Source organism: Uloborus diversus, chromosome 9, assembly GCF_026930045.1.
Source record: "Uloborus diversus isolate 005 chromosome 9, Udiv.v.3.1, whole genome shotgun sequence".
Taxonomy (NCBI): domain Eukaryota; kingdom Metazoa; phylum Arthropoda; class Arachnida; order Araneae; family Uloboridae; genus Uloborus; species Uloborus diversus.
This window is the reverse complement of record NC_072739.1, coordinates 140,790,197-140,934,375: the sequence shown is the minus strand read 5'-3', so window position 1 is coordinate 140,934,375 and position 144,179 is coordinate 140,790,197. Positions and strand designations below refer to the sequence as shown.

The 144,179-nt window shown below is 33.1% G+C and overlaps 2 protein-coding genes across 3 annotated transcripts; both read left to right on the top strand.

The window, feature by feature from the left end:
* The first annotated feature begins 47,459 nt into the window (after window positions 1-47,459).
* Window positions 47,460-85,386, top strand: LOC129230534 (proteasome subunit beta type-7-like). The gene is made up of 7 exons (XM_054864937.1): window positions 47,460-47,521; window positions 57,054-57,135; window positions 58,944-59,041; window positions 67,549-67,689; window positions 71,455-71,629; window positions 73,274-73,425; window positions 85,251-85,386. Exons 1-7 carry the CDS (start codon window positions 47,460-47,462, stop codon window positions 85,384-85,386), a joined length of 846 nt encoding a protein of 281 aa, XP_054720912.1.
* An 8,492-nt stretch (window positions 85,387-93,878) lies between these two features.
* Window positions 93,879-137,591, top strand: LOC129230581 (coatomer subunit beta-like). 2 transcript variants are annotated; one of them, XM_054864987.1, is made up of 22 exons: window positions 93,879-93,971; window positions 95,593-95,692; window positions 97,087-97,316; window positions 98,631-98,800; window positions 99,371-99,578; window positions 102,237-102,374; window positions 103,871-103,990; window positions 104,843-104,950; window positions 106,795-106,941; window positions 112,677-112,822; window positions 112,924-113,020; window positions 114,588-114,747; window positions 119,673-119,803; window positions 119,894-119,965; window positions 122,859-123,014; window positions 124,000-124,089; window positions 129,457-129,688; window positions 130,217-130,336; window positions 132,305-132,450; window positions 133,099-133,188; window positions 136,277-136,429; window positions 137,373-137,591. In XM_054864987.1, exons 2-22 carry the CDS (start codon window positions 95,602-95,604, stop codon window positions 137,439-137,441), a joined length of 2,874 nt encoding a protein of 957 aa, XP_054720962.1. In that variant the 5' UTR covers window positions 93,879-93,971; window positions 95,593-95,601; the 3' UTR covers window positions 137,442-137,591. The 2 variants fall into 2 exon arrangements, with proteins under 2 accessions (XP_054720962.1, XP_054720961.1); XM_054864986.1 differs by having other exon boundaries at window positions 93,885-94,020.
* Window positions 137,592-144,179: the final 6,588 nt, after the last annotated feature.

The following is a 144,179-nucleotide window of genomic DNA, read 5'->3' as shown; positions in this document are numbered from 1 at the left end:
TGAGTGTTTGTGTGTGGTGGGGAATGTGTATGTGTGTGTAAGCATATGTGTTTGTGTCTGTGTGCAGTTTGAGTGTGATGAGTGTGTGGGTAGTTGTGTGTAGATGTGTGTGTATGTGTAGGTGTCTGTATGTATGTGTAGGTGTCTGTATGTATGCGTGTGTATGTATGTGTTTGAGTGTGTGTTTGTGTGTGTGTGTATGTATTCGTGTATGTGTGTGTAGGTGTATGTATTTGTGTAAGCGCGCGCGTGTGTGTCTGTAGTTGTGTATGTATGCGCGTGTGTGTAGCATATTAACGCAACCTGGAGACTGTTTTTGCTATAGGAACAGCATAGTGAGGAGTCGGTCGACGGTGATGCTGCATAGGGTGCTGGTGGGAAAATAAAATGATAGCACATCAAAACAGTCAAGTGAGAACAATAAGCAGTCGTGATTGCTCAAAAAATTCCTATATTAGTAAATGGCAAGTCCATAAATCGCTCCAGCCTGGTAATCGTAACTCACTAATTTGAACTGCCGTGCCGTGTAGCCAAGAATTTTGAGTAGGATCTAGAAAACGTCGTGCCTGTTCAGTACGTTGATAAGATGAAAGTTGCACGCCTACTTTATTTCATCGAGAAAGTGACACTCTTCCCAAAAAGATTGGCTACCGTTGCTCTGTTAAAACTACGGGTTGCATATGTCACCTTTTATGATGAAACGTTGAAGCACCCAAGCGTCACCTCCTTAAAGGTGCAGTTTGGGTATCTATGGCATCCTTAAGGGAGCCATAGGGATGACATAGGATGTCACAGGGAGTCAAACGGCACTCTAAAGGGTGCCATCGGGGTACCATCGGGTGCCATATAAGTGCCCTCGTGAACCAAATGGCACTTTTAAAAGTGTGCCGTTGGTGCTTCAACATTTCACTTTAAAAGCTGCCAGTTTTATCAGTGTGGCAACCGCATCTCTATTTCTCTCTCGCATGATTGTCTTGGTCTTCGAAATATTGTAAATTATATATCCTTTTAGGAGTAAAAACAATATTAAGAGTTAAAAGATTAAGAGATTAAGAATTTTTGAAAATAAAATGTGACGAAGGTAAAAAGAAAACAAGTAAGTTATTATGAAGAAATTCATTAGTCTCGTTAAAAAAGAAAGTATATTAATTTTAATTTGTAGAAGCTACTCGAAATTCCAAGCTTCTTTTCTTCACTTTCTCATATTTTTTAAAATTATTTTTTAGATAATTCATTCTTCTGTTACTTAATTATATGCCGTGTTTGCACATGATTAAACTGTAGGTTATATGCACATATAATTACTTTTCAGATCACTTTGTTTCTGCTCGTGCTCGAAGATTAATCTTAAGGAAAACGCACCTGGCTTATTTAAGCACAGCTACCTATACCAATGTGATCGCAGTCTGGTAAGTAAAAGCTAATAGAATTAATTGCAACTAATGTAATTTAACGCATCATGCTTCAAAAGTTGTAAAACCAATCTGAATTACAAGAACCTAAAATCGAAGCAGAATACATTATGAAAACCATTATCTCTGATTTCAAATTTTAATTATTTGCTCCCAAATTGCGACACTGAATCTACCCAGGCGTCATTTATTTGGTATCGTTACTCAAATGAATGTAATCTCTGCAGCATTAATGAACGGAAAAGCACAAACAGAATGGATATCATAGGAAGTGCTGTGACGCTAATGATCAGAAAACTGTTTGGAATAAATAATGTCCCTGCCGTCACCCCAAATCGATCTTAAATGGCAGTTGCTTGATGAATGACTAGTGATATAAAAATTGACGTGACATGAGCGTTTGTGAGTCAAGGTCAGCAATCACGTGGCAGAATAAATATATTTCTATATGAATTCACGATGAATGATTGGTGGAGTGTAACTGATGAGGCACACTCTCAGAAATAACAAAATACTCCGAGCTAACGTTTCGTCAAATTGAAGATATTTCTTTTGTCACTTATTTGAGGGTATGAATTTCGAAATGTAATGAAATATTCCTTCATCCTAGTTTTGTCAAGTTAATAATAGTTTTCCTAGTTTTGAGAGCATTAGTTTCGTCAAACTATCGTTTAAACTCTTCTTCCTATCAAATAAAATATTTTATTGTGAGTAAAGACAAGTATTTAATTAAAAGGGATTTACACCCATTTTGAATTGAGTTATTATTTAATTCCTGCTCACATGATACGAGATAAAGGGTCCTGCAAACTCAATATATGACACCCATTCGAATGTATACTGAATTCAGAACAGCCTTCACTGCAATTCCACAACTCTTATGCAAGAATAGAACGCATAGAAGAACATAAATAAACAAAACCAACTAGCAAATACAAGTACAACAATCAACAAAAAAGAACAGCAAGAGATAGAGATGTAATTTTTTATAAATACTATCTCTTTTTTATGAACTCTAACAAGTACAGGCATGAAGCGAGATAGCGGAGAAACGAAAACTCACAGAAGGCAAAGCTATGTGACGAAACCAGAGCAAAGTAATGTCGATAAATATTTGAAAGTTCTTGTTTCGTTTAATGTCAGATAATTTGGTGACTAAAAGGTTGTTAAAAATAACGAAAAAGTGCTCGAGAATTACGGAGCAGCCAAAATTGAGGGTTAAATTTTTAACAGTGAACGAGCATTTGGAAGCCAATCAGTTTTTTGGGATTCGAAGTAGGGGAAACTAGGGAGAATTGACCCAATTTTTGGTTTTTTTTATTTTCTTCTTCTTTTTTTTTTTTTTTTTTTTGTAGAATAGTTAGAACGAAATAGAAAAAAATATACATAAATAGTTTGCCATTTTGCACATTATTATGGCAAAAGTAATAGCATAATTCTAAGCATAAATGGTGCAAAAAAATTATATCCATCACGTCTGCAAATGGGTCAAGTGTCCCCAGAGCTAGGGAGACTTGACCCAACACCTAGGGAGACGTGACTCCCCGCGTGAATGTAAGAAGATTCATTAGATATTGAAATCAAAAACGCAAGTTTGATGGTGTTTTTTGCTTTAATAAGTGATATTTGAAGTGAATGTTAACAAATGTTCATTTTTTAGGTTAAGTATTACAGATTTTTTTAAAATTAATCTTATTGCACATCAGCAGAGAAGCAGAAGTTTAACTCAAAACTTTATCAGTTAAGACCTAAACAATATTTCAGTAATTTTATTAAGAAGCAAATCATTATGCTTAAAATCAATAGTATTTTATTTATTTGTCAAATAAAAACAGTTTATTAAACCAAGATATTTTAGTCATTATTTAAGTTAAAAAAGAATCCCCCTTCATATTCACAATATTACGATTATTGCTTAAATAAAAGCAAATTATTAAGGTCTAAATCACTCTATTTTAGCTCTTCATAAACAAAAATTCATTGAAAAAACATCAAATTCTTCTTTGAGTCGTCTCCCTAGTTAGATTGGGTTAAAGCTCCCTAAGTAGCTTAGTCTTTTGTTTACCTTAAATTTTTAGCAACTTAGATCAATAAAATCAAATTATTAGACCTATAAATAACAATATGTTATCTGTTCAAAAATAAAAATTTATTGAAAAAACATCAAATTAAATAAAAACATCAAATTAGTCTTTGGGTCAAGTCTCCCTAGTTAGCTTTCTTGTTTACCTTAAATTTTTAGCAACTTAGATTAAAGTTATATAAAACTGCTGTATATCAATAGATAGCTAGAAAAGTGACTGAAACCTGTATGCTTTTAAAATTCATTTCCCTCAAAACTGGAGGATAAAATCTAAAAAATTCCAAAATCTTCAAAATTTACTTCTTAGGTGCAGTATCATTTAAGACTGAATTTCTTGAAAATCACTGATAATTCTGAAATGCCTTATCCCTGCAAAATAATGTTGTGCGACTGGTCAACCAATAACATGACTAAAATTTTCCCTAAATACCCTTTTCACGAAAAAAATCCTCACGGGTCAAGTCTCCCTATGGGTCAAACCTCCCTAGTTTTCCCTACAGGTTTAATCAAATTTACTAGCAGAGGCCCACAAAGAGTTGCCATCCATCTCGAAAAATCAAAACTGTCCACATTTTGGGTCGGTAAGCGAGCATCCTGAAGGAAATTGCACAAATACCCCGAATCATATCTTCAAAACCAAAATATGTACAGAGGAAAAAGTGTAAAACTGCAAACTTTTCTTTTTTCATATTTTTACATTTTTGACACCTGTTGTACGTTAGCTTTATTGTACAAGCTTGCTTACTTGGTTTCCGCTGAAAAAACAGGTTGAAAAAAAACGTCCATTTCCAATACTTCCCTGTTGTTAGTATTGATTCTAAAACGCGTTTCTTTAAATATCTAGAAAACTCATTTGTGCAGATACTGTCGTTTACCTGCCCACAGCAGTGTATATGGTGCCATTTATTAATAAAGGGTGTTTTATTTAGAGGTATAGAACTTTAAGTCGGGAACACTGTTTGATCTGTGGGCCATTTTGATAGTTGTCACTTGTTTTGTGTTTAGTTTGGTTTGCCATTTCATCATGGATAGACAACAGCCACACAATGCGTGTCACAATTGATTTACTGAAAGAAACTTTCGGTGAACGAATAATTTCGCTAAATGGACCCATGAATTGGGCTGCGAGATCATGCGATTTAACTACGCTAGACTATTTTTTGTGGGGCGGTGTGAAGTCTCAGGTCTACACCGATAAGCCACAGATGATTGACGCCTTGGACGAAAACATTCGCCACATATTACTCACATACGGCCCCCATTGCTGCAAAAGTGATAGAAAATTGGACTTCCCGATTAGACGTTCTCCAAGCCAGCCGAAGTGGCCATATACGGGGCCATCGTGAAGTCAGTCGGTTTCCCTCTTTCTACCGGGCCTGCTTCAAGATTTAATTGCGCAATCCACGTGATCCCATACTTTTAAGCGCTTCATCCCTTCTCTTCAAACTTACAATTCGATATGGAGCACGAAAGTCTTAAAACTTCAGTATCTTCAGTTGATTTTGACATATACACAGCAAACAATAGTTCTCACACATATTTCATTGAAAAAAAGATCAGGAAGCAATATAAATAGTGCAATGGTATTTTTGATTATCATACATTTAAGTATTTAACATATGTACTTTTTATGTTTTGAATTGTAATTATTCTTTTAAATTTTAATTGAGTGTGACAAAAATGCTGTAAGTTCAGATTACTGCCGTCAAAACTTAAATAAAGAAAACAGATTATTCATTACATTTTTGAAATTTGTGAGATACAATAATCTGAAAATAAATCTTTTGGTAGTTGATCAGTTTAAATTTGGTGTTTAAAATGACCAACTTCGGAAATTCTCAGACCTTTTAAAATTTATTAACATTTTAGAAGTAAGATTTTGATTTTACAAAATTTCGTCTTTTTGCTTATGATTATGTTAATCTTATTTGGTCGAAATAATCTGAAAATTTCAACCAGAACGTTCAAGAATAGAGTAAAATTCAGTGAGAAATTTTTTTTTCAAATAATACATAACACATTTCGAGAGTACACACTTTATTTACAAACATAAAAAATAGCATAAAACAGCTTTAAAATTGAACAAATTCAGTGATAATCTGTTACTAACGATGTGACAAAACTAATAAGCACAAAAGTTACTAATGTACTTATAAGCTACAAACTAAGGGTTTGTGTTCTCAAGTTTTCAAAAATTTGAATATTAAAAAACAATAACAATGATCGTAAAAATGTAAGTTCAGAGGAGTTTGAACATAATTCCCCAACACATTTATTAATTGCAATAATGGTTGTTTATGTGAATTCCAGCCAAGTTTCATATGAAATCTGAGATATAACTGCCTCTTTAACTATTTTATGGAAAAAAAAAATCATGAGAAATTAGAAATGTAATCACATGAGGTTTCTAATTAACCAATTCAAATCCTTAATATGACACTTGAGACAGTCACTATGATACTTGAAAGTTGTTAAGAATGAAATTCGTATTTTTGTCTTTAAAGTACTTTTAAGTTTTTAATAGCAAACACTTGGATGAAATTATTTGCGATACACAGTACATTGTTTGAAAAATTATGCTGTGTAAACCTGTTGGCTTATTATGATTATATATTTAATAAATATATAACCATTGTATATGTTCATATTTCATAGTAAACTCAGAAAAATTAGAAAACGCATTTTGATCAGTTTAAAATATTTCATATCTATTAGGACTTTATTTTTATGAATATATTTCAAAATCACCCCCTATCGATTTCGTACATTCAACACAGTACTTTAAAACTATTGAAACTGAAAAGGTCTATTTAAACATACTTGTGCTTTAATGTATACTATTTACACATCGTGTCACACAGGTACCTTTTTTAAAATCTTTCCGCATAAAATTAGTTGAAATAAATTCAATTAGACTCATCTTTAAAAATGACCTAAAATCTTACATTTTCAAACATATTAACCTTTAGAACTGTCAATTTTTATTGTTAACTTTCTTTCCTGTCAACGAAAATTAACTAAATCACAACATTAATTTGATTAACAAATGATAATAATCAGAATTCTGAACGATTTTTAGTACATGTAAATGTAGTCACTTTTTTGTGATTCAGACTAAACTTAAATTGCTCTTTTATTAACAGGCAGATACCGTCACACGTTTTTTACGAAATATAGAATAAATAAATTAAATAATACTATAAAAAGAAAAATATTACTTACTCAATTTTTAAGGCATTATCTCCTGTTAGAATTTTGAATTTTCTAATTCTCATCCAAGTCTGCATGTCTGTAGCGGACAGCAAACTCGACTCGAACTAAATGCTCTTTGTGAGCAAACGCCGTTCTGTCGATAGCCGCTGGCCTTAGGGTTGGGGACCATGGGATCACTTGGATGACTCATCCCAGGAATTCGCTCGCTTGAAGCAGGCCCGGTAGAAAGAGGGAAACCGACTGACTTCACGATGGCCCCGCCATATACCAGAAATCAGATTTAAATAAAAATGGCGCAAAGAATCATCTTTCGAATTCAACCAAATTCATGGCGATTTATATCATTTAACAGTGTTTTATTTGAACCTAAAGCTCTATACCTCTAGAAAAACTCCCTTTATAAGATAACAGAGAGCAGTTGGAAACATTCTTTCAAATATTATGGATGCAGCGTGAGTTATTGTGCAAATTTGTGTTTTTTTTTTTTTTTGGACTGCAAACTTTAAAGAGAAATGTGAAGCAGGATTGCCATAATTTTTTGGGTCCAACCCTTGGCATATTTACGGTGAGTGCACAACCACTACTGAATTTATCTTTTTAAAGCTCATGTTGATTTTTCTAGTATTAGAAAATGAACTAAAACTACATGTCCAGGGTATACGTCTTGACGTCTCTACACTTTGTGTGTATAGAAATATTCCACTTAAAAAGTCATATCGAATAACACAGTTGTACTTTTCACTATACGATGTTTTAAAGAAAATGTATATTGGCTTCGATTTCATCACAAAAGAAAAAAACTCACATGAAATTTCTGAATTAATATTAACATTTAGCATATGTATGACTGTGTACACAAGTTTGCCTCTTTCAGAAAAGTGCGGGTATTAACTATAATTTGAAAAACCTCTCTGAACTGGAGCTTTTTGGTCGTGATTTAAATGTCGTTCTTTCCTAATTTGAGACTATTTAATTGCCTAACGGTAGAGGGGGTGGAGGGAAGGGGGAGCATAAATCACAAAGAAGATTCGTACCAAGCAATATAAACTTTACAGAATAAAAAAGTGCAAAATTTAAATCAATATTAGCGTAATGTAGCGTGTACTGAATGTCACTTATGGACACACAGAGAAGTAACCATGAATATTCGCTGCATGGTAATTAAAAATATCCAGAAAGAAGCGGAAGTACGCAGGGTTGACTATTTTTGACTATTTCATAGATTTTCATCTGAAAGTTCTGGTGGTAGCACAGATTTAATTTTCTCAGCAAAAAAAAAAAAAAAAAAAAAATCGTATTTTGGATCACTAACTACAAATGCGAACGTTAATACGGATTGGAATCAGAAGACCTAGAGTATCAAGATGAAATTCGGACAACTGGTCCCACTATGGGGTAAAGTGCTAGTAGCGACTTACATTGGTACACCATTTAGTTTTAGAGTGACAAAAATTGCAGCAACCATACGTCTACCTCTCTTCTCTATTTAATGTTATAGAGCACGTGAGCGCCAGACCTACGTCATAATATACAGGCCCGAAATGTTCCTGTGTGAGCACCTCACAGTAGGTAAGAAAGATTCGATATTATTTAAGCTGAATCGCGCTGGATTTGGCAGGAAACATGAGCAAAGGTTGGTCAAAAACGGAGTCATTCCATGTAAACTGACCTCACGGAGTCATTCCATGTCAACTGACCTCATGGAGTCATTCCATGTCAAGTGACCTCGTTGTCTCCACCCGACCATCCCCGATTCAGACGAAATTTTAGTGAGAAGCAGACATGCCTTTGAAACTCACCTATACAAATTCTCAGCATCCAAGACCCAAATCCTGAGGATCAAGGATCGATAATAAAAAAAAAGGGGGGGGGGGGCTCCAAAATGTGGGAATGCTTTGTGAAACAAATTGCCATGTTTACCACGGTACCCCACTTAGAGGCTATTTTGGAGCCCACTTTTTCTTTTCTTCTTTTTGAGCAATCACGATTGCTTATTGTTCTCATTTGACTGTTTTGATGTCCTATCTTTTTATTTTCCCACCGCCACCCTCCGCACCATCACCGTCGACCGGCTCCTCACGATGCTGCTCCTATAGCGAAAGCCGTCTCCAGGTTGCATCCATGTCCTACACACACAACTACACATGTCATACATACACAACTACACGCACACGCACGCACACACACACAACTACACACACACAAACAAACACATACACACATACACCTACACACATATACACAAACACATACACACAACTACCCACACATTCATGCCTCCACACAGACACAAACACACATGCCTACACACACATACACATACCCCTACACACAAACACACATACCCTCCACACACAAACACACAGGCCTACATACACACACTCGTGATTGCGAAAAACATAATTTGAATTCAAGATGTCAATATTCAAATTAATTTTTCTTTTTTTTTTCTTTTGAGGTATCCTAGATCCTTATGATTTGTGTCTTGGAAGGTGAAAGTTTGCGTGGGTTAGTTTCAAAGGCATGCCTGCAAATCTATAAATCGTCCTCCAAATTGGAGATGTTTGGGTGGAGACCAACAGATCATGTGACATGTAATGAATCTACGATGTTTAGCTTTGGCAGTAATTTTACGCAACTTTGCTACCTTTTTCCTGCAAAAGCCAGCGTGACTCAGCTTAAATAATAGTGAACCTTCTTACCTGCTGTGATATCCATACGCAGAAATTTTTTGGGTCTTTATACTATAACGTACATCAGGCACTCATGGGCTCTTGGACTATTAACTTTAAGATCAAAGCAAAATTAAAAGCATTGTAGCTAAGCTACGTAAATATGTATTGGATATTACCAACAAAAAAAATTCAGCACGCAGCATACATTTTAAGGAGGCACCCAGGCTTTATGATTCTCGTTTACAGGGAAATAATGTTGCTTTTACCTTCTGAACAAGACCTGAGTTTGAACACAAAAACATTTCTTTCAGAATTACAGTGTTAAGGTCATTGCCCCTTCTTCCACCAAGCAAACGAGAGTCAACTCTGATGCTATTCATAGACATTTATAATAAGAATAATTAAATTCATAGGTATTTTTAAAGTTCAATGAGAAATTAATAAATCTCTTCTTTATATATAACGTTCTTTTCTGTCCTTAAAATAAAGTAGATACATGCTAGTTCAATTTTGTTTTCGTATTTGAAATAGCGAGAGAAAAATAATTGTAAATGGCACTCTACAAGCATAGATAGTTTTTCATTTGTCTCAAGTTGACAAGAAGTTCCGCCCAGAACTAATCAAGCCTATTTTCCCGTATACCACCATTGACTTTCTAGCATCTCATCAATATTGTCTTAATTAGTTAAGACGGCGAAGAGGGTTAAGCATTTTCAGCTGATTTGTTCTTTTTCCATTCCAACTTAAGGGAGAGAATTATACAAAATTTAGAACTGTCTCGTCTAAGAAATGTTATACCTTTTCGATTTTTGCAACATATTGAAGTCTGTACGAAACTGCACAAGATGATCCCTATCTGAAGCTGTTAAAGCACTTTCGAACATATATAATGTTCGCTTTTAGACGTTTTTAAATTCTGTTGTCAATAAAAGCTCAGTACATTTTTTTTTTCATCTTCTGCGCAAGTTTTAATGAGCGTTACAGTGGAAGAGGGGGGATGAAAACACCCTGCATTGGTTTTAACATAAATGCAAATTAAATACGGTAGGTTATGTATATGAAAAGCCTTTTTTAAAAAAAAAAATCCCATTCAGTAGGTACTTTTATCACAAAAAATCCTCCAGGAAGCATTTTTGATCAAAACTCCCCTCCTGAAGGTATTTTTATCACAAAACCTCCTCCAGAAAGCATTTTGATCAAAACCCCCCTCCAGAAGATACTTCTGGCTGCGCTAGTGGAGCGTTAATAACTACCGTGCAAGATGACATTAACAGAAATACTATTTCCGTTAAACATCATCTGTTCTCCCCCACCCCTTCCAGTTTTAATATGATTTTACTTTTGACCAATAATAAAAATACAACGTGGCTATTAAACGCTGTCGCAAGGATTATTTTAAAAAGTAAAAAAAAAAAAAAAAAAGAAGAAGAAGAAACCACATTTTCTTCGGTAATGAGGTTTAATCCCAGAAAGAATTGAAGTTACTAATGTTAAATTTCGAGAACAGTTCATTTCATAATATGAAATTTCTCTTTTCGGTACTTATAATTCTTGTAGGCAGCGGCCAAAGCGGTTAACCAGTGAAATTCTATGTTAGATGCAAATTCTAGCAACATTACCAAAATTCAATTAGTTTAATGCACTTTCTTTAGCTTTGATGCTGCGCTCCGTGTCAAATAGCCTACGTGTATGGCCGGAGGGAGGGGGGACCTTAAATCAGACTAGCTTAGATTGTTTTCATTATTACACTGATAAACAAGAAATTTTACAAAGAGAAAAAGAGATAGGGGATGGGGACAGCATTGAATCGTATCAGTGTAGGATTCCAGGGCAAAATTGATCTCGGAGCACAAAGAGTTAAAGCAGGAGTGTGTGCCACCTAGAAGACTAGAAAGTAAGACTGACAGAAATAGAAGTCAATCAGAGAAACGTTCTGGAACCTCATGTGACGGTACAGGCAGAAATGAATAACTTAATTTAGAAGTTAAAGAAGAATAAAGTCCCATTATTGCTAGGAGCAAGATTTCAATTCATAAATGCGCATTCTCCAACTGAAAAAAAAAAAAAACAACTAGCCAATTTTATCATCATCTTGATACACCCACGAGCTACGAGTGAATTTAATCAAAATATTAGTTTTATATAAAAGGAAAAATAATTAATTTTTTAACCACATTATTTGTTCATCTCCTGTGATTGACGTGTTTAATTCAACATCTGAGCCGAGCAGAAAGTAACAGCTAGCAAGAAATAAATTAGTAAAAACTTTCTTGTCCTTAAATAAATATTAAAAATGCTTTTGGTTATCTTAATAATTTGTGAGTATTCTGTATTATGTACATCATACGAAAAGATAACAGTCAATATCCGTTTTTTGGAATCATTTAAAAAAATTGAACTGCAGAGTACATTTTAAGGAAAAGAAGAGAGAGAAGAAAAGGATGAAGAAAAAAACTGTTGACAGCAATAAAAATGCAACTAGCTGCATTTTCAAGAATTGACAAAGGTTCGTCCAAACGAATAATGTCTCTTGGGAACTTTTAAAACTGTTTGGAAGAGGGGGGAGGGAAGAAAATCCCGACAAATGCGAAGTTATTTTGTTGAAAAAGCTTTTTCCAGAGTGCAATAAAAATGTTTTCTCAGTGGAAAGTGGTTTCCCAAGATCACATGGCTTCCCCCACGGCTCTAAATCTTTAATGGAGGAGGAGGAGAAGAGAAAGTGCAATTTCACCTTGCCTGAGAACTGAGAGCAATCTATTAAAGCCACTTCTGAAGAAACATCCTTTTCGGATTATTTTAGGCCTTGGAAGGTCACGGAGAGGTGAGAGAGCCATTATTATTTGTCACTGTTTGTAATCACCTCCTCGCAGTGTTGTGGCTAAAAGTTTTCGAATCCTTCTTTTCTGCAGCGTCAAGAGCATCTATTTTTTTTCTCCATTGATGTGCCTCCCCTCTCGTGCAGCACGTATCGATTGTTGCAAAGTGTCGCTTCTTTTGTCGGCTTTTGTCACCTTTAGGTGGCAACAGCAAAATGAAGACCTTGAAAGAAGGGATTCGCGTGGCGCGCACTCTTTCGGGCCCAAATAAATAAAAGAAAAAATTGGACCACAATCGAGGGAATGGAGAAAGGAATAAAAGTGAGAGTGAACAAGGGCTCTCCGCGCTATTCGGTCAGTTTTTGCACGACACTTGTGTGGTGATGAATAACCGAAGATTAAGGCCATCAATCTGTTGCTAGACAAGAAATGAGCTCTGATAGCAGGGTTGCTGGATTTTAGAAAGAGCTCCGGTGCTTCAAAATCGGTGGATGTGTTTCGCACCAATTTTCAATCAATGGTATAGAAAGCTTTGACGAAACTCGGCGTCGGGTTTATTTAACCTCCCCCGCTCCTCCTTCAGTGGATCCTCGATCATACATTTTTGGAAAGACGGAAATTCACAATTTGCCGAATGGAACTCGACATTTCGCCGAATGATGATAATTTTGCCGAATAGAAATCCATATTTTTCCGAATTGTCAGACAAAATTTGCCGAACAAGGAAATTTTTGGAAAGTCACAGTGACCTTTCGTGACCCCTTCCCTGTCCCCCTCACGACAAAAATCACACAAATTTTACCGGAAAAGCCATTTTATACTCAATTGGATCATTGGCTAAGTAGTTTGAGTAAATTGTAAATCTTTCCCTTTTTTGTAGGTGATAAAAAAATTTTTTAGTAACTGAAGTAATTTTGTTGTACAATATAGTAAAAAATCTGTCAAAGTGAAAGTGGTAGTTTACAGAAACTGCAACACTGTGAATGCAACAAAAATTGCAATAGTACTGACACTACTTTGCAAATTTTGTCCTCTAGGCTCGAATTTAGACAGCTGTGTGATACATAAAACTCAGAATCTCTCTTTTTTAACCTTTTGTTCTATAATTTTGCAACTGCGTCATCAAAATTGATGTCATTAGATACGTTATTTTCATTTGGAAAAATGGCAAATTTTGAGAGTCGCAATTGACTTATAGTTCATCCCAGATCAATTCTCAATTAGTTTCCAGGTTCTTGATATATGGGAGAAGAACAATTTCACTGATTTAGTCCTTGTAAATGATGCTCTTGATGAGCTGACGAATGTGAGAAGCACAATTTCACTGACTCAGTTTTGGTAAAGAATGCTCTTGATCTATGGAAGACGGAAAATTTCACTGATTCACAGCTTTTGGAAGATGCTTTAGCTATTTAGGAGGAACACAATTTCTCCGATTTAGTTCTTGTATAGAATGCTTTTGATCAATGGGAAAAGCCCAGTTTTAGACTCTTGAAGCGTGGGAGAATAGCAACTTCACTGACTTTAGAGGATACTCCTGATCTATGAAAGGAGCACAATTTCACTAATTCAATTTTTTTTCAGAGTATGCTCTTGATATATAGGCAGAGCAGGATTTTACTGACATAGTGCTTGTGTAGGATGTTTTTGATCTTTGGGATAAACAGTTTCCGACTTTGCTTGTAGAATGTAGTGAATGATCTTCACTGATGTTTGGGATAAACAGTTTCACTGACTTAGTGTTTATAGAAAATGCTCTGTATCTATGGGAGCAGCATATTACATTGATTCAGTGCTAGTAGAGGATGCCGTTGAGCTATAAGTGAAACGTAGTTTTACTGATTTAGTGCTTGTAGAGAATGTTGTTGACCTATAAATGAAACATAGTTTCACCGACTTTGGGCTTAATTACTTTGAAGAGATAGAACCAGATATGTTGTTGCAGATATTGAAAAACTGCATGTATTGTACAAAAATCTCTAGAAATTTCAAATATTTTCGCCAAACATAGCACCAAAGGCTAGGAGCATTTTTTGAAATGTCAATGTAAACAATGCAATTTTTTCTCAAAATGAAGAACAAAGAAAAGATTTTTTTCCGAAAATTTATTAAAAAAATTAAAATTGCCCCAAGTTGGCTTCAAAATTTGGCGACCAAACTTGGCGACTAAAAGACTGGCGATATATCGCCAAGTGTCCGCCAAATTGTAACACCACTTGACTTTACATTGAAATTAACAATGATTTCCCCCAAAAAAGGGGCAAAAGACCCTTTTAGAAACACCCGAACGCAACCAAAGAGAGAGGTGCACAACTAGACCCCACTAGGAGTCTACGTACCAAATTTCAACTTTCTAGGACATACCGTTCTTGAGTTTTGCGACATACATACGCACATACGTATATACAGACGTCATGAGAAAACTCGTCGTAATTTAACTCGGGAATCGTCAAAATGGATATTTCGTGTGTCTATACGTTCATATACTTATCCATAGGGGGTCGAGTCGAAAAAAAAAACTCAACAATCATTCGGGGGTGAGCAAAATGGAAATTAAGGTCGATCTTTGAGTGAAAATTTTTTCGCGAATACAATACTTCTTTTTTGTATAAATGAAAGTAAAAAAGCGCTCCTAGTAATCCTAAAATACATTTTGTAGTAATGTATTTCTTGCAGTTTGTTCTTACAACCTAAGATTTAAGATAAAAGGCCACTATTAAACCATAAACATGACTCCAGAAGTTTGAAAAATAATTTGGAACAGTATTAAAATTAGTATTTATTAAGTCACATAATTTTTTTTTTTTTTGTTTGTTTGTTATGCTACAGGAATATGTTATAAATATTCAAGTATGGTTACAGCTTAATAAAAAGGATGTAGTAATCACGCAGGCTATTTTCGGCTAATTTCATGTGATTATTGTTTTCTAATTTCTTCACTTGGCTTTTAATAAAGATTTTCTGTTTATCAAAGCATTTTTTCCAACAATGCAAAAAAAAAAAAAAGATTAATAATAATAATAATAATAAAACGTACTTTGAATTCGGAAATTTGAATTCATATTAAGTGTTTCGCAATCACGAGTTGCAACAGGACCCTACCCATTAGAGTTATTGTTTCTAGAAACGGCTCCTGTCCCCCCAAACCTGCTCCTCTTCCTGGGCGGTCACGTGTGTATAGTTGTGTGTGTGCGTAGACCTGTGTATACGCTCGTAGGCGTGTGTGTATGTGTGTGAAGGCATGTCTGTGGGTGTCGGCGTGTGTGAGAGTGCAAGCGTGCGTGTGTGTAGGACAAGGGCGCCACCGACCAGGAGAAGCTAGGGTACAGTGCTCAGGACCAGAAGAGCCGCGCCTGCAAAGGACGGCGGGTGGTGGTGCTGCAGAGGCCCCTGGTCCAAACTGAAAAAGGAATCGAACATCAAAGACGGTCAAGTGAGAACAATAAAATCGTGATTGCTCAAAAAAAAGAAAAAAATCTTTGAAATTATTGAAATACATACTTATTGCTTATTTTGGTCTAAGAAGTATTTTTTAAAAAATAACTGTGAAATCCATATGCAGTTTTAATAACTAATACTTAATAAATTGTCCAGACGGGAAGACGGCAATTTCTGGACATGTTTTCGTTTTATTAATGCTCAAGACAATTAATTTTAATATTTCGTTTGTTTCTGAAGTAAATTTTTTCAAACTTGCAGCAAATTTTGAAAAACCTACTTTAACGAGCTAGTGGATTTTTTCAAGCTGGCCCGGAAAAAACCGGGAGTGGTTTTTTTCGGGCTAGGCCCGATTTTGCAAGCTCTGCTCAATATGCATAAAAATTAGCTAACAAATATTAAAACTGCTTTGTGCACTTGAACTTTGTGCATTTTGAACTAAAGACTTTAAACTTACTTGAAATAATAGTGATATGAGACCAATATATGCACTTTTACGTAGAATTTGAGCAGTTCTGCGGTAAAACAATTCGAACAATAAACATTGTTTTCATCATTATGTTTCTGAATTATAATTAGACGTTTCATATTTGAAACGTTTTTTATTTCTTTTTTTTGAACCCTTTTTCGAAAATTTTTGAATCTATTATTAATAAAAAGCTCTTTCATCAAGTAAAAAATTTAGTATCACCTGCTCAATATGATTTTTTCCCCAAGCGTTCTACGAGTACCAATTTGTTTTGTTTAACTAATGAAATCTGCATTTGAAAGCAGTGGTCAACTTGATGTTATTTACACTGATTTTCCAAAAGCGTTTGGTGCGGTTGACTTCGGTATTCTTTTGGGGAAATTGAATTATATTGGCTATCACATCAATCTTATTGAATTTTTTTTTTTTTTTCATATTTAAGCGGTCGTATGTTATATGTTTCTTTCAATGGTGCTATTTCTGATGATTTTACTAATACTTCTGGTGTGCCGCAAGGCTCTAATTTAGGGCCCTTGCTTTTTATTTTATTCATAAATGATACTTGTAATATTTTTCAATATTGTGGCTACCCTTTGTTCGTTGATGATTTAAAACAAAAGGCTTCTGTCGGATGTCTTTTCATCCATAAGCTCATTACTTTTTGAATTGAAAAAGGCGTTCCTTGTAACGCCGAAACACGTGTCTGCAGTAATATGCATTTTGTGCTTTTTTCGTTGTGTTTTCTTACTTTACTTTTCAACACAAAGGCATTTATTTATCTCAATTGGTGACATAGTTAATTTAGCTCACTATGCTTAACAACTAGTGGCAGTAGATCCAACTTTGTAAATATAACTTCACACATTTCAAATATTCAAGTATTTTGTAGCTCAAAAAATCTTACTTAAAAAAATGAAATTAATCTTCAAAATGATCGAAAATTCTCTCAAAGCACCTATTCAATAATATGCGATCTAAAAATAAAATAAATTTTTACCAAGGCAAAAACAAACTTTTTTGTACTTATATTGCCAGTTATTAAAGAAACAATTGGAAATCCGAAAACAATTATAGTTAAAAGGACAGCTTTAAGAAGCGAAATTCTATTTTTCTACTGTAAAGATAGAGAAAGAGTAGTGGTAAGACCCAAGATGGCCGACGGTTGAACGTATCGCTTCGCCACTTAAGCTCCCCATTCAGGGCTTAAACTGAAATCTCACAAATTAGATAAAAAGCAAAATGAGTTCTGGTTTTTGCTTCGAACCACATATCAGGTAGAACAACAGGTCGTTTTGAATTTGGAAACATTCCGTGAGTGAGTACTACAACTATAAGGGCCTCCAGTAGCCGAGTGGTCAGAGCGATTGCTTGACACACCTGAAGCGGAGGGCTCGACTCCCACCCTCGCTCCGGATATACTTTCACTTTTTTGTGCTGTAAATTCTTTCATGTTCTGGACTATCTTCACTAATAATAAAGCTGAAAGTCTCTCTGTCCGGAGGATGTCTGGATGTCTGGATCTCTGTGACGCGCATAGCGCCTAGACCGTTCGGCCGATTTTCATGAAATTTGGCACAAAGTTAGTTTGTAGCATGGGAGTGTGCACCTCGAAGCGATTTTTCGAAAATTCGATGTGGTTCTTTTTATATTCTAATTTTAAGAACAAAACTATCATAAGATGGACGAGTAAATTACGAAATTATCATAACGTTGAACCGTAACATGGGCACAAGCCAATTGGCGAGATACGAAATTATCATAACGTGAAACCGTAACATGGGCACAGGCCAATTGGCGAGATACGAAATTATCATAACGTGGAACCGTAACATGGGCACAAGCCAATTGGCGAGATACGAAATGATCATAACGTGGAATCGTAACATGGGTACAAGCCAACTGGCGAGAAAATTCACCATACATTATTTGTAAATATACAGGCGAACCAAAAGACCTTTTCATTTTTCTATTACGGGCAAAGCCGTGCGGGTACCACTAGTATGAAATAAAAATATAACACACATAAGGGAGGCGAAACATCCCCTAAGACTGTAGTCCTCATCAAATAACCCTGAGCATTAAACGCCGAGAAGAAAGAAGAAGGTAATTGGTAATTTGCAAAATAGATGCTTCATTTCTGATGGAAATTTTTTTCGAACGATGGCATAAAGGCTTCAAACTAAATAATACTTACAAATTCGGTAGAACCTCTCATTAAGGAACACTAATGGGGTTGGACTGTTTTTCCCTTAAATGTTAATCTTAATCAAAAAGTTGTTAGAATTTAAGCATTGTAATTTAGAGAAATTATTTTGAAGTAATTTGTCACCTGGATTTGCTTCGGAAGTTTAAATTGCAATGTAAGCAATACAATGTAAGTAACACAGTGCAATCACCTTTTAAGTTTTCTAATAAAAAGTTTGTCGGAGCTGAACCTAGCCCATTGAGAGACAAAAGCATGATTGTATGTCTCAGAAGGAATTTTAAAGTACATGTTTGTTTCTTTGCATGTTAATATTAAGATCCTTTTTACCAGTTAATGTTTAGACAAAAAAAAAAAAAAAAAGCCTTAAACTTCAATAAGTTCAATATTTCTTATGCATTTATACATTAGTTTTTACAATTTATCTCTGTCACTGTCCCTTAAATAGAGTGCCTTTAAATCAGAGGTAAATTCAAAAGGGATCAAATTCAAAGGCGGGAAAAAAAACCGTGAAGAATCATTAATTTGTTGAGTTTCCTTGAAGCAGTATGAAAACAAATGAAATGTAGTCATCCAGTTGTAATGTTCACCCCATTACTTGATACCAAAGATGCTTTTGTTTAAGATTTCAGTTCTACCTTCACAGAGAACAGTCGCCCAAACTTGGCAGTCAGCGACTCGTTTTTGGTGAAAAATTTCCGATGAAAAAAAAATAGCTCGTTTTTTTTTTTTTTTTTTTTTTTTTTTCGCATTATTTAACGCGCGCAGCCTTGACCCAATCTTTGTGCGCAGAATAACGTGGAATATAAAAGGTAAGTTCTTAAGAGATTTGTGTGCCCCCAGCACAAAATGATGAACTGCTGCTCCCTTGCCACGCTAGCGTAGTTTCTTATAGCGGGCTAATGGAAGCCTAGTGTGGCTTTCGACATGGTGGGGCTTAAGCCTTCTTTAAATACAACGCTCAAGAGGGCTTCCTTTCTTCTCAGAAAGTCCTTTCTTCGCGGGCCAGTGCCGCGATGATATACGACTCAATAAAGGACGAGTTATGGCTCGGATTGGAGAACGTCACCCAGCCACTGCCGATTGACATCCACTGGAATTTCACAAAGCGTGGAAAAAAATAATAGTGTAAAAAAACTTTAAAAAAAACACGCTTTCGTAGCAAAATGAACTAAAAAGTGAAAAATAATCTTTGGATGATAGTAGTTGACCAATCACTTAGTTTTAATGTAATACAAAAAAGCGTGGGGTGCTTGCTGTCTATTTACATTTTTGCTTGGACAACAAATGAAAGAAATCCAAGACAACTGATAAGAAGCCTCCCACACTTTTTTGTATTACATTAAAATTAAGTGATTGGTCTACTACTATCATCCAAAGATTATTTTTCACTTTTTTAGTTCATTTTGCTACGAAAACGTGTTTTTTTTTTAGTTTTTTAAACTATTATTTTATTTTTCTGTTTTTTAGTCTTATGTTGGAGAATTATCAGACGACGAAATTATTTATAAAATGAGTGCGAGGTAATATCTTAAAAATAAGACAAGGGCACCCCGATTGGAAGCTACTGTGAGTCATCGATGTATGTTTGCGGAATTCATATTTATATTACTATCTGATCCGCAATGAATTTCCAATGGACGGCTCACCTAAGTTTTGGCATGAAATTAGTTGAAAAAATTATATTTCATGTTCTAATTACCTTGGAACATCGGAGCAAATTTTGTCTGATGCAGAAAAATTAAAGGTTTTTGTGGATATTTTAAATAATTTTTGCGAGCATTTTTCAATGTATATTTTTAAATTTTTCCTTTTTCACATTGTTGGATTTATGCCAAAATATTGATTAAAATTGGAGGAAACTAACAATTAAAAGAGTTAATTAATTAATTTGATTATAGAATATTGCATTGTCATCGGGTCTGAGGTCGCGTGCCAAATTTCAAAAGAATCCGATCGCAGGAAGTGGGCGAAATTTGAGCTGCAAGATTCCGTTACAAGATACATACATACATACATACATACATACATACATACATACATACATACATACATACATACATACATACACACATACATACATACATACAGGTGAAGCTAATAAAAGGGTGTTAAAAAAGTCACTAGCTGTAGAATCTACATGTATAAAAGACGATGTGCGTGTGTTTGTGTATGTTTCTTATGCAAATTAATAAAGTGCAATTTTAACCGCAGGGTAAGTAAATAAAAACATCGCGATTTAACGAACTTCGGTTAATCGCCACCCAATCTTTACCTCAAAAGATGAAAGCATGGCTTTAAAGTGTTCAACAGGTATGAATAATTGGGGAACTATTTCACCCCAGAACCAAGATGCAGCCTTTTTGAAATTTATTAAAGCACTAGTGGCACCCGCATGGCTTCGCCCGTAGTAGAAAATTAAAAGGTCTTTTGGTTCGCCTGTATATTTACAAATAATGTATGATGAATTTCTCGCCAATTGGCTTACTCATGTTACGGTTCCACGTTATTATGATGACTTTGTAATTTATTCGTCCATCATATGATAATTTTGCTCGGGAAAATGTTCTTAAAATTGGAATATAAAAAGATCAAAATCTAATTTTCGAAAAATCGCTTCGAGGTGCACACCCCCATGCTACAAACTAATTCTGTGCCAAATTTCATGAAAATCGGCCGAACGATGTAGGCGCTATGCGCATCACAGAGATCCTGACAGACTGACAGAGATCCAAAGAGAGAGACTTTCAGCTTTATTATTAGTAGGGATAAAAATAAAGATTATTTTTCATTGTTTTTGACAGCAATTAAAGAATAATTACGTCACTTCCGTCACATAAAAAGGTTCTGTATCAGAACTTCTAAGTCCTCTCATGAAAAGTTTTATTTCAAAAATACAATGTTTTGCACTTCGAGTTAGAGAAATGTTCCCGTTATTTCAAAAAAAAAAAAAAAAAAGCTTCTTTTGAAATTTATGCTACCGAAACCTGGGGTTCTGGTGACTAAAGACTTTCGTCAGTTTTGACCTTTACAAACCCACAGTTTACGCTGAATCTTTTACGAATTTGGCTCTGTTGTTCTTTTATGTACAGGAACTATTGACAAAGAACCAGTGTAACAATACAAACCAGTTATAAATTAGATCATATTAATTGAGTCGTATCTGTGTGTGCAAAATCTATTTCCTGTTTTAGTTTGCCACTTAGTGCTTTTTAATTAAAACAGAAAAATGAAATTTTGAAAGAAATGGGGCATTCATAAACATTCTGGCCACGCCGAGTAATAACCTAATAAACTTACCTATTGCAGGTCGTCATCCTCTGAAACAGTGCTTCTCAGAGTTTTTATACCAGTATTATCTTTGAGGAATTGAATCTTTTATTGTAATTCTAAAGGCTTTGATGATCGCTACTCTCCCTAGTCCTTAACTGCCGTTTGTTTTCCTTTTTTGCTAAGAGTTGTTGTTATCCATTGAGAAATTTAATTTCAGTTTTAGCTGAACCCAAAAATTCAAAGTCCAATTTTAATTATTCTAAATTTTAGTTCCAGTTTTAGTTTGAATCCTGTCAGTAGCAACCTAGTAACTGCAGGATATCATACCTCCAAAGAAAGCAGTTTCTTAAAGCTTTTAATATCTTAGGAGAATTGAATTTTTTGTTACTTTAATGGCTTTAATCTTTGTTACCTTCTCTAGGCCCAAACTTTTTTTCAACTACGAGTTGTTATTACTATCCATTGAGAAACCACTTGTAAATAAATTGCTTATTAACAGAAAAGTACGAATTACTATTAGTTAATTCGATAATCTTTCCATCTTGTTTATCCAAAACACCATTAGAAAGCCTATAATTAACAAAAGCTCTAATTCAACGAAATGCGAACTTTAACTCCTTCAAAACTGATGTCCGGTATATTATTATCTGCTCGAAAACTTTTCGCTTTGAGATTTACAACACTAACAAATAGGGATAGAAAGATTGGGACTGGCTCGTTTTTTCAACTATGGATTCTCAGCGCAAAGGCGAGGTTCTCTTTTCTGATTTTTTTGAAAATATGCAATATTTTATTGATCACTAGCTGCGTTGCCCGGCTTTGCCCGGTCCAACTTGAAAAAAAAAACTGTGTCAAGTGATGTACACTGTTAAAACTACAGGTTGCGTTTGGCACCTTTCAGTGGTGAAACGTTTGTTCACCAGTGACACCCGATAGAGAGCCGAAATTGCACCCTTAGCAAGGGTGAAAAACTGGCTCCCTTCACCCAACGTGCACCGTAGGTGAAAGATGGTACTCCAGGTGAGAAAAATGGCACCTGTATTGCTTCCTAGAGAGATCCCCCCCCCCGTGTTGTTTGCGTTTTTTAATACAATTGTGTTTTATTTATTTCGATTTATATATACGAAGACATTTGATCACATTTCAACTTTCGAACATAGTTTAGAAGTGTTCATGACTTTAATTTGTCTGTTCGTGCACTTTCTTATATTCACTCTTGGATTGCTCAGTAATGAATATGTTGTTGACAACTTTTACTGCATGATCCGTACTGAAAATGAATAGGAAAGGTAGTTACCAATCATTTGTCGGAACAACCAGAAATATTAGGTAATATTAGATTAGAATTATGGGAAAATAAAAGCGTTCATAAACGTTTAAAATTTTAATCGAGCGTAACATATCAATACTTAGTATAAGATTCGATATTTGAGTATCCTTATGCGTACAAGATAAATACTGATTTAAAAGCCCTTCTTTAAAATGTCAAGTTTTCCGTCAGATTTAAAAATAAAAACGAGTAGATAACTACATTCGCTTCATGCAATAACGCCTTTTCATTTGAGAAGAAATAGATATTGGTATATTGGCTGCTCACGTCGATGCATTTTTATTCCGGAATTAGCAATTCAATTATCAGCTGATTTAAACGTTTTCGTTTTTAATGTTGTTGTTGTTCAAGATAGTACTGATAGATAGTTTTAGGTTACAGTTTTGCAGGACATAAATAGCAAGATATTAAATATTTAATAAGGCAAACGGAACAATAAGCAGTTGTCAACATACTTTAAACACTTTAAATATGTTCGAAAGCTCTAAGTGCTACAATATGATCAAATGCCTTTACTTACGCGATATTTCGAAGATTAATCCACGAAATTTTCAGTTTTGTACTTCATTCAATGTGAGAGCAAAATTCGTTGCAACTTCCTTCGTTCGCCATTCAAACTGAAGTTGTCGTTGGACGATTAGTCAGAGCGCATGCGCAATGAGTTGCTCTCCTATTGAATCACTTTTGTTAACGTCGTTCACCCTAGGAACCAAAAGCACCTTGACGACACTTCCTAGCCTCCGTTTCACCCCTCGGCACTGTTTTTTTCACCCTAGGGTGAAATTCTTTACCCCTGTGGCACTCCTGGTTTTAACAGTGTATATTCAACAATCAGGCGTAAAAAATAAATTAAAAAAAACGTCACGATTTCCCTTCCAAACAATGACGACAGATATTAAAATACTTTTAAGAAATTAAATCCAGAAAGATGGATTTAAAATGCGCAACCATGGAAACACAAAATAAAATAAGTTTATGGAATTAAAATGCGAAAGAAAATGGTTCACAATTTGAATGGAATCGAGATTTCTTAAACTCGATTTTAAAAGGCTTGTAACTTTTTTTTCCTTTCAAGATAAAAGCTTATTTTTTCGACCATAGGTCGAGTTAGATCTGGAGTAAAAAAGGTCGCTTTTTCCAATGGCGTCAAAAAGAAAACTGTGGGACAATTCCTTCACTTTTTATTGATTTATTTAATGAACGAAGTAGTGCCTAAATTTCAGCTAAGCCTAAAAAAATTCGAGCTAAAAACGCAAATAACTCCCGCCGTAATCAAGTTAGAGCATTGAAACAAATTGCGTAGAACGCGGGAAATTCTTCCCTTTCCAACGATATATAATATTACTATTTGGGAGTAATTTTTCACCCACATATTCGGGAATTTATGTGAAAATTGGGCCTAAATTGGAGTAAAAAAAGAACTATTCATCGAATTGTTTTCGAACTGGTCTGAAAACCTTCTCAGGACTTAAAGGAACAAACTGAAAATTTCAGCAAAATCGCCCGGGTAGTTCTCGAGTTTTGCGAGTTCAAACAAACAGATGCTTTTTATAGACTTCATTTTATACTATGTAGAGATGTAGAGATTTCAAAATGCTTACATAATGCTTTATTACTATTCGTAAAAAAAAAAAAAAAAAAAAAATTACAATGAAGTTTGTATATTGTTTGATCTTTTTTTTCATCTGAAGTATTTATTTCAAAAATGCATGTCCGGTATTTTGTATATATCACAGCTCTTTTAATTTATCTCGTACAAAATTTCAAATTTATCTATAAGTTGCTCTTTGCTCTGACTCAACACTGACTCTTAGATAAAAATGTTGTTTAGTTTCTCATAATTCCGACTGAAGGTGTTAAAGTCAGGGCTGCGAAGTCGGAGGAAAAATGACCGATTCTGGCTCAGGAAATTTTCGACTCTGACTCCTTTACCCCAAAATCAGTCCGACTCCGACTCCGATGCCGAAAGCACTGGCAGAGTTACGGAATTTGAGGGAAAATGACTCTGACTCCGAATCTTGGAACATAAAACCTTCGACTCCCGACTCCGAATCTGACTCCTTTACCCCAAAACCAGTCTGAATCCAACTCTTCGACTCCGCAGCCCTGGTTAAAATTGCATTAACGGAAGACTTTATGTAATTTTGACTCCACTTAGGTGCTACTACGCTACAAAAAGCAAAACGTAAACTTAGATCGTTGTTGTTCTTGAACAAGCTGAGCTTTTTTCAGTAGCAAAGATCAGAGACACATCCCTGACTATGGTGGTTGAAGGGAAGCAAAATCCGTGACGAGGTAACAAGGTGGGCGTGATACTTCACACTTTCAGGATGTCTCTTCGGACCCATGTTTGGCGTCGCAACTACCCCTTATTACTCGTAGCTTCTTTCCTAACGACCTTGTTTCGTGTGTTGGCCACTTTGTAAAAAACCTTCCTTACACGCTACTGGAGGTTTACCGATTGAAAGTACCATCCGCAGTCAACATTTTCGCACCCTGAGCTTGGTTATTACAGTAATTCACTTGCCTTGCTTACGGTGTACTTTAATTTCTAAAACGAGTGACAAAAACATTGTAAGTCAACAACTACGAAAAGCAAAACTTTCAGTTAATGCACACGTTTCGGAAATGTTTGCTGTAATTAGGAATAACTTACGGTGCCAAGTTAGCGCTGTGATGCATAGGTTACATCAAAGAAAGAATCTTGTTTTCGTAGAGCTTCTTGTTTTCTTCTTCTAATTTCAGTAACAATTTCCTGCTCTTAAACAGCTGTAACAAATGCTACAGATAAACATTGAAAACGGCATCTTTCCTCCGAGTTTTGCAGGGCTATTTTAGGAATCATTTTTGGATGTTACGAGAACAAATTATTAATTTATGTAGGGGAATGCGAAGCAAAGTGAAATGGCTTAGGTCACTTACTTTTTTCATTGTGAACAAATTGGAATTTGTACTAAAATTTATGACCTATAAAGAAAGAACAATCTTACTACTATTATATATGCGAAAGTTTGTCTGTATGGATGTATGGATGTTTGTTACTCTTTCACGCAAAAACTACTGAATGAATTTTGATGAAACTTTACAATAATATAGCTTATGCATCAGAATAACACATAGGGTAGTTTTCGTCTCATTATGGGGGGCAAAACCCCCTTAGGGGGCAATAAAACACAATTTTCGTATAAATTCTCTAATATGGGGATGAAAAAATACTTGCACATATTAATATTATATGTCCATCGAAAGCTCTGATTTTTCTGCTGAAGATGGCACCTGTTCGAAATTTCTAAGTAGAATAAAAAACGAGTTATGAGCTTTTTAGTTCCATGTTCGAAGGCTTTCCTTAACTCAATACAATATTTAGTGTATCATCTCAACTCCCTGTCGATAGCGACTATTGTATTGTTGACTATCTTTGCTTTTCGTGACTGTTCAACGCTTTTCTCAAGTCATATCTTGAAGTAAGATTTTTGCACAAGATTGGCAAATAATACAAAGATTTGGCTGATTTTTTTTTTCCATTTTAATGCAACTTTGAGGCAATTAATGCTTTTTTTTTATTTATTTATTTGTATTGATTGGGTATTTAATCAATCAACTGGAATCTAGCCAAACTTTTTTTGTGGAATCATTTCAATAGCTAAAGCATTTGGCATTTTTTTCAACTGTTGCTGTTTTTGAAGCTAAAGACTACGTAGTACTGTGTTTCTCGGTTTTCACCATGTAACCAAATATCGCCATTTCTTTAATATTTCTTTTTTTAAATTTGTTAACACGTGAAATGATTCGCCAACTAATTCGCAAATTCATAAACAGCGCAAAGACTTCCATTACTTTGTCTTTGTGCACAATTTCAAACAATTGCCAAATTTTTACTGTTTATTGGAAACATTTCGGGTAGCATCATTGTTGACCCTATTTTGGGACGATTTCTACGGAAAGAAGTTATACATTATACAATAATTTAGATTGCCGGTGTAGCGCTGGATATGCATTTGATGGACATCGGGATTATAAGGGAACTGTTTCACTTTATTTAAGAATAGTTGACCTCACTCGAATTGGATTTTTTTGGGAATTACCCAAACTGACTTCTTTACAACTCCTGAACGTTTTCGTGATTTATTTTTTGTGATTTTTGGGTGTCTTCTCAGTTTTGCCGACATTTCATTTGCTCCAATTCCCCCTAATTTTCAGTTTTAATCATACCTTTTGATACATTTAAGGGGGAAGACAATTTGAAATGTTGGCGAAACTAGAGACAAACAATTTTTTGGTAACTATTTGACCTCTGCCTGTAATAACCATTAACTTAAATCAATTGAAAAAAACTACATCAACGTGAGCGAAGCCGCGGGCAAAAGCTAGTATATTTTATAATAAAGCTTGCACTGAAACATTATTATTTTCATTTTGGCAATACTGTCGACTCCCGCTACAACGCGATTCAACTTAAGCGAAATGGCTACAACGTGAATTTTTTCCGAGTAATGAATTTTAGAGCCAAAGCGAAATTTTCGTCCACAACACGAATTTTTTTGGAAGGAAGTATCTGCTTCGTTATTGGCTACAAAATATTTGTTTCGTAAATGTTATTACATCTCTTTAAGCATCACTGACAGCGAAAGTTCTCACACCAAACTTACGCATCGCGTTGTTAATGCATCAAAAAACCACTCAGCATTTTTCATTTATTCATTTTTTTTCATTATAAATATTAAAGTGTATGAAATTTCTGGCACCTCAGTGGCACCTTTATCTAAAGTTTGTGAAGATGGGAAGAAAAAGAAAGTTTCTGATTTAAAAAAAAAAAAACCTTAGATTCTCGATATGCTTGAACAACTACAAAACATCGACGGTAGCACGACATTAATATGAGTGAATCTTCCATACGTACAATTAAAAGTCAAAACAAAAAGATATCCGTAAAAGTTCGGAACATAGTTTCAATATTGAAGCTTGCAAAGCAGTCTAGCAAAGTAAATATTATTAAAATAGAAACTGCTCTTGTATTGTGGATTAAAGAGATAAGAAAGAGGGGCTGTTGCCCCAAATTGAAACGTTAAAAAAGAAAAGGGGAAGCAACCGTATTTAAAAATGTATTAGATGAGAATAACGATGTGATCATGGAGCATAAATCATCATTATCTTCATTTTTTAACTCATAAATATTATTACTGTATCTACTGTACAGTACCCCCCCCCCCCCTATTATAGTTCAGCATTTTATTATTAACACATACTTTGCGTACAGTGTTGTTTTATTTTATGTCTATATCTCCTATTCATTTTGAGCATTTAAAATATTTCACGTTGAATAAAAGTTTTTTTTTTATTTTTTAAATACCGTAAAAGTTCAGTTCTTTATTTAAGAAATTGTAGTGTGTAGTTAAGGATTTTTTTAAAGCAGTTTGAGGGGTGTTTATAAGTGTCTAAATGAATTTTTTATGCTTTAAAAAAATGTTTTACACATATTTTTCCACAACGCGAAATTTCAACTTAAACATGGTGTGTTAACTTAAAACATAAAATGAAAAGTTCACAAGTGAGGGCAATACCAATTCTACCTTTTGTGCCAGACTTTCAGAGTAATGAGCCAGTATATAATTCTGCGGTGGCAAATTCTTTGTTTTAGCTGGTGTTGTATGTAATTTCATCACTCATTTTCTCGTAAAACATATTTTAAACTATGTTAATAAGTTAAACTTAAATATTACAAACCATTATATGAACATTCAAGTAAATTTATGACAGCGTTTAATTTTTTTTATTAAATTGGGAATTCTTCATTTTAGTTAATTCCAAAATAGATAATGGGGCACTTAAGAGCACAACATCTAGGGGCTCATGTAAAACAGTTCCCATATCCTCTCTGTAGTATTAATTTTTGTGTAGAATATTATAAGGGTTAAAAAAATTTTGAAAATATTTATAATTTTTTTACTATATTTAGTTTGTAAATCTATTGTTAATTATTTCGCTATCACTAAATAATTATTTATTATAATTATAATTATTATTATTATTACTACTACTACTACTACTATTATTATTATTATTACTACTCTAACTACTTTTATTATTATTATTATTATTATTATTATTAATTATTTTTTTTTATTTTGCTGTTATTAAATCGTTGGTCAACAATTTAAATGTTAGGAAAAATTAATTACAGCAAATAAAATACAAAATAATTTCATTTAGAGTTGATTGGGGTAAGTGGGACCCCTTTTCAGAACAGTTCGTTTTTGAAACCTAAATTTTAAAACAAATAAATTTAAACTTACTGTCTTATTTTATTTTGAACATTATTAATAAACAAAAGTTTATCCTTATTTTCTAAAACAATGCTTTAAATATTCTTAACGATTATGTTTTTGAAAAAAATCAAATGGGTGTTCCACTTACCTCATAACAAGGGGTAAGTGAGCCACCCTTCATTTACTTAAATTTAAATCAAGCATAACTAAACGGTGGGTAAGGGGGTTTTACATCGTAAGGTATGTAAATTTTTAGTATGATTTTTTTTTTAATTTTTAAATGCATTCTTTTATGAGATATTTACTGTCTTTTACGACGGAGTATGACGGAAAATTTGTAAAAAAAAATACAAGACAATTACATCTGTGAAGTTTATTGAAAGCCTACTGGCATAATTTTTTTTACATATAAAGAGGTGTTGAATAAACTTAATACAGTTGATTAAGGTTAATTTTAGTAAATTAATCAAAACTATAAGTTGAAAAAGAAATTGGAAACAACGGCTGCGTCTATGAAAAGTTGGCTAAAGAAAAACCATTATCACTTTATCCTCAGTAATAATTCCAATATCATCAGCACCGGGTCAATAAAAAGTGTCACAATTTCGATTCGTTCTTGTAAATTCAACAGCATTTTTTAAATTTGTATCATCAACCTCCAACATTAGACCTACATAGTTCTTTGAGGTTTTCTTTCATATACGTTTCAAAAGTACATAATTACCTGCTTTAGCAGCTTTTGTAGCTGAAGTATTAATTCCTACTAGGTCATCATAGTTGTCTTGTATTCCACTGATGCAAATATTTAATCAGAGTTGCTTTCGATTTTGAAATCCTCACTATTATGGAGGGACTCGCTTAACCCATAGCGTAGGGACCCATTTACCCTTTAAAATCGAAAATTTACGGGGTAACTGGGACACCTCCTCTTAAACAGTTATTAATAATATTTTATGCAAAGCTTATTGTTGCAAAATGAACTTTAAGTTAAACTATACATGAAAATTTAATGATCAGAAAAAAGTAATAAAAATTAACCAGGGAACACTTTTTTGAAAAATGTTGCTTGAACGCGCAAAAAAAAAAAAAAAAAAAAATCAGATTTTTATTTATTTATTTATTTATTTTTCTTTTTTAACTAAGTTATATGACATGCAAAAAAATTCTTCGAAACCCAAATACATGCAAAACCAATAACTGTGATCAAACTTAACATGATTAGAGTTTAAAAATATAAAAACCATATGCCTTTTTCAGTTTTAGGGGGGGGGGGGGAGGTGACTCATTTCCACCAGTGAACTACTTCTCCTAACCAACCCTAATTAAAAACTGAAGTTTAAAATAATTTGAAAATACATTATCACACTCTGTATGAAGCTTAAAAACAATGTATCATAAGAATAATTATGTAATAAAAAATACTCTTTGTTGTGTAGTCTTATAAGAAAGTAATATCTTAAGTCCTAAAAACATTTTTCCCCAAAAAGACTGTAATAGTTTTTGAAATGCAAAGAAATGAAAAAATTTGTTGTCCCTTTCCCCTGATTAATAATTTGAGGAATCTCTAAATTATCATTAGTTTAAACAAAATAAAATTACTTTTCGCTGAATTAAAAATAATAATAATAAAGAAGTAAAGAATTTTTTTTTTAAACCTAAATAAATTTGTTTTTTGAGCATGAAAAAGTATGAATTATTGTGCATTAAAAAAACGACATCCCTCAATAGTAAATCCTAGCGTATTTTTTACAACAAAAATGAATATAAAACCGGGTCTTGTATTAGAGGAAACGCGGTAGATGCGCAGCAGAAATAAGATCTTTTCGAAAAATGAAAACATTACATTTTGTCTCTAGAAATCAACACTATGAGGGTTACAAGTTTTACGTATTGTTTATCTTGATCTGATATTCACCTTTTAACTTTTAATTTCAGTTAATAACGCTCAATTTTTTCTTAAATTTTAATTTTGAACTTAATATGTTTTTATGTTTTTACTTTTAGTTCTTCATTGGGGCAAATCTAATCAAACGTCACTTTTTTTTACTCATTAATCTCCATTTTTCTAATTTACCGCATAAGATTTTCTCCAATAAACCGCTCAGACCCGTTCAGTAAAAAGATGCGCAGGAAAAATAAGATTAAGGTTCTAGAAAAATAAACATATTACTTTTGTACGGTTTATTGCGATATTTATTTTTACCTAATTAATACTTTTTTTAAACTTCGACTTAATAATTTTCTATTTAATTTCCAAAATTTGTTTCTTAGTTTTTATTTTTTAACAGAATCGCATTAAAACTTTTTGGTGTTAGTTAACTTGTTCCTATTTAGTTATTTCTTGAGTATTTACTCTTAGTTTTATTTTTCATTCCTTACTTTGTTTATTTTTTGACCCACCATTTAAAATTCGACTTTAGAATGCTGAAAGAAAAGTTTTCCTTCTTAAAATAAAATCATACAATGTTGTTTTAAGTTTGTGATACAGCATGTCCGAAAAGTCCTCGGCGCATTTTAAAATTCATACAAAAGCAACACATTGTCATATCAATGCGGTTTGCGCTATAATACTTCATAGGTTCAAGATCTTTTTTATTACATCGTAAAAAAAGGAGGGAAAAAAAGAAAAAAGAAAGAAATATAACTATATGTGATTTACATTGACGGTTGTATTGTCACAGAGGAATTTTCTTCTAACTGTTATGATACAACCATCAATGTAAATTACTTATAATGGAGTGGTTTCCTTCAGTCAAAAGTACTACTTATAGTCATTAAAATGGATAGAATGAGCAAAAAAAAAAAAAAAAAAAACATGGACCCAGAAAATACTTTCATTTTCCCAACAGATTTTTTTTTTAAATTAATTTTCTAAAATGTCCAATTTTTCAAACAAGGCGTGGTCTTGATGACGTCACAAATGATGCACTTTGCCGCATCTTTCTACTACGTTTCCACGTTATGATAATCAAGCAGCAAATTAAAATTGCGCTCTACGCCTGCTATCAACCATATCGTTGCCAATGCACGTGAGTAAAGATGCGAATTATATATTTTGTTCTGTGAATAGCAACATTGAATGGCATTTCATCATTTGTGATGTCACACGACAGACGTGTAAACAATGAAAGCGCACCGATTTAAGGTTTTTTTTTTTTAATATTAAACTTAGATAAATTATTTTAAAAATGGTCAGATCCTATTATTTTTAAGCATGCTCTTTCAGAAAAAATGCTTTTAAAATTTTGGAAACGACCCCATTGAGACAGTGGCAAAAGGATCGAAGTGGACATTTTCAAGTTTTGAGTAAAACGCGTTTAAAGATAAGGTCCTACCTAGATAGGCTTTCATTGAAAAGTTTTTCAAAATCGTGTTGTATAACAGCACCTACTAGAGCTACTAGTGCTATCTCTCGCTCCAAGACAAAGAAGAGGTTTACCTAATACTTGTATAGTTATCTCCAAATTTTTAATTTTTCTACTTGCACCCTTTTGCTTCTCACTGCCTCAATTTATCTTTTGCCTGAAGTTAAAATTTAGTTTCGAAAAGACCTGATCAGTTGCGGTACATCACGTTCAATAATTAAAGGTTGAAAATGTATCAAAATATCGACTTCTGATTTCATAAAAATGTAAAAAATAAAAAAAAATAAAAAATAAAAAACCGAGCTGATGTGTGCATCACATAACTTCCTTTTACTCCAAATTAATGTCATTTCCCCATTACTGACAATTTCAATGTGATTCAATAGTTTACTCTCTAAATATCCCCAACAGTAGCAAAATAAACCAGATTTTTTTTAAAAAAAAAAGCCAAATTTGTCGCCAAGTTGGTGACAAAACTTGACGACCAAAAGACTGGCGATATATCGCCAAGTGTCAGCCAAATTATAACACCACTTGAGTTTACATCGAAATTAACAATGATTTCCTCCCAAAAAGGGGCAAAAGACCCCCTTAAAAACACTCGAATGTAATCAAAAGGGGAGGTGCACAAGTAGACCCCACTAGGAGTCTACGTACCAAATTTCAACTTTCTAGGACTTACCGTGTCTTGAGTAATGCGACATACATACGCCCATACTCACATCCGCACATACATACATACGTACATACAGACGTCACGAAAAATTCGTTGTAATTAAGTCGGGAATCATCATTATGGATATTTCGCATGTCGATACGTTCTTAGGCACTTATCCACGTGTGGTCGAGTCGAAAAAAAACTCAATATGCATTCGGGGGTGAGTAAAATGGAAATTAAGGTCGATTTTTGAGTGAAAATTTTTTTGCGAATACAATACTTCCTTTTTTGTAAAAGGAAGTAAAAACTGGTATTTTCTGGTCTAACTACTTCCTTCATGCTGATATTTCCTGGACGTATGCCCACCCCATAAAAGCCTCACGCGCCCTTAACTATAAATTTAAATCTCCGCAATTTTCAAGTCATAATTCTCCAATCTTTCAATAGAAGAAAAACATTTGCGCGACCTTCGGGGAATGTCCTTCTAAGTGGGGTGGAAAGTGATTTGTGGTCGATATTCCAAATGTAGTTCCTGATCCAGGTTGCTTGTGAACACATTATTCACTTGCTGCGTTTTTGAGTTTTAATAATTCAAGTTGATGGAGGACTGAAAAAAAACTTAGCAATGTCGTCCGTATCAAAGTGCAGCTTTGCCTTGACGACCTTGGCAGTAATCAAAATATTATTATGGACGAATATTTTTTTGTCATATCCGGAAAGAAATCGTTTGGATGAATGCAGGTTCTCATACACGTATTAAAGTGTGGTTATATGTTTCTTTATCAATGCAAGGTTTTTTTTTTCATTAATCTTTAAAAATTTATTTCACTGATTTTTCTCATCCTCTGATTAACCTTAATAATTTTTTTAACGTCTTAAATGTATTCCATCATTTGAAAAACAACCTCCAAGAATATTCAAACACTTCCGGAAGTCTGGCAAGTTCCCACTAGCCACATTTCCGGAATGATCCCACGCTTTAAATTCCCACAATATTTTTCTTTAAAATATCCCTTTTTAATTTTATGAGAATATTTTTCTTAGCTATTTTCCGCTGAAAGCCTTTAAAGAAATCCCTAAAGTATTCGTACAGATAAAGCAAATACCATCTTTTAGAAGAGTTTACTTCGACTTATAATTATTATTTTTAATTCTTGAACAATAAAACTACTTTTTTTTTGAGCAATCACGATTGCTTATTGCTTTCATTTGACTGTTTTGATGTGCTATCATTTTATTTTCCCGCCAGTACCCTCTGCAGCATCACCGTCGACCGGTTCCTCACGATGCTGCTCCTATAGGGAAAACCGTCTACAGGTTGCATCCATATCCTACACACACGTGCATACATACACACACACACAAACACATATATACACACACACACACCACCACAACATACACACATATGCACCTACACACATACACACACATGCACCTACACACATACACACACATACACAAACACACACAAACACATACACACAAGCATACATACAGACACCTACACATACACACACACAAACACATACACACGCACACACATATACACACAACTACCCACATATTCATGCATGCACAAAGACACAAACACATATGCCTACACACACACATACACATACCCCCACCCCCAAGCACACAAACACTCATACACACACTCATGCCAGCACACAGACACAAACACACATGCCTACACACACATACACATACCCCCTTCACACAAACACACATACCCCCCACACACACAAGCATACACACCTACATACACACACACACTCGTGATTGCGAAAAACATAATTTGAATTCAAGATGTCAAAATTCAATTTTTTTTTTTTTTCAGATGACGGTTTTGAACCTTTTTTTTCTTTTGCTAACTCCTTCCAAATCTGATCTATCTTTTCGGTAGACTCAAAATTCAGGAATAATATTGAAAGGTCGAATATTATGTGAGAATATGAAGAGATGGGGAATCATTGAGAACAGCATCTAGTTTGCACGGGAGCCTATAGCTCTTGCACTTTCCCTCTTTTCTTTACAATTTCATGCAATTTTTAAGCATAGGACGGCTTAAAACTTTTTACGCTTCAAAATAACTTCTGAAGATTAAACCTCCCGCTTATCTCTCGTTAGAAATTGAGCCCTGGTTGAGAATTCTGCCGTAAAGAAAAAAAAAGTCCTCACCTGAAATACTTTTGTGACTCCAGTTTTGTTCTTGCTCAAAAACGAAATTAAGAACATTATTTGCATTAAGAAGTACGTTACTCCCTTAAGTCAGAGCTAAGGCAGAACTACAAGCAATATACCGACACTCTGGTTATGATAACCAGGGACTGGAATTTCGTCCTTGTTATGGACTCATCAATCTGAAATTGACTATTCCATACGGATGAGTTCATAGCAGGGACGAAAATTCAGTGTCTGGATGTCAAAATTGGCTGTTGGTAGTAAATTGTATTTCTGGGGGTGCTGGACCAGAGACTGCTCGGCATCTGTCTGAATCAAAAATCAGAGCTTTTTTCAGGGTTCCATCCAACTGGCTAAACCACGAATAGTGGTAAGTATTGGGGACCCTGGAGTGAAAAGTGAAAAGTAATTTTCATTTGAAAAATAAAAGTCAGTGGAATATTTCAAGAACAACCTTTGGAGGGAAAGGAGGGTTACCAGTCACTAGCTGACCTTTAGGGGCCATGGGATTTACTCAATTACACCCCCAAGAGATTTTTATCATGTTCACATTTTAATTAGTTTTCAATTTTTAAGTAATTAGCGTGTCCTCAAAATCACCTCCAAGTCACGTGTTGCTTGCATTTTCTGATTCATATTACATTATTTCTGGTTTTACTGATACTTTTCAACATTAATGTTTTATAATTAAGATAACATTTCATTAACACTGAATTCTTATTTATTTTTCTTTTAATGAATAGTTTCTCTTTTTATTCCATCCTTGATATTTTTAATTTTATTTTATTAATACTGATCGTTTTTTATTACTGTCTTACACTATATTACACTTTTAAGGTCCCCATCCGGATATTATTCACTTACCGCAGTTTCACTTAATCGATTTAGCAATTCCAATCACTGATGTCGCTGAATAACGAGCCTAGCATTTAGAATGAGGAAAACATAATCATGATTTGCATTAATAGAAAGCAAATAGATGAAGTTGACAATTTTATTTATCTTGGGGCATATATTTCATCTGAGGGAGGCACAAATAATGATATATTAATAAGAATGAAAAAAGCTCATGTACCTTCAATTATTTGTAGAAAATATGGAGATCTAACAACATACACACAAAATTCAAAATACATATTTTCAATTCAACAGTTAGAGCAGTCCTACTCTATGGCAACAATACATGGGAGCTAACTAGACAGCAAAAAAAAAGAGCTTGACGCCTTTAGAACTAAAAGCCTGAGAAAAAAAAAATGAGAAACATATTAAACATTTACTGGCCAAATAAAATATCAAATTCAGACCTGTACACACGTACAAATTACAAGCCGAAAACCACACTAATAGGAAAGCGCAGATGGTCATGGATAGGACATCTTCTCAGAATGCAGGCAATAGACCCTACAAGAACTGCTCTCACGTGGACTCCTGATAGCAAGAGAAAGCGCGGTCGACCAAAACTAACCTGGCGTCAGATGGCCATACAAGAAAAAAATGCCTTTGGTTGGCCAAGCAGGAGGAGTGCCAGGGAGGCGGTATTAAACCGGTCGGGATGGAATGCTACGCTAGCGGCCTCATACGCCACTAGGCGTTAAGAGAATCAAGTCAAGTCAAGTCAAACATTTAGAAATTTTATTGTTCGTAAGTTGCATACCTCAAAGAGCGTTACATTCAGTGGCGCCCCGAACTTACATTTTTTGGAGGGCGGAAATTTTCAATTTGCGGAATGGAGCTCCAAATTTCGCCGAATAATGATAATTTTGTCGAATGAATTTCTAAATTTTGCCAAATAGAGCTCCAAATTTCACTGGATGGAGCTCCAAATTTCGGTGGAATAGGACTGCAAATTTCGCCAAATAATAATTATTTTGGCAAATGGAACTTAAAAATTTTCCGAATGAAACTCCAAATTTTGCCGACTGATAATAATTTTGACGAATCCTCTGACAAAATGTGTCGAACAAGGAAAGTTTTGGAAGGCCACAGTGACCTCTCATGACTTCCTATCGGGGCGCCCCTGGTTACAGTCTCACTTTTTATTCTTAAAACGAACATAAGCTGAGTTCTTTGAGCGCTTAGTACCCTTTCGTTGCAGACGCAACAGTTCAATTCACCTGTGGCGGAGCTGATAGCTAGCTCTTTCCATAATAAGACTGATTTAGGGATCTTGTAACATGATAGAGCTTTATTTGTAACAAATAAATGTTCTTTTTACGTCAAGAGCATGCCGCTCACTCTGTCTAGTGGTCAGAGGAATCTGACTGCGTTGGGGAGGTTCCGGGCTCGAATACCGGTTCGGGCATGGACGTAGGGGAGCTAGGGGCTTGATGTAACAGGTGTAAGTAGTAACAGTGCTTTTTTACTAAGAATTTGAATTTTATTAACCTATTTTTTTTGACTGAATCTTACTGTTATAATGTACCGCGTCACGTCACCACCGCCAGTGTCCCGCCAGGCGACGCAGTGAGTGGGTGTGTGCGAGTCCTCCGTTATTGGCAGGTAACGTATTTTTTGACCTTCGTAAATTTTTGGTTAGCTTTATTATTTTTGACTAAATAGAGCTTTCAATATTTTATTCCGTATTAACATTTAACTATGTATGATATATTATCATAGTTTTCAAGATTACAAAGTTGTTTGAATAGTTAACACGCTAAATATGAAAAACTATGATTTGGGGTTAATTGTAACAAAATCTCGGGGTATGTTGTAACATGTTACAACTCTCTCCATATTGCTGTATGTTATTTGTAATGTAATAAGGGATTTAAAGCTTCCGGTGTTTGGCCTTTAAATGTAGATATTTTCCAAGACAGTGACTTTGTGCCCTCTTTTGTCCCTGATCGTCCAGATCCCGCTGAACAATCAGAAAATTCTCTAAATGTGATTGAAAATTTATCGTTGAATCTCGAAACTGGAAACGAACCAACTCCGAGTTGCTCTGGTCTAAACAAATTTTCCCCATCGAAAATTAGACCATTACCAAAGGCACCACCACGGAAAACAAATATAAATAACAGGCGTAATAGGAAGTTCACTGTTTTGACAGATACATCTGAAAAAGAAGCTTTGAGAGTGGAATATGAAGAAAAGATGAAAATAAAGCAGAAAAAAGATATAAAGATAAAGAAAAAGTAAAGGGAAAAGCAAACGTAAAAAATCTGAAAACAATCAAGATGGAATAGAAAGAGTAAAGAAAAGGGTTTTAAATTCGGAATCTGAATCTAATGAGTGGTACTGTCTAGTTTGCAGCGAAGGGTATCGTCATTCAAGAGGTGATTGGATTGAATGTGTTGTATGTAAGATGTGGGTACATGTAGGATGTGTCGGAGGAGATACTATTTCTTTTGTTTGTATTAACTGTAACTCAGATGAAGACTAAATTCATTGATAAAGAGACTTATGAACAGACTGATTATTATAAGATGTAAGAACTAAGAGATAATTAAAATACTTAATTTGGAGGTTTATAATTTAACTTACTGTGATTTCGAAGTGCCTAGTTTGTATCTAAGTACCTATGGTAGAATTTTAATACAAAAAAGGATCAATAGTGTACAACTAAAATATTTAAAATGTTGATTACCTTAAAAAAAGTGTATTTTAGTTAACTAATTAATAGTAGATGCATTTAATGGAAGTATCTTATTATTTTCGTTAAATACATAATATTTTGTTGAAAACAAAGCAAAATGTGAAGAGAATAATTGATTAATGGTGTAAAATTCATGTTTTTTATTGTTGTTACTACACGCCCCAATAGATGTTACGACAAACCCCAAGTACGGGGTAAGTTGTAACACTTCCCTTTTCTTAGAATTTTTTTTTTTTTCCAGAAAGAGACTCTTTTAGATGGGATGTTTTTTCTATTAGACTTCATAGAAGAATAGTCAGAGTACCGATCAAAATTTAGTTAGTGATAATTTAACCAATACATCTCAAGATATGACACCATTTTTAAAAATTGTTACAATAAGCCCCTCGCTCCCCTACTTTCTCTCTCCTGTCCTTCCTTTGTGTGAACGTGTTGTTGTGCTGTGAATGGTTCCCTACCCTATAAACGGGTCCTTATGGTAGGTGTGTACTGTGGAAGTCGGACTTCACACAAAATTACGGTGCAGTTGGAAAAGTGAAGCAACGCACCCCAAATTGCCAGCATAGCTGGCACACGACAACAACAACAACAACGTCAAGTGCATGAATGATGAATTCATATCCTAGAGGTCTCCCACATAAGTAACATATGGCAGATATTACAATCTTATTCCTATTTTACTCTCCTCATTTTTTTTTTCGCTCGTGTAAAAAACTGAATTGCAAAATGCTTCCTAGTAAGTTCTTAAAGAAACCCAGTAATATTTAAATCGCCTTTTAGAAGCTTAAAGTCGCTTAAAAACACATTAAATGTCACAACTCGTCATATCTCATGTCAACTGCTTTTCAACAGCGTAACCCACAAAAATCGTAGGCTTCCCCTCCCTTACCTAAAAAACCGAGCACCCAAGCCTCTCCCATTCGTTCCCCTTTCCTTCCGTATAAAATCGTTCCGCCAGCAGTAGTTGTAGTGCCTTTTTTTCCATTTTATTTTCGTCTAGCTTCTATTTTCCGCTTCCCTGTGCGCCGGGGCGCGTTCGGCAAACCACTTAGCTTTGACAAAAGCTCTTGAAATGAACGCCACCACAAAGCGGCAGGGGTAAAAAGGGTGCGTTGTAATGAGGAAACTGCTGATTTCCGCCCTTTTCGTTGTCAAAAATCTCTCTATTTTTTCCACATAGCCTGGCATTTTGCTCTAGTGAAAGTTGTCCTGCAGAGAATGATAAAAAAATATACTAAAAAGAGAATAAAATAGATGTCAAACTGCTTAGAAGTTCGTCGGCGCAGAAAGGGATTTTTTTTCCGTGTTGTATTTATATATTATTTTTTCGTTGCTTTGTTGATAAGAGCAAAAAAAGGGAAGTTTTTCACGCTTAAACACCTGCATAAGAGCGAAATAGAGGTTTATATATTCTTCTCCCCCTTTTTTGAAGTGGCACATTTCGTATGATAGCCCTACGAAGATGAAGATAGCGACAAAAAAGAAAAAAGGTTTATAATTTTGACGGCCAGGAAAACCTTTCGGTGAGTTCTTTCAGAATCTTCATAGTGGTCAACAAAGCAGAAGAATTTGTACTCAATGACAAGTTCAGGGTCGATCGGGTTGGGTGAGAAATTTGGAGGTGTGTCAGGAAGGTATTTTTGCAAAGTTTCGTAAATCGAGACGAGTTGCTTTTTCAGAGACATAAAAAATTTCATCTTCCCCAGTTAATTGCTTTGATCTAGCCCACCAAAAAATTGAGCTGAATAAAAACGTTATCATGAACAAAAACAGTCCATTCCAACAAGTTTCAGGTCGTGGTCGAAGAACAAGAAATTGCATGAGAATTATCTTTATTAGTTTGTTCCAGTAAGATATGCTGCCGTGGGAAGGTAAAGCACAGTACGTGCAAGTTTTTAATTTTAATTTTTAATTAATTAACTCATTTATTTATTTTTGCATTTTTGTCATCTACTGTACTTTAGCTGAATTGGCCAAACTTGCGTATATACAGGTAGTCATCAAAATAATGGAAACACTTGGAAAAAAAATTTTGGGAATCGCTACTCTGCCGTAAATGTTCTGTTTATAAAGGTGCCCTTCTAACTTTAATCGCTCACATTGGTGACTTTATATGGAGATTGAGTTCTGTGGTCACTTTTGCTGCTGTTGTTTGCTTTTTAGACACTACAATCCACTTCAATACACGTCGGTTTATTTCACTGAGCTTCTTTTTCCGCCCACTATTTCGCTTTGCCGAGTTTGTCTTACCGCGCTGTGTGTATGCTGTCTTGACTTTAGATACTGTGCTTTTAGATGCGCTAAAAAGTTGAAATGTTTCAGTTACACTTGCTTCAGCTAGACGAGCTCCAACAATTTGGCCCCTTTAAAAATTTGAGAGGTACGACAGTTCACGTGCTTGAAAAAAATCCAAGACTTCCAGAACTTCCATTAAACCACCAAATAGTACCAGAATATGTACATTGCTTTTTATTTAAAAAAAAAACCCAGATATTTAATTTTATTTTGTATTACTTACAAAGCGCATTCAAAAATGTCACTTTTATTCTCGGGTTTTTCCATTATTTTGATAACCACCTGTAGTTCCCGATGAAAATCAAGTACCAAATAAATGTCAAATTCCAACATTTTACTTTTGTCAGCATGAGTTCCAAAACGCATTTCTTCAAATTTCTCAAAAACTTCTCCTGCAGATACTGCACTTTACCTTCCCTCGACAGTGCACATGTATGTATGGAACTTCTCCCTGTAGTCTCTTATCTGTGTAATCACTTTGAACGTTTTTCTTTAAATTAATTTATTATTATATTATAAATCTTCATGAAATGAAATTTTAAATTTTTCTTTAAAATTTTTCCCCTCTACTAAGAAATAGTCTGTAGACTTTCTCAAAACTCTGTCTCGCTGTTTCTGATATCGGGAGCATCCAGTTCGTTTGTGTCACATTGAAATGAATAGGAATTAACTTTTTTTTTTATTCAGGTAGGTTTTGAGTGCAGACCAGTGTAATAGCTTTCAAATAGAAAACGAAGGCAGTATGCGAATAGTTCTTTAGGTTATTCTTGCACAAACGGCGAATGTTGAAGCCAGGATCAGTAAATTTTTAGTTGAAAAATACGACTACCGACAGCTTATTTGAAACCGTACTCATTACCGTAGAATCATACTAGTCAAGAATTTGTCATTTCTCCAAGCTGTAAACAATCAGGTCCAGGTCCGCTGAGAGTCAAGGCGGCCCCCTTGTCAGTTTGGTTACAGAACCCTTCTTTCCTCCCATAAATTTCGAATTTGAATCCCCCCCCCCATTGATCCGGGTTTCCAATTTGCGATTAGACTAGGCTGACATGGCCTCTCGTCGGCCCTGCGCACGGCTCTGCATCAATGGAATTCGATAGAATCTAGAACGTAGGATGGACTAGGTTGAGTTAGGTTATATTGTTTTTTTTTTTTTTTTTTTTGAGCAATCACGATTGCTTATTGCTTTCATTTGACTGTTTTGATGTGCTACCATTTTATTTTCCCGCCAGCACCCTCTGCAGTATCACCGTCGACCGGCTCCTCACGATGCCGCTTCTATAGCGAAAACCGTCTCCAGGTTGCATCCATATACTGCACACACACATACACTCACACAACGCACACAGAGACACATGCCTGCACACACGCAAAAAAAAACACGTGATTGCGAAAAACATAATTTGAATTCAAGATGTCAAAATTCAAATTAATTTTTTATATTTTTCTTAGTACTATACTAAGGCGAGTAATTAATCATATACTTTTTTTTCCGCAAGAACCTTATTAGGAAAGTTTATACTGCGCTAAAAGAAGAGAGAAGAGAAAAAAAACTAAAAAAAAAGTGAAATTATCCAAGGAATAAAGGACATAAAATTCTAGAATTTTGACAAGTTTTGCCGAAGTACAAATTTTTACGAATTTCAAATTTTGAATAACAGATCAAAATAATAAGCAGGAAAATAATTTTCAGTAACACATAAAAATTAAAATAATAATAATAATTATTATTATTATTGAAAAAACGAAACGAGAGCAATGACATTAGGACAAACACTAAATCAAAGAAAAAAATCCCATCTCCAGGAGGAAAGGGAACAATTTCGGGTAGGAAGGGTTGAGATGTTAAATGTTTTACTTAGTAAACGAACGAGTTTGAACAAGAATTGTCATAATTGAAATCGGAACAGGAAATATAGACATCTTTTCCATTCTGTGTTAAAAGTCTGGAAGCCATGTCTTGAATTGGTACATTTATCAGACAGAGGTCAATGGGAGAAAGACATCAAGTGTGTCAGCCGGATGAAGTTACGCAATGGAATTGTTTACTCTGATGCCTTTTTCCAAGGGCGTCGGATAAACTACGAATCTCTTTCCCATCACGACCACTGTTTCCATGATCTGCAATTAAAAGCCTAAGCGTGGGAAAATTGAGATGATATAGCTTCACTTCCGCTCGCCTTCCCGCCAACACCTCGAAAGGGGAGGAACGAGATTCGATCATCCCCCTCTCCCAAATCTCTGGACTAAATTTCCTGATGATTGTGGTCGCGTGACTGCCTTTAATTGGCTCGCTTTTGTTTCCGGTGCGTGAGGGACAGGCGACTATTTCCGCGGTTCTAGAGTTTTTGTGTGAAGATATCCCATTTGTTTGGTTCGTGGTTCTGATGGAATGAAAGCTGCCTTGTCGAACCCCGTTTGTGCATTCAGATGTTTAATGACTGTAAACATTATCAAAGGCGCCATCTAAATAGAGGGGGAGTCAGCGGCTCACGTGCTTGCTGCTAACATTTCCCTGCAAAAATATCAATTTTTCAAAACTAGAAGGAAGGTCAAATAATGTCACTGAAAGTGAAGAATAAATAGGAACATTTTTTTTTATTTCAAAACTAATATACGAAACATAATTTCAATTAGTGTTGCATATCCTCTCAATTTTGATCATATTCGCTTCAAATTCTTCACTCAGTTCCATCCATCTTTGAAGGAACTACTAGGAGACACAGATCATCCTAAACTCCCACTTCCATTAGGACTTCAGGAAATTGGACTTTTGTCTCTAATTTAGTGGTCGACCTTTTGTCCTTATTTTCGTCTTTTTGTTTTGTTAGAAATATTTTTATGTTACTCAAAATGTTTTTTCAGTTTACTCTTTCGGTAAAGAGGGGAAGAGTGTCAATTATGGTGATAAAAACTGACATATTTTATGTTCACCTCCTTAAAACATATTTTCTTTCTCTTTTACCACCCGCCCCCCCCCCTTCCATTTTAAAGGAATCACGCAAGCTGGCTTGATTATAATAAGTGGCTGGGTTTGATAATTGGCAATCTATTATTGATGAAAATAGCTCAGCTTTTTTTTTTTTTTTTCGTTTGAACCCTTAATTTATCTTCATTTGGTATTTCAATAATCTATGGTAGAACTTTTTTTTTTCCGACCACGTTTATACGGATCAAATTTGTAGGGTTTTAAAAAGTTTCATATTCACACAAATAATGATTTTAAAATTTGAACTATGATAGATGAACCACACTGTTAAACTACAGGTTGCATTTGGCAAGTACCTTCCTTCAAGTAACTTTTTGCGTAGTAACTTCCTTCGTCCGCCGTTGATTGTGGTTAAACGATGTCAGAGCGCATGCGCCAACATATCACCCTTGCTATTACAAGGTTCAGCGACATCATTATTAGTGTCATTCACTTACAAAGGAACCAAAAGGCACCTTGATCACATTTCCTAGCCTCCATTGCACCCCGAGGCACCATGTTTTCACCCCAGGGAGCCAAATGGTTTCCCAGAGTCACCCGTAGTTTTAACAGTGTATAGGTCTGTCAAAAATTTAAATAAATTATAGCAATCTAATCATCATGACGCCCTTTGGGTGCGTCAATCTGACATCACTGCAGCTGAACTATAAATGATAAAGTGTTTGATTGAATTAAATAAAAAAAAAACAGGATTGTGCACAGAAATCCATTGTAATTTATAGAAACAAAGCATTGTTTTTCGCTGTGATAAAAGGTATGTCTGTTTATTTAAAGATTTCTTTTGCTTATTTTCCATACTACCCGTTTTATCCGAATTACCTTTGGTCCTCCTTAGGCTCATAAATGAGTTTGAACTGCTTTCAAATATTAACAATCAAGGAGCAACGATCCTCTATTTCCTGTCATTCGCCAACTCCTAAATCCTGCGTCAAATAACATATATGAATAGTAATATTCTATTGGTTATGCCAGGATACATGAACTAATCATCAAAGAATACATTTTCTATACTGTAAGAAATGAAAGCAGTTGTCTGAAATAGCATTTGTTAACCTTTTCGTTCCATGGACCCGTAAAATTAGGGGAAAATTTTCTAGGACTGCCAAGTTCTTTTTTATTTAGGTAATTTTAAAACTTGTTATAAAGTATGAAACAGTAAATTTATGATTTACTTGCAATAATATTTGAATGCAAAAATAAGTAGTTATTGTAATTATTGTAAACAAGAAAATAAACCTTCGAGATACATCGCAGAAAATTATGAATAATAATGACAAATAATTAGGTATAAAACATTAAATTACTGTTTGGGGGCAATTTTTTTACACGGATGTGTAAAAATCTCCGAGGACCAGTCAAATTTTTCTGCTAACCGGTGCCGGTTCTTAACAGTGGGTGAGAATCACTGCCACAAAAGATACTATTAAGAAATTGCAACATTAAAAAATTTAGAAAATCCTTTTTATTCATAGGAGACACAGCAGTATGAAATTTAAAGCCCACTCTGAAGGAGTTCTTTAAAATCATTTTCAGTTTAAGAAATTTTAATGTCAGAAATGAAAAAAATAATCATGTACAATCACAGTATGTAAAAGTTTAAAGTTGAATAATAAAATAATAAAGTACGAGGAATATGCAATATGAAAGGAATTACCAAACAAGAAAAAACAATAAATCAATGAAAATGATTTGGAGACATATCCATCGTAAGTATTAAAGGATATTCATTGATACATAAAGCGTATGAAACTGACATACATTCAATCCAAATGAAAGAAAATAAATAAGAAAAAAATAAAGAAATAAAATCCTACTATATATGAAACTAGCGGTACGCGTACGGGTTTGCCCGTAGTAGAAAACTAAAAGGTCATTTGGTACGCCTGTATATTTTCAAATAATAGAGGATGAATTTCTCGCCACTATGGCTATTTTAATATGCTCGCTCATATTATGGTAATTTGCTCATCCACGTTATGATAATTTACTCGTCCATGTTATGATGATTTACTCGTCTATGTTACGATGATTCGCTCGGTAAAATGTTCTTAAAATTGGAATAGAAAAATAAAAAAAATCGATTTTTTTTTTTTTTAAATCGCTTCGAGGTGTTCGTCCCTATGCTACGAACTAATTTTGTGCCAAATTTTATGAAAATCTGCTGAACGGTCTTGGCGCTATGCGCATAACAGACATCCAGGAAATCCAGACATACATACTTTCATCTTTATTCTTAGTAAAGATTAACCATCTGCGAAAAGGAATTGTTGTAATTAAATCGTGCAATCAAAATGAGCAGTAAAAATAAACATTATGTTTATAGTACGTGTGAAAAAGGCAGCCAATAATGTAAAATTCCAAAGAATAAATTAAAAAAAAAATTATTTTTAAAAAATTTAATTTTAAATTTTGAACAGAGAATGATGCCGCAATCTGCCAATCGTAACAGATGAGGATGAATGAGAAACTTCAAGGAACGGCTCAGGAGAAATCTTGATTGTTCAAAAATTAATAATACGAATAGAAAAATTTTAATTCGCAGTCAAAAAATACCGGAAATTCAGCCAATTGGCGAGTTAGAACGACCAAAGTATCGCCGAAATTTAACAATCGTGCCAATGTTCCAGTTATCGAAGTGTCCCTACAAAAATAATTAAAACCTAACAATGAAAGAAAAAAAAAATTCCCGAGACGAAAACTTCATTTTTGGTTTCGTTCTATTCTCCAATTGCAACGATAAAATATAAATTTGCAACTCCAAAGCTCGAATACGCTACCTTGCAGTGATTAACAAAATACTAAAGAAAAAGGTAAAACATTCCATTCCACGTTTTTCTTCGTGGTAAATTACAGGCTTCAGAAAGTTTATGATGGAATGTAAATCCAGAAGAATAGAAAAGAAAGCTTTCCACAAACACGATGAAAAATTACTGTCATTCACTAAGCGTCAAATCAAGTTATAAGTTACTGCATTGGTTTGTTTTACCTTTTTCATCCGCCATTAGACGTTGGCTACAGCGCCCCCTATAGTTTATTAAATTGCGAATATGTCATCGACAGGCAAAGCCATCTAATAAGTAATAGCAGACGATTTTTTTTTTCAATTTTAATTTTAATTTTGTCCAATCATATTTTTCATTCGTAACTCGTGAAAATATTGATAAATAGAATTGAGAACGTATTCAATATTCAACTATGGCGGAAAGCTTGAAACATCCAATTTCTACTTCTGGATTTAAATTTGATAATTACCAAAGGTAATTTTTTTGCATTTCCTTTCATGTATTGTTTTGAATTACTTTGCAAAAAATCAAATACAAAGAAACAAACATGTGTGCATCATCACTCTGTTCATAAGAAAAGTTTGTCTTAACAGAAGTAATTTTGCATTCTATAAGCAATCAAATTGTCACATATAACTTACAATAGAATATTTTATCTTACTGAGACATCAACTTTTACAAATATTGAAGAATCAAATTCTTTGAACCTGTTCTTACTGCCCTTTTTCTTTTTTGAAAGAAGATGGGATACTGAAATAAATTAAAATCTGATAAATATTGATGATTCATAATTTTGAAATACAGTGGCTCCCAAAAGTGTTCGTACACTTTGAAATTTTTTAATAAACCAAAATAACCCGAAACTAAATTGGAATATGAAGTCCAATATTTTTTCACATCATTCCTATGTCATTCTAAATACAACCCAGTAGTTTTTTCAAAATATTGATGGATCTTCTTTTTGAAATGGGTCAAAAACGAAGAGACGGAGAAATAAAACGCCACAAAAGTCATCGTACACTTAAATATTTTCGAATAAATTCATGATTAAAATTATGATATGTCGTTTTTTTATTATTTTTGCATTGTGTTGACTCTTAAAAGTCATTTGGCTTTATTTTTTTTAATTTATTTCTTAATATTGTGCTTATTACTTTAAAATGGCTGGTATTCGTAAAAAACCATAAACACCGTTCGAAATTTACATTTTTTCCTTACAGTAGCGGTAAATGGGTAAATTAATTTATTCCATTCTATAGTAAAGTGCTTGATAAAATGCTTTAAAGAAAAGAGTCGGGCCGAAAACAAGGTAAGAAAAGGTCAACCGGCAAAGTTGACAAAGCGTGATCGGAGATTTACAGAAAAAAAATTATGCAAAATACGCATTTGAGTGCTGAAAAAGTTTCTACAGAACTGAATGAAACATTTTACGTTTCATTTTCACTTAAAATTGTTCGCCAAGTTCTCTGATTTGCTGGGTTAAAAGGGACCTCTTCCCGCAGAAATTTTCTTGGCCGTGCGAAAAACAAAAAGCTCTCGCTTTTCATCGCAAAAATCAATGATAGAAAAGTTGAAAACGTTTTGAAATTACCTCTTGTTTACACACGAAAATAAATTTAACATGTTTGGTTAAATTGTTGCATAATTGTAAATAGAAGAAAAAATTAGGAACTTAATCTTACGAACTTAGTTGGACCAGTTAATCAGGACGGTGAAGTTGTTCTTCTGTGAGGGTGCATATCAGCATCAGGACTTGGTAGTTTGGAATTTTTTGATGAAATAATGAATCATGCTGTTCATTTAAATATTTTAAAAACCAATTTTAAACTCTCAGCCAAAAATTTGGTTATCGGAAACAACTTTGTTTTTTATCAAGATAACGGTAAGAAGCACACGGTGTTTAACGTTTGCGTTTAGTGCCTCAAAAATTGTCCTAAAGTTTAGAGAATACTCCTTCAATCTCCAGATTTGAACTTAATGTAACATATTTAGAGATATCTGGAAGCTAGTTTATACGAAAATACGGCTTTGAAACGAAAACAGAGCTAGAAACAGAAAGATTCGAAGTGTGGTTAAACACTTACTCGGAAATTGAGCAAAAAAAAGAAAGAAAAAGAATGAAATCTATTCCCAGACGTTTAAAAGGTGTTGTTGATACTGCATGATATTCTACTAAATAATAATTTAATAAAAAGTTAGATTATTCAGCAATATATGGACTTTTTTCAAAGTGTACGAAGACTTTTGTGAGATAAAATTTCCGGCACTTTTTAGTTTTTGATTTTTAAAAAATTAGGTTTTAGTATTTTTTGAAAAAAAATCATGTAGTTTTGTTGAGAATTGATCATAGATTTTATAATTAAATACCTATTCCGAAATATTAATTCTAACCATTGGATAGGGTCCTATTTCATTGAAAGTCGTAGGTGTACGAACACTTTTGGGAGCCACTGTATGTACTCAATATAAATTTGATTTGGAGGAAATGGCAATGAACGGGATATAAGGTTAAATTAATGGATTATTAGTTTCACTAAATGTACTTCGGGAAAGAAAGAAAAAATAATAATTTTCTTTTCAAGTCAATTGGCAAACCTAAAGCACTGAAAACGAATTTGACGGCATTTTTGCTATTTTTTGTTGAGCCATTTTGTTTGGCAAGCACAGTGCACAAACATTTCGTTCAAAATTAAAAGTTTTCACTATTCTAAAACAAACACAGACAAACTAAAGAACTACAGAGTTTTTAATTTGCCTGACTGTTAGGTATAGTTTGCTTGCTCACTTACTAAATTCCAGATGAACTCTGAATTTTAATTCTATCACTAACAAAAATACCATTTTATTTGAAAATCATTATTCTGATTGAACGGGACGTATATTTTTTTTCTTTTATGTGTGTAGAAATTTAACATTGTTTCCTCATTTTTGCTATTCTAAAACGTATGGAAAAACAATTTTTATATTAAACTAGCTGCATTGCCCGGCTTCACACGATCTACCTCGAAAATAAAAGTTATGTCAAGTGCCGCATGTTCAGCAATCCGGCTTCAATTCGAAAAGAAAAAAATATTGAGAAATGTCCCTTCAAAATAATCATTCTTAAAGAAAGAAAACGGCAAATCAAAAATTCCCGAATAAATTAAACACAACCCCCCATAAATACACATAAAATCTTAAAAAAAAAAAAAAAATAAATCACCAAATAATAATCAAAAGGGGTAATTTTTACCTCGAAACAAAAACAAAATTTTATTTAGTCAAAAAAGTGGAGAAGAAAAAGTGGTATCCTTCTGAATGGTTTATTTAAAATGAGATCGTGCAAAGGATAATTTTCCGATATGAATTTCTGTTTCATTAGGCTTAATAATACTTTTAAATTTTTTCCCGGGGAGTCTACAACCTTGTTTTTTTTTTTTTTTTTTTTTTTTTTAAGGACTAAAATCAATATTAGGGGCATTTTTCACGGGCTTTCGAATGGCGCTAAATTTGAACTGATCGGATAGTTATTTTGGGTAGAAATATGCATTCAATGCCATTTTCGGGCCCTAAAATAAAATTCGAGCGGTTCGGTTCTTTTTTGGCGTTTGAAAACCCAACTACGTTCCTTTTTGGGTGCCCAAGTACCTCCCTTTTGGTCCAGATCCGACGAAAACTGAATTTGTATAGGGAACATACATACATACACTCATATTTTTTCATATTTTTTGTTTTATTTATATAGATTTGAGAAAAACATTCTGAAACAAAAACAATGAAGAAGAATTTGGCGGGTTCGAGTTCAATCTCAAAAAGTTTTTTAACTTGCCCAATTTTTCTGATTTATACAGAATTAACGATTTCCCCATTAGGATGTTATAAAATGCTAGGATATGCAATAGTTCTGCTTTTTTGACTTGATTCTTATTTATTCTTGCTACAATAAGCACTGAACATTTCTGACGAGTTTTTTTATTTTGCATTGTACATTCAAATTCGCTTATAACAAGCGAGAAGGGACTGCGATATTTGCCTGTTTTTTATGACATAGCGTTCATAAAAAACGACTTACGAGAAAATCATAAGGATTCATACCTACTAGCTTTGTTTATTTTTATTTATTTGTTTCGTACAGTAATTTTCAAATGCTTTTCTACGAACCAATTAGAATAAAAAGAGATAGATGCCATCATTACTTGTTCACAGGATTTATGACACATCACTAACTTTCGGTTGACTTTGGAATGCTAAGGGATTTTTTCAAAGAAAGGATTAACTGAACTGGAAGTCAGTGGAAATGGGGTTGTTTCCTTCAGTCAAAAAGTACAACTTTTGGTCTCTAAAGTTGATAGAATGAGCAAAAAAAAAAAAAAAAACAACAAGGATTCAAAAAAAAATACTTTTATTTTCCCAACAGTGTTTTTTAAATTAATTTTTTAAAATGTCCGATTTTTCAAACAAGGCGTTGTCTTTATGCCGTCACAAATGATGAACTTAGGCGCGTATTCCACTGGCGTGCTGAATGCTTGCGCTTCATGTCTACTCAGCGGCGTAGCTACTCTTTCTGCCGCATTTTGCTGGGAAATAGTTAATACATTATGTCAGTTCTCTCACGACTTTCTGGTTGTGCTGGTGAGCTTTTTTCACTTACGAAAATGTTCCATTGCAGCCTTGAAATAGCTATACGCTGTTTGCTGTATTTTCTTCAGAATTTGTACTTTATTTACGTTGGTTTTTCACTTTAATCATAAAACATTAAAGAGTCAAAAGTATTTTAAAAATATTTTAATAAAGAAGAAAATAAACCTTTTTTTTCCTTCTTCTTTTTCTTGCAGAAGAAAAAAAAAGGAATTCAGAGCCCCACCGAAAACTTCCAAAGTTAAGTTAAAATTCAGAATTTTAAGCAATTTTTAGTAACGCTTATAGAAAAGCGGCTAGGAGCACCTTCCAGATTTTTTTTTTTTTTTTCAAAATTGAAACCAGTTTAATGCTTTCTTTGGAGACGTTAGGGGGTCGGGAAAATGTGACATTTATTAAGGGTTTAACAACACAATTTTAAGCTGTCTTCTGTGAGTCAAAATTCTTCGGCCCCAAAACACATTTTAAAGCTAGCTTTGAAAATATTAGACAGCGAAAAGGGCGGGGGTGAAAATGGAGTCCCCCAAAATGCTGTTTTAAGCTTTGTGTGGCCCAGTTAATTGAGAAAGGGATGGTAAGTGGCTCTCCTCCAGATATTTTTCAAAATTAAAGTCCTGAAAATGCAATTTAAGCTTTGTGATAGTAGAGGAAGGAGCGTAAAGATTGGGGAAATTTTTCTAATTCAAAGTTTTAGAACGCAAATGTAGGGTCAATTTGGTTTCTCAAAGGGAGTTCTAACTCCCTTTTAGATAGGTGCTTGTGCGAATCACTTAGTGTTGACAAATTCAGAAGTTGCCACCCAAGATACGAGCAAGACTCATCCCGTTCTCTTCTCTATATCCGGTACTGCTATATTATCAAATTTGGAGGACTCTCTTTTTCCCTAATAGAGGACGAAAAGATAAAGAGAACCTTTACATACGATTAACCACACTGTGACTCATGAGATGAAAAAGTTGTGCATTAAAAATCATTACTTTCGCTGTAAATGTGAAAGGCTTTGTTTGGAGATCATTTTACCGATTAAAAAACTTTCCTTAAAATGAATGACTAAAGGTGAAACTCATTGTTTAAAGGAATTTGTTGATATAAAATAGCAATACAATTATTATTCGAGTTGTGAATAAGTGTTTTTATAAAATGAACATAAAATTCATTCCGTCTTAGTGAAAATCTTGTAATCAATTACCAATCAATGCAATTACTGAAACAGAAAATGCTGTCCTGAAAATGAGCATGAAATCGCACACCATTTGAGGCCTCTCCTTTCTCCTTTTACTCTTGTTGTCACTTTCCTTTTTTTAAAAAAAGTTTCTTTTTTTCTTTTTCTTTCTTTTTTTTAATAAGGTAATCAAGTTATAGCTTCATCAAATAACGAAAGATTTTAAAATTTATTGTTTTTTCCCTCAATAGTTAACTTAACAGTAAAACGAAAAAAAAAAACATGGTCCCTTGACTTTACCACCTCCATCATTCTGTAGCTTCAGAGGAAGGAAGAGAAAAAGCAAAGAATAGTGCTGAGATGTCCGAATGGCACGTTTTGTATTAGAGTAATTTTATTATCATAGTCGTACTAAAACCTTATACTAATCGAAAACTTTTATTTTTCTTTTTTTTGCCTCCAGTAATAGATCAAAAGCATGATTCCCTTATTGGGAAATCGCGTTAAATTTTTTCGCATCAAAAGTGTGAAATTGCCACCCCCCAAAAAGTGCCGCCCAGGGCGGACTGCCCCCTCCGCCCCTCCCTAGCTACGCCACTGCTGTCTACCGCGTTTCGACGATATGATAATTCAGAAGCGAATTAAATATTGCTCTCTACGCTTGTTATCAACCGTATCGTTGCCAGTATACGAGAATGAAGAAGCGAATTAAATATTGCGCTCTGTGCTAATTGCAACAGTTAATGGCAGTTCATTATTTGTGATGTCATGTGCAGAACGTAAAAAATGAAAATGAGTCTGCACACCGATTAAAATATTTTTTTTAAAAAATAGTAAAATTTGTCAAATTATTTAAAAAATGGTCAAATTATATGTTTTTAAGCATGCTCTTTCAAAAAAAAAATACTTTTAAAATTTCGGAAACGACCCCTCATTGTACGAATCCCAAAATCATACCAGCCGTAAGCGAAGCTTGCTCGCTAAAAGTGAGTTGCGCTCCTACAGATTTAAGATTGTACCAACCAAACCTTTCTGATTTCCATGTCAAATCCGGGTTCTTGTTAAATCAGAGTTCGTTTTAAGAGAGTTCAATTGCAATAGTTTTATACAGCGTAAATGCAGTGCAATTTATACACATTTTAGGCTTATCTGGACGAGCATGAAGTGCTCGTATGGATCGCTGCAATAGCCATCAAGCATCTACGCCCTATGCTGGATTCCGAAATCCTATGCTAAATTCGAACAGTAAACCTAAGACGCAGGAGAAACAACCTGCAACTATCTTACTTAAAGAAATAGAAAAATTGAATCAATAAGAATTGGAAGTTAGAGTTAGTGAATGTAAGCTTTAATTATAATAAAGATACACGATTGATGAAAAACAAAAATGTCAAAGTATGAATAAATATGATGCTAATATTGCTCCAGTGTTACAAGTGCTTTTTTTAACGAGGAAAACGAAGTATTTTTACGGCTTTTCAGATAAATTGAAGCCCTATCTGCAAAGTTGGATGTGACTATTCAAACTTCATTTTGGCAATGCGAAAATTGATTAGACGACACCAATTAAGGCAGTGAGAAGCAAAGGGATGCAAGTGGACATTTTGAAGCTTTGAGTAAAACGCGTTTAAAGATCAGATCCTAGGTAGGCTTTCACTGAAATTTTTTTCTAAATCAAGCTGTATACCGGAACCTACTAGGGCTTCTAGTACTATATCTTGCCCGAAGATATATGAAGGGTTCACCTACTGTTTGTACTGGTTATCTCCAAATTTTTAATTTTGCCACTTGCATCCGTTTGCTTCTCATTGCCTCAATTGATAGCAAAACTGCATTAAAATACTTTTTGTAAACCTTCTTTATTTAGCATCATAGATATTTAACCATCGATATAGCTCGATGTATTTAACTATTTTAAATAACTTAATCGTGCCAATATTGCTGTGAACTGCAATGTTAATGCTAATATTTCGTAGTTTAAGTGTGCTTAACCGATTATCTGTTAAAAGACGCAAAAATAACATTTATGAGCAGTGAAATGCCTTTGGAGTGCAACTCCTGCCTTACCATGAAGGGAGGCAGAAAAAACATATTTACAGAGAATAAACGCGGCGAATCACTAGCCTACTTAGATTTGTAGTTCTAATCAGGGTGTAACAGTACAGCGTTTACAGACTTTCAAGGCAGATAGAGTACACCTAGACGATGAGAAATCACATAGCAATGCTTGGTCGGAAATGCTTTCCTGACGCGACAGTGACGACACAAAGTACAAGAAAGACAGGACACAAATAAGAGGAAATGACACGTGTATTTCTAATACAAAAAAATGATGGTAAGTTTTTGTCTGGTGTACACAATAGACGTCGTTACGTAAACCAAAGCGTCAGATGACGGTGCATGCGCACACGTGATTTTTGTTGCCGCACTAGCTTTTACGTTCGATCTTACGGAGATGTGGTACATGCATCACGGCCCACCCGGGGTCGTAATTTCGAACACCTACTTTGTTGACGATCGTTGGCTCCTTCATGTTTTCTTTTTCTTAGTTTTTTTGCGGTACTAAGGATAATAAACATCTTTTCTTCTCTTGTTCGTGTCTTGTCTTTTTGGTGATTTGTTTCGTCACTACCGCACCAGGAAAGCGTTTCCGACCATGCATTGCTACGTGATTTCCCATCGTCTAGGTGTACTCTATCTGCCCTGAAAGTCTGTAAACGCTGTACTGTTACACCCTGTATAGCTAAGGTGAATCTGGATTGAAGCAACTCAGTTTCGGTGGCGAAAAATGTTCAACTTTGCCGTTTATCGACGAGTCCATCTCCAAGCTAATTTGTGGATTTATTTTGACCACACGAGCACCGTCGGTTTCGAGGCAAAAGACACAATATGAGAGGTTCACTGCGGTTCTAATTGACATTTAACTTTGGTGCAGAAGACAGTGCTTAATTTAAATGGGAATGGGAGCTCATGGGAGCACGGTTTCTATGCTTCAATGTCAATATCCTTTCATAAAATTTGCGTGATCTCTTTTCACATAAATCTTCTTTCATTCTTTTATCGAGAGTGTCTTTTTCAATTTTGGATAAGTTTTTACGGATACAGGTAAGACTGAATTCGGAACACTTTCAAATGAAAATAAATTTTGAAGACAAAACTCAGGCTTTGGTAATAAGATCACTGACCTTAGACAAGCTCTTTTTTGTTTGGATTGCAAAACCAAAAATCCTCATATAAACAATAGCTGAGGATCGAGTTACCCGCGATTCAACAATGAAACTCGCGCCACGGCATGATAATTTGATAATATGTTTTGGTAATGTTTAACGTTCTGGGAAAAACTTTATTGCGACAAGACTGAAGTCGATCTGTTAACTGTTTTACTAGTAAGACTGTGTCATTTCAGGGGAATGAAGATCCGAAAAAAGTCAACAATAATAATAAGAGGTATAGTTTATTTTCAGATTTTCTGAGTCACACACGTAAAGCTGCATTTAAAATTTTATTAAAAAAAATTTAGAATTGCCCTATGAAGAAAAAATTGCCACCTAAAAACTCTGACATATCTTCTGTTAATTCAGTAGAAACCATTAAAAAATATTTTTAAAATATCATATTGGTTTTTATTGTTATTTGAAACGAAATGGTCTCAAAAAGTCACACGTATCGCTGGACCGGACTTATTATTTTTATTTTATTAACATATTAATTTTTTATATTGTTATTATCATTATTCATTGGGGAGGGGGGCGGTACTTGTCAATATTGCCTAGGGCGGCAGAACTTCTAGAACCGGCCCTGCTTACCAGTAAAAGAGTTAAGTTAACGGATCCAGTTCAGCCTTGTCAAAATAAAGCATTTCCCTGCATGTCAAACGTTACCAATACACATTATTAAATTATCATTTCGTGGTGCGAGTTTCATTGTTGGTGACGTCAAGAACGTCACTCGATCATTCGCTATTATATATCTGTAAGGGTTCTTTGGCGAGCGGAATTGTTCGCCTGAGGGTCCTTGCTACTTTCCCCTGCAACACGTTTTTTTTTTTTTTTTTTTTTTTTTTTTTTTTTTTCAAAAAATGCATCATTGGATAATCATTTAATTTAGTTTTCGGCTTTTCTGAAAACCTTAAACTTAAAATCATCTGGAATGGTGGATGTGAGACTTGTTCAGAAATTTTACTGTCTATTTTTTTGAAGTGAAGATCATAGTTTGATATATTTTCAGGAACGCCTACTTGGAGACGAAGGGCGTTCCTGGGCCAAAGCTCACGAAAACTGGAACAACGATTGTTGGAATAATCTTCAAGGTTACGTTTATTTGTTATGTTATAATCCAAAAATAAAAAACAGTGTATTTATTAGAGTTTCATGATTTAACATCTTTATTTCTTTATTCATTTATTTGTTGTTTAATTTTTTGAGTTATTTTTTTATTTTGTATTTGATTATTTACTTTTAATATTTCAAAAGCTTAACATTAAATATTTTCTATAAAATATTTAATATTATTTTACCAAATTTACGAAGGAGATACAATTTATTAGTAATAACTATGCTAGTACAGGGATGGAAAACTTATAATTCCAGACACGAGAGTGATAAAAGTGAAACGTAATCTGATGCCGAAATAAAGTATTACATAAAAAAATACAATAGCGGTAAGTCCCAAAAAAAAGTGTTGAAATTACTTTTGATGTCTGAATTTTTAACTGAAGGATATAACATCGCAAAATGACATAATTCATGAATGAACTGGATGATTACAGCAAAAACTATAAAAGTATCTGCTTTATCATCCAATCTCTTTGATTAAAGATGAACGATATTAAGAACCTCAAATTTTAGATCTAATCAAATTTCGATTAGAGTTCCTCAGGCCAAGGCTACTTCATTCGTTGATATAAATTATGTACCATCACGAGAACCATTTACCAGTATTTATTGTCGTCGAAATGTCTTCCTCCAAAACCTTCCAGTTAAACAACTTCAGATAGACGCGATAACCTTAAACATCATTTTTTATAAGATTCTTCATTAATGTGTTACCCCACTAATGAAGGTCTTCACTCATTTATTATTCGTCTTCATGAAGTTAAAAAATAGAAGGTTAGCTGAACAGTGGATTAAGTTGAACCTAGAGAAAAATCACATCTGACGGAAAAAATATTCTGTTTTAAGACCAAGAGTAAGTAAATTCAAATTCAAAAAGCTGTCTTGACGGATTAATTATTTGCGTGCTGTAATGAACATAAAGTGGCGCGATGAAAACGCATAAAACGAAATAAATAGCGTTTCATTCTTTTTCAAATTCAAGGATAAATTCAATTTTTCTATGCGAAATTTGATTGAAGATCGTCCTCTATTAATTTTTCAAATGACTGCAGCACGACAACGCTCTGAAGCGAAAGGTACTTCGAGTGTTTTATAACTTCATTAATTTTTTGTGTCTGTAATTCTGAAAAAAAGACAAATCAGTGTTTGGCCAATACATAGTTATAAAATCACATAAGTCAAGGGTTGCCATGCTTTTCCGATTCGTGGCGCCCTATGAAGAATTAGAATATTTCGCGGTACCCTTGTCTTGTCTCTATTGTACTCATATATAGATACCGTGCACACTTTGCACCTCTGACCTCTCACTACGGAGCCCCAGGGAGCCGATGAACCCACTTTGGGAACCCCTGGCATAAGCAAAGTTTGGAAATGTATGTATAGCATGAACAGAAACTCGTTAAATCTCTTTTGAAGAGCCAATCAAATCAAAACAAAAGTTTATTCTGCCGTGCGGAGGTAAAGGGCAGTAACTGCACTTTTTTTCTTTTTTTCTTTTCTTCTTTTTATTTTTTATTTTTTTTTCCTTTACAGTACGTCAGCTTTATTTTACAAACTTGTTTATTTGGTTTCCGCTGAAAAAAAAGGCATGAGAAAATCGTCTAATTCCAAAATTTCCCTATTGTTAGCATGCAGTCCAACATACATTTCTTCAAACATCTCGAAAACTCATTTTTGCAGATACTGCCGTTTACCTGCCTACGGCAGTATTATAGTTTAGGTTTTACAGTATTTACATAGTTAATTTATATTTTACTGATCGATATTAAACCCCCCATGGCAGGATGGAGTTATTCTGGGAGCTGATACTAGAGCAACTACAGATACAATCGTTAGTGATAAAAACTGTCTAAAGATCCATTTCATCGCAGACAATATATAGTAAGTAATTCTATTAAAAGTTTACTATTTATTTTTCCTTCATGTTCTTATTTCTGCTTTCCTTAATTTCTAGTGCATTTTTTGCCTTAAAAAGGTGTTCTTGAAAATGGAAATGTCTTATGTAGCGAAGATAAAAGTTTTGATCCTCTTTTCAGTCTGAAACAATTGCTTTTACTTGAATGATCTGCGAACATTTAAGACATATTGGATTGAAACAAAAAACTGCGCTCTTGTATTAAAGGCCCGTTTGCATGCGATGAGCGTTAATTTCAACGCAACTCCAATGCACGACAGTGCTACGTTGCAATCGATGCTAACCACTGATGGTTTCATCGCAGCGCAATCGCAGAGCTAAAGCGTGTAAAGCCTTGATTTCCAAGGAGTCAACTCGCCGATCGTCGGAGTCGCTTCTCGTCGAGGAGAAAACTTGATTCTTCTACGCATGCGTGCACGAGCTAAATCGATGTCGTGAACGGCCTACGCCGGAATCCACTTGACTTTTATTTCTGCGTCACGGCGAGGAGCGACGTCGAAGATCGACGATTCGCTCCTAGGAACCCAGGACTTAAGGGAAACACGGACCGATCGACTTTAACGTGCGTTAATTCTGCAAGTGGGCTGCGTTAGCAAACAACATTATAAACCACTGCGGTCGCATTGAAACTACGTTGAAATTAACGCGCGTTGCATATTTCAAGAGATGATCGTAATGTATTTCCCCAACGCGCGTTAACTCTAAGCATTGATAACTGTAGTTAGCGAGTTTAACTTTTGTTTGCTGCCTGAAGTTTAAAAAAAAAAAATGGGATGGTATATGAGGACTCGCGCTGAATCTGTGTTTTCGTTTCGTTAACTGCTATCACGTAATGAGGTTTTTTTCCCGAAATCACTTTACAGTTGTATAATTCCGCTAATTTCATCACAAACGTTTTCATAATACTTTTTAATTTTAAAGAAGGAACAAGAGTTCATGTGCACAACTTGCTCAAATTAGTGTGTAAAATTGTTAATACATTGCTTTACTTTGCCTTTTTTACTTCACTATTCTGGAAAGTATCTGAAAAAAAAAGGCTCGTGAAGTTTGACCACTGAGAGATGATGGATTAACTGGAAGTCGAAAGGGAACACCTCATTTTGTGGTAGGTATATAATCGCGAGATCACGCGAGCAGTAAAAACTTAACTGCTGGCTCGTCTTAGCTGATCCTACCTATTACAAAATAAAGTGCTCTGTTTCTGCTCCCATTTCATCAGCCATCTCACTGTACCACAGCTATACTCTCGGTGTTTACTATAAACACTTTTAGCTTTCAAATTTTGGCATCATAAAACTACACATGGTTACGTATAACCATTAGATGAGGTGAGGGTATTATGGAATGGTCGGGCAATATGCAATACCAAGGTTTTAGATCCGTTTTTAGCCTATATCACGTGGGAATAGCATAAAGTACTCAAAAAGGACACTCATTATATAGTGCAGTGACATTTGACCGCTTGTTGTTATACTACTCTCTAGAGAACAAAATGTATTATGATTTTCGAGAGAATTCAAACAAGTTTTCAAACATTTTAATCTACTAGAACAAATGGGAATGAAACATCGATATCAATCATAATATACACCAAATGAGTTGCAATTTATTGTACAGTAGTCGTTTTTTAGCTTACATTGCTTTGTCTATCGTTAAAAGATTCCTTTTCCAAGATGTCCGGTCGGGTATTATGAAATACCTAGTATTCCGCAGTCTCCAACCTGTTCTTTCAAGAGTCCCAGCGTGGTTGTCCCTGATTCGTTTAAGTCAAAAAATGTGCTTTCCTACTGATTTATCACTATCTCCGAAAAAAGTCAGAAGTCAAATAACAGACAGGAAAGCTGGATATTCTTCAATAACAACCTACTCCCAATGTAAAAAAGAATTACAGGATCAATTCAGAGATAAAGCAAAACAGGGAATGGGCCAGAAGGGTGGCGGGGCTTCATAACAACAAATAAAACTTAACGTTCGAACTTTTTCAATGGGTTAAACCTCCAATTCCACAACCATCTTCAGAGATAACTTTCAAGCAAATAATAATAATAATAATAATAATAATAATAATAATAATAATTTGATTTTTGACATCTTCAATTCAAATTATGTTTCTCGCAATCACGAGTGTGTGTGTGTATGTAGGCGTATGTGCTTGTGTCCTGGCATGAGTGTGTGTAAGTATACGTGTGTGTTTGTGTCTGTGTGTGGGCATGTGTGTGTAGATGTGTATGTATGCGTGTGTTTGTGTGTGTGTGTGTGTGTGTGTGTGTGTGTTTGTGTCTCTGTTCAGGCATGAGTGTGTGTGTGTGGTTTGTGTCTGTGTTCAGGCATGAGTGTGTGTGTGTGTTTGTGTCTGTGTTCAGGCATGAGTGTGTGTAGGTGTGTGTATCTATGCGTGCGTGTGTGTGTGTAGGATATGAACGCAACCTGGAGACGCTGCTCGCTAGAGGAGCAGCATCGGGAGGGGCCGGCCGACGGTGATGCTGCAGAGGGAGGGGGGGGGGGAATAAAATCATAGGACATCAAAACAGTCAAATGAGAACAATAAGTAATGTGATTGCTCAAAAAAAAGAAAAAAAAAAACGCTACGTACTTAAACTTAAACATCAGAATTATACCTTAAACCTTCCCTTCATCAAAGTCACACCTTTAGTACAGTGTTTATCGCCAGCCAGACATGGACATTAAATTGGTTAATTGTTCCAAAATTTCGGATCTAGTGTTACTCCAGCTGAATTAAGTCACCTGTCAAATGTGATTTTGCATGTAATATTTATATATCTTTTGCACATGAGCATGAAAGTAGCTTTGAAGGATTGTCGAGTATGAAGTCACCTCGGAAGAAATTGTCACTCTTGTTAATAGCGATGATGCTGAAGAAATCGAAGAACCTGAGGAGATTGTTGAGCCCAAAGTAACTCACGAAAAAGGGGTTACATTTTTTTGGAGAAGCCATTACGCAGCTAGAAAAAGTCAGGGTTGTCGACATTATGATGCTTGAGAAATGACGAAACTTGACAGCAAAGAAGAGAGATATCTACATCAGGAAAACAGATGAAGATCCCGAGTTTTTTTCACTCATCCTGAACTCTCAGATTTATGATCTCTGTAAATAAATCAATGCATTAAATTAACTCGTAAAGTTATTTTAGCATTTTTTTACTTCTTCATTAATATAAACCTCCCTTTTTTCCGTCAATTTTAGGTATCCGCCTTTCCGCCGACCCGTTTATAGCCGTTAGTCGAGACCCTTTTTCACTTCCAATATTGGGTACAAAAACGAATAGAAGCAGTTTTGCAAACAACTACATTGAAGTGCAGTATTTCTTACGTGCAGTGATGTTCATATCAATTTTTCTGAGGGTATACTCCCAGCAATCCATTACGATCACATTGTGTATGTGATCATATACATAGTATGTCATAATATGAAAATTTATGAAGCTTGAGGGTATGCGCTATATTTCTAAAAAATGTTTGATAGTATACGGCGTATATGGAGTATAGAGTTTTTTCAAAAAAAAAGAAGTTTATTGAAATTAATCAACGATGGCATATTTATACACGTGTAAATGGTGTACCATATTACCTTCCCCTGATCTCGTTCGGCATGCAAAAAATTACGCTATGAGGAAAGAAAAATAAAAATTAAAAAATCAAATGGCAAATGATAAAAAGCTTATTTCTTTAAACTTGATTTCAACACCCTAAAAAAAGGGTGTTTCATTATGTGAATAATGAATCGTTTTCTTAAAAAAACTCCCCCCCCCCCCCCCCAAATTTTTTTTTTTTCGAGCAATCACGAATTGTTTACTATTCTCACTTGACCGTGGTTGACGCTGGTCTGACTTATTCGATCACCATGACGACGAGCATAAGCCTAGCTCGTTGTTTCTAAATATTTATTGAAAAAGATTAATTTTCGTCGTCGTGGTTACAAATCGTCTGTGTTCATTCAAGGCTTAACTCAAGCTGATTTTACATTAAAAAACGGGGATTTTGGGGCAAAATCCCGTTTTTTTCAGGAAAAACACCTATATATGTGACCTTAGCAGCAAAACTTCATCAAGGAACAAAACTTTCAGATTACTAATTCCCGCCATTGAAGATTAATACCATTGAAGATTGATAAAAATACCATTTCGTTATAAGCTGTTAATATATAATATTTGGGATAAGTGTACGGGCGCAAATTGGGCGTAATAACGATGTCATCTTTATTACCGCATTCTGATCACCGTTTCCTTTTTAATGGATATGCCTTACCTAATCTAGAAAACTACCAGTCATAATATAACGAGCGAATTTCTTCTCCATTTCCATTCCATTCCATTTGTAGAAACAAGAAACACATCTAGTAGGGTGTGTCGCGTAACCCCCCCCCCCTCCCCCGAGAGGAGGGAAACGATTTTGTGAATAGGCTAAGAGATAATAAATCTGCTAATGCACCGAACACAAATGATATGATTTACAAGTGGTATTTCTCTTGTCAAAGAGGTTTTGAGGGAGTCGGGGTACTCCTTTACGGAATTGGGAAAATTCAAGTCAACGAAATTATGTTTATTCTTAATCTCAAGCCAGGCTCAATGATCAAGATATTTTTAATACATGCTGCGTCCTGTGTTAGATGAAGAAATTGCATCGCAAAATAACCCAAGAACCCGTGAAACAACGCCGCGACAACGTTGGATCACTGCGAATAAAAATATGAGCTTCTAAAAGGTCAAACACTTTGCATATTCAGAAGAAATACCAACATTTGAGGAACCAACCCGAAATTCAGATACATTCAATTCTAAACAACACAAACTACACTTTAAGATAGTCGGCACGTAAATATATTAAACCCAAGATTTTTATACTCACGGCAACTGAAAAGCGGGATAGTCCGAAACAAGAATAATTTCACGCAAGAAATGACGAATCCAGGAACAAGAAATAAACTTTAAAGATTGATACTTTGTTCATTGGAGGCATTTTCTACGAAAATCAGTTCTGTGAGCACAGCACTTACAAATACACATACTTGGCGACACGTAAGATCTGGTAGAGACCGCACACAAAACCAACAAATATTAATTCAGTGGGGAGCACACAAATCTTTCATCTAGCACACAAATTGGGCGGGTGGTGGCTGGTTCGCCGCGTACGAAAATACATCGGCCTCCTCATAGCCATGACACTGCGAAGCCGTCGGGTCAAAAACCTTTTGCTTACGCATACACGCAGAATCACAAAATCTCAAATCAATATATTCCCTAAAAATCAAAATCTCCTTAAAAACGCGCTTCACCCTCTCTATATAAACTTTTCATGGAAGTTTCTGGAACAAAAGATTGCACCAGCCAAAAACTAGCGAGAAGCGGTTCCATGACCAATGATGAGAAACTCAACCGAAACCAACGCCCGATTGGCTGAAAGTTCACTAACCGAAACTAAGGCTCCTATATGGGTCATTCCGGTTTATCAAGCCTTTTCAGCAATTCAAAACCACTTAACACATCTAGATATCTGGCTAAGGACTTGGAAAATCAAAGTTAATGCCAACAAAAAGTATAGCTACCTGCTTTTTTACAAGAACAACTGAGCTCCCTCCTATTAAACTGCATCTTTATACCGACCCGATTGATTGGTCTCAGCGGGCGAAATATTTAGGCATAACGTTCGACCGTAATTTAACCTGGCGACCTCACATTGAAGAGGTACGCAAGAAGTACCTCACTTCCAAAAAACCACTAAATTGTCTCCTGCACAAAAAAAGCGTTTTATCAACGGATAATAAAACTGCTCATTTATAAGTCCTGCCTAAGACCCATTATTACCTATGGAGCGCCCATATGGGCGACTTCTGCAATCTCTAACTTTAACAGAGTTGAGAAACTTGCAGAGAGTGATGGTTCGAGCGGCGTGCGACCCTCCCTGGTACGTCCGTACGGACAAGCTGGTGGAAGAGGTTGGCATCCCCGACACTCCACAACTTTTGCAAAAAGCTCGCCAAGAGATTTCACTACAACATCCCCCGTGTTGGCAATCCACTACTTAACATCCTTCCAAATTACGATCCATTGGATCCGGCAAATTCTCGCAGGCCTCGCGCTCTGCTAGCTTAGTTTCAATTTCGAAACGGGGTGAGTGAATCCCTTATCGGGTTCATACCTCGTTTCGACTCTAGTTATTGTGCTACACTCTGGCTGGGAGCATGCTCCTATCTATTTTCATTTCACTATTTTCTTTTTAAATTTCTTATCAACATTTTATCATTGTCTTAATTTTTTTTTATTTTTATTCATTCAAATAGCCTAGAAATCCCCCACGGGGAAAAAAAAGTATAAAACTTTAAAAAAATATGTAGGAAGCGAAAAAAAAATAATACTTAAACTTTTTTAAATAAAGAAGAACTTTAGTTGAAATTTACTTTGAAGAGCCTTCGGCTAACCATTATGGTACTCCCGTTAGAGGAAGCCACATCTCTCGTACATCCACGCAACCATCTTCTGCGAGAAAATAAAGCCATGGCCCCAACCGGGGAACTATCAACATACCACACCAGAGGATAAGGGGCAGGGCCCCAGGTGCCTCAAGCAACGAACTTATATTTCCGTGGCATTCCGGTGAACATGGTACATTTCAGTTTTCAAAACTTTTTTTTTTTTCAAAGTCATCTAATCCAACAAAAATTAATGTCAAATAATGGCAAAAGGGTTTAATTTATCTGAACTGTAATAATTAATTAGCTCAACTTGGTATTAATATCCAATTTTCTCTGTTCTTTTATCAGAAATGAAAGATTTTGTCCACTCTGTTACACATTTAAAAAAAACAACAAATTCAAAATTTTCAATTATTATTATTTTTTTTTTGTTTAATATAAACAAATGGAACATATCTTTCATACAAATGCTTAAAATGTCATTGTAAAAGGCACATTTAAGTTTTATTGCTAATTATCTTACTCAAAAATACAAAAATTTAAAAAATCATTTGCAAAATTTAAATTATTATATGAAACAAACTTGAAAAAAGACTTGAAATCGGAGTATTCTAGTTAGTAATTGTGTAGTTCTATGCAAATTAACCTTTAAATTAAATATAAAAAAAAATTACAAACAAATCAGTTAAAATATTCCTGTAACAGAGTGGACATACCTGTAACAGAGTGGACACTTATTCAAGATAGAAGTAATCTGTATGTTTAATCAGAGAAAATAGACAATGTTTCAGTTTTTAAAATTTTGTATTTAATTCAATTTTTCTATAAATTTGTTAAACTACACTTTTTGAAAAACATCAACAACATATGGGACTTGTTTACTATTTCCATAAATATTGTCCACTCTGTAAAGATAAGAAGTGTAACAGAGTGGACATGTAACAGAGTGGACAAACAAGTAGTTATTTTTTTTTCTAAACCTAAACATAAAGTAACAGTTAAAATAGTAATACTAAAGCAAAGAGTAACTCTAAAATTACTACTTTATATGCAATTTAGATTTTATTTTTAAATTTTAATTAGCAAAATTAATGTTACATAGTGGACATTTTGTTACTCAAATTTACTATCAGAGACAAAGAATGAGTCTTTCCTTGCTTGTTGATTGTTAAATCCACTAGGGTTAGCTAAACATGGAGTTTACCATCTGGTCATCTCAAAAGTATTGCTAGTCTTTTTGTAAAAATATTTTTTTATTCTTTAATGATTGTAACAGAGTGGACATTTCAAAATTTGTAAACTGTAGGGACAATTGTAAATTCCCTGCATTTTCACTGAAAAAATATTTTTCTAAAAAAAATTATTGTTTAAATTGTTACAATAAAGGTGTTGCAATATAATTGGATTTTTTTTTTTTTTTTTTTGTTATTGCATCTAAGCAATTACTTAAATCACTTTTTAACTGTCACTGTTTTAAAGCTGGAACATTAATATTTTGCCTTTTTGACTAACATAATCTTTTTTAAAAAAATTCCTAAATCAAAATATTAAAAACAAAAAAACCTCATGATACAAAATTGCATGAAGAATAAAGAAAAAAATATGATTAATTCATATTAACTATCAAATTTTCTGTAAAAAATCCAAAAGTGCTGGGCATGAAATGTACCATTTTCGTCGGAATGACCCATATATAAGAGCCGACGCATCAGCTGAAGATTAGCCATTTTGGATTTTCAAAAAGCTTGCGCGAATTTGAAACTAAATAAAAGAACGGATTCTAATGTTGATTACACCACAGTGTCTTTTTATTATTATTATTATTATTTTAATTTTATTTACTTATTAATTAATTAATTAATTTTATTTATTTATTTATTTATTTATTTATGATGGGAGATGGAGGGGGAAAACATTATTTATTCAAAACATTTTTAATGAGCTATGTTTAGAATTTGAAAATATTTCAGCATCTTTAAACATTAAATTTGATCATAATAATGAGCTGTTAGTGATTGCTAAATAAGCAGTTGGATGTTTTAGTTGTTGTGGAGCTGGAACAGCAGCCGATACGGATGTAGTGACAAGAATGATTGCTGCTCAAATAAAACTTCATTGTTTGACAACTGGAAGAATCTGTCCTGTAATGACTGCCAATAGACTACTGAAACAGCACCTTTTTAAGTAAGCGTTTACAACTAAACACACAATCAACATAATATTAACCTTTGAAAACGACTGTTAAGGAGAATAATTTTTAATATAGTCAACATTCGTTGCAACGACGACACCTGTCGTCAGTGACAAGAAAAAAGAATTCGGAGTGGAATAGGGTAGACTGACCAGTGGCTGAACACTACCCAGTGAATGAACAAATTCGTAATATTTTTAAAAAATAAGCTTACAAAGGATTTTTTCCAGATAAATTGACTGCAATAGCTTTCTTCATTGACATTCTAAGCTATCTGACACCTGATTGGTAACTTTAGTCACGTATTTTTTTCCTGAAAAAAAAAAAAACATAAAATGTTTACGATTGTGCATCACTCTTTTTCTCTGCCAAAATTATAAGTCTGGTTTCGTGTATGCAACTATTTTGATAAATATTAATTGTATTTATTTATTTTATTTTTAATTCTGCAAAAGATAAATTATTAATGAGTATTTAAGTTGTTTATTTAATGCATAATGCGTAGTTTTTCAAATAGAGGAGTGTTCAGACACTGAACACTCCTCTACCTGATACGCCAGTTACGAAAAAATTACTAAAATCCAGTGAATGAACACTGACAAAATTTCTTTTGATTTAAAAAGAAATTTTAAGTTTCTTTAAGGTATTTTTATTTTTTCTCCTTTTTCGTAATGCAGACAGTTTTATGTGTTTATTTAATAATTCATTTTATACATTTTTTTCTCAGCAAGCAATACACTTTTTAGCATATTATTGTTTTTTTTTTCCTGCTTTCTTTAATTATTTTACATCATATTACAATACATTACATTTTTATTTAATGATAATCTATCCATATCTCTACCTCTCTATCTAATCTATCTATCTTACTCTCTCTCTCTCTCTCTCTCTATATATATATATATATATATATATATATATATATATATATATATATATATATATATATATATATATATATATATATATATATATATATATATATATATATATATTATGTACCTATCTACCTACTTATCTATCTAGAGAAATATATGTATAGATAGATATAGATAGGCAGATAGATAGATGTACAGAGAGATATAGATAGGTAGATAGATAGATCTCAGAGAAACTAATTTTCTTTTTAAATCAAAGTTTATCATGTTCATTCACTGGGTCATTGTGCCATTTTTTCTTTAAACAGCTAAAAAAGTCGGAAGCGGTATCATTTAAGTTCCCTCAATTTTTTTATATATACCTAGATCAATTTAATTGTTTTAAATATCATGATCTGAATAGTACAGTATTTAAAATTACTAGGATTTTTTAAAATGAAATTGTGCTTAAGTGTTCATTCACTGGTCAGTCTACCCTATTAGTAAATTTTGGAGGGGTGATATGGTTAATTTTAGTCTTTTCTTTGGCCAAAATGAAACATTTCTGAGTTTCGAAGGATGATTTTTCCCCTATCCCCCTCCTTAGCTATGTCCCTGCCTATCATCCTAACAAAATGGGTGGTTATAACGCAAACATGCAAGATTGTACCACGTTTTTTAATCACATTTGAAAATACTAGTATATATTTTATAAGTTATGATTCATTTCAAAAGAGAAGCAAGAAACTATCAAAATAACAACAATAGCTAAACAATGATTTTTACGTGTTACCCCCCCCCCCCCCCCAAATCCATAAATGACAACCTTGAATCTGCGGTTGAAAAGATTTTGGCAGCTCTCAATGTAAATAGTAGTTTCAAGATTAAAGAATAAGATATTTTATCCCAATAGATGACGCCACCAGCGTTTTCCTCTCATAAAGCAGCTGATTTAGGTTCGAATGTGAGTTTAAAATCCATTAGCGAACGAACTATTATATTTTTTAGCATAAACAACTATCACTTTGCTATAATTTTAGGTTATAATATCCTAAATTTGATCGTATTCATTTTTAACTGCCTTTTTAGCCCATCTTTAGGGGGGAATAGGCAAAGGTAAGGGGTTGGATCAATTGCTCCCTCTCCAAGGATTTTGGAATGATTATGAAAGAATGCAGAGACTGCACCTACACACACACATCACACAGTGTATGTATTTTGTAGTTTTTTCTCTCCATAAGTATACCATATCATCTGCATCGAAACGTCGTGCAAGAATACAAGGGCGAAAAGGGCTCTTGTCCTTCCCGAAATCTGGACCCCCTATAAAAGGAAACATGCTTTTAGAAGTTCTTATCTCTCTCCCTAAAATTAATTTAAAAAAAAAATAATTCAATGGCTGAGGCCTTTGGAAATTTTTTCAACTGTCGCTGTTTTTGAAGCCAGAGACCATTTAATATTGTTTTTCGGTAACCAAAATATTGCCATTAAAAGAATTTTTAAAACTTTTGTTATATAACCTGTAAAACAATTCGCCACCTCAAATAAGCAAGTTCTTAAACAGCACAAAAACTTCCATAAATTTGTCGTTTTGCACCATTTCCAACAATTGCCAAATTTTACTTAGTTTGGAAACATTTCGGATAAACATTTTTAGCGTCATTTTATGGTCACCAAAAGTATCCCAACCTTTGACGACAATATCTCTTTGACGAAAACTAGTAACAGACCATGTTTCGAAGTAGAGAGGGAGAGCATTATCCAAGGTATCCCAAAACGATTACTGCAAATTTGGTAACATTTTAAATCGCACCACGAAGCCACAATAATTGAAGTTTCCCAAAATAACTAAAGTAAGTATTGTCCGTTTTCCACGAGAAGGCACCTGACTCTTCCTTCGTCACGTGGTATTCGAGGATTCTATCTCGCTGTTTTCGGGATAAGGTATATATAATTTTGTTGCGAAAACAGCAGTTTTTAAAATGTAAGTGTAAAGCAGGGTTGCCAGACGTCCCGGATTTCAACTGACAGTCCCGTATTTTGAAAAATTGTCCCGCGTCCGGGGGAACTTCCATACGGGACGGCTAAAGTCCCGTATTCTAACTGATGACAATATTTTACGGGACGAGACATTATTTTAAGGGAAAGAAATAAAGTAAAACAAACAATGAAATAATGAGCAATAACAATCATATGGCAACAAACGCAAAAATTGTTTTTGTTTTAATTTGGTTTGTATTTGCTCATTGACTAATCTTCATATATATAATAGCAAATGATTGAGTAACGCTCCTGACGTCCTCAACAATAGAACTCGCTCCACGGCATGATAATTTGATAATATTTTTTGGTAATTTTTGACATGCAGGGAAATGCTTTATTTTGACTGGATCCAATAACGTAACTGTTTTACTGGTAAGATTGTTATTTGAGGAGAATGAAGAGTGGTCAACAATGAACGCTATTTACTGGAGTTTAGGGTTCATCCACTGAAGTTAGGGTTTCCATTTCAACTATCAAAATATCCCCAAACAGGCAATTGCTCCGTTCAAAAGTTGAAGCAATTTTCACTCGTCATACCTAGATCGGCGATTTTCTTGTGTTGGAAATATATCTGTGCGCATGCATCGTCAATCGCATTGAAAACGATTTTTATACTTTGATAGGCGACATTTAATGCTTTGCTGTGATTGAATTTTTCAGATTCATCATGAATAGACGTCCCAAGAATCCCCCCTCCCCCCTCCCAACTCCTTTCCACTCCTAGAAGATAGGGTTATTAAAATTTGTTAAAAATTCCATGGAAAAAATTATTTGTTTGTCAGTATCAATTCTAGAATAAACTTACCAATTCAATATTTTTTATTTGCCGTGTTTTTCTTCGCATCCTTCCTTCTTTAGGTACCATGGTTTTCTCGGAGTTGCTGGAATCCTAGGCGGGGTCGATATGAGCGGACCCAGCTTGTACTCTATAGCTCCCGCTGGTTCCACACACAAGATGCAGTATTCGAGCATGGGATCTGGAAGTTTAGCGGCGATGGCGACACTCGAAAAAAGATGGGAACGAGATATGCCAGTAAGATAATTTAATTCATTGTGAAAATAATTTGCACGGCGAGTAAAAAACTTTTTTTAAATTTCGAATGGCAAGAGAAAAAGACAAACATATTATTATAAAAGAAATGAGAAGATGTGTGCATCACATGACTTCCTTTTACTCCAATTTTAATGTCATTTTCCCATTATTGGCAATTTTAATGTGAATCAATAGTTTACTCTCTAAATATCACCACCAGTGGTCAAATAGAAACCAGATTTTTAAAAAAAATCGCCAAATTTGTCGCCAAGTTGGCGACAAAACTTGGCGAACCAAAGACTGGTGATATATCGCCAAATGTCCGGCAAATTATAACACCACTTGAGTATACATCGAAATTAACAATGATTTCCCCCAAAAAAGGGGCAAAATACCCATTTAGAAACACCCGAATGCAACCAAAAAGAGAGGTGCATAACTAGACCCCACTAGGAGTCTACGTACCAAATTTCAACTTTCTAGGACATACCGTTCTTGAAATATGCGACATACATACGCACATACATACATACGTACATACGGACGTCACGTGAAAAGTCGTTGTAATTAACTCGGGGAATGTCAAAATGGATACTTCGGGTTTTATACGTTCTTAGGCGCGTGTGGTCGGGTTGAAAAAAAAATTCAACATTAATTTGGGGGAGAGCAATATGGAAATTAACGCGGAATTTTGAGTGAAAATTTTTTCGCGAATACAATACTTCCTTTTTTGTAAAAGGAATTAAAAGTAAAAGAGAAAAGGTTAATTTCTCTTTATCAGGTGTCTGGCACTCCAATACCTCTGAACATCCGAGCCACCACACAGAGCTGAGAACTTCTTGAGATGGTGTCTGTCCATTATTTCATTTTTCTGTCAGAGTCGGCAAAATGGGCTGTCATAAATGCCAATGCGGTGTGGGTGACTCACCAAACAGTCGTAGCCATCTGCAAGTCTGTACTCCGCGATAGTCTTTTCACATGGTTTATCTGCATTTTTTGCTCAAGACTGTCATTCCAATTCTTTGGGGAACAACGAAGACTGAGTTCTGTTTTCCATTTCAATCTGAAGGGACGTAAAATACCCTGCTTGCACAATGCGTCACGAAAGTAATCGCGCTTACCTGCTGAAAGTGATAGACCTATTTGCCGTCTAGGACGTTACCGGGACCAGGGTGCACCACGAAGAGGTTGATCTACCTTCCACACCTCGAGCAAAATATTAATTTGCAATCAAAATCGCTACGTAGTGGTTTTTGTTCGTTACCCATCTCCAAAATCAGCAGCCGAACCTGTCCTTGGGAACATAACGACTGTAAAAACGTCCCCACTAATAAAAAAAAATTGAAGACTTTTTCAAAAAGTTACTTCCTAAGTCAAAAGTGCTCTTTCAGAACTTTAAATGTACTTTTCAGAGAGTGTTATTTTTTAAATTTTATTTTGTAACACGATTCAAAACATGGTAATAATAATAATAATAATAATAATAATAATAATAATAAATGATAAATAAAAATTAATAAATAATGGTGTGAACAGGTTATTACTTTAATATACTGAATATTCTCTTACTTTAATATTTTTGCTTCTATTTCTTACCTATATGAAGAATATTTTATGAGGTGTTCATCCTTTCTTCATTTTCAGTTAGAAGACGGAATGAGGCTCGTTAGAGATGCCATTGCTGGTGGAATATTTTCTGACTTGGGGTCTGGTAGCAACATTGACTTATGCGTAATCACCATGAGTGGATGTAAATTCATTAGGCCACTTGAAGTGCCCAATAAGAAAGGGAAAATGTAAGTGCTAATAACAAACAAGTGCTTTTAAAAAAAGTCCTGAGATTAACCCCTTCAGTCGGAATTTCGAAATACCTAACCAAAAATGTTTTTAATTGGCAGACAGTGTATTACCAAAACCAAGTTTGTAGTTTCTGAAATTAAAGAGTTATCATGTATCCAATATTCCAGAAAAAAAAATTTTAAAATATATATTTCTTAAAAATTATTTTAACTTATCAGAAGCGCATCAAAAGCGATGAAATGCCATAAACTGATGCGATTAGCGCACATCGCAAATTATCATAACCTGGAAACGTATTGACAGCAAAGCGTAAATATTTAGCGCGACAATGGAGCAGTTCGCCAAAGTACATCACTTGTAACGTCATAAAGACAGCGCTTTATATTAGAAATATAAATTTTCAAGTAACAAGTGAACGAACTCTACTCGTGGCAACTGTCAATTGGAAAACACTGGGCGTCGCAATAATAGTTCATTTTTAAAAAAGTCGTCTTTGTGATATGTTTATGGTTAAGGACGGTGCATAACTGATGTCACACTTTTCAACATTTTAGACACTCTCACCCTTTTTTCAAAAAGTTTTGCACTTCACCATACCCCATCTTCCTTTAGTCACATGTCACGCTCTCCCTTCTCACAAACTGTTACTATTTCGTGACCCTACCTTAAAGCGGGACTTCTATGAACAATATTTCTTCTGAAAAATTTAATATTATTGAGTAAGCTGCCTTGACCTCTGCCATTAGAAATATAAAATTTCAAACAGTAAAGTGAACGAATCCTACTTGCTACATTAAAAATTGTCCATTCAAAAACACTGGACGTCGCAATAATAGTGCAATTTATTTTTAAAAAAATCGTATTTGTGATTTGTTTACGGTTAGGGCATAACTGACTAATGCACGTTTCAAAATTTTTGCTCCCTCACCCCTTTGCCACAAAGTTTCACACTTCACCATACCCCCTCTTCCCATTACCACATTTCACACTGTTTTCATAAACGTTCTTATAAAAAAAAAAGGCTTGATGTCCCTCGTCATTTATTTTTTCCCCCTTGTCACGGAGGGGGGGGGGGCTTCATTCGTAGTCAGCTCCTTGCAAATAGACATTTCTCTACTCTTTTTTTTACGAATGCAAAATAAATATATTTCTCGCTGTAGCATTGGTGCCAAAAATTTGACACCAATGGATAAAGTTCGCCAATATCACAATTTTGGAAGTCTTCCTGAATGAAATGATACTGCGAAACAACTTTATACACTTAAAAATTTAACACTTAAAACTTCTGTACAAGCAATATTCTTTGTAAAAGTAGGCATGACCGTTGCCGTTAGAAATATAAAATTTTCCAACAGTCAAATGATCGAATTTTACTCGCACACATGATTGTCCATGCAAAAGCACTGAAAGTCAATAATACGCCAATTTTATCAAAAGTTTCACCTTGAGATCTGTTTGTACTGATAACAAATGCAGGTATTATTGGAAAAAGGTGATTTTATTGAAAGTCCTCCCTCACTCCGGAAAATGATTTATTTAAATATTAAAATCGCGAAAACACAATCAAAATAAAAATACTTTAAATGCCCAAATGAAAATGAAAATACTTTAGTTACCCAAAAAGCCTCAATAATAAAAACAAATGCGAGTATTTCATTTCTTTACGCTCAAGCGAGAAATGGCAACAGCATAATATTATCCAGCAATTTCTTCACGCAAAATATGTCGCGTAAAACAACAAATAACGAGGAAGCAATATTCCTAACAAAAACAAAATTACACATGCAAAAACTTGACGACCATCCCACTGTCTGAATTATTGTAAAAGCAAAGCAAAGAGCGAAAATTGAAAGTTATTTCAAAAGCCTTGCTTGAATTAATTACAAATATTTTATTTATTAACAAACATAAGATGGCAACAGTTAAAAATTTTAAATCATTGAGATAATATTTCCGATCATTTCCATACAATTAAAATCACGAGAAATACGCAGACGACAATCTATTACGATTTATCCTTATATATTATTTCTGTAGCCTGTTTTTGGTTTCTACGCCAGATTTTCCTCAATTCTTGATCGATTTCTTTGATTTACACTTTATTTTAAAGCTTATGGTGCTGACTACTGACGAAAAATAGACCCACGGTCTAAAAATTGTTTTTTTCAGTCGAAAAACCAGTTTTAAAGAACCAGAATGAGGTTTTCGGTTAAACTTATAACTTTAACTTGCACTATGACCGACAGAGCTGAATAGCTTGATTGGCAGAGCGTTCTGCATATCGACCGATCCCAAGCGGTAATTCTGTAATCCACGCTATGGCTTGGTTTCTTTTATGCTCATTAGATGGCGCCACTACTTTTTCATGATTTTTCTTTTTTGCTTTCTTTTTAAAAATGTCTTGTGTCTTTTGAAGTTTTAACCATGGATAGCTTACCATCCGGCTTTACTTATTCAAATATTAATATTACAAACGATCAAAACGAAAATTTAACTTACAGAGTAAAAGAAATCTGATGAAAATGCTGCAAATGTAAGTTTTAATTTTTTTTTTTTCTTAATTTAATTGCGGATAATCCCGAAAAAAAAAAAAGATGTTATTAAAGGGACAGAACAGCCGATTTAAATTATTGGAATTTAAGAAAAAATGTGAAAATTCATGTGCCTAAAGGTTTAACGTTGTGATTAATAATTTAATCAACGGTCTAATTGATACAACTATATCAATTAGATAACATTATATGCAGTATTCGGGGGGGGGGAGTACATATATAGGGTGAAATGTAAGTCAGAACAGCTCTTTTACAAAAGTACTCCAATAGGCTTTCTAGTTTATTTATTTATTTATTTATTTATTTTTTGCAAAACAAAGACACACACACACATTATATATATATATATATATATATATATATATATATATATATATATATATATATATATATATATATATGCCAATGTTTTTTTTTTGGTGGTGGAGGTGTGATCGCTTCCTTTGGGGGGGGGGGGACACATTCACCCTTAGTTTTATTCACCCATGTTTTGTAGCATTTTTTAAAATTAATTTTCTGTTTAGTTTGTTCTTTAAGTTTTGTTGTTTTTTCCACCAGTACTTACATGATCTTTACTAAATTGCTATGTTGGGCCTTTTTTGGTTAAAGATTATTTAGATTGTATTTGTGTTTCAATAAAAATTGAATTAATTTCTCTTTTGAATGGCTTATACAGATTTAACTTAAATATGCTTGTTAATTTTATACACAGAACTGGTTACATCAACCGATTCCGATCCGCCAATATCAACTAATTCCGATCCGCCGGTCGAAATGCGATCCGAAAACTGCTGGAAACGACAGTCCGTTTTGGAAAATTATAGGCAATTTTTTACTTTAACTTTTTGATCGCCAGAAAAAAAGTATTTGTTCAGTAGAAATATTTTTCAAAACAATCGGGACCGAACTCCATTCGGATAATTAGAACCAGAAAATGTTCTATTTAAAAAAATAATTGAGGGTATGTGATGTTACTTAGTTGTAAAATATTTTATTGAAAATGAAATAATAAAGTAAAATTGCAAAATTAAAAAATAATAATTTGAAAATGGGACTGATATTACACCAAAAAAATTATAATTTAAAAATGAATAAATAGAAAAATGAAATAAAAATGAATTATAAAAAAAATTGTAAACAAATTTTCAGAACTTATAAAAATTCTCCCTGAAATTCAAAAAATCCCCCCTGGAATCTGAAGTAACGGGGAACATTCCCCTTCTAGAAATTGAACCCTATTTCAAACCCTGTTATATATACATTTAATTGAAAGTAACTTGCCTTTGTATTGTGATTGTCAATTTAGCAGTGCATCCTGTATGCTTTGAAGGACCATCCCCAGAAACTATTCTGTCTGTCATGCACACAGCGATAGCTGATTTTGTATTTATTAAATCTCCCTGATTTCGGATATGTTGTTGCAACACGCCAAGTACTTTTTGTATCTTCACTGTGTTGCTGTAACCAGTTCTGTGTATAAAATTAACAAGCATATTTAAGTTAAATCTGTATAAGCCAATCAAAAGAGAAATTAATTCAATTTTTATTAAAACACAAATACAATCTAAAAAATCTTTAAACAAAAAAGGCCCAACATAGCAATTAAGTAAAGAACATGTAAGTACTGGTGGAAAAAACAACAAAACTTAAAGAACAAACTAAAAAGAAAATTAATTTTAAAAAATGCTACAAAACATGGGTAAATAAAACTAAGGGTGAATGTGTCCCACCCCCCAGAAGGAAGCGATCACACACCCCCACCACCAAAAAAAAAAAATCATTGGCAAAAATATATGTGTGTCTTTGTGTTTTTCAAAAAAAAAAAAAAATAATAATAAATAAATAAATAAATAAATAAATAAATAGAAAGCCTATTGGAGTACTTTTGTAAAAGAGCTGTTCTGACTTACATTTCACACTATGTACTCCCCCCCTCCCGAATACTGCATATAATGTTATCTAATTGATATAGTTGTATCAATTAGACCGTTGATTAAATTATTAATTACAACGTTAAACCTTTAGGCACATGAATTTTCACATTTTTTTTTTAAATTCCAATAATTTAAATCGGCTGTTCTGTCCCTTTAATAACATCTTTTTTTTTCGGGATTATCTGCAATTAAATAAAGAAAAAAAAATTTTAAACTTACATTTGCAGCATTTTCATCAATGATTTCTTTTACTCTGTAAGTTAAATTTTCGTTTTGATCGTTTGTAATATTAATATTTGAATAAGTAAAGCCGGATGATAAGCTATTGGTTAAAACTTCAAAAGACACAAGACATTTTTAAAAAGAAAGCAAAAACAATCATGAAAAAGTAGTGGCGCCATCTATCGAGCATGGAAGAAACCAAGCCATAGCGTGGATTTCAGAATTACCGCTTGGGAACGGTCAATATGCGAGCGTTCTCCTCATAACCAGGAGAATGAGCGTTCGGGCCCACGTCCGGACAATCTGCAACAAAAATTTAGAGAAATATCGCGCATTGCATGAACACTTAATGAAGTGAATAACAAATATGAGGGAATAGAATAAATGAGAAGGAAATGCTACTTGCTGTTATGAAAACTTGACGCGACTTAGTGCTAAATTGCTTCTGAATTGTAAGTTTTTTTTTAAAGCTTTGGTTCTGGTAAGAAAATTAAAGCATAATGTAAGCGAAAATATAAGTAACAGGTTTAAGATTTCAGACTATAATAGAATTGTTTTTTGTTCAGAAAAAAATAATAAATCGTATATTGAAATATATATTCTTCTAATAAGTTTTTGACTCTTTGTACAAATAAAAAAAATAATACCTCAATTTGAAGGGTAAAATATATATTTTTTCCACTTTTTGCAAAAAAAAAAAAAAAAAAAAAAATAGCTTATCACATTTTTACTACATTCGAAAAGCTACGCTTAAAATAGAGCATAGTTCAATTTATTTTGTATTTTAACCCTGCTGTTAAATGATGAACATGTGCTGCCATCTAAGTCATAACGGTTCAAGCTGCCTGCGATAACGAATTGTAAAAATTTTCAAAAATAAAAACATTTCTCTTCAATATCTTATCTTATATATTGTTCCCTTCTCATTTTAAAACTTATCAGGCTGGCTAATGATGAAAAATAGACTTACGGTCGAAAAATCAAGTTTTCGAAAACGCCCCTTGCTGTTTGAAAACCTTGATGCAGTCTGTAGTTCTTATGCATTTTTTTTTTTTTTTTGCAAAGTTCTAATGCAGTTTTGAAATTTTTTACGTCGCTTTCGGCAAAAAAAAAAAAAAAAACTGTGTGTGTGTGTTTATATTTTAACAAAGCTTAAAAGCACTGGAATTAGTTGTTTGGTTAAATTGATAAGTTTTTTTCAGTAAAGCGTTCGGCTATAAACTATATGAACTTCGGGCAAGCTTGGGCTCTTCGACATAATATCAAATTTATATTAGTATTACGCATTACATGTACTCATAACATACACACATAAAAAAAATAAATGAAGTGGGAATGCTACTTGGTGTTTCGACTCCGTTATACAAGCTACAGTTATCATTAAGATAAGTTAATCGAAGGGTGTTCTTCCTTTTTTTAAAGCTCTGACTACATTCAGATCACTCAGCATAATATAAGCATAAAAAAAGTATTAGATTTACCTAAAGGAAGTCCTTTTTGTACAGAAAAACATTTTCATTGTATGGTGAAATGTAGATGTTTCTAATAGCAGTGTTCAACCTTTTGTACTAATGAAAAAATACTACGCCAAATTAAAGCTACGAGTTTCACTCAGTAAACCTTTAATTTTTTATTCGCGCAAATACGATATAAAGCATTAAAATTATTATCAACTTCATTAGTAAGAAATCATTTTCTACTCCTCTGCTTTCTGCTGAAAAAAAAAAATACATTTTGTCTACGTTCGAAAAATTACACTTAAAAAACGGACTCAGTTCAACTGGTTTTGGTTTTGAATTTTAAGTGTTCGATTTAAAAAGAAACATGTGCGGGCATTTAAGCCGTAACGGTTAAAGCAACCTTCCGTGTGAAATAGTTCAATATTCAAAGATAAAAACACTTATTTTCAATGTAATTTATTACTTCTCTAGAATGTTTGTTTCAATCGCTACGTGAGATCTTCGTCATTCTTTAATCAAATTCCATGCTTTACGAAAAATTTTAAATCGTATCATGCTGGGTAATGACAAAACATAGAAGTATGATCTTATTATTATTATTATTATTTTTTTTTTTTGGCAAAACGCTTTTTTGCTGTGTTTTACTACGCATTCCTTCAATGAATAACTTTCGAAAAGGTAGGCGCCATTGCTAGGTTGCTAGGTTTGTTGTGGTGTCGGGCTGTTAATCAGAATGGCGCCAATTCGAATCCGTGCCAATAAATATCTCTTTAATGTTTCTTTTTTTCCCGTCAGATGCTCACATGGGCAGGACTGTATTTGCCACAACCTGTTTTTTCACATGCACAATTATTGCTTTTTCACGAGTCACTACTCAGCCACACTTTTAATGATATTTAAGTTTGCATTGAAAATATGTACGACCAACAGTTGAGCGATGATTAAATTATCACAACGTTGTATTTAACGAGGTTTTGTTACTGATGTCTTTAAATTACATGCCTTCTCTTCTGCGCTTACTTTTTCTCGGTTCTTCTTCATAATGTTCTTCCTTTGAAATTTTTAAAGAAAGAAATGCCTTATAAAGCGATTCGAAGCACAGTGCGGAGTTCCGGACGCAGACGACAATCTATTACGATTTATCTTTCTTATTGTTGCATTAATAAAACTATTTTTATTCGCAAAAAAAAAGAAAGAAAGAAAAGAAAAAGAAAAAAAATCAACACCTCTTGAAGCGATTGGAGTCAAAATTGAACCAAAGCCTGTTTACGTATGGTTTCACATATATTCCAAATTTCAACCAGAACGTAGCATTACTTCTTGAGATAGGGCACTCACAATGGAAAAAAAGAATGGGCGATTGCGCTACCCCCTTTTTAGCTGTTGACACCAAAATAAAATCAGCTCTTATACCCACTAAGGGCCTACTTGTCAAAAAATTTTTGTTTGATTCCGTTCGTTATTTCCTGAGATACAGCAGTCACAATTGACGACAAAAAACGTTCTATAACTCAACCCCCGTTTGAGCTATTGACACCAAAATTGAATCAGCACCTGTTCCTGGTAGGGGCAACATATGAACCAAATTTTGTTTGATTCCGCCAGTTACTTCCTGAGGAATAGCAAGCACGTGTAACTCAAAAAACGTCCCATTACTCCACCCCCCTTGGAGGAATTCGCGCCAAAAACCAATGGGCACAAGTTCACATAGGGGCACATATGTGTACCGAATTTCGTTCGATTTCATGCGGTAGTTTTTGCTGTAGAGCGGCCACAAAAAACTGGTCACACACAGACGTGACACACACACACACATACATACACACACACAGACAGACAGACATTTTCCAAAAATAGTCGAAATGGACTCAGCACACCTCAAAACGTTCGAATCCGTCAAAATTCGAAATTCGAAAATTTGCACGAATTCAATACTTTTTTCTATATATTAGATATAGAAGAAAGTAACTAGTATGTTGTGGCCATCACGAAACTTTCTTCTATATTTTTCTTTTTTTTTTCTGATCCCTCCCCATGCTTGACGAGGAAGCAATATTCCCAACAAAAACAAAATGACACATGCAAAAACTTGACGACTATCCCAATGTCTGAATTATTGCAAAAGCAAAGCAAAGAGCGAAAACTGAAAGTTATTTTAAAAGCCTTGCTTGAATGAATTACAAATATTTTATTTGTTAACAAACATAAGATGGCAACAGTTAAAAATTTTAAATCATTGAGATAATATTTCCTACCATTTCCATACAATTAAAATCACGAGAAATACGCAGACGACAATCTATTACGATTTATCTTTCTTATTGTTGCATTAATAAAAATATTTTTATTCGCAAAAAAAAAAAAAAAAAATCAACACCTCTTGGAGCGATTGGCGTCAAAATAGAACCAAAGCCTGTTTACATATGGATTCACATATATTCCAAATTTCAACCAGAACGTAGCATTACTTCTTGAGATAGGGCACTCAAAATGGAAAAAAAGAACGGGTGATTGCGCTACCCCCCTTTTTAGCTGTTGACACAAAAATAAAATCAGTTTTTATACCCACTAAGGGCTACTTGCCGATAAATTTTTCTTTCATTCCGTTCATTATTTCTTGAGATACAGCAGTCACAATTGACGACAAAAAACGTTCTATAGCTCAACCCCCGTTTGAGTTATTGACACCAAAATTGAATCAGCACCTGTTCCTGTTAATACCAACATATGGACCAAATTTTGTTTGATTCCGCCAGTAACTTCCTGAGGAATAGCAAGCACGCGTAACTCGAAAAACGTCCCATTGCTCCACCCCCCTTGGAGGAATTCGCGCCAAAAACTAATGGGCACAAGTTCACATAGGGGCACATATGTGTACCAAATTTCGTTCGATTTCATGCGGTAGTTTTTGCTGTAGAGCGGCCACAAAAAACTGGTCACACACAGACGTGACACACACACATACATACACACACACAGACAGACAGACATTTTCCAACTAGTATGTTGTGGCCATCACGAAACTTTCTTCTATATTTTTCCTTTTTCTGATCCCTCCCCATGCTTGACGAGGAAGCAATATTCCTAACAAAAACAAAATTACACATGCAAAAACTTGACGACCATCCCAATGTCTGAATTATTGTAAAAACAAAACAAAGAGCGAAAATTGAAAGTTACTTTAAAAGCTTAACTTGAATTAATTACAAATATTTTATTTATTAACAAACATAAGATGGCAACAGTTAAAAATTTTAAATCATTGAGATAATATTTCCTATCATTTCCATACAATTAAAATCACGAGAAATACGCAGACGACGACAATCTATTACGATTTATCTTTCTTATTGTTGCATTAATAAAAATATTTTTATTCGCAAAAAAAAAAAAAAAAAAAAAAAAATCAACACCTCTTGGAGCGATCGGCGTCAAAATCGAACCAAAGCCTGTTTACATATGGATTCACATATATTCCAAATTTCAACCAGAACGTAGCATTACTTCTTTAGATAGGGTACTCAAAATGGAAAAAAAGAACGGGTGATTGCGCTACCCCCTTTTTAGCTGTTGACACAAAAATAAAATCAGTTCTTATACCCACTAAGGGTTACTTGCCGATAAATTTTTCTTTCATTCCGTTCATTATTTCTTGAGATACAGCAGTCACAATTGACGACAAAAAACGTTCTATAGTTCAACCCCCGTTTGAGTTATTGACACCAAAATTGAATCAGCACCTGTTCCTGTTAATACCAACATATGGACCAAATTTTGTTTGATTCCGCCAGTTACTTCCTGAGGAATAGCAAGCACGCGTAACTCGAAAAACGTCCCATTGCTCCACCCCCCTTGGAGGAATTCGCGCCAAAAACTAATGGGCACAAGTTCACATAGGGGCACATATGTGTACTAAATTTCGTTCGATTTCATGCGGTAGTTTTTGTTGTAGAGCGGCCACAAAAAACTGGTCACACACAGACGTGACACACATACATACACACACACATACATACATACACACACACATACACACACACACACATACACACACACACACACAGACAGACAGACATTTTCCAAAAATGGTCGAAATGGACTCAGCACACCTCAAAACGTTCGAATCCGTCAAAATTCGAAATTCGAAAATTTGCACGAATCCAATACTTTCTTCTATATATTAGATATAGAAGAAAGTAAAAATAGTCGAAATGGACTCAGCACACCTCAAAACGTTCGAATTCGTCAAAATTCGAAATTCGAAAATTTGCACGAATCCAATACTTTCTTCTATATATTAGATATAGAAGAAAGTAAAAATGAGTTTTCATTAACTTTTAATTGATTCTAGCTCACTTTCTAGTTATCTTTGCGGGTTTCCATTTGGCGCGGTAAAACCGGGTAGAACGTGTTTCAAGGTATTTTTTCGAGCTTTCCAACCATACCAAGCTCGAAGCATTAAAATGCATTTTTCGTGTAGAAAAAGCGGTTTAAAAAATGAATTAAAAACTTAATATTTTGCGCTTCCAACAATGAATTTCAACAATGGAAAAGAGATAAAATTAAAATTTTTGAGTCTCGCTTACTAAAAAACGCTTATAACTTTTTTTTTAGTAGATTTAGGTTATTGGACCTTGGGCGCTCTGACAATTTCTTCGAAAAAACGGGACCATCCGTTCGCGTAAAAAGGGCCATTTAGGACGGCGATTAATATCTCCGTTAATCAGCGTTCGATTTCAAAAAAAAATATTGATGATGCTAAAACTCGGCAATAGCTACTGAACAAAAAAAGGAAGGAAATTGGTTCATAAACAGAGGAGAATTCGGTACCGAAAGAAAACGACTTGCCCATTAATACATAAAGATAACAATATTGAAACATAATATATGCATTTGAAATGATCAATAAAAGATTAAATATATATTTTTAAAATCATACAAAAAAAAAGAAAAAAGAAAAGCAATCTCAATCTCTCAATTCCTTCTTTTTTCTTTTTCTTTTTTTTTTTTTTTTTTTGCCTTCAATCTCAAAAAGAAAAATCCTTTCACAGATGATAATAAGCAGAATAAAAAGAGTCAACTACAAAAAAAATCTATTGATTTAATTAATTATTAAATGATTAGCAGCTGTTTAAAATTCATGTCCGGTATACCAGACACTAGATCTGAAAGAGCTAAACTACGAATTTGAAGTTTTCGTGACAAAAAAGTATTTCAAAGTTTGTGTGGCAGCTACTGCCAAACATACGAATAAAACATGTACGAGTAAAACGCATACATTGAGTTTCATAAAGTTATTTACCTTGCATGAACATTGTGTTATCAAAATAAAAACATGTTTCTGGGTGCATAAATTATTTGTCCTCGTCCCTCGTTAGCGAAATATGGTGTCTTAAGCCTGCCAGCATTCGCAAACCTCAACTGATTGCAATGGGACCATGCTTAGGGACAGTCAAACTAGAGAGCTAAAAGGGCAGCTAAGTTTCTTTAAAATATCCGAATCCAAAATAATTACAATAAGCCTCAAATCGGAGAAACATATTGATTTCTTAAAATTTATATTAACACTGTACTTGTATAATTTTTGAAGTTTTGCCATGTCTCTTTAAATAAGCATGTTTGAATTTTAATAACTTTTTTTCTTTTACAACAGGCAACAAACTTATCGTTATAGACCCGGAGTTACTTCTGTTATTTCTTCAAAAGTAACGCCTCTTGAAGTAGTTGAATGTACCGTACGAAACTTTTCAGATTCAGCCAGTGAAGACTCTTCAGTAGATGAAGACTAGAATTGCAAAAATTGGAATGAAAGCCTAGTTATATAACTGACTGAAATTGTATTATGTGCTTTATATTGGCTAAAAGTTGCGCTAAATCCCCTCTCATTTTATTAAACTATTTTGTATTTCACCTGTGAAATGTAAAACTAAACTGGTAAATTTGTTTACAGAGTGTTATGAGTGGTTAGTATTTATGAACAGACCTTGTGAATATTATGCATGTTTGTTCGAAGTTGTTTCAAGTTTTTCAGTTTAAAATTGTAATTTATTAAAGAAAGTTTCTAATAAAGTTGATTTTCTTTTTCTTTTAAACCATATAACTTAAAGTAGTGCTCATTCTTTTCTACTCTTTTACTTCTCCGTGGTAATTTAAGTCATTCTTGAATAGAATTCGTGTTAAAAGAAACTGCAAATTTTCCTTTATTGAGCTCGATAAAGGACAATGGGATAAAGGACAACCTTCAGTTAAAAGTACTACTTTTAGTCACTGAAATTGATAGAATAAGCTAAAAAAATAACATGGACCCAAGAAATATTTTCATTTTCCCAACAGTTGTTTTTTATTTAATTTTTTAAAATGTCCAATTTTTCAAACAAAGCGTGGTCTTCATGACGTCACAAATGATAAATACTTGGGCTTAAGGCCCCTATATTAAGGCCCCTATATATACGAGTCGACGCATCAGTTTAAAATCAGCCATTTTGGATCGGAGCGTGTGTTTGAGAGGTTATCTTTTCTCGCAAGTTATCGCGTTTGTTGAGTTTTCACTGGGAACAATTATTAGCGGCACACATGAATTGTTTATTAAATAAAATGTTATTACTTTTTTTTTTTTTTTTGTCGATTTGGCTAAACTTGAAATTTTGCTCTGGTAACCCTAGCTCCGCAACAATGAAAAATCCGATCCAAAATGGCTAAATTTAAGCTGATGCGCCGAACTATCTATAGCTGCTCTACCATAGACTAATAATAAGAGTAGACCGAGCTTTCTCATTCTTGCTAATGAAGAAAATTGGTTCAAACATGTATCATGTTACTGGTGTGGGGGTTTGGCGAAAACTTTGGCAGCATGGTTGCTAGATGGCAGCATTATCTATAGTTTGGCACTCAACATTTATTTTAAGGGGGAATCGACTTTCATAAGTTTCTTTTTTCTTTCCCCGGTGCAGAGATTGAACTTGTTTTCTTTTAGTTATGAATTATTTTAACATTAGTAATTAGTTTTAGATAACAGTTTTCAGTAACTTCTATTTCATTTTGAATTGATCATTTTAACAAGTTGAATCAAGTTGCCGTGTATATTATGCTGAAACAACTACTGCCTATACTACATTTCTTGCAAAATTGAAAGAAATTAGGGGATACTACGTTTCTAATGACTGCCGAAGGCATTTAAAATTTCAAAAAGTTGCTGTCTATGGAAGTTTTTCGCCGTAAAAGCTATACTAGATAGATCACTACAGTGGTGAATTTTTCTAAATTGGCTACTAAATACTGAATTATTTTCCCACTTTACACTCTTAAATCAATATGATAGAAATAAGTTGTCTTCTCAAAACGAGTTTGGTATTTCAAACTGTCTAAATAACGTCAAAGCATTATTAAACGGATGTCACCACAAATTAAGAGGGATCAAATTTGACAACCCCGAAAATTTTAAAATTTCAATATAGAAATACGAATTATTTAAAAGTTAACAAAAGTTAGCTCGTAAACTTTTTTTGAAACTGTCACAAACAAGCAAGACTGCAGTGGGCAAAACAGCACATGCATTACAGTGACGAATGGATTAGTGTTATATTTTCAGGCTTTCATTTTACGGAATTTAGACAGTCTAGATGGGTTTTTATACTATTGGAGTGACTTAAAGAAAGATCTAAAGTACATATTCAGTAGGCAACAAGGTGGTGGCTCGCTCATGGTATTGATCGCTTTTTGCTTCAACGGACAAACTTCCCTTAGCTTTCTAAACGGCAGACAAAACTCAGAAGCGTATCAAAATACTCTAAGCGAGCATTTGTTGCCGTTTGGTGAAGTCCAGCAAGACAACGCATCAATACACACTTCGCGTAGTATAAAAGAGTGACTAAGCGTCTCAAAATATTAGTGTAGGCTAGCACTTAGCCCTGATCTCAATCCCATAGAAAACATCTGGGGACTTCTCTCACGTGACGTATACCAGAATGGGAAGCAGTATTCCTCTGTACAAGAGCTCAAATCAGCAATCGAGGAAGCCTGATACAGACTCACTCCCGAAACATTCCAATATCTCATTCTATCAATGGAAAATCGCGTATTCGAGCTCATTAGATGCAATGGTAACACCATAGAATATTAAAAGACTTTTATGCTTCCTTAAATGAAAATTTTTTGTGCCTAAACTTTTGCGACAGCAAAACTTTAATTTTTTTATGAAATCCTATTTTAATTTCTATGAATTGTTTCCGAATTCGAAACATGAATCTGTAAGCTGATTGAGTAAATACAGTAAAAATTTAAAAGCTATTCGGTGTATACTTTTCTTCTTATCAAAAGGTTTCGGTTGTGCTCAAAATTTTGCGCCGCACTGTAGTAGTATTTTAAAGTAATTATTACGTAATTTTAATCTTCTAACAACAACGATAAAATAACACTGATGGTCCACTAAGGGCATCAAAAATTATCGGCTTGCCATGCTGTCAAGAGCTCTAATTAGGACCTGATTGAATAGCCGACTAGGACATGGTTATGACCCCCAAAATGACTAACGCTTCTTAAGTTCTAAAATATTATTTAAGAAAAAGAAAAAATAATAAGATTTTCTGTTTTATTCATTCGATTTTTCTTCTGCTTAGTTAGGTTGTAGAATGCTCTGCACCCTAAAATAAGTTTCAGTAAATGTTCAGCACCACAACACGCCTGAAATCGAAACTCCTGGTTCCCCGAGTTAAGAAGGTTTGGCTACGGGAGGCCCAAAGAAAGTGTTTGACCTAGACTAGAACACCACAAGAGATGAGCCACTTTTTAGAAAAAGAGCAGCTATTTTCATTTCCAAAAAAGAAAAAAGAAAAAGAAAAACCCGTTCGATGGGATTAAAAGTTAAAGGAAGAAAAGAGCAAATTGATTTTTAAAAAAATGACACAAATTATTTTTTTTTATAAATGGCATTCTTAAAAATATTATTTGGGACTGTTTGTGAGTTTGAATTGGGGTTGGTTGGGGAAAATGGGACCCTTTTTTTAGAGTGGTTTGTTACCGAAATCGTAAACAAAAGTTTTGAAGCAAAAAACTTTTCACTTATTGATTTGTTTTATCGCACAAAAGAACGTTTTACATTTTGTTAACAATTTTTATTTATAATCAAATGGGTGTCTAACTTACCCTATACGAAGGGGTAATTGGGCCCACTCAGCTTTTATTTAAATTTAAAGCAAGCAAAAATAAAAAAGGGGTAAGTGGGTCTTACTTGATAACTAATGTTACCAGTTCCGTGCAGCTTCAAACTTTCTCGAAAGGACGACACAGTTCTTGAGAAAACACAGAAAATTTATTTACAGCTATGTACAGGAAGCGTAGTTACAACTGCTAAATCAATCATCAGCAATTAAGCAAATATCAATTAACACCGTAAACTCAACGGTTACACACATATTTACATCCAAATACGCAAAAATACAGCTCAAAGGCTTCACAGAACAGAGCTAATACATGCTCCCTAGCGCACCGCTGACACGATTCACAAGCAAAAACTAACTCTAGATTCACTCCCCGCTGGCCGTGGCTATTTATAAATCTCGAAGGAAGTTTCCACAAAATTCGAAATGCTTCTCATATTTTCTTTTCATTCATTCACGAGTCTTATCAATGAAAAACAGGGGGAACGTATACTTCAGTCGAATGTCAGGGAGTTGTTTGTACATTACAAGAAACTATTTAAAGGTTACGTTACTAAGATAATTTTAGATGAAAAATAACGGAATAAACGCCAAATTTAGCTAGATTACAACAAATTAATCACAAAATAATTACTATTTACAGAATTTGTAACAATAATGAAGATTTTAGTATGAAATTTTTTTAATAAATGCATCCATTTTTGAGATATCTACTAACATTTAAATCTGTATGACGGAATATTAAAAAAAAAAAATACATCTGTGGAATTTATTGAAAGCCTATAGGTACATATTTTACTTTTACATATAAAATGTTGTATGAACATAATACACTCAATAAATATCAATTTTGGTAAGTTAGCATACCATAAATTGAGGAAGAAATTGGAAACGCTAAAATGGCTGTGTCTATATAAAGTTGGCTGAGGGAAAATCATTATTACTTCATCCTTAACAATAATTCCCACATCATCTGCACGATCAGTTCAGATTAATAAAAAGTGGTGCTGTTCAGGGTCTCATTAACGCATGGTCCTGCAGGTCCCTGGACCTGGGCACCACAGTTTTAGGGGCACCAAATTGGGGTAAATTTTCTTTCTTTCTTCCCTCTTTTGGAAACAACTACTTTGAAAAGGGGCAAATTTTGTTGTGAGAGGGCAGCTAAGATTTTACATGTTCCTGGGCAACACTTAGGCTCAGGGCCCGACTAACTAAAAGTGAGGCCCTAGGCCCACAATAATTTCGAGACCCCTTGAAGACTGATTTTTGGGGGCCCCTTTGTCTATCACAAAATTATGTAAATCATTTATCATGTGCATTCATGCCCTTCTAGCATCTCATAATTGTGACATGGTAAACTTGCTACTGGTAGAAGTAATAAAAATTATCCTATAAGTAAGTTCACTTCCAACTAAAAAGTTGTTGTTTTTTAATTATTAATTAAAATAGCATTACAAAAATCATATAAATGTGGAGAAAAGTACTTTTTGACCCTCGATGAGATGACATTGGTTTATAGGCGGAAAAAGGTGCATCTATTAGTTCACAGGAGTAAATAAAGCAGTCACATTGAAATGAAAGAAACTAGAGCATCAAATTTTTCTTTTTTCCCTCATTCGGATAGCATTGTGACAAACGTGGCCAGACATGAATCGCCGAAATACACGTTTCAAATAGAATTAAGTGCGGATTCAGGTACTTTTCAAGGAGAGGGAGATTCATTATGAGTACTAATATCCTTTGCATCGTAACCTGAATTCCATTGCTAAAGTTCCGAATCCTATCCCTTGTCCCCAACGTAAAACGAGATGGGCTGCAGTTTTTAGGACTTCAAACCCAAAAAATTTTTATGGGGGAGCCCCAAGATAATCGAAGATCACGTAGAACTGCGTTTTTGATAGTTCATGGTGAAAAATCTGTCGATAGCAAATCCCCCTACTTAGCCTCAACCGGGGCGATCACCCCCTCCCCCTCTGAAATGGGAAAATTGGAGGGCCGAGCAATTTGTGCCTGGTTTCATTACAGTTGATGACTTGAATATTATTATCAGGCGAACGTTTTTATATACTACTAGGAGTACCCGCACAGCTCTGCTCGTACTATAAAACTAAATAAAAAAAAACTCTTAGAGCAAGTGTAAATTTCCCTTTCCACTCCGATCCTGTTTCGTTAGTTAAAATGTGCACATATAATTTTGTCTGAGCTCCAAACATAGCCCATAAAGTAATTTTAAAAACAATTCTAATATAAAGATTACACCTGTCCGCCAAAATTCTCTCGAAAGAATTTTTCTTACATTAATTTATTGGAATGATTTTGTAAACTATATCACTCATTATGCCTCATTCATTATGCGTGGGGGGCCTTCGTGGCTTTGTGGTAGAAACTTCGCTTCCAATGCCGGTAAACGTGGGTCCGATAACCTCGGATACTCTGAGTGGTGTATTTCCTTTCTTTACGCTGAAAATCTTTCTCATGTTGTTATGTATGAATAAATAAAAAAGTCCAAAATCTCGAGGCAATGGTCCTCAATCCTTCCATGATTATTAACCATGGACACGTAAACAACAGCAGTAGTGTCATATAAGTTAAAGGCAACAATTTTTAACTTAATTAAAAATATCGTCTTTTTTATAGCAATGAGGCAATGGTCCTCAATCCTTCCATGATTATTAACCATGGACACGTAAACAACAGCAGTAGTGTCATATAAGTTAAAGGCAACAATTTTTAACTTAATTAAAAATATCGTCTTTTTTATAGCAATGAATGGACTTTAAAAGCTACTTCATCGCAGTTATTCGGTCAAAACGCATAAACTTGAATTTTATCAACCTAGTGCATGAAAAATTATTTAAGTTAACAGTTTCTTATTGTTACTTCTCTATCACGAAAGTATTCGTCAGTTAAAAGATTGAATTAATACACAATGTCACAAAAATATCCAAAAACTTGGTTCAGAAAAGTGTCATTTCATCACGGAGCAGAAAATAGCACAAACATTGAGGAAAAAGGAATAGAATTTTTTTCTCTGTCTCGTTTTTCATATTTTAACAATGAAGTGCAGAGAGAAAAAAAAAAAAAGACAGCTGAAATGAAAATGATTTCACTGTAATCGCTTAAACCTTAAGAAAAAAAAAAAAACCTGTTTTTCCGTTACACATGAAATTGCTCTGAACTAAAAGGCATTATTTTCTCTATTGTAATTAAAATAGCAGGGCTGTGGACATTACCGTACGCTATGGATCGCTGTAAAATAAAATCCCAAAAAAACATAAATGTGAAAAGGATTCAAGTTCGATCAAAATGAGGCCCTGGGTAGACAGTGTCACCGATAAAATAATTCAGATCTAAACGGGTACCAAGTTCCATAGCTGTTCCTCAGAAGTTGGATTGTCCCATGTTTTCCAATTCGCTCAGAAAACAATTTTTTAATTTTCTTTGATTCCGGATTTTAAACTTGCGGCAAGTTTTGGTCGTCAAAAAACAATTTCCAAAATATGTGCCCACTCCAATTATACATTAACTTTGCAAGTTTAAATCCGGGATGAAAGAAAGTAAAAAAATGTTTTCAAAATGAATTGAAGAACAAGGGGCAATCCAATTTCCATGAGGAACTGCTATGGAACTTGTTATTCGTTGAGTTCTGAATCTTGTCGGTTACACCGTCTACCCAGAACCTCATTTCGATCGAACTTGGCTACTTTTCACATTAATATTTTGCTTGGATATCATTAAGTTTTGAAAGCTAAATCATAATAATGTTCTTCTTTACAATTAAATGTAAAAGTGCGTACAAATACAACTTCCATCCCCTCTTGCTTTTTCTATGCACTGGTTTCTTTTCATTAGTAATTTCGAAAATATTTCGATAACTGGGGGTTTGGCGCTGTCGTCAATTATGGGCTATAATTGTTCACTCCTGTCACTATCAGCAAGGCCATGGCCAAAATACATTAGCTCTTGGTCTTTGGCGTCCACAAATTTGGCGATAATTGGGAAAATTGCTATGTCTCCTAGTTTTCAAACTATTCTCACAATTTCTACATTGTCCAGGGGAATTATCACAACGTAAATCGTAAAATATGCAGAATTGGCGAAAACATTTCCCCACTGTTTAATAATTCCGTGGCGCCAAGTTTGTGGACCTTTAAGAAATTAAAATGAAGCGAAGCTAAAAGACGTAACCATGGCAATGCAAAACATCAAATTGCATCAGCAATTTTAATGGAGATTAGATTTATTCGAAGTTTATTTTTAACGTCTTGTAACTTTTTTTCCTTTAGAGATAGAAGGTTATTTTTTCGACCATAGGTCGAGATATTTCTGGAGTAAAAAATGTCGCATTTTCCAACGGTGTCAAAAAGAAAACTGTGGGACAATCCCTTCACTTTTTATTGATAAATTTAATGAAGAAAGTATTGTCAAAATTTTAGCTAAGCCTAAAAAAGTTCGAGCTAAAAACGCAAATTACTCCCGTCGTAATGAAGTTAGAGCATTGAAACAAATTGCTTAGAACGCGAAAAATTCTACCCTTTTCAACGATATAAAATATCAATATGTGCAAGTAATTTTTCAACCCTTTTAATAGCCAATAATAGGCAATTTGCGTGAAATTTGGACCTAAATTGAAATGAAAAAAGAACTATTTATCGGATTATTTCGAACTATAGCCTATGTTACTCAGTAAGAAAGCACCTTTCATATAGTGAAAGAATTTTTCAAATAGGTGCAGGGGTTCCGGAGATTACCTCGAACATATAAACACACAAAAATCCGCCCTCTCTCTTTATAATATTAGTAAAGATAAACACACAAAAATCCGCCCTCTCTCTTTATAATATTAGTAAAGATGGGCTTACAGGCAGTGATTCTGTTGCAGTGCTTCTCGTTCTATTTTATGTTTTAACTTTTGTGTTCGCAATCTTTGATTGCGAAAACCTAAATTTGTCAGAAACGACTTCAGTATTTTATTTTACTAAATCTATTTTATTTTACTGAAACACAAATAATTGAGTAATGATACTGATGGTGAGTCATTTTTTGCAATCCGTACCATATCTGATCCGTACGTTTCTGAAAAAGAAGCTGCAAAACAACTCAAATAATTTTCTGTCTGACAACATCTTGATGTACGTGTAAGCAATCTGAGTGTAACAAGCATTGGTAGAGTTAAATGAAATTCTGGATATAATATTAAACTTTGAATAATTTTCCAGGTAAAACAAAAGTGTTCATTCTCTGATTTATTTAAAAATCAGACCAAGCGTAAGTGTAAACGTTATCTGTTTCTCTATAGAATCGATCTGTGAAATGTATTAGTTTTATATCCACCTTTCAATTTTCTTACATTTTAAATTATTGATTTATACTACATTGAGTTGGAATGTGTCTTAGTTTCTTCATATTTTTCTGTTATTTTTTACGTTTTTTAGCCAATTTATAAGTCTCTAGCTCATTATTTGTTTACAAGAGACTGTTAAAACCCGCAACAGTGCCGGTTTTTTAAACCTTTCATTTCCATTTTAAGAAACGTTTTCATCGAGTTTCTTTTCAGTTTTTCTGAAAAACTCTAAACAGTATTTTGAAACGACAGTGTGTTTTGAGCGATTAATTATCAACTGTAAGTTAAACTTTCATTCTGCTCCTTTAACTTGTCATCCACGTCACATCCCTTCTTCTTTTATCTGTTTAGAATGTTGCAAGTAATGTTTAACAAAATCAGGGGTACATTTAAAAGAAACTTGAGCTTGTTTGCAGATCTCTCACAAAATTCCAAATTTTAGAAGCAGAACCTACATAAAATTCTGAAGCTCAAGAAGGGAATCCAGTGACAGCCATTAGTCAATTTTGTTCAAATATATTGAATTTTTTTCCATTTGTTTTTTTGTTGTTTTGTGTTGAAAATATTTTTCCAAGCAAATAGTTCATAAAATTAATAGGCATTTTTTTTCTTGTTTTTTTTTCAAGGGGGATATTTCGATAATTGTTAATCTGGCGATCTTTCTTCATTGGCGCCAATTTTTGGTTCCAGTGCCTGCGCGAGAGGTATTTTTCTTTGTAAATCTAAACAAAGAGATTGGAATCATCTATTCACATACGGTTACTTTAAATTAGCGGGGTTACCAAAATAAAATTATTTACGCCAAAAAATTTGACGACTGCGCCAGATTCCCAATTATCGAAATATCCCCTTTTCAAGCACTCCTAAAAAATAAATTAAAAAAAAAAACACTGAATTAAATCATAATTGAGGTAATTCACTAAAATGAATACAAAACATCTTTTTCATACTGACCTGGTGGTTTAAGGCTAAATTGATTTTATTCTTTTGTATTTAATTCAGGGGTGCCCAACTACAAGGGTCGTGGAACAGACTGCACCATTGAAAATTTTCCGTAGACCTTAGTTTGATTCAAATCTTGATTTTTTTAATTAAAAAAAGATGCACTGATTGTAGAAATAAGATTTAAGAAATTGTAACTCCTTTTGAAAGTAATTACGTGTAATTCTATAAACTAATTATTCAATCATCGTAGTGCAATTCGATCAAAGAGCATTGAACGTTTATTTCGTTGAGACGGATTTTTCGCTGTATTGATATTTGCTGTAACGAAGTCTTACTATATTTATTTTTTCATTAATTACATTATTTATTAGTTTACCAACTTTTTTCATGCATAATTGTCCACATTATTTATTAGTTTACCAACTTTTTTCATGCATAATTGTATTTTTCTTTTTCTAAATTCATTTGCTTTATTTATCAGTTGTTATTATCATTTTTTTTCTTGTCATCCTTTTAATTTTTTAATTCAGTGATGATGTTAATTTTTGCAGCAGTCAAAGATGAGTGCAGCTGAACAAGTGTGTTACACCTTGATTGCTGCTCCAAGTGATACAGAGCAGCCAAATGAAGTGCATCTTAAATTAGATTTAGGTATAAATTAAAATTTTGTTTATTTAATAAAATATTTCAATATTGTAATTCAATTTGAAAATTGCTATAATATGTGTTTATTCTAAGAAGTAAAATGTTTGAAAGATGTGTTGTCTTTATGAAAAATTTATAACTTAAATTTCAGCATCAACTTCTATTTTAATTACTTCTAAACTAATTTTTATCATTTTTTCTCCTTTTCATGATGTTTTCATATAATTTTATGAGTAAACTGGAAGACAATAAAAAAAACATGAAAATCCCTAAATCTTTTTTTATAAGTTTTGTTGTGTGCTTGTGTAAGCACCTCGTGCAACACAAAAACAATTTATCATGGAAGGTTAAAGCTTCAAGTATATGTTACGGCCAAGCTCAAAGTTGAGCCAGATAGTGAATTAACTAGTCAATTTGACCTTTCACCATGTCATCATGATTTAACATTTAGCTGTTGGATGCTGATAAAGTAGAGCAACCAGAACTTTGTTTTTGTGGAGGTCCCAATAATCCTTGCATTATCACTAATATATTAACCGACTAGGATTTACAATCAAAATTAAACACAAAGGTTCTGGTGACTGACATTAAAAGAAAAAAAAATAATTTGAATTTTGACCTCTTGAATTTAAATTATATTTTTCGCAATCACGAGTGTGTGTGTGTGTGTGTATGAAGGGGTGTGTGTTTATGTGTGTGGGGGGTATGTGTGTAGGGAGTATGTGTATGTGTGTGTAGGCATGTGTATTTGTGTTTGTGTGCAGGTATGAGTGAGTGGGTAGTTGTGTGTATGAGTGTTTGTGTGTGGTGGGGAATGTGTATGTGTGTGTGTAGGCATATGTGTCTGTGTGCAGGCATGAGTGTGATGAGTGTGTGGGTAGTTGTGTGTAGGCATGAGTGTGTGGTAGTTGTGTGTGTATGTGTAGGTGTCTGTATGTATGTGTGTATGGGTTTGTGTAGGTGTATGTATGTGTTTGTTTGTACGTGCCTGTATGTATGCATGTAAGTGTAGGATATTGATGCAACCTGAAGATGATTTTTGCTAGAGGAGCAGCATCGTGAGGCGGCCGGTCGACGGTGATGCTGCAGAGGATGCTGGTGGGAAAATAAAATGATAGCACATCAAAACTGTCAAGTGAAAACAATAAGTAATCGTGATTGCTTAATAATAATAAAAAGGCATTACCTCTTTGTTAATAAAAAGCGGGTGGCAGATTTATCATGTTGCATTTGCCCCATTATGTCCCCATAACATAAGTCTAAAACAACATGTGAAAAATATTTACATTAGACAAAAGAGACCCACAAATGTATGAATCTGTTACTGGTAGAAGGGCTGATGTCTGAAATGAAAACTCTTGTAAACTGCTTGTGCATATAATTTTGTGTTTTCTTTCCAGAAAAGGGTGACATAAGAACCAAAATTGAAGCATTAAAGAAGACTATTCATTTGATCCTCAATGGAGAAAAATTTCCATCAATCTTAATGACAATCATACGATTTGTTTTGCCTCTGCAAGATCATACCATTAAGAAACTGTTATTGATATTTTGGGAAATCGTTCCTAAAACTACTCCTGATGGAAAGCTGATGCAAGAAATGATATTAGTTTGCGATGCTTATCGAAAAGTATGATTACTTTTTTATATATTATGTTCTTGTTGTTTCAATATTTTTTTTTTCAACGATAGAATTGTAGCTTAAGATTTTTAAACAAAATACCTAAAAAACTTCAAATATTTTGTTCTTAAAATTCCAATATTTTTTAAATATAACTGTCCAAACATCCAAAATTATGTTTACTTTTGAAATAATTAATTTGGGGGGGGGGGGAGTATTTTGAAGTAAGTTTTTTTTTTTTTTTTTTTTTAATTCTTAGAATAGAAATATTTTCTTTCCTGCAATTATATTTTACTGCATGAAGGATTTTTTTTTCAATACTTTACACAATTTAAAAATTTATGCGCAGGAAGATACAATAATTTTGTTTTTTCTTCCTTCCACTATTTTTCTCATATTTTTGTACAATATATCAATACTTGTGATGTTCTATTCTCAAAAACTATATTGTTTATGTTCAGTTATGAAAGCTTTTATGAACTTAAAACTTCGTCAGTAGAATATAGTTATAATAATGTGCATGACATATACATAATATGTTCAAAAATTATATTTTGAGTACACAGTGTTCCAAAATGATGATCAAACTACTCTAAAGTAAACAGAACTGAGATTTTAATGTGTGTGATATTAGTTTTGTTGTCTTTTTGCTATTAATATTTCAGTTTGTGCATATTTGCTCCCTCATACCATTTATCATAAAATTTATTTATATTTATTATATTTACATTGTTTAATACTAGGCTCTCAATCTGTCCATTTTTTCCTCCCTTAAAAATCCCTTTCAAGTATCCAAAAATATATATTTTTTTCAAAATTTGGTCCCATGTTTCTTTTTCTTTTAATATTTCAACTTCTTTTTGCATTTTCTTTAAAGGCTTTTATCATTTTGCTCGTAATTTTTTCTTGTAAAGAAATATTGTTGTTCACATTACAACAATAGTTTGTACATTTTAAATCCTTAATCATAGGGGGTACACGGCACAATTGCTATAGTTCAAAATTACTTGTAGTTCTGATAAATTCATTCAGCATAATTTATTGTTCTATTCAAAAGTAGTTTTATTTAATTTAACAAAGTCATTTTTTCCTCCTTTGGGACAATTTAAAAATTTGTTAGGAATCCTGTTTGATAACTTCAGAGCTTAACTGATCACTATGCAACTTAATTTCTGACACATACTGAAGTAAGGAATTACCCTGCTTTAATAACTGAAGTTGTCAACAAAAGTTAAGCGGTATTACCAACATTTAACTGTACCTCAGTAATAAGGAACCTATTATTGTTAGTTTCATTCTTTTTTTAAAAACATATTTTTACAGGATTTGCAGCATCCAAATGAATTTATCCGTGGTTCAACATTGAGATTTCTTTGCAAGTTAAAGGAGCCTGAGCTACTGGAGCCATTAATGCCAGCTATTCAAGCATGTCTTGAGCATCGCCATTCATATGTGCGAAGAAATGCTGTCTTGGCCATATTTACTATTTATAAGTTAGTTTTCCTTTTTATTGTGTTAGTGTTTTTTTTCAACAAATGTATTGTTGTACTCCAAGAGCTCTTATTCATTGCTTAATTTATTGACCTTTTTGACCTCAAAAGTTCAACAACATCTTCAAATTTACATATGAAAGAAAATATTTTTTGATTCCCAAAACTTCTAAGAGTTTGAAAGTCATTTTTAATTTTGAATGGTAAAATATAGATGTGCAAAAATGATTATGAAATTTCTTGGATGTAAGTCAACAACTAACATTCTGTTAATTAATTTAACTCAACTAATCATAGTATCCTGATTCTTTGTAGTTCTACAATGCAGATATTGAAGCATTTTTAAAATTCTAAATGAAAAGAGAATATAATAATATTCCTTTTCATTCTTAGAGAAAATTCACCCCCCCTCCCTCAGTTCTAAAAGAATCTTTCTGTATTTTTAATAAATGAATATTATAATAATAATTAATATATATTATAATAATATATATTATACTAATTAATATATATTATAATAATATATATTATAATAATTAATCATTTATTAAAATGAAATATTTATTTTTTCAGAAACTTTGAGTTTCTTATCCCAGATGCTCCTGAGCTTGTGGCAAATTTTTTGGAGACTGAGCAGGATATGTCTTGTAAAAGGAATGCTTTCATGATGCTAATTCATGTGGACCAAGAAAGAGCTCTCAATTACCTTAGTTCCTGCATTGATCAAGTCCATTCTTTCGGAGATATCCTGCAGCTTGTCATTGTAGAACTTATTTATAAGGTGCACTAACATTTATTTTTTCCGTTAATTAATTCATTTAAAAATTATTTCTAACAACTTTTATAGTGTTATTGCTTTCTGTACTTATGTAAAACCATAAATGTTTTCTTGGAATGTATCAACATATTTTCTAGCATGAGTTGTTGATGGTATTTTGAGATTTCTTTGCCATTTTATTGTTTCAGTTGTACAGGGGAAAAAAATAAGGTTAAATTTTTTTGTAAATACAGTTGACCTTAAGTTTTAAGGTCATTAGATGGTCCATAATGTTTCTGATGTCAAACCGAAGTGATGTTAACAAGGTTAATTTTAGATGTAGTAAATCAAGTGATATACTATAAAAAAAATACCCTTATTTTAATGATATTTGATAATTTTTATGCAACCAAATTGCTTCTCATAAACTTTATGAAACATATTTTATGACAGTAGTGAGAAAAAAAAATCTACTGCTTGAGTTTATAACATCAACAAATTTTCTCCACATCACTTTTAAGAGTAGATATGTTTTATTAGTTGTTAATCACTTTTCCAGGGATTTAATTGTGGTACTATTTGAAATAATAAAAGTATTCGTAGTAGTGAGTAAGTATGCAGGTCTGTGCATTGATCACTTCCCGAAAATGCTCTACTAGGTACAGGACCGGATTTGGAAATGTGGAGGCCCCGGGGCAACGAAGGAGTGGAGGCCCCCAATCAGGGTTCGAAAAGATCATCATATTTTCAAAAATATCCGATACTTTGATATATATATCCAAATATTTTGATATATATGTATATATCCAATATTTTCGACAGGTGAAAGTTAGGATATTTTGTAAAAAATTTATTGTGGTGGGCCCCTTTGTTGTGGAGGCCTTCAGAGCAGTAGCCCCGCCCTCCCCTATATTCGGCCCTGACTAGGTATCCACACTACTGGAAAGTAATGGATGTTAATCATGATCAAAATTTTTCATGGAAAATCATGATTTTCTTTAAAAAATTCTCAAAAATCATAGAAACTGATAATTGGTCATGGATTTTCAGTTCTGGAATGTATAATATATATGTAGCTAATTCTACCAATTAGATGTAAAATTTACGCTTTTTCACATAAGTTTTTTTACATATTCCAAAATTGGATTGCATCCCCTTCTATAAAAATCCCTTTTTGCTTGTTATGAGATTCTACTATAAACGCATAAATGATTTTCTGCTGGGATTATTTTTTACCCTTCTAATCTTAATATATAAAAATCAATGTCCTGAGATAACATATATATCAACGCACAGCCAATACCGCTGAAGCCTCGAACTTGAAATTTGGCAGGCATGTCCACATGATTACGAAAGTATTCACTAAGAAAGGATTTTTCGAAATATCAATTAGTTCAGGAGAAATTAATTAAAACCCCTTAATTTCTGTGAAATTAAAACCTTTCATTGAAATTTAAATCCCTTATTTTCAGAGGCTTTCCTCCATTCAAATCATTATTCAGTACTTCATCTCAACTTTTGGTCGATAGCGAATTTTAAATTTGATATTGTTTTTGTTTCTCACGTGATTCTTTGAGGCTTTTCTCAGGTCAAATAATAATGTTTCTGTCTTTTACTTTCATTTTTTTCAAAACTAGAAACGAAATTTTTAAGAACATCATCACAGGCGGACTATTCTTTTGAATTTAGAAGAGTGCAGTTTCCTGTAAAAGTTTGCTTTGCAATAACCGCTAATAAGTCACAAGGACAGACATTAAAAGTAGCAGGGATCGATTTAAGAAAAGACTTTTTTTCACACGGCCAATTTTATCTAACTTGCTCCAAAGTCAGTTTATCAAACAGCGTAATAATTTTAGCACCAGAAAAATAAAACTAAAAATGTTGTATACAAAGAAGTTCTTGCTTAAACATAGGTATAACAATAAAATGTGGATGGCCTGTGTTTGCAAAGATAATCAATACTTTAAAAGGATCGTTAATAACAGTTAAAGATTGGTTAAGGACAAGGGCATATATATATATATAAGGAGTCCAATGGTCCCGGGATCCTCCCAAAATTAGAAATAAATATAGGTAATAAGTAATTATTATAGGGGATTTTTGAAACTAGGTGCACCAAGCACTGTTAAACCCTGCTAATTCCATTACCCGAGCAATGCCGGGTACGGGAATGCTAGTATTTTATATTGTGCGATTGAAGACTTGCACATTTCTCATTTTGCAACGTTCACTCAAAAATTTTAATCCATATGCGCCCAATTTGATACCACTTGTAAAAATTATCATTTATTTTCATCAGTGTCTTGTAAGTTTATGAAGAGTTTAAGTTATAAAATTGGTTTTAAAACTTGGTTAAGGATGTTTCAGACAGTGACAAAATACATAACTCGTAACATGTTTCATTAATTGTCTTTTAATTATAATAGTAGCTCAGCTCATTACATTTTGCTTTAATTTAAATTTTCAAAAAAATACGTTTAATGCTTAGCTCAGATAGTTGCAATTTCATGTATATTGGTATATTTCATGTAGTTCTGCTTTAGCCCTGACTTAAAGGTAGTGGCTTACTGCTTAAGATGCATACTTTTGAAACCATTAATAATTACCTGTACCTGTTGACATGATTGTAAATGTATATTATAATATTTTTTAAAAAATCTTTTTCCCCCTTTTTTTCTATAGGTTTGTCATGGAAATCCTTCTGAAAGATCACGTTTTATTCGCTGCATTTATAATTTACTCAACTCTAATAGCCCTTCAGTACGCTATGAAGCTGCTGGAACACTTGTAACTTTATCTAGTGCCCCAACGGCTATTAAGGTACTTAATTTTGAATTCTGATTTGTCACATATGTTTCATTTCTTTATATTTTAAGAAATTGGTTCAATTCATGAATACGGCCTTGGGAAGGAAAAGGACAGTATTACCAAATTTTCCTTTTTTTTTAAATTTTGAATTTTTGTCATCTGTTTTGTGCAAACTTGTTTATTTGGTTCCTGCTGAAAATAAAGCGTGAAAGAAAGGACAAATTCCAACATTTTACTATTGTTAGTATGGAATACGAAGGTAAAAAAGTTCAAAAATGTGCTGATCAATGGTGTTGTCAGGGTAAGTTGAAGACTTACTAAAGAGATTTGTTACACACAGATTGTTGTTTGCCAAAAAGATAAATTAGGTTCCAAGTGTTGGCAAGCAACTTATTAGTATTTGCAGCAAAAATAGTGATAGTGTAAAGAGCAAAAGAGGGAGCTTAATGAAACAAGTATCTTACAGATAATTAACATGTTGGTTGAGTAAAAATATGACAATGTGTAAATATGTACAAATAAAAGCATATAAAAAATGTTTTAAAAAAAACCTTTGCAAACAGCTGTTTTGAAGTTACAAAATTTTATTTTTAATTCAACTCTTTTTAAAGGCTTTTATTTGTACTTACTTACATGTTGTCATATTTTTAGCCATTTCCTTTGTGCAAAGTTTTCGACTTTTTTTTTACATAACATGTTAGTTATTTGATATGCCCCCCCCCCCTGTTCCCCTACTAACTAGCCATTAAAGTGCATAACAGCATATTCTACACCAGATTAGAGGTTATCTGTAATGATTTTAAGAATGTCAGGTCTTGTTAGCATACCACCTCAACAGCAATTTCAACACTGATAACGCCATTTTTCGGCACATTTTGGATCTCACAACTGTTCTGGTGAAGTACACTCAAACCTGTTTTTGTGCAGCGGATAGGGACGACATAAAAAAATTACGTGAAAGAAAATCGTTCGTTTTTAACACAACTTCGTCTGTTTAAAAGATAACTCCATCCTTTTATAAATAATTTCGTCAATCAAGTCCCAATCTGATTGAAATTTTTATATACTGCACAAAACAAGTTTGTACAAAAAAGTCGCACAAAAAAAGACAGCACAAAAACAGGTTTGAGTGTATCTAATTTGGATCAAACAGTAGTGTTTAAATTAGAGCGTTTGAAATCGTAACTGTAATTATGATCACTCTGTTGGTCAGCATAACAGCCATGAATCAGACTGGCTTTTTGCACTTTTGATTGTATCTACAAAATGAATGCTACACACCTAGTACTTAAATGCCACATAATTTTCTTTTTAAAACGTAACCATTTTTGAAACAGGATAAACTTTCTTATTATTTCTGACACTGATGAAAACATTTCTCATAAGATTTTTTCTGAATAAATTTAAATCCAGTAGTTTTAAAAGCATATTTAATGCATGTTTTTTTTTTGGTTTGAGCCATAATTTCTTTTAATGTTGTTAACCCTCTTTTGTTCTAATTATCTTAGGCTGCTGCAAGCTGCTATATTGAATTGATTGTAAAAGAAAGTGATAACAACGTAAAGCTTATCGTCTTAGATCGTTTGATTGCTTTAAAAGATGTTCCAGCCCATGAAAGAGTTTTACAAGTAAGCCTGCATCATTAATCCTTATTTACTTAAAGTATGTCTCATTCTAATACTGTCAGTAATTATCCTTTATTTTTGGATTTTTTTTTTCTTTCATAATTATATGTAGTGATAAAATAAATGTTTCTGAAATACTATAATTTCTAAAAAAAATCATTCAAATACATTGCCAATTCCCAATGTGTAATTGAACCTCATCTTTGTACAGGGTGTCCGAGAAAGATCCGTACAACTTCAAAAGTTTATTGAAAAAGAAACGATAGGGTTAAAGCGAAACTAATTAGTACATTAGATAGAATAACTCAAAGTTTTTTTTCCTATAACTTAAGTTATTTCCTTAGGAAATTTCTACATGAGACCCTTTCGTAGCTCGAACAATATCAAGACGATAATCCAATTCCATCCACGACCATTTCAGGGTGCTAACATCACAGTAGCTACAGCTGTTTGGATGTTTTGTTCCGTTGTGTTTGTGTATCGGATTTCATTTCGATAAACAACCCAACACATTGAGCTTTCTTCACACAGTCTGTTATTGAAATAACTAAAATGCATTAATATTCCTTTGCGTGACATGTAGCGCCATCAAAGGTCAGAAACATACTGCAGAAAAAACTTTTTTAGTTATTCTATCTAATATACTAATTAGTTTCGCTGTAACCCTATTGTTTCTTTTTCAATAAATTTTTGAAGTTGTATGGATCTTTCTCGGACACCCTGTATTTTAATCATTATCAAATGCTTCGAAATTTTAATTTCTTTAATAATTATCAGTATAGATTTAAAAAAAAAGCAATTCATTTATGCAATTTTCTTTTTTAATCATTTTTCTATATAATGCTTCTGTTGCAGGATCTTGTTATGGACATATTACGTGTTCTAGCTGCATCAGATTTGGAAGTCAGGCGAAAGACTTTGAATCTTGCTTTGGATTTAGTCTCTTCTAGAAATGTTGAAGAGGTAATATTTTTCTCAACATGGTTAAAAATAAACTTATTTGAAGTGGCTAAAGCTCAACCAATCCTCTTTGACATTGAAAGCATTATGAAATATTTCCCTTTTAAGTTAAAATCAAGGTTTCTGGCATTACTAAACCACAATTGATTGCTTTATGATCTAGGCCAGAGGTTTTCAACTGGCACCCTGGATCGCATGCGGTCCTGAAAGTTTTTAGTGAAAATTATTTGCAGCATTAAATTTCTTGCTCGTGTGAAAGAAAAAGTTTTTTAAAAAATGCACATCTGTTCCACATTATGTTCATTAATGTTTACTGTATTTTATGGACTATAAGATGCACTTTCAAAATTCAGACGTGTTTCATATGCAAAATGGTTGAAGCCAGTAGCATATCTACGGGGTCTAGCCCCCATGGTGAACTTAAGAAATTGTGCCCCCCCTCCAAGGTCATCTTGATGGGAAGTCGCTGGAGGTAACTGTAGTTTTCCCCCTCAAAAAGAAATGGGGGGGGGGGCTTTTGACTAATTGATTCGACAAATTAAGAGAGAGTATTTCAACTTCAATATTCTTATTTTCTTTTTTTAAATTGTTTCCAATGATGTCCAATGTTTCTTCGCAGTAGATGTTATGTATGTATGTGTGTATATGTCTGTGTGATCGAATTTTATCATTCGGTAAAATTGAGATTTCATTCATTAAAACCAATGATGTTTGCAATCCGTAAATAAATATAATGTACCTTTTTTTACCAAATGACAAAAAAAAAAAAAAAATCAGTTTCATGTATAGCAAGGTATTTATTGTTTCTTTTTCAAAATAATTTTAACTTAAATAGAATTTGTTTTAAAACACTAGGAGAATGTACAATAAACATATTTTATACATTTACTAAAAGAAAGCAACATTAAAATTTATTTTAAATGTAATCAAAGCATTTAAAAAATCTTATTATAATTAGGAAAGCAAAGCTACCTACAAAAGGATTGCTATTCTGAAATTGGCTTATGAAACACAACCATTTACATACAGGTAAAATAAAAATACAGTAAAACCCCTACTATACATTTGCTAATTTAGGCTTCCCAATATTTTGTTCAAATAAAACTTTTTATGCTTATAATATTTATTACAATGAAAATAAATACTTAGCGTTAGAAAAACTATACACAACAAAGTGTCATGCCTCTCCTTGCAAAATAAAAAAAAGAACAATTGGTTATAGAACGCCTCAACCACCGCTCCCTGGTATGCAAATTGTGTATAAAATGCTTTAGCTACCTCAGTGAATTAGAATGGAATTTAACACCACAGATAATCCCCCCCCCTTTTTTTCTTTGAGAATTAAGAATTGTTTCACTTTGCCCTTTATCTCTTTTTTCTTGTGATTTTTTAAAGCATTTTTCTAATTGTATGAAAAATTTCAAAATGAAAAAAAAAATCAAATCAGTCGAAAAGCTGCTGCCCTGGCTTCTGTCTTCTTGGCGAGAACTACTCTTGTCAACCCCTAGTTATGTCACTGGTTGAAGCTCTTCCCTGACAGAGCTTGTGGTGGACATCATTGGTTGTAAACCGACCTCAGTTTATCTTAAACATTTCATATTCTTTTGACAGAGTTTATTTTTATTTTATTTATTTTTTTTAGTTTGTAATGTTCATTATAATGCTATCCGCCCCGGAAAAGCATTTTGGTCACTGCTCTAGCCATGTTGTGGCCCCATTACCGAACCTTGCAGCCCCTAAACACTTAGAAGTTGGAAACCCTTGATCTAAGCAGTTTATGTATAGTAACCAACATCATTTTATCATTTGAAAACTTTTTTTAAAATGTATTTTAAAACCAATTTCAGATGGTGCTTGTTCTAAAGAAAGAAGTTACGAAAACACACAATACAGTTGAACATGAAGATACTGGAAAATATCGACAACTATTAGTTCGAACACTTCATTCATGTTGTGTCAAATTTCCTGATGTTGCTCCTGCTATTATACCAGTTGTAAGTATACATTAAGGCTTAGCTAAGACTAATACACATATTTCAAAAAGTTTTCTATTTATATAAGTCCTTGGTGTTTTATGAATGACAAAAATTCCTCTTAAATTTATTATGGCATGTATCACTTTTGTAGTCACTTTCACCTTGTTTTACCAGCTTTTTCACACATTTAAAAGGTTTATGTTGTTTGTACAGACATTCTTTTTAAAATATATTTAAAAAAAAAAAATCCTGGGATATTTTGTGCTTGTGAGAAAAAAAAAATATAAAATAACAGAAAATTCACAGCACTGGAAAAAAAAAAGTTAAATGGTTAGAGATTTTTAGGAAAATTTGTTTTGAATTTTTTATATGAAATTTAGTAAATGAATAAAATAATTATTAGAATTTCATGGAAACTAAAACTATTATCGCTATAACACAACATTTTTAAAACAGAAATAATTTATTAGAACATTTCACTAGAATACTTGCTGTTTGGACTGTTTCAAAAGTTGTATTTACTGTTTTGTGTCATTTTATGCTTGATTGAATACCATTTTTCTTAATGAAATTCATGGAAACTAAAATTATTATCACTATAAATAAGCAAAGCACCAATAACACTGAAATAATTTATTAAAACATTTCAGTAGAATACTTCCTGTTTGGACTGTTTCAAAAGTTATATTTACTGTTTTGTGTCATTTTATGTCTGAATGAAACACCATTTATCTCAATGAAAGATATTTGCATTAGCAGAATAAAATATGAAAAATAGTATTTAAGCCTAAATACTATTTCTGTGTGCTTGCTTTGCACTAAAAAGTATGAAATAAACTTAGTGTATGATTTTTTGTTCATAACACTCAAAAATTACAGTTAATCTTAAGATTTTATATATTGCGAAAGAGCCAATAAAATTTAGTTTAAAATTTTGATAGGAAACATTGGGTTTATGTCAACAGCAATTTGGACAAAACTGTATACCTCCATTTCTTCTCTCAAAATTTTAATTTTAATTTTATTTGCTGCTGTAGAACAGGGTGGCGACAGATCAGGGAGATCACGGAAAAGTCAGGGAACTTTATTAATCAGGGAAATATCAGGGAATTTTGAAAAAATAACAAAAAATCAGGGAAAATTGATTTTATAAAGAAAATAATTTTTTTTTAATTAAGTACTCCAATTCCCTACGCATTTTCCGCCAATTATCTGTTCAAAAAAAAAGTAAAATTAATGAGGTGGGATTATACACTGCCGCATATTTGTGCATCTTTTTTCCTCAACGTCAAAGTATTGAATCTTGCTTATTAAGCACAGTATGAACTTCCTAAGATTGCTTCTGTGTCTGTTAGGTTGTTTATTTTACCTTAGCTAGAAATTTCCTTTTACACTTTCAATGCTATGTAAAATAAACAACCATACAGGCAAAGAGGAAGCCTTCATTAATGTCTTAGCTCCGTTGCCTTTATTCCATTGTCTCGAAGTAATTAAGTTCTGTAATCACGATTTCAGGAAGAAATCTTTGGTTTTTGAATTAATACTATAAAAACTTAAAAGTTATTACTTCTTTGGGTTTTTAATTTAATTGCTAAAATTGAACTTTCAATTAAAAAAACTTTTTTTTTGCTGTTATACTATTTGTTGTCACTGCAGATTATAAAGGTTTTCTTTTCTTCAGACTTAAGTATTTTTTAAATTTTATAACCAAGTTGTATTCTTTTATATATTTTGATATTAACTAATTGCTTTTTTTTCCTTGCATTCAAAGTTGTTTGTTACAAAAGCAATCTAAGATTTTTTTTTTCGTTACATACTGAAATCATTTGAAATAGAGTTAACTTGTGAACTGAAGTAAATATCTTTATTTTTTTATTGTTAAAATGCTGTATTCATTCATTAAAACCTATGTTCTTGATTAGAGAAAAGCTCCCTACGAATGGATGTCAAATGGTTTCATCTGTTTTGCATAAATATGTCAATTAGTTATATAAGAACAACTACATTACTTCTATTCTTTCACTATTACTTGTTATTCTTGCAACAATTATTATACTGTTTGAAAACTTAGTTCAAAATAATTTCAATTACTTTTTAGTTCTATCATAAATACACATATGTTTTTAAGAGTAATTTTAATAGTTTCTTAAAATTCTTATGCTAAGTGGTTTCTGAAAGTAAAGTTTTTTTTTTTTTTTTTTTTTTTAATTTTCTATAATCTTTCCATGTATAAAAATTTAATATACTGTGTTGTAGGTTTTTCTTTCCTTCCAAAAAAAATTGTCTTTTTTTTTTAAATATATCTTTAGTTCAACAACTTTACACAACTTAAAACGTTTAAAATACTGCATTTAATACAAACATACAATGAATTTCAAGTAGAGCAAAGAAAGAAAACCATTATCATTGGTAACATAAATCAGGGAAATTTGGTGAACTTAATCAGGGAAAAGTCAGGGAACTTTTTTTCACAGTTCCTGTCGCCACCCTGTAGAATTAACCTAAATGTGTAGATATTAATATTACAGAGCTGCCAACTGCTACGAAAAAATTGTAGTTTCTACGAACAAAAATCTTGAGTTATGAGTCTTTTCATCCATAAGCTCACTTATTTTGCATTGAAAAAGGGGTTTCTTAAAACCTCAAAATACTTGAGTGTAGTAATCTGCAATTTTACGTTATCTTATTTTCACTAATTTAGGTTTTTAAAAGTTGGCTACTCTGATATTAACTGCAATTTTTGAGTGTTGTAACCGAGGAAACATGTACTTAGTTGAATAAATACCTTTGTGCAAATGTAAAAATAGTTTTAAAAGAAAGAAATAATGTTTGATGGCACAAAATTGCAGGTTACTTGCATTCCTATTGGTTCTTTATTGGTCTATAATTTTCTCAATGGTGTTTGGTTAATCAACTATTTTTACTTTTTATGCTGCTTGCTTATTTGACTCTTTGCTTTTGTCAGACGTCTTTTCATCCATAAGCTCATTCATTTTGGATTGATAGAGGAGTTTCTTGTTACTCCAAAACATGTCTGTAGTAATCTACAATTTTGTGCAATTATAAATAGTTATTTATTATTTTTAAATCTTATTTCATTTCATACGTTTAAGTGAAAAACAGTCTTATCAAAATAGTATTTAGACTCAAAACTCAGTTTTAATGTTTTATTCTAGAGTTTTTTGTTTCAATATTTATTAAGGGGGAACTTTTTAAAAATTTATTATATATTTAACTGTTATGCCTATTGTTATTGTAAAAGAAATCAATATTCACATTCGTTCTGTTTTGAATATATTGCACATAAAGAGGTAGCTTACACTTACCACTAAACTGTTCTATAAATATTACAACTGTGCTTGGAGCAATTTTTTATGCCTCGTAAAATTTTTAAAGATTGGTTTCAAATGGCTGACTTACCTATTCGGTAATGTAATTCAATTATTTAGGCATTCAAATCAAATGGTAACCATGAATTTTCATGGAATTTCCATGAAAGAATCTCAATAAACTAAAATCTTCGAAGTTAATTTTTCATTCTTGCTAGCCGACTTTCACTTTCTGATACCTTTTCCTGTGTCATTTAAAAAATTTAGTGGAAGCTGAAACTAAGAACTGACCGACTCAAATTTTCTAATACATATCCAAGCAATTTCAAGATTTAATTGAGAGAAAAATTTGCAATTAAAGCTCTTTTATTTAATAAACCAGCTGCATTGCTCAGCTTTTCACAGTCTACCTTGAAAATAAAAATTGTCAAGTGACTTATGTTCAATAATCAGGCAATGAATAAAAGAAAAGAAAACATGCAAAATTTCCCTCCTAAACAATGACGACGGATATTAAAATATTTTTAAGAAATTAAATCGAGAAAGATAGATTTAAAAAGTGTAATCATGGAAACACAAAATAAAATAATTGTAAGGAATTAAAATGCAAAAGAAAATGGTTAAAAATTTGAATGAAAATGGGATTTTTTGAACTTGATTTAAAAAGGCTTGTAACTTTTTTCATTTCAAGATAGAAGCTTAGTTTTTCAACCATAGGTCGAGATGGATCTGAAGTAAAAAATATCGCTCTTTCCAATGGTGTCAAAAAGAAAACTGGGGGACAATTCCTTCATTTTTTATTGATAGATTTAATGAAGAAAGTAGTGCCTAAAATTCAGCTAAGCCTAAAAAAATTTGAGCTACAAACGCGAATAACTACCACCATAATTAAGTTAGAGCATTGAAACAAATTGCATATAACGCATAAAATTCTACCCTTTCCTACGATATGTGATATTAATATGTGCAAGTAATTTTTCATCCTCATATTTACTAATTTATGTGAAAATTGAGCCTAAATTGGAATAAAAAAAGAACTCATTGATTTTTTTTCGAACCGGTCTGCAAACCCTTCCGGTGAAAAAGAAAGCTACTGTTAAAATTTCAGCGAAATCGGCCAGGTAGTTCTTGAGTTTTGCACGTTCAAACAAACAGACGCTTTTTGGAGACTTCTTTACACCATGTAGAAATACTTCATCTTTTATCTTTTGAGTCAAGCCTCAAGTATTTTAAAATGTTTCTATGTTTAGACTGATTTTTAAGTTACTTTCACTTTGATTTTCATTTAGCAATTAATGCATCAAAATTTTACTCACATTACCTGTAAAGCATTTTTCATGGCACTATATCTACTACTGACAATCCAAATGATATTTTTCCTATAATTAACATGTAATTTAGCCTGCAAATTGTAACACAAGCAAAAGAGCTCATAAAACATTTAAGTAATGAAAACATCTATAAAATATAAGTAAAAGTATCTGAATTAAAGGCTTATATTTAGCTTAATAATTTATGCTACCATATTTCTATGCTCGTAGAAGGATTATCCCAATCTACTTAGTAGTAACAATTAGCTATGTATTAAAGAGACATGGCAGAAATATGCTTATGCGCTATCACAAGCAAGCAAAATGCCTGAATACACATTGCTCAAGTTCTGCCTTGAGATTAGTTTAACTTTATTAACAAAATTAAATTTATAATTACTGTTATTACATTGTTTTTGGCAACTATTAAAAAACAGAAGTAATTGACTGGGATTAGGATAGAGAAAGTGACTGAAGAAATAGTCTTTAAAATCCATGACAGCTTCAAATAAGGAGATTTATCAATTTGATAGAAAAATAAGAGTATAGCTGTTTCACTCTTCTGCTAAAATTACTTTAAAAACATATCTGTATTACCATGGCACATCGATATTTTCAAGCTATTTAAATTTGTTATTTAAAAAATCCTCAAAATGCAGATTTTCTCATTAATTCTATATTTTGTTCTAATGAAATGAAAAAAGAAATCTTCAAACTGTTCGCATTAAGGAATTATGAACAGTTGTGTCCATGAATAGTTGATGTTTGGATATTAAGTACATACCATGAAACATTAATGTCAGAAACTTCTAAAGTAAAATTTTTTACTGTTATTTAATTTTTATGATTGACTTACTGAAAGTATTTCTTAACCCTTAACTGGCCATTAAGATAAAAAATCTGTTTAATGAGAATGTTATAAAAAAGAAAAGAAAAAAATGTATTTGTAGTTTGTTGCTTTTCGTGTAATTGCACCAGAAATGTGATTTTTTTTTTTACTTTTTTTTTTATTGTGGTGAAAGTTTTAGGTGTCTTTCATAAATCTTTTCATTTATTAGTTGCTTACATTTTTTCCAAAATTTCTTATTTTGTGTTTTATTTTCAAAACTTTTAGCTCTTAGAATTCCTTTCGGATAATAATGAACAAGCTGCTGCTGATGTCCTTGCTTTTGTTCGTGAGGCAATGCAGAGATTTGAACAATTGCGAACTCTAATTGTGACAAAGCTGTTGGAAGTATTTTCTTCTATCAAAGCATCTAAGTAATTTCACATTCTTCTTTTGTAATTTAGCTAATGTATTGAAATTTTTCTCAGTTAAAGTTACAATGGATTAAAAATTAATTATCTTCGCTTATTTACAGAATTCATCGTAGCGCTCTATGGATTCTTGGTGAATATTGTTGTACAGTGGAAGACATTCATAGTGTAATGACAGAGTTTCGGCAATGTTTGGGAGAGGTATTTTTTCTTTTCTTAAAATGCTTATCATTTTGTGCAATTTAGTGATAATTTTTCAAAAAGCAAATTTAAGAAAAATAATTTCTTGACTATTATTTTATTAAGAGGAAAAAATCATTGTATACATGTATGTCTTTGTAGACTAGCTGCTGAAGTTCCCTCTGAAATTTCTTGGATTCCCACTTTGAAAATAGTCACCCTCGCTCAAATGATTCATCAAGACATTTTGAATATTCATTTTTCACTTGATTTTCATGGAACAGAGTCTCATACATAATTTTTAAACTAAGATTTTTGTACAAAATAAGATGAAATGTGTGAAATTCGAATAGGATACATTCAAAGTGATTTTAAACACCAATTTTCTCATTTGAAGAGAATAAACATTAAGCCAGTAAAATCACAGGGACAAGGAATTCTCCTAAATTTCAAAATGGCTCATGTGTTGTTTCTCTTGCACATTCTGTTTAGTTATTGTTATTGCGATCTCAGATGCCAACAAAAACATTGAATTTCTTTTACTTTGAAGTACTTGTTTCTGTATTTACTATGCCTTATATTATACAAACTCAGCCTGGAATAAGGTCTCTAATAGGGCATAAACAATAATAATAAATTTCATAAGCAATGAAAGGAAGTAGTATTTCAAATATTTACTTTTGAAAATAATTAATAAATTAAAAATATTACTTCAATGGGGTCGTTTCCAAAATTTTAAAAGTATTTTTTTCTGAAAGAGCACACATAAAAACATAGGATCTAACTATTTTTTAAATAATTTGTTTAAGTTTAATATTTTTAAAAAATCCCTTAAATCGGTCCGCTTTTATGTTAGCATTTCTTGCCAATGACATCGCAAATGATGAAATGCCATTCCGTGTTGCCATTCACACTGCAAAATATTTAATTCCCATCTTTACTCACATGTATTGGCAACGATATGGTTGATAGCAAGGGTAGAGCACAATTTTAATTCGCTTCTTGATTATCATAATGTGGAAATGAGATAGAAAGATGCGCCATTGTGCATCATTTGTGACCTCATAAAGACCACGCCTTGTTTGAAGAATCGGACATTTTAAAAAATTAAAAAATAACTGTTGGGAAAATGAAAGTATTTTCTGGTTCCATGTTATTTTTTCGCTTATTCTATCAATTTCAGTGACAAAAAGTACTACTTTTGACTGAAGGAAACAACCCCATTATTGTTATCCAACAAGCATGGTGTACTTGGAGCTTAAAGCCGACACCACTGCAACTGAGCTATAAATGATAAAGTATTGACTAGTAACAATACTGTGTAATTTTGTTACAAAGCATTGGTTTTTTGCTGTAATAAAAGATGTCTGCTTATTTATTAAAGTCATTTGCTTATTACCCATTTTGCCCAGATTATCTGTGTTCTCACTTATCCGGATTGCCTTTGGTCCCAGTTTTTCCAGATAAACTAGGTTCTACTGTACTTAAGTTTGCATTTTAGTATAAATGTTGGTGATATGGAACCAAAAATAGAAATTGATGTTTCTAGTTGAATTTCAATTATGATAACAAAACTGAATCATTTCAGATCCCAATAGTAGATGATGAAATGAAAAAAGCCTCTGGTGAATCAAAGGAAGAGAAGGATAACGATGCTGCAATGGTTGCTCCTGTTCAAAAACTTGTCACTGCTGATGGCACCTATGCAACACAAAGTGCCTTTAGTTCCACTCCTGCTGTTAGCAAAAGTATGAACAATATCTTTTCTAGATACTATTAGTAGATCATGTTCATTGTTTTGATTCTTGTTAGTGATTGTACTTAATATGATAAAAAAAATATAATTGCTAAATGTTTTTCTGTGGCTCGAGACCAGTCTAACCTAAGTTGGCGATTTTCAAATTATTACGGGATTGCACGTGGAATCTGATTTCGCATTGAGATGAAAGAACATAATTCTGTTAAAATAATCCGTTGCATTTTTTTACCAGTGTTATAAGAGCGCAAGTCCCAACTTTTTATGTGCAAAAGACGAATGAGGTAGTGAGAAGCAAAGGGTTGCAAGTGGCAAAAGTAAAAATTTGGAGATAACCAGTACAAATGGTAGGTGAACCTCTCCTCTGTTTTGGGGCAAGAGATTGTACTAGTATCCCTGGTAGCTGCTGCTGTACAGCACGATTTAGAGAAAAATTTCAATAAAAGCCTGACTAGGAGCTAATTTTTAAACACTTTACACTCTCTTGCAAAGTAGTGGCGACTTAAGTTAGTCTGGTTTTGAGGTACAGATTTGAGGCGTGCTTATAAAACAAGTGATCATATCACATATTTCGAACCCTGATAACTCGAAAATAATGTAGTGTTGAGTTAGATCATGCACTACTTTTGTTACAAAAAACTAATAATAATTGAGTTTATTTTAATTGGATTTCTATATATGTAACTTTATTAATTTTGAAAATGTGATATGTATTATTTAACTCCAAAAATAATGTAAATAAACCGAAAATTAGCAAAAATGAAAAGTCTGAATTGTGGTTTCAAGGCAACATTGGGAGTCTTCCATAACACATGAGGGTCAGAGGGCACATGAAGACCCATGTCCTATAAATTTATCTTTGAGGTATGTAATTAATCACTTCAAATCTATTGCCCAAATTTAATGAAAATCATCAAAGATATCTGTAGTTATTTACAATTATGTAATTATGTGTCATTTTACATAATTGCATCAATTATTATGAAAAACAGGGCAAAAAATTAACTTCATTCACCATTTAGGGTTACCATGACGCTCATGAATGGAGTTACAAAGATCACTAAAGTAGTTTATTATGTAACAAAGTTGTTTTGAAGAATAAATAAACATTGAAATTAGTTTTTATGTTGCAATGAAAATACTAATTTGTGTTTAAAGTAAATGCAACTAGGTGTTAGGTTTTTTTTTTTGTTTTTTTTTCCACATATGTTATACACTGGTGTAGAGGTGCGACATCGATGGCAAAACATCGATGTTAGAAATTAAAACACCGATGGTATTGATACATCGACCAAAAAACATCGATGTTTTAAAACATCGATCTTTTTATCAATGTATAACATACATTTTTGAATATACTACACTAATTTAAGCAATACAAAAGAATATGTACCCAACGAATATATTGAAAATACTGAACCTCAAATCATGAATATAATTTAATAATAATTTCACAACATCTTGGTATTATAGTAGGACAAAAATCGATAATATAAGACAAGCACCGATTAATACAAACTACTTATAGTAATAAGGAAATATTTTCAAACTGAATGAAACTAAAAGTAAACTTACATCAAAAAAGAATCTCAGAAAAAATGTATCATAGCACTTACCGTCAGTTGAATAATGAGAAAAAGTTGTGTCAATTATTTTAAAAATACAAAATTAATTCTAACAATTATTTTTAAGAGCAAGAAATACTGTTCAGCTCCAACAAGTTGAGCTATGGCCTTGAACAAGTCCATTTCCTTCAAGGGAGAGCAATCAGTAACAAGGGGCAAGGGGCATTGTTAGATGTGGTTGGGCAACCATTGCAACCCTTTTATTTGCGAGAAAATCCTGTACTGCTTGCTAATAGTTAGGTATAGTAATAGTGTTTGCCAAATTGGCAATACACTGCCAACTAAATCCGCAAATTCTTAAGCCGTTTTTTCTCACCCCTATTTCAAGTAATGGAATCGTTGAATCGATAGGACAGCGGAGCTCAACTTGCCAGAGGTGTACAGTAGAGGTGTTGTACTGTTAATTAATAATTAAACATAAATTGCAAGTAATAGAGGGACGACTTGTTGGGAGAAGTCGATAAGTAACCCCGAATATTGGTGTTGACAGTTTGGAGAAAAAGAAGTTTGTTTACTTTGTCCCCCAGAAGCGCATTTCTCTTTTCACAGACTGTCCCATCAGTCAGAGAAACATCTCTTTCCGATGGAACAGCAGTTGCCATCACTATCGAATACTTTAAAAATTCAGAGCTTTTAAAAGTTGCTTTAAAGTTATATTTTTCACCTTAGTAACGTATAGGATTTTCCTTTAGTTCTGGCATCGGACTACCAGTGTCAGGTTCTTCCACTAGCTTTGACCTCTTCTTCTACTATCTTGTAGTGATCTTCCCAAAAATCATCCTCTACACAGAAAAATTAATCTTATAAAATGGGTGCAAAAAAAATTTTTTTTTTTTTTTTTGGCAACTCCAGAAGTAAACTAAAATACCTAGCGAGAAAATTAGAGCAAATTTTATGATATTTTTCAATTAAAATGCAAAAACATCAACATCGAAACCAAAACATCGATGGTACAAAAACATCGAAAGTAAAACATCGATGTTAAAAACATCGACATCGATGTCGCACCCCTAACACTGGTGTAAGAAATTAAGAGAATTTTCAGATTTGGTCAATTATTTCCAGAACTACTGAACAGATTTCAATGAAATTTGGTATGTACATACATTGAAACAATACACACTCATGGTCATAAAAAAGCTCGTTATAGTCAGATGGTATGAAACAGCGGTTGCAAAATTAAACAAAAAAATGAGTTAGTAATGGATATGATCCCCTGTAACAGACAGATAGGCCTCGCAGTGTGACTAGTTACTTGAAATGAAGCAGTTTGTGGGATCCTGGGGCAATTTTTTCTACTCGTTCAACAACGCTATTCTTAAACTATGGATGGTCCCCGGAGAGGTGTTGCTATTGCTCTCCTGAGAGCGTCCCAGACATGCTCTATAGGATTGGAGTATAGAGATCTGCTTGGCCAATCTATCCTGTGAATATCCTCCCGTTCAAGAAATTTGTCGACTAGAAGAACTCTATGTGGTCCATTAACATCCATTAAAATTAACTCAGGGCTAACAGCGCCCCTCAAGCGGTGAGCGTAGGGCTCCAAGACCACATCCCTATACCTCACAACCTCAGAGCCTCTCTCAAAGACATGGTGGGATGTTCAGCCATCCAACATGATGACTGCCTAGACCGTCAAACCTCCTCATCCATAATGGTCGATTTCGCGGTTATTGGAGGGCAGGTAGTGGCTCCTGGGTTAGCTTAACCGATTATTATTGTCCTAAGTTCATTGGGTAGAAGCAGGAACCCACTACCTGCCCTCCAATATGCACGAAATCGACCATTATCAATGAGGAGGTTTGATGGTCTAAACAGGCATCATGTTGGGTGGCCGCACACCCCTCCATGTCTTTGAGAGAGGCTCTTTGACAGTTGCGAGGAATTTAGATATGGTCTTGGAGCCCTAGGCTCACCTCTTGAGAGGTACTGTTAGTCCTGGAGTAGTTTTAATGGATGTTAATGCAAGGCCACATAGAGCTCTTCTAGGCGACGAATTTCTGGAAGGGGACGAAATTCACTGGAGTGTTTAGCCAAGCAGATCTCTAGACTCCAATCCTACAGAGCATGTCTGGGACGCTCTGGGGAGAGCAATAGCAACTCGCAACACCTCTTCGGGGACCATCCATAGTCTGAGAACAGCGATGTTGAACGAGTGGAAGCAATTGCCCCAGGATCCTATAAACTACTTCATTTCAATTATGGAGTCACACTGCAAGGTCTATAGGTTTGTTAGAGACGGCCATACCCCCCATTAACTCATTTTGTTGTTCAATTTCGCAACCGCTGTTTCATACCATATAACTCTAACAAGTGTTATTTATGATCATGCGTGTGTATTTTAAATCTTGGACGGTTATTTGTTTTGCATTGTTTTAATGTATGTAAATACTAAATTTCATTAAAATCGGCCCTAGTAGTTCTGGAGATAATTGACCATATCTGAAAATTCTCTTAATTTCTTATACCAGTGTATATTGGTGACGAATTGTATTTCATTCTTTAATTAACAAATGGAAGTTAATCTGAAGTAGTTAGGTTTAGGACTAGACAATACTTTTGAGATTTTGTTATTATTATTATTATTTGAATTCTCTTATACTCTGACAGTATAAATTGCTCCCACTCTTTTTCTGCCCAAGTTAAGTTTCTGAGGAATTCCATGTCACAAAACATACGTTTTAAATGCCTACCTAATGCATAAAACTCCCTGTATTATAAAATAAAATGGATGGTAAAATGAAAAAAATACATTGAAGATAAATAAATTGCATTACTTGAGAAAATTATTTTATCAGGCTCTGCAAAAGGACAAAATATTAATTAAAGCCACATTATGTTTTACTAAATAACAAAAAGAATGCAATTGAGTTATTGGCAATCTACACAAAAATCTGTCCAAATAAATAAAAGAAAATTTGTGTGTTATTGTATTTAATTTACATGAGCCTCATCTCTTCATGTTTTGATTGTGCTAAAAAACATCCTAACTTTGAAACTTAGGTTACCTGTAAGATTTTTGACAATTTACACTCTGTTTAATTTTATGCACTTTAATCTTATGGACCAAAATCATAATATTTTCCCTTTTCTTTCTTTCTTTCTTTTTTTTTTTTTTTTTTTGTATAAAATTGTTATTTAATTTTTTGAACGCAAAATATAATAGATTTTCACTATCAGTAAATCATTAAAGAATTAACATTTCCCCTACGTTTTTTTCTTTCTCTCCCCCCCCCTCAGTTTTACTGTTTGTGCTGTATATGTATTGAATTCTTTGTTTTAATTTTAATAGATGAGAAAAGACCTCCATTACGTGGTTATTTGATGGATGGAGAGTTTTTTATTGGTGCTGCTTTGTCATCAACATTAGCAAAATTGGCTCTGCGATATATAAACCTTGTCCATGATCCAAAGAAACAAAATGTAAGAATATTTAGAATCCTCTTCTTTATCTAATTGTATTAACTATTTATAGCTTCAATTTTTATTGATTTTATAATTTTTATTTTTCAGGCCTTCATTGCAGAAGCTATGTTAATTATGACATCAATCATTCATCTTGGAAAGTCAGGATTGGCTTCAAAAGTAATTTTTATTTTTTTGTAGATTGTAACTTTTCAAATAATATTACTTTGTTGTAAATTAGCTGGATCATTTTATGTTACTCTTTAAAGAGAGGTTACAAAATGAGGAATTGTATTTTTTTTCAACGACAATTGACTTATTAACCAAAATATGAGAAAGAAAAGTGCTAAATATTAAATACTGCTTGAAATTCTTTTAGAAATCAAGTATTAATTATTCTGTAGTTTCACTTGATATATTTGTCTCAAATGATGTATAGAGATTTGAAACTTTACTTAATATTTTATACCATGTTAGAAAACATAGAATAAATTTAGTGAAACTTTGACTTATATCTGATTATATTAAAATATGCTGCATGTGATTTTCTAGAGTTATATATTTATTTACATAGCTGTACTATAATTCAGTTTGTGTTATGTGAAATGAAATCTCCAAAAAGTTGTAGTTACTTCAACCAATCATATGGCACAATTCAAAACTGACTAGTTTTTCAAAAGATAATAAGTCCCTATTATTCGTGATGGAGCAACATTTTGGATTATATAATCTTGTGTTAGCATTATTATTTTGAAATTTTACAATTATTTTGAAAAAAAGGTACAATTTTGTGCAATTATTATGGAATTATCTCATATTTCTGTTCTTGTTACTACTGAAATGACTTAAGGAGTTATGAAAAAGATATACTGTGCACAAAAAAGTCAGCAAAACATGCCTGATAATAAATTTTTTGTGACTTCTCTTCTTTTTACAAAAAAGGAAGTATTGTATTCGCAAAAAAAATTTCACCCAGAAATCGACCTTAATTTCCATTTTGCTCACCCCCGAATGAATGTTGTGTTTTTTTCCCCCCACTCGACCACAGGTGGATAAGTGCCTAAGAACGTATAGTCCGCGAAATATCCATTTTGGCGATTGCGGAGTTAATTACAACGAGTTTTCTCATGACGTCTGTATGTACATATGTATGTATGTTGCATAACTCAAGAACGGTATGCCCTAGAAAGTTTAAATTTGGTGCATAGACTCCTAGTTGTGCTCTGGTTGTGCACCTCGCTTTTTTGGTTGTATTCGGGTGTTTCTAAAGGGGTCTTTTGCCCCTTTTGGGATGAAACCATTGTTAATATTGATGTAAACTCATGTGGTGTTATAATTCGGCGGACACTTGGCGATATATCGCCAGTCTTTTGGTCACCAACTTGGCAACAAATTTGGCGATTTTTTTTTTTTAAATTTGGTTTCAATTAGGCCACTGTTGGGTATATTTAGAGAGTAAACTATTGAATCACATTAAAATTGCCAATAATGAGGGAAATGACATTAAATTGGAGTAAATAGCTACATGCATTAAGGATGCAATATCATGAAAATCAAGGTTCGCCGATATACATCCGATATTTATTTTTCGAATTATGATATTTGCAATATATAAATATTGATATTACTCATTAATTGTTAAAAATAATCAAATGTAATATACTGTCTTTATATAGCATAAAAGTCAATATTAAATATACTAGCCAGTATCAATATCAGATGTGTTAATTTTTTTAAATACAGTAAATTATCACGTTTCACTAATGATTGTAAATATCATTTATATTTAAAATGCCATTCAAAGTACAGTAGACCCTCATTTTGTGCCGGTTTATTTTACGCTGTTTAAGATTTGACACCTTTATTTTATTTTACGCGGCTGAGTTTTCCGTGCCAATGCAAGCAGATAAAATGTTCCCCTCTTTCAAAATCCAACCTCCTAAAGTTTGCAGATTACACTTAATCAACTGCATTTTTACTTGCTAATAATCGAGCTTGGGCCACTGAAGACATGTTATGCGATTGGTTCCAGAGCTCTTTCCAGAAGTAAAGTTATTAAACTCACACAGTTCAGAACTCACTGGAAGAAAAGCTTTTAGGAGTGACAAAGGAGGCCAAAACCAACGAGGATACCAACATTGGTGACGCACAACCAAAAACGTGAACCAAAACATTGAAAATTTTGGGCCATTCCTAGACAATAGAAATGATCTTTCTGGTTTGTTAGTGAAGGAAGATTCTATCATGGAAATGACACAAGTGATCATGGATGCATTAATGCTCTGCAAAGAATTACAAAGAAAAATTCTTAATGACTGCCAAAAGACTATCATAGCTATCTCCTCTTTGTAAATAGAATACGAAATTAGTTTGCTTTCTTTATGCATGTTGTGCATAAAAGTTAATATAAGTACACATTAAACTTATTATGCAATTAGTCATCACTAAAATGAAGTATTTTGTTATTTACGGAACCAAGCCCTTATTTTAACACTAGTACTAGGTCTCTATTTATGTGGTTTCGATTTACGCAGCATTTCCGTGGAACGTAACCCACGCGTAAATTAGGGGTCTACTGTACGTATTTTTTACATAAAATGTATATTTATGAACATAAAGAATGAAAGAAACGATAGTTTTAAAGTTGATGTATTATAATATAAGAAAATAAAAAAGTAATGGAAGCAGAGTTAGTATTTAAAGACTACACTGATGTTTATGCTGATTGAGAATATCGAATATATATCAAAAATATCCGATATCTATCGAAGTACCGGATATTTTTGATATTTTCAAACCCTGATGAAAAAATAGGTTCATTAAACCGCAACTGATGAGTGTATGATGCCACAGCACATTAACTCCAGTGCTTATACATTTTTTTTTCTTTGTTTTGCACTTATAACAGTTCATAAAATTAATTTCATTTTCTATTTTTAGTGTTGCGGTCAAAATATAAAAAACTCTTCAAGTATATTCATTCATTTTTAATTCATGCACTTTAGTTACATTATTTTTGCGTGAATCTTTCATGCTCACTATACGTATATTTATTTTCTGTTTAATATTCCAGACTATCAATGATGATGATCTAGAAAGAATCGCATTAAGTTTGAAAGTGTTAGCCGATCGGTCACCATTGATGATAAATATATTTAGTGAAAAGTGTCGAAAATCATTGGCAGCAATGTTGGCTGCCAAGCATGAAGAAGAACAAGAAAATTTAAAAGTGAGCATTCATTTCTTGTGTAGTGTAATAAAAGATGTTTGAGTCTTTAAAAAGAAGACAGCTTTCGGACTTTTTGGTTTCTTGAAATTATAAGTGATGATTTTTCATTATTAGATATTCTGCAAGATTTCTTATTTTTGCTAAATGGTGTGGAGATTCTTAAATTTTATTTTCTTAAATGTAAATGAATGAATTTGAAAGTGAGTATTCATTTCTTTTGCAATGTAATAAAATGTCTTTTGAGACTTTAAAAGGGAGACAGCTTTCAGACTTTCTAGTTTCTTGAAATTATAAATGATAATTTTTCATTTTAGGTACTCTGTGAGATTTCTTATTTGTATTAACTGTGTGCAAATTCTTAGATTTTATTTTCTTGAATGTTTTCTTTCGTTGCTACTAAAATTAGTGCTCCTGATGATTTTAGAGGATTTGTAATTCAATAGGGTAGCAACTATATATTTTGTATTACGGTTCACAATCAACAGAAAGTAGATTACAAAAATTATGTTGATGAAAAAAAATTTTTTTTTTGAGCTCTTTATAAGATAATTTGTTACTTGATCCGTTACTGTAGTTTTTGCTTTATGAACAAATTTTTATTGTTGAAAAATAAATAAATAAAAAATATCATGTTCATTTCATGTAGATATGTCTTGATATCTCTAATATATTATTTAAATAGTGGACTGAACTCTGATCTTTAAAGGTCTCTATTTTTATATTGTAGTAGCCTAAAATGTTTTTTCTTCATTTGATTGTTTTTAAAATTTCATTTTGCATAAACATCATTATTTTATCAAATATTTCCTCCAACACAAAATAGTTTTTGTTCCATAAAGGATTTCCAAATTATTACTCGTATTTTATTTTATGTTTTAAAACTACACATGTGGTCAGTATTAAATTAAAAAAAAAAATCTGTTTGTTAGTGCATTTGTTATTTTAAGGTTTCGTATCGCTACAATATTCCTCATTTTTATTTAAGGCAAAAGAAAAGAAAGGTATAGTTATTCATACTGATGACCCTATCACATTTGGTCAACTCACTGCTAAAGGGGACGCATCAGGAACTGAGGTGATTAAATTTCTAAACTTATATAAAAGTGAATTATTTTTATTTTTTGAAATCTGCTCAATTGTCAAAATTTTACTGAATCATTATAATTATTATTTTGTGAAATGAACTAAAAAATTTTAGTTTTGCTAATTAGTTTGCTACTTATTTGTTAGTATGCATATGTGTGTGTTTATTTCCTTTATTTTTATTTAGTTATTTATTTATTTGCTGATACAGTAAAAACCTGTCTACAACAATACTGTTGGGACTTTAAAAAAATTGTTATAGCTGGGTTATCGTTATTCGCAACTCCAACGAACTATAGGGGGCACTGCAGTCACTGTCTAATGGCGGAATTAAAAACTGAAACAAACGCATGTGGTAACTAAGAAAATGCTAAAAGTGTTGTGATTTTTGTTGTTATGTATGATTTTTTCGCTTTATTCATTTGAAAAGATTTTTCAAAGTCTTTTGGTTATTCTGACCCATATAGAAAGAGATTAGAAACCAAAAAGTATTACGAAAGTAAACAATTAATGCAGAACACACAGTAAGTTGTTCTGAAGCAGCCATTTTCACAGATGTTGAATTCGGAATTCATAAATTTTTGGTTCGCTTCGAACGGCATTTTCATTTTGTACCGTCTTTTCTATACATTAGTACATATTTAGTTCAGTTTCGTGACATTTCCGGCATTTGTTGACATTTTTGTTACATAGTGCACATAGGTGGCAGACTGTCAAGAGTAACGTTTAACACTAGATAATTTATTTCTATGACTATATGATTTGGATATCTAAAGAAATCATCATTTAATTCATTCGTCATGGAAATGATTTACCTGATATGCGAAATCTTGTCAAGATACATTATTCTTTCACACAATTTTAAAACCATAACCTTATAAACAGATTTTTTGGCGAACTTTTATTTTTTATTGTTCAAATTCTTAACGATCTTTCTGGATTTTTCAATCTGTTCTGCGATAAATATTTTCAAGAAAATTTATTTGCATACTTTCTATTTCAGTAGGATACTGTAGTAACAAAGGTTATTTAAATCATTTATGTGGAATTAGGTAAAGGAAAAGTGTCCAGTCAATGTTGTTAAGTTCGTTTTTTTTTTTTCATCGAATTGAAAAACTGATATTTATTCAAATTCACTCAGAACAAAATAAATAAAATGTGTACTCACAGTTTATATATGGTGGTAGTTTTCTTTTCAGTTGATTGACCATTATTTCTTTTTACTTATCGAATTCTGTAATCTTACTATCATTTTATTCCACTCATGATAAAAATTAAAAATGGTTTAACTAAAAACGCGAAATCCTCGCCAAGGCTACTTTGCTCGCACAATTCCAAAACTATAACCCTAAATAAATTTGGCGAAACCTTTCAGCTGAGAATAAAAGGAATAAAGTAAATTCTTTCTCGGTTAAACATTTTTCATTTTGTTCTACGATAATAAATTCAAGAAAATATTTTGCATACTGTCCATTCCAACTAAATGCTGCTGTAAAATATGATTAGTTAAATTAATTTAAGATTAAAAAAAACTCATATTCTTACAAGTTCATACAAAGCAATAAAAAATTTTACCTGGTATAACGTTATCCAATTTTGTTAATCCAGAGTTTTCTTGTTTACGCTTCCACCATTTAATACTTTTTTGAAAGAAATAAGGAAAACTAACATTATTTTGAGAAGCTCGAGAATACTACTAAGAGACGAATTAATTTCTGTTGTTGAAGGCGTTCTTTTAGACATGTTGAATGCGTTACTCAGAACAAACTGACCGCGTTTACCTCAACAGATACACGTGGAGCGCAACGTGGCAATGTTTTAGTTGCATTCGCAGTTTTATAAATCACCGCAAGGTAGCGTATTCGAGCGCTGGAGTTCCGAATAGACAGTTTGATTATTCATAGTGACATTTTGCTGGTACACCAAGGAAAACATTGTTATAGACAGGTTTATTGTGATACACGGGTTTCACTGTAATTATATCATTTTGTTTTAAAATATGTTCATGTGTATTAAATTCAAATCATGACAGCTATTCAAGCAATACATCTCCAAAATGGAGTGCTCGGATTGCACTATAACACTTATGAATTTATAAATTCTGTAGCTCAGAGCCAGACTAGCATAGTCCAAAATTACGATTTTCCATTTATTAGGTCATTGTATGTTGAATCGTATTCCGCATCCAGCCATTTGAACGTAATTCTAAAAAAAAATCCATTGTAATTTTTTACCAGCATTAAAAGAGTGTGGTTCCATTCTTTGCATGCTCCAGAAAAAACGTTTTTCCTCTCTCCTGTAAAGTAGCGATTGTGTGACATTGTTCTGGCTCAGAGGTACAGCATTATATAAGCATATTTTAAAATCCCAAGTATGTAACAAGATTTAATTGTGCACATTTTTTTCATTTTTGATTTTATTTTTGTTTATTTATTGCGTAAAAGACCTTTCAAAAAGGAATAAAGAAAGAAACTGACTGTTGCAAATGAACTTAAGAAATGTTTTTCTCAGAACTAATGCTCTTAGTGAAACTCCTCATCTTCAATTTCCCTACTAGAGATCTACACAGAATCAATAAGAAGGTCATACTTTAAATAAATGATTTTGATTTGGAAAAAGGGTTCTTCATTAGGCATGGCTGTATTAATCTTTCAAACTGTATTTTCATCCCATATATTTTGTCACCTCACTGAAAGTATTACACTAATATAGAGAAAATATCAAACATGCTAAAAATTGCTTTCTTTGTAGTCAAATGAACCTTCTTTCATTCATTAAATTGCATAACAGGAAAGAGCTACTTATTTTTTCATTTTATGTTTATTAGTCTGAAATGTGAAATTTTCATTCCATTGTTTTGTAATTTTGACGTTTCAGAATCAGTCATAGACCTCTCATCCCGGATTTTATTTCTCTACTAGCTGCTTTGCATGGTGTACCTGGAAAATAAAATTGTCAAGTGACACATGTTCAACTAAAATTTCCCCAGCAAATCACGGAAAACTAACAAAAGGGATAAATTTATAATCTCTTGAACGCAGTAAAACTCTCAAAGCAAAAGCAAGAATTTTATTTGATCACACTCGAGAAAAAAAATGGCAATAGATTTTTCTCCTCAATGATTTTTTCACGCTAATTAAAACTGAACTAGCGGCAGATGATAATTTTCCCATTTAAAACTGATTTTCTTTAAATGAAAAATGCTTATAACTTTTCTGTTGGTGATTTTAGGGAGTATGTGGTTTCAATTCCAGCGGGAAAAAAATCTTCCTAAGAGGTATTTTTCTTCGGCTTTCAAATGTGTTTAAAATTGATCTGATAGGATAACTATTTCAAGTAGAAAGTAGGACTGGGCAATATCAGAATTTTAATACAGCGATATATCGCTCGCCAAATATCGATATTTTCGATATATCGATATAATCTTGGGGGGGGGGGAGGGGTGCAAAGGGTCAACAAAAAACATTTCCAAATATAATATTATTTCTCTCATTCAAAACTTTCCTGGAGGGGGGGGGGGGGGCGTGCTCAATGGTATAGCTCAATGCATGACAAAAGTGCTTTTCAACGAAAAAGTTTTAAATATTCAATTCAATATTTTGTTTAAATCTTTCAATTTGAGCAGTCTCAATAATTTGAATGTACTATGAACTATGTTTTGTATTGATGTCTTAAATAGTTTGTTTTTAGTTATTTAATAGCTTTTGCTTTAAGACTTTTTACTTTTTAGTTGAGTAAGATTTTATTTATTTATTTATTTCATTTTATTTTTTATTTATTTATTTTATTTTATTTTTTATTTTTTTTTTTGAAAAATCTGATTATCAAAATTAATGCAGTAAACATTTTTTTTTGGCGTTTTTAAATAAATTATAAGACATTTTTTTTTTATTTCAATAAAATTTTTCATAATTTTTAAAATCCACGAATTATGTATATTATTCATTTATGTTACATTAGTAAATAAAAAAAAAAGCTTAAAAAGTGTACTTACTTTTTATCTTCATCCGACGGTCTTAGGTAAACCATCTTGGTAAACCATCCAATAAATGTCCATTGGTAATCCATCCAATAAATGTCCATTGGTAATCCATCCATTAACTCGACAATCTCAGCTTTTTCAATCATACTTGGTACTTGTTACTCTTCCGAACATGCGTAGAACTTTCACAAAGATCATAAGCCAGTTCATGGTAGAACTGAAATTCATCTTCGTTAATGCGTTCAATTTTCACGAACAACACTATGTCATCGCATTAATCTTAATGAGTACAACTTTCACAAAAAACACTATGTTCGCGCATTAACAGTAATGTCTGGCAAGAAGAGTTCAGTTTCAGGGTTGCCGGAGATAACGCTTTAAAATTGGATTACCGTGTTATGATCGGAATAAAAAATATCAAAGATAAAGCTACTATTTTCATTCAGTTATGATATGAGTTGCGCTCTTTTTGATACGACAGCTCAGATGGAAATGATTGAGCTGGTGGCATATTTTATTTAATCTCATTAGTTTTTTTTTTTTTTATTTCTTTTTTAATACAAACATTTCTGTTCAGTATATTTCACAAACCTTTTATTCAGCATAATATCAATGGTTTACGTTTAATTAGAATTATGAACCATGTTGATACCTCCATTGATTAATTTTGTTGGATTAAGATGGTTTTTTAACCAACACACATTCACTTTTCAGGCCCCACGAGAGGCCATATCAGCCTTGTTAGAAACTAGGGGCGCGGTCCTCAGAAGGGCCCCGCTCTTGAAAACTTTTTAGGGGGATGCGATCCGGAGGCCAATCTGACAATGGGTCCACCTTGACCTTTGGCGGCCCTGTTGTTAATTTTCACTTGTACTATAATTAAAAATAAAATAACTGATTGAAGAATGCAGTTAATTTCTTGAAATTTCAAGCCCTCATCCATCATACAGAACTATAAAAAGTTATGTATTTTTGAGTCAGTATTTCAATTTCTCCGTAATTATGTCCCGTATTTCTGCTTCAACCGATATATCAGACGGATAGAAATCTAAGTATCGTTTCCGTGGTAATAGTCATATGACGATATTTTGGTATATCGCCCAGCCCTAGTAGAAAAAGCTAATTAATGCCATTTTTGGATCCAAAAATTAAAATTTGAAGGATTCAGTACCTTTTTTGCATTTGAAAATCCCCCCTACGTTTCTTCTCAGGTGCCCAAGTACTTCCCTGCCAAACTTGGTCAAGATCTGATGTAAACTGAATTTGTATAGGGAACATAGGTACATACATATATGTACACACATATATATACATATATATTCTTTGTTTTATTTATATGGATAATACTTGACTGATTTTTTACATTACTCATTTCAGAATATGTTTGAATTGAGTCTCTCTCAAGCAATGGGAGTCTTAAAGAAGGATTCTGCTGCTGATCTCAGCTCTTCGAAGCTGAGCAAAGTAACTCAGTTGACTGGCTTCTCTGATCCTGTTTATGCTGAAGCTTATGTACATGTCAATCAGTATGATATTGTTTTAGATGTACTCATTGTGAATCAAACGTCTGATACTCTGCAAAATTGCACTCTAGAACTAGCTACTTTAGGTATGAATTTTTTATCATTTTAAGATTTGCTTACAATGTTGTTCCCATGAGTTTTAGAGGAGGCACTACATTGGTTTACTACTCAAAAAATGTTGAAGTCTCAAGATTGGCATGTTTGTGCTTAAAAATTCATGCCTCTAACTTTGGGATATTGTAGTTCAATCATGCAATCTTATGTAAAAAAAATTTAAGGAATGATTTAATTTGCCTGTTGGTACTTTGTTTTTGACTTCAAAGTCATCTCTTTGACGATTTGTATGGACATGTAATAAAGCTTTAGATAAGAAATTCTGAATAGTAGCCACTAGTCACAAAAAAATTGTAGCCATTTTTAACTTTTGTTAGCCTTTTTTTTTTTTTAAATATTTTCAGTACAAAAAGTAAGTAACATTAAGGATTTAAATGAATGATTTACCAACGTTTTTATGCCCTGTGGTGACCCCCCTCAAACTTTTTCCCTTTATGAACTTATTATAAATCAGTATCATATGAAAATTATTTCATAATAACATAATTTAACATTTTTAGGTGACTTGAAACTTGTTGAAAAACCATCTCCAGTTATTCTTGCACCTCATGATTTCTGCAATATCAAAGCAAGTGTTAAAGTTGCTTCTACTGAGAATGGCATAATATTTGGAAATATTGGTAAAAATCTTATTTTAATGAAGTTTCTTAAATTTGAACAATTTAACGTATCCCACACCTAATACAACACCACCACAAGTCAAAAATTGTTGGTTTTGAATTATATATATATATATCCTGGTGCATTTTTATTAGTTCTATTAGAATGCAAGACAAAAAAGTTAGAGTTTCTACAAAAGGGGTCAAAAATCCTTAATTTTGATATGTGTCAGTGTGTTACTAAAAGAATTTAAGCTAAGAGACATTGCGTTTAAATTGATTTTTCTCAAAAAGTAATTTTTGCAGATGCGGCAGTGCTGTACTAGGTCTAGGTGTGCAGTGTATTTAAGGTTTTAAATTCCATATTCCATCTGTAAGCAGCAGCAGCCTTAATTTTCCATTCTATAAAGATATGGTAGCATTTTGTTTCTAGTACTCACTATGTTTAGATTCTTATCCATAATCACATGCATTTTTATATTTTGTCTTAAAAAAAACAAAAAACAAAAAAAAAAAAAACTGGTATTTTTGAACTAGAGTTGCTTTATTATTGTGGCTTCAAAGCAGATGAAGGCTATTATAAAGTAAAATATAAATTTCATTTACAATCCTTAATGCACAGGATTCAAAGAAATTTGGAGATTTAGAAGTGTTGTGTTTCTCTCTCTCTCTCTCTCAAATCCTCTTGTCTGCTACTTAACTAAAACTTGTGGGTTTACTTCATCTAATGTATTATTTATAAATCACTGTGGTATAACTATTTTAAGAATATCTTATCTCAAAACAAAGGGGTTATCATTAATTACCCGAGAAGTAATCAAGAAATGCCCCAGTTCCTGGACACTGAAAATTTGAAATAGCTTAAATTCTATTTTAATTTTCAAGAAAAAAAAATGTTGCATAGGACTTCGCATATGTGCTTAAACTTTCACCGAAAATTAAAATTCTGCCTTAAACAGTACTTTTTACAAAATGGATGTTTTTATTCTTTGATCACGAATAACCCCAGATCACTTTAATCATTTTTTTTTTATTTGTAGAGAACTCCCATCAATTGATTTAGCTGATTGAAATTTTAACTGATTTTGAGTTCATTTCTTAAACATTTGGTTTACAAAACAAATTATGGGGTCTAAGGACCTTTAACCTACAAAATTTTCAACTTTCTGGAAAAAATATATGTTATGCATAATTTAATTCTGAATTATTTGATACCTTATTTATTACAATACGCAAAGCTTTTCAAGTTATTGTGAAAATGCATAACCTTTCCTCATCAAGATTTATGTTAAACAGCAGCTGTTAAAGCCTCCTTTTTTCAGGTGCTGGTTTTGCCAATTTCTCTTTTTGCATGCATGATATCTCAGAAAGTTTTTCATATATTTCCATGAAACTTTTAATGCATGTTTGTCTGGTTTATTTTTATGATCTGAACCTAAATTTATTATTTTTTTCAAAATTGTTTATTTATTTATTTATTTATTTTATTTTATTTTATTTTATTATTTTTTTTTTTTGAAATTTTATAAGTTAATAAAAAATTTTTCCAAAATTTTGTGCAAAAATATATTTGTTTAAGTACTAACTTTTATTTTTAGTTAAAATTTAGGTTCAGATCATAAAAACAAACCAATCAAACATGCATGAATACTTTTGCGAAAATATATAAGAAACTTTCTGAACTATCACGCATGCAAAACGAGAAACCAGCACCTGAGAAAAATAGGCTTAAACAGCTACTGTTAACATAAATCTCTATGGGGAAAGTTAACGCATTTATACTACAACTTGAAAAGTTTGTTGCGTATGGTAATAAATAAAGTATCAAATTGTTCAGAATTAAATTATGCATAACATATATTTTTTCCAGAAAGTCAAAAATTTTGAAGGTTAAAGGTCCTTAGAACCCTTAAGAACTTATTACAGTCACTGTTGTGTTATTTAATTTTGATTTCCAGAATGCAATCTAATTTATGAATTTATTTCTAGTTTATGATATTAGCGGATCAGCTAGTGATAGAAGCGTAGTTGTTTTAAATGATATTCACATTGACATTATGGACTACATAATTCCAGCTACATGTACAGATCAGGAGTTTCGACAAATGTGGGCGGAATTTGAATGGGAAAATAAGGTACATTTGCATTTAAATGCTTTATTCTTGTTATTCTTTAATAATTCTTTTGAAGTTTCATAAATAATATCGATCAGTGGTGCACAAAAGGTGGAAAGTCCAGGAGGTCTGAACCCTGCCCATCATCCTTCAGGGTTTTTTTGATAAACTAAAATTCTACTTATGTGGTATGTAAAATGATTTCAAGCATATGTAACTAGTTTCAGATTTAATAAATGAATTGATTTTCTCTCTTTCTTCCCCTGCAAAATCAAACTGTACATGTGGACATAAATTGTTCTATAATGATTATTTTGCTTTGCTGTTTTTATTTTTAACTATGAGAAAAGTAAATACATTCATTCTTCTGCTTTCTGGTATTTCCAGTAAATATTTATCATTAATAAATTAATTTTATCAACTAATGCTAAGTAATTATTATATCATTTTTTCAAATGTTTTTTTTCCCTCAACAATTGATAAAATCAAAAAATATGTTTGGATGTGTTTTGGAGCATGATATGAAAATGTGGACCTTCGATCCTTGACCCTACCTTAGAAAAATTCCTGTGTGAGCCCACTGATATCAATGAATTATTTCAAAATGTTATATATTTCAACATATTATGGAGAACTTGTTCTAATGTCATTTTTTTAATTCCATTAAAGGTCTCTGTGAATACAAATTTATGTGATCTGCATGAGTATTTGATGCATCTCATAGGTTTTACTAATATGAGGTGTCTTACTCCAGAAAAAGTATGTCATTAGTTTTTAATGTTATTTATAATTAGCATGAATAAATTCTTGTGTGCTACTGATATGAGATTTAAAAAGTGACTTTACATAGACCTGAAAATAATCACTAGCTGCCTGGCAACTAAGCGTCTAAATTAGGCCACTAAATAAAATACTTGGCCGGCTGCTTTTTGAAAAACCAACTTACCACAGATAATTATTGCTTCGTCGTCTTTTCCCTTCAAAACAAGTCATTTCGATTCTACTATACTTAGTCTGGAATGTAAAAACGACCTTCAAGTTCTCTCCTAGTATTCCGTTTTGCCTATAAGAAAAACCATTATTTGTAGCATTTTCCTACCCCACCCCCTCAAGAACTTGTGGATGTTTTTTTTTTCTTTCTTTCATTAAAAAAATAAATAAATAAAGCGTTTTACCCCTGTCAAGCAGTAGTGGCTCTTGAACCAAAAATGTTGATGTCCTCTCTTAACTAACTTAAAAATTTGTGTTTTCAGGTCTAACTTAACCTAATTGTTTTTTGTTACTTTTATCCAGTTTTTATGTGCTTGTTCTTGTTCAGCTAAATTGATTCAGTGATGTGACTCAGTCCTTCTGGATCTATAAAGAGCTATTATTCATTCACTTTTTCTAACAAACTTTTCAGAAACTCTCATAGTTATTGCACATTGGCTTCGGCAACCTACTGGGAAGGGGAACATACAAGGTGTAATCAAAAAGTACAGTGAATGAATTTTTATAACTAACTGCTTACATCCATATGCTGTGATTTGTTCAGTAGCGTGATCATCTGAGACAAGCAGGGACAAATTGTATCACATTCGAACTAGTCAGTTAGTTGCCAGAGCCGCTTGAGTGATGTTGTGTTTATCGTGTCTATCGCGCAACACAGATTTCGAACAATGCATTAACATTAAGTTTTGTTTTAAGTTGCAAAAATAGCTCACAAAATGTTAAAATTGGTGTACTGCAATAATATGTTAGCTCTGAAGACTGTGTACAATAGATGTAACCGTTTTAAAAAAGGAAATGAGACTGTTGAAGACCAGCAACGTGCAGGATGTCCATTAACCTCTAAAACAGAGAAGAAAATGTGCAAAAAGTGGAAACAATGATTTGTTCAAACAGACGAATGACCATTTAAGAGCAATCAGAAGACCTTTACATATCATACGGTTCTGTTCAAAGCATTTTAACTGATGAGTTGCTAACGAGACGAGTGAGGGCAAAATTTGTTCCCCGATTTTTGAGTGATGAACAGAAGGAAGATCGTGTTTCGCGAGTTTTTGGCCAGAAAATGTGTTTCTGTCTGTCCACATTTACCATACAGGTCACTGTTACCGGATTTAGCACCATGCAACTTCTAGCTCTTTCCAAAAATTAAAACTGTGCTTAAAGGAAAACGTTTTGACACCATTGTTGACATTCAGAGGGCCACGACACAGAGCAGCTGAAAGCCCTTCTAAAAAACAGTTTCCAGAAATGCCTCCAGTGAGTGAGTCAACGTTTGGATAAGTGCATTGCTTGCCAAGCACACCACTTTGAAGGAGATGAAATCAAATTCTTTGCAACCTTATTACTTTTTTTATAAAAAAAATATTCACCGTATTTTTTGATCTCACCTCGTATTGATAAAACTGTTACATATATGCATTAAATATTTAAAATAATTCTTAACAGAGTAATAAATAAATAAATAAATATTTTCCCAATGGGAGCTTTGGTGCCAAATGCATTTATGTCATGTACTCAACACCATCATAAGGATCAGCACATTTCCATAGTGAATGAGGTTTTACAGATCAAAAAAGTGCATTTATAAAAAAAATATTTGATTATATGGTTACTTCAAAAATTTGAAAGCTTTATTTTCTCCTAAATTGCTTTCATTTTATAATGCAAACTGAAAAGTTTTGCAGTAGAAAAATATTTTGAACGGCACTTTGTTTTATGATGGTTTCCTTTTCAAAACTGATTTTACGAAATAAAGTTGGTGGAGAAACAATTCTCAAACAATAAAATAAAATTGACTATTAAAATATCACAACACACAAAACACGGCATAGTCTATATTGTTCTAGAGAATTCTCATGTCATGTAATATCTTCATTTTATCCCTAAATATTTTCTTTGTGTAAATATTTCTTCTCTTCCCCTTATGTATATTTTAAAAGAAAGACAAAAGAACATTAATTCAACTGTAGGTCTTTCTTTACTTATTTTTATTTTCATTTTCTGTGCAACTGAAAAATTTGTGTAATTTTGTCCAAATTTTGATCGACGCTTACTTACTGCATCGGATAGGCTATACAAAGTTACAAGCATGATTCTGGCTGCAAAATATTTTCTGATAGTTAAAAGTTCATTAACTGGGAAATGGGTTCAGTTAAACCTCTGACTACAGCCGAGTCTCGACTTACGCAGGGATGCGTTCCAAGTTCCCTTTCGTAAGTCAAAATTTCGCGTTGTGAAAAAGGGTACCTATACGATTTTTTTATAAACTTTCCTAATTGTTTTAGGCATTTGTAAATGTATCTCAAACTGTTTCAAACCATTTCTTAACTGTATTACCATCTCTTACACAAAGAAGTGATATTTTTAGTATTTTAAAAAAGCTGCATTATTCAGCCTAAAATGTTGTTACGATGCATAAAATGAATGATCAATTGGAGAGAGAGTCATAAGATAAAACAGTATGGTGCGCACAGTATGTAGAGAAATAAAATGCAGCACTAATAGTGCTGTGCAGCAGATACAGTAATTATATTTGTAACTTAAAAAATGAAGATGATGATTTATACTGCGCAATCTCAGATTGTTATCATTCCCCTGACAGTGTATGCACATTAGGCAACTTGTCAGAGGAAGAACAAGAAAGAGTGATAAATTAACCTTCTGCCTTTCACTGAAATTATTTTATCGACAATTTTCATGTTATGGGTTAGGAACTTGCGTCAGCTCTAAAATTCGTTGTTCATGAAAACTTGTGTTATAACTATTTTGCGTAAGTTGAATCTCTTTGTAGCGCAATTTGACTGTATCTCTATTGTACCTTAATTCATGGTTTCTTTTTTGCATCATTTATTATTAGGCATTATCAGGTGAATGTGGTTTCATGGCTGCCAATTTATATGCTCGATCAATTTTTGGAGAATATGCATTGGCAAATGTAAGCATAGAAAAAAATCCATTAAATCCTGAAGCCCCAGTTACAGGGCATATTAGAATACGAGCGAAGAGTCAAGTAAGTTGCATTCTCTTAAATGTGTCTTTTATTTATATTTCGTTTCTTTTATTATTTATTTTTTGTTATTTTAATTTTTTATTTTATTTATATATATATATATATATTTTGTTTGTTTGTGCACAAGGAAATATTAATTGTATGATTGGTTTCTGTATTGAATCCTAATAAATCTTTACAAATTTGAAGTACAGAATAATGCCATAGCATGAAAATAAACAAAATGTTTTAAATTATTCAATAATGACTCATAACTTAATTTTAAAAATGCTAAGTTAGCATTTTTATGAAAAACTTCTGGTGTAAATTTCACAAAATTTTATTTATTTAATGTCCATGTATATATGCGATATTAGTGTAGGGTTTTTTTCTATAAGAATGAAGCAGCAATTTTTTTATCAATTAATGTATGTCTTGCTCAAAAGCTATTGCGGTTTAAATTACTAAGTTCTTTTATATATATATATATATATATATATATATATATATTTCTTTATTTTTAAAAAATTTTGATAGAATGAATGAATGATATTCATAGTTATAATGGTGAAGGGATTTACCCGTTGCTTTATTTTTAATTTTGAGTCAAGCAGCACAATTTTATTTTGCAATTATGATGATAAATATGTAATAACTTTTTTGTTTTGTATGCTTACCCACACTAGCATCTGAAGAACTCTTATACTATCAAAAATGTATTCTAAACAGTGCTTTAAATTGTTTTGAGTACCTGGCATAGTCAAAAGCTTGATTGTGAAATTTCTGAGTTTCCGATACTGACTGAATCTTGGATTTCTAAGTTTTCTCCTGTATGGGTACTGTATATTTGAAGCAAGTTCAACACTAGTAGTTTTATTCTGTAAAAATGACTTGCATTTCTTCTTAGCTTTTAAAATACTTTATTATGTTGAAATTGTAAAATTACTATGTTCTTCTTATTTAGGGCATGGCTTTGAGCCTAGGTGACAAAATTAATCTTAGCCAAAAGATGGGTATGAAAAGTGGTGCATGAATCAATTCAAGACAAAGGACTTTCTTATAAATGAGTTAAAATCTTTTTTGAGAAAATATATTAATCATGTTTGGCATCAATTTTCATTGTTAGATTTTTCTTATTTTTATGTACAAACATATTCATGTATAAAATAAATATTTGTCATGAGTTCTTTGTTGTATCCTTTGTTTCATGAAAAACTTAAATTTCATCTCATTTTTTATTTTAGTAATTCATTTTACAAGATTTTGTTGTGATTAATTTTGAATGCTTTTCATAAAATTCTCAGTTAACTTCTCCGGCCTTGGTCCATACGTGGATCTCTCTTTACCTCATTGAAAGCAATGCCATTTTTTTATTTGGAAGGAAATAAGACCTTACTTCGAGAAAGCTGAAAGCTGTGAAAAGACACCAGTAAAAGGTCAGGCTCAAACTGGATTAATGCAGGCATAGGCGGCTGGTGCCCAAAAAAAGTGGGGGCGGGGGGGGGGGGGTCAAAAGAAGTATAGGGGTTAGGGGACATTTTTCTTAAATGAAAATGAAATGACAACTGTAACTCTATACAATTCCAAGAGGGGGAAACAAAGGAAACTATTTTAGAAAAGCGAAGTAAATATGAGCAAACCAAAAATCAATGAACACCTATAGTTATTATAAAATAAGAGTAAAATGAATTCAGAATGTTAAGAAGCGTCAATAAAAGTTTGGTTAAAAGCAAAAATCCCACTTTTTTTTGATGTTCAGGGAAATTTTGCATTTTTTCAGTGGCGTAGTAAATGGGGGGTTTGGGGGTGAAACCCCCCCCCCCCCGAGCCACTGGTTTTAACATAAATGCAAATTCTAATTCAGTAGTTTATGCATATAAAAGGGCTGTTTTGTAAAAAAAAAAAAAAAAAAACCTTCAGAAGGTATTTTTCGTCAAAAAACCTCATCCAGAAGGTATTTTTGATCAACCCCCCCCCCTCCAGAAGGTATTTCTGGCTGCACTAGTGCACTGGTCTGACATATTCATTTACTAGTTTGCTGCAGCATTTTTTATTTAAACTCTTTGGGGGGGAGGGGGCAGGTGCATAACCATAGACAGTCTGACAGTTTTTTTTTTTCTTTACGAACAAATATGAAAATATTTTACTCTGATGACCTGATTCTACTGTTTTTAATGACATGAATTTCTTTAAAGGTAAATGAGCTTACAGGCTCTTTTACTGATCAGGTTAGTGTCACAATGCTCCTTTTTCGAAGGGGGGGATCGGGGCAAAATGAAATAGTTAAGATTATACTTACTTTTTTCCATATGAACAAATGGGAAATTTGTTTTGAAAATTAAGGAACCTAAAGAACATTTTATTTTATAATAGAACTTGCATTGAAACATTATTATTATTATTTAACAGTAAATTTGTACCTTCAAAAAAAAAAAAGGTGGAAATTTATCACTCCTTTTTTATGAAGACAAAGTGAAAAATAAAATATTTTTCTAATAAAATATTTTCTATTCAATTATTAAAGGTATTTTTAATCAAATAAATGAAATGATAAAAGAATAAGTGAAAAGGAAGTAAATAAATAAGTTAATGTATGAGAAAAAAATTAATGAGTGAATAAAATAGTGAATGAGTAAGAAAACAAGTGAAACTCTACAAAGTATAAAATCAAGTCTCCAAAAAGCATCTGTTTGTGTGAATGTGCAAAACTGAAGAACAACCCAGTCGATCTCGCTGAAGTTTTCAGAGTATCTTGCTTTTAGCTCCGGAAAGATTTGCAGACCGGCTCGAAAAAATTCGACGCGTAGTTCTTTTTTTATTCCAATTTAGGCCCAACTTTCACATAAATTCCTGAATATGGGGGTGAAAAATTACTTGCACTTATGATTATTACATATCGTTGGAAAGGATAGAATTTTCTGCATTCTGCACAATTTGTTTCAATGCTCTAACTTAATTATGGCGGGAGTTATTCGCGTTTTTAGTTCAAATTTTTTTAGGCTCTGCTGAAATTTAGGTACTACTTTCTTCATTACATCTATCAATAAAAAGTGAAGGAATTGTTGCATAGTTTTCTTTTTAACACCATTGGAAAAAATGACACATGTTACTCCAGATCTATCTCAACCTGTGGTTGAAAAACTAAGCTTCTATCTCCAAAGAAAAAAAAGTTACAAGCCTTTTTAAATCAAGTTCGAAAAATCTCATCTGCATTCAAATTGTTAACCATTTTATTTTCGCATTTCCACGGTTATGCTTTTCGAATCCATTGTTTCTTTCCAGCTTTCTCATTTTCAATCCTTAAACTTATTTTATTTTGTGTTTCCATGGTTACGATTTTTAAATCCATCTTTCGCATTTTAATTTCTTAAAATTATTCCTGCCGTCATTGTTTGGAAGAGCAAATTTTGCATGATGTTTTTTTTTTCGTTTACTTAAGCCTGATTGTTGATTATGTATCACAAGAACTTTATCATTTAATAATAACAAAAAAATACTACAACAAAATATTACAATATGAGTGAAAATTGCTTGCATTAACATAATCTTCGATTTTCAGAAGTAATTTTTTTCTGACTGGAATCGACTACATGTGTTACTACAAATTTAAAATATTACTAGGTAGGTGGCGCTAAAAGCAGAGTAAATATTTCACCATTTCACTTTGTCCCACATTCCCCTACTGATCCTCAAGCTTGTTCTATGAGTTTTGCATACAAGTTCTGCATACGAGTCACTGTTTAAGCTCTTAAAGTGTGCAAACATTTCGTTAAATTTTCTAACTATCACATTAAAATTTAACAAAATGTTCCATTTTGTGCAGAAGCAAAATATATTTGTTTTGGGATTACAAGCAGTTGGCTGATCAAGGGGCTCAATTGCCCCCCGCCCTCCCCCTCCCGATTTTGAAAAGCTAACACTTTGAGGTCTATGTCCAAGCGTAACTCGGTTTGCTGTTTTTGGAGCAGCAAACTAAGCTCCTCTTGCTTTCAAATTTTAATTCTCTTGGCTATAACATTATGGTATTATGTACTTGTATAGCCTTTTGAGATATTATCTACGAACATTTTACTTTGAAAAAATATATCTAGATGGCAGCACCAAGCAAAAAAAAGTAACTATTAATCTACCAGTTTGTTGTTGTACTTAGCTTCAATGAGTTGACTTCTGCCTCCAGCTCGGCTATTTACTGTTCCAGACTGATGAGTTTTAAAAAAATGAAACAGCAGTCTCAGTATGTGATAACCAGGCTGACTGGTATATTGCTTGCATTTGAAACTTATTTACCTTGTGGTATTATTGGTGAGTTTTTGCATTTTCACCCTTTTTTGTTGCAAAAAAAAAAAGTTTTATAGAGAACACTGAAAACATGTAAGCAGTCAGCAGGGGCGGCATTTCAGCATTTCATTCGGGGGGTCAAGTTTTTAAAATATGAATTACCACAGTATGGAACCAAAACACATATTGGCTAACAGCAAGTAATCATGATATGGGTTTAGAATTAATAAAAATAAGTATTCAAAAACAATGTAAGTTTTTATGACAAAATTTGTAATTCTTTTTAGAATATGTTATCATACTAAGTGTTTTGGTACTACAGTTTTCACCTGTTATAAAGTTTTGATGCTTGATTTTTAAAATACGGAAGAATCGGAAATCTTGTTACTAATCCAGCAACGCCCAGTGTTATGCTCTTTTTTCAGCTAAGTTTTTTTCCCCATTGTGCTTCGAAAATAATTTTCTAACCTCCTGAAACACAAAAATGATTTTTCTCTACGAGCTGAACTGATTGGAATAGTTGAAAAATAATTGAAGTAAAAAAGTTACGTATGAAAACACACCTTTCAAATCTTGCTCTTCAAAATTACCCAGGTAACTTTAAAAATTGTGATGATCTTCATTTTTCATCATTGAATAGTCTATTCTAGGCTAGTCTATAAACCAGAGTTTAACAAACTGTTGTCCACAGACCCCCGTGGGTTCGCGAGTGCTTGCTGGGGGGTCCGCGGTACTATCCAGCTAAAACGTTAAATTTGGAGATTGAAGGACGAGTAACGATATTTTGATTCAAAAGAAAGACCATTTATGAGGAATAAAAAATTTCTAGCTTAAGTACATGCAGGACGCAGCAGCTACCCCCCGGAACTCTCGGAAGTAACCATATTTCACATCAATAAAAGTATACAGAACAATGAATTAATAAATTCAAAGAAAAAAGTGCAAAAATATTTTTGAAAAAAAAAATCAATAGCGTCAAATCGTTTATTTTTTGCGCGTGCCGGTGGGGGGAGGGGGGGGGGGCCAAAGTTTGCAATTTTTTTGGAGGGGATCCGCAGAGGTCTGAAGTTTGGGAACCTCTGTTCTAAACAATTTTTCTTGCCTTATGCTATAAATTTTACTCATAATTGAAACAATTTATTGTTTGTTTTCAACATCCAGTCCCGATAATATAGAGCCAACAATACAGGAAAATATTTATCATCAAATCTTGTGTCAATTTCATTAGAAATTGAATCGATTATTTTATACAATATGTTAAATCAAGGTTTGACTTTACATCGTCATGTTTATTTTGGTTACCTCTTCAAAATTTATTTGAATATTCTTGCACCTTTTTAAAATTCTCTGGAGTAAGAATTTTTTTAAAAAGATCCACGCTTGGTTGAAATATACATCCACGTGAAATTTATTAATAGTTTTTAATTGTAACTTAAACTGAAGCTTGAACAGTTCAAACATTAAGGCTAGCTGATTGAAGATGTTTTGACAGAGTAAAGCATTGTTCAAAAACTCTCCGCAATACAAACAAAACGAATAAGAATTCATATGAAAACATGTTAAAGGACATTAGCTTCTTTATTATTGAAAGAGCTGTTTTCCAAAATCACTGCTTTGAAATTATCGAGAAGGGTTTTTATGGTTTAAATGACCATCTTAAGTTGTCTCTTAAAGACCCTCTTCTGTCACCTTGAGATTGCATCATTAAAGAGCCCACAGAAAAGATATTTGTTGATTTGAGTTATTTTTTCAAAAATAGTATGTATTTTTAAAACGCATTCTATGAAAGACTACGAATTGAGCAGTTGAAATGTGTTTCTAGCAGAAGAAAGTGATGAACACTCATTAAATGGACTCACTTAAAATATAAGCGTGACAATGAATGTAAAATACCAAGGCATTTAGTAAAAATCATGCAGCCACACCACTGCACGGGCCTCTCATAACCGTCGTTACACAGAGCACACAAGAATGAAATGTTTAGCCTATATGAGGTTTACGTTTTCAGTTAAAATTAACCATGATGCTTCATCAGTTTTTTCTGGTCGATAAAGGCTTGATGAATTTCTAATTATTTAAAAAAACGGAAAACACTTGCTCATGGTTGAGAACATGTCGAGTTTCTTCAACCATTTACGGAGAACCAGCTAGATTCTTTTTTCATGAACATTGGTTTGCGATTTACGTAAATTGAATTTGCTCGTTTTTTATCATTCCTCTCAAAAAATTTGGGGGTGCGACCACCCCCTCTTGACCCCCCTGTTTGCCGCCCCTGGCAGTCAGTGACGTAGCTACACTTTCTGCCGCCCAGGGCGGTTCCTCAAATTGCCGCCGTTTTTGATGGGAAACAGTTTACACATTATAGAGTCAAAAGTATTTTAATAAGATTTTAACAAACAAGAAAAGAAACACATTTTTTTCCTTATTTTTCTTGCAGAAGAAAAAAAGGGAATTCATAGCTCCACCGAAACATTCCAAAAGTTAAGTCAAAATTCGGAATTTTAAACAATTTTTAGTAACACTTATAGAAAAGATGCTTGAAGCTCCCTCCAGATTTTTTTTTTTTTTTTCAAAATTAAATTAGTTTTATGCATTCTTTGGTGACGTTAGGAGGTCGGGACTTCTCGAGGAAATTTTCCGAAACTGAAGTGTTTAAAAAGCAATTTTAGGCTATCTTTGGATGCGTGAAGATATTGGGGAAGATTCGAGGGCGCTGTCTGGAAAGCTTTCCAACAAAACACAAACTTGAAATCTCTTTTAGTCTGTCTTGGATCACAATAAAGAGAATAGGGAACGTTCAGGAGCTCTCTGGAAATTTTTCGGTGCCGAAGTTTCAAAAACGCAATTGTAGGCTAACTTTGACGGCATAAGTTCCCAAAAATGTTGAGCAGTCATATGGTTTTTCCGTCTCCCCTTGAAACTTTTTGAAAATGACGTCTTAAAACCGTGACTTCAGCGGTTGTTTGACGGACAGTGTTATGAGAGAGTTCAGGGGGGGGGGGGGGTTCCCACCCGAAATCTTTTTCGAAAAACTGTCGCTTATTTTAAGCTCTTCACCACTCAGAAAAAAAGGATTTGCATTTGCGGTCTTCTGCCAGGAATGTTTAAAAACGAAATTTGGAGCCAACTGTGATGACGTTAGGTTCCCCTACCTTAGAATTTTTCTGAAGTTTAAGTTTCAAAAACCCGACTTTAAGCTATTTTTGGAGACATTCGCGAAGTTGATGTCCTAAATACACACTTTAGACCATTTTAAATCATCATACAGGAAGGGTCAGGGCTTGACCGCCCTCAGGATTTTTTTGGTATTGAAGTTATAAAAACTCAATAATCAATATTAGGCTAAAAGATGAGATGTAAAGGGATGGGGTGGCCGTTATCCCTTGGAAATGCTTCGAGACTCAAGGCTTAAAACTGCACTTTTCGGCTGTTTGGTGACGTTAAGGAGTAGAAAGATTCAATTGCTCTTTTTGAAAAATGTAACATTCATTTA

Excerpts from the sequence above, each read along its gene's own strand:
- LOC129230581 (XM_054864987.1), top strand. The coding sequence starts at position 95,602 with ATGAGTGCAGCTGAACAAGTGTGTTACACCTTGATTGCTGCTCCAAGT. Across the intron at positions 124,090-129,456 it reads GGGACGCATCAGGAACTGAG|AATATGTTTGAATTGAGTCT; the intron begins GTGATTAAATTT and ends TACTCATTTCAG. Across the intron at positions 133,189-136,276 it reads GGTGTCTTACTCCAGAAAAA|GCATTATCAGGTGAATGTGG; the intron begins GTATGTCATTAG and ends ATTTATTATTAG.
- LOC129230534 (XM_054864937.1), top strand. The coding sequence starts at position 47,460 with ATGGCGGAAAGCTTGAAACATCCAATTTCTACTTCTGGATTTAAATTT. Across the intron at positions 71,630-73,273 it reads GATGGGAACGAGATATGCCA|TTAGAAGACGGAATGAGGCT; the intron begins GTAAGATAATTT and ends CTTCATTTTCAG. Across the intron at positions 73,426-85,250 it reads CCCAATAAGAAAGGGAAAAT|GCAACAAACTTATCGTTATA; the intron begins GTAAGTGCTAAT and ends CTTTTACAACAG.